The sequence below is a fragment of the Xenopus laevis genome, chromosome 2S (genome assembly GCF_017654675.1).
Source record: "Xenopus laevis strain J_2021 chromosome 2S, Xenopus_laevis_v10.1, whole genome shotgun sequence".
Classification (NCBI taxonomy): domain Eukaryota; kingdom Metazoa; phylum Chordata; class Amphibia; order Anura; family Pipidae; genus Xenopus; species Xenopus laevis.
In genome coordinates this window covers 105,799,982-105,944,160 of record NC_054374.1, presented here as the reverse complement: position 1 = coordinate 105,944,160, position 144,179 = coordinate 105,799,982, and the positions used below count along the sequence as shown (strand labels likewise).

At 37.8% G+C, this 144,179-nt stretch overlaps 3 protein-coding genes across 10 annotated transcripts; 2 read left to right on the top strand and 1 right to left on the bottom strand.

Annotated features, from left to right (window-relative positions):
* The first annotated feature begins 47,269 nt into the window (after positions 1 to 47,269).
* On the top strand, positions 47,270 to 72,500 carry ppp2r3b.S (protein phosphatase 2 regulatory subunit B', beta S homeolog). 3 transcript variants are annotated; one of them, XM_041584236.1, is made up of 14 exons: positions 47,270 to 47,833; positions 54,760 to 54,945; positions 58,401 to 58,504; positions 59,512 to 59,614; positions 60,096 to 60,170; positions 62,165 to 62,251; positions 63,030 to 63,183; positions 65,027 to 65,075; positions 66,134 to 66,223; positions 67,493 to 67,668; positions 69,015 to 69,133; positions 69,213 to 69,319; positions 70,332 to 70,441; positions 71,462 to 71,570. In XM_041584236.1, the coding sequence occupies exons 1-13, from the start codon at positions 47,687 to 47,689 to the stop codon at positions 70,390 to 70,392; spliced, it is 1,458 nt and encodes a 485-aa protein (XP_041440170.1). In that variant the 5' UTR covers positions 47,270 to 47,686; the 3' UTR covers positions 70,393 to 70,441; positions 71,462 to 71,570. The 3 variants fall into 3 exon arrangements, with proteins under 3 accessions (XP_041440170.1, XP_018105318.1, XP_041440169.1); XM_018249829.2 differs by lacking the exon at positions 70,332 to 70,441 and having other exon boundaries at positions 71,462 to 72,500; XM_041584235.1 differs by having other exon boundaries at positions 70,332 to 71,591.
* Positions 72,501 to 75,497: 2,997 nt separating this feature from the next.
* LOC108709733 (cohesin subunit SA-2) lies at positions 75,498 to 127,404 on the bottom strand. 6 transcript variants are annotated; one of them, XM_018249824.2, is made up of 32 exons: positions 127,165 to 127,404; positions 122,947 to 123,008; positions 120,018 to 120,184; positions 119,499 to 119,595; positions 119,011 to 119,087; positions 117,869 to 117,940; positions 117,262 to 117,466; positions 113,919 to 114,070; positions 113,600 to 113,673; positions 111,616 to 111,739; positions 110,955 to 111,053; positions 109,375 to 109,454; positions 104,918 to 105,025; positions 103,007 to 103,100; positions 100,966 to 101,083; positions 98,097 to 98,200; positions 97,761 to 97,853; positions 96,707 to 96,796; positions 95,135 to 95,338; positions 94,658 to 94,731; positions 93,809 to 93,896; positions 93,526 to 93,606; positions 92,795 to 92,887; positions 91,050 to 91,194; positions 89,390 to 89,535; positions 89,001 to 89,102; positions 87,482 to 87,627; positions 83,621 to 83,746; positions 80,850 to 81,037; positions 77,475 to 77,580; positions 76,466 to 76,556; positions 75,498 to 76,240 (listed from the first exon to the last, which is right to left on the bottom strand). In XM_018249824.2, the coding sequence occupies exons 3-32, from the start codon at positions 120,174 to 120,176 to the stop codon at positions 76,199 to 76,201; spliced, it is 3,378 nt and encodes a 1,125-aa protein (XP_018105313.1). In that variant the 5' UTR covers positions 120,177 to 120,184; positions 122,947 to 123,008; positions 127,165 to 127,404; the 3' UTR covers positions 75,498 to 76,198. The 6 variants fall into 6 exon arrangements, with proteins under 6 accessions (XP_018105313.1, XP_018105315.1, XP_018105314.1 ...); XM_018249826.2 differs by having other exon boundaries at positions 120,018 to 120,164; XM_018249825.1 differs by lacking the exon at positions 127,165 to 127,404 and adding an exon at positions 126,986 to 127,154.
* Positions 127,405 to 127,766: 362 nt separating this feature from the next.
* Positions 127,767 to 138,624, top strand: gtpbp6.S (GTP binding protein 6 (putative) S homeolog). The gene is given in 10 exon segments (NM_001093706.1): positions 127,767 to 128,212; positions 128,732 to 128,869; positions 131,345 to 131,415; positions 132,127 to 132,257; positions 132,988 to 133,058; positions 133,660 to 133,818; positions 135,256 to 135,464; positions 137,128 to 137,276; positions 137,565 to 137,717; positions 138,167 to 138,624. Coding segments are annotated over 10 exon segments (1,584 nt in total). The 5' UTR covers positions 127,767 to 127,833; the 3' UTR covers positions 138,291 to 138,624.
* The last annotated feature ends 5,555 nt before the right edge of the window (positions 138,625 to 144,179 follow it).

Below are 144,179 nucleotides of genomic sequence, written 5' to 3'. Positions count from 1 at the left end.
GGAGATTTATTTCGGAAAATATGATGCTGATCTCCAAGTACAATAATCCACAGTTTAACACTGAATCTCTAATGTAGACTTTAGGCTTTGGAACATCTTACTAATTAGAAAATGTAAATAACTAGACTGTGGAATATTACAGTGGGAATACTTTCGCATTCATGAATTATACACAGTTGATTGCAGTGAATTTAATTATAGGGATGACTTGATTCATTTCTTATGTATATACAATTACAGCTTCTGGATTCTTATTCTTTAATGTATAGTGATTTATGCTCCTGGGGTTAAATTATTTTTAATCGTTTAAATTGATGGATAAATCAATGTCATTTACCAATATATATATACACATCATAAAGTAATGTAAAATATCTGAGTAAACTATGTTTGTAACACATTTTGTTTAAAATGGCTACTGTCAGTTGAGTAGTTTTAATGAGAGAAAAATGTCTGTAGCGAAATAACCAATTCTGAATGTTGGGTACTTCTTACGAAGAGCTCTCAAAAAAATCTAGACCTAACTGCAGTGAAGTAGACACGAGCACATTACGTTGTTTCACTAGAAGTAAAGAAACATGTATTTGTGCTAAAGGACCAGTAATGTCGAAAAGTAAAAATGCTTTTTTTTTTTTACATTGGAAGGTCTAGTTAGCAAAATTCATGTAATGTTAGAGGTGATTTTCTTAAAACACTTCAATATTTTCTTTTTTATAAAAAAAACATTAAATTCTCAGTTGTGGGAAAAAACTTGAAATTTGAAAAAAAATTGAACATTTTGAAAAACACAGTTTTACTCTATAAACTATATAAGCTACAAACTTGTGCCTTTTTACCTTTGAATGGCTGTACTCAAGGCTACACAGCAGCTTATTGACATGAAACAAACATGTTATTTTTACCAGTACAATTAACAGTACATTATACTGTACATTATATTTAAATGTATGTAAATCTTTTATTTGTTAGTGTTACTGGTCCTTTAAGGGTACAAAACTGCAATTTCATTATCTGTTCATGAATTTGTTTAGGCTCAAAGACAAACGATATCATATTTAAAAGTAGGATTCATGTTATATAAGTAAGTACTATGCATTCAAATAAATGGGTATAGAGGATATAGATACCTTAATTAGATCTGGAGGATATACTTGCATGTCACTTTAGTTTGTTTGATATGAATTGCACCTATGTTAAATCATGTGGCACCAACTATGCTTTTATGTAATTCCTGCAGCTCTGAGCATTTCTGCTGAGAAGATCCAATACAGTAACACTACACTGTTGATAACTTCAGCAAAGCCTCACTCCCACAAGCCCAATTCCAGGATGAAACACATATTCACCAATTCCAGACCATTTTTAATAATAAATACATATTTGTGTATGTTAAACAAAATAAAAAAAATTACTGTGTATAGGTATTAAATGTTAGCTTACATTATTATATCAGCACGATGCTGCATAAGTCATATCATGGCAGATTATACTAAACCTGAAGTAGTATTACTTCACAGCCTATATGTAATACACAGTAATTATTATTCTGGCTTTGAAGACTATTTACATATCAGTTACATTATCAATGATTCTCTTACTAGTTGTTTTGGACTTTATGGAATTTGGATTTTTTTTCTATTATTAGACTGACAATATAATTTCCCTTTATGACAATCAAAACAATATTTAGAATGTTCTTTCAGATAACAGCAGACTCATTTTTTCAGATGGATAGAGTTTGCGCAGATCATACTGCCACCAGGTGGTTAAACCATGAAAATGCAGGTAGGAATTCAAACTTTCCTTTACTGAGTGTGTTTTCTTCTAGGTTGTGCAGGTGCAGAAGTGATATAGATTATTTGTTGGCAGATGTATCCACATACTTTATATATGATGTTTTCTTTCCAATGGGTATATATTTGTTTTATAAATAATATATGTACTTTTGAGTTAGTGGTCAACTTTCAGCTTAAACCAGAATAAATTCTATAATAAATAATATTAATAATAAACAAGCTAATAATTCATGTAATTACTGTGCCAAAAATGAACATACAAGGAGCCCCTCATACAGAAAATGTGGAGTAATGTGTAAGGCACATTTATGTCCGCAAATGCATTTGTGCTCTCTGTGCTTCCCCCACAGTCAGTTGCACATGACACCAATTTCATCAAAGGTACTTGCATCAAAAAGCACTACTCATACCTTTGTATTGTTGCGCTTGTCGCAGCTCAGTCCTTCCTGCCTTCCGTTTCATAAGTGACCACTGCTGGGCCTATCGACGCAGGCGTATGCGGGAGTTACCTCCACATCCAGACCATGGGGTAGATTCAGTGCTCCAGAAGAATAGTGTGCATTAATTCCATGCTAAACATCAGAAATGACACCAGCAAACTCCAGATATGATGCCAGACAGACCTTAAACATATTCAATGCAACTGCCTGATTTTCACAATGTGCATGCACAGTTATGTTCATTTTGGCAATAGGTGCTGCACAATTGTTCAAGAGCATTTGCGCTCAGGATTAGAGATGTCGCGAACTGTTCGCCGGCGAACTTGTTCGCGCGAACATCGGGTGTTCGCGCTCGCCGGAAGTTCGCGAACGTCGCGCGACGTTCGCCATTTTGGGTTCGCCATTGTTGGCGCTTTTTTTTTGCCCTCTCACCCCAGACCAGCAGGTACATGGCAGCCAATCAGGAAGCTCTCCCCTGGACCACTCCCCTTCCCTATAAAAACCGAAGCCCTGCAGCGTTTTTTCACTCTGCCTGTGTGTGCTGAAGAGATAGTGTAGGGAGAGAGCTGCTGCCTGTTAGTGATTTCAGGGACAGTTGAAAGTTTGCTGGCTAGTAATCGTTTTGATACTGCTCTGTTATTGGAGGGACAGAAGTCTGCAGGGGTTTGAGGGACATTTAAGCTTAGGTAGCTTTGCTGGCTAGTAATCTACCTTCTACTGCAGTGCTCTGTATGTAGCTGCAGTGGGCAGCTGTCCTGCTTCTGATCTCATCTGCTGACTGCTGCAATAACAGTAGTCCTTGTAAGGACTGCTTTTATTTATTTTTTTGTTGTTTTACTACTACTACTACTACTACTATAAGAGCCCAGTGCTATTAGTCTAGCAGTGTTGGGGAGTGGGACTGGTGTGCTAATCTGCTGCTCCTAGTAGTTCAGCAGCACCAACTTTAATTTTTTTTTTTTAATATTCATTTTTTTTTATTTTACTTTTTTTATTTTACTACCGCTGTAGTAGTGTATAAGTTGACCTTTTAGGCATTATTTGCCCTGTAGGCATTATTTGCACACTGTTTTCTTCAACCCGCCATCTAGCTGTGTGACCTTGTTCACATTCTGTCTAAATATCCATAATATTACCGTCTCCAGAAAAAACACCGAAGTGACTTTTTTCAAGCAGCCATAATATATTTTACGTAATCCGTATCCACCGCTGTAGTAGTGTATACGTTGACCTTGTAGGCATTATTTGCACACTGTTTTCTTCAACCCGCCATCTAGCTGTGTGACCTTGTTCACATTCTGTCTAAATATCCATAATATTACCGTCTCCAGAAAAAACACCGGAGTGACTTTTTTCAAGCAGCCATAATATATTTTACGTAATCCGTATCCACCGCTGTAGTAGTGTATACGTTGACCTTGTAGGCATTATTTGCACACTGTTTTCTTCAACCCGCCATCTAGCTGTGTGACCTTGTTCACATTCTGTCTAAATATCCATAATATTATCGTCTCTAGAAAAACCACTTGAGTTACTTTTTTTCAAGCAGCATTCATATATTTTACGTAATCCGTATCCACCGCTGTAGTAGTGTATACGTTGACCTTGTAGGCATTATTTGCACACTGTTTTCTTCAACCCGCCATCTAGCTGTGTGACATTGTTCACATTCTGTCTAAATATCCATAATATTACCGTCTCTAGAAAAACCACTTGAGTTACTTTTTTTCAAGCAGCATTCATATATTTTACGTAATCCGTATCCACCGCTGTAGTAGTGTATACGTTGACCTTGTAGGCATTATTTGCACACTGTTTTCTTCAACCCGCCATCTAGCTGTGTGACCTTGTTCACATTCTGTCTAAATATCCATAATATTATCGTCTCTAGAAAAACCACTTGAGTTACTTTTTTTCAAGCAGCATTCATATATTTTACGTAATCCGTATCCACCGCTGTAGTAGTGTATACGTTGACCTTGTAGGCATTATTTGCACACTGTTTTCTTCAACCCGCCATCTAGCTGTGTGACCTTGTTCACATTCTGTCTAAATATCCATAATATTATCGTCTCTAGAAAAACCACTTGAGTTACTTTTTTTCAAGCAGCTTTCATATATTTTACGTAATCCGTATCCACCGCTGTAGTAGTGTATACGTTGACCTTGTAGGCATTATTTGCACACTGTTTTCTTCAACCCGCCATCTAGCTGTGTGACCTTGTTCACATTCTGTCTAAATATCCATAATATTATCGTCTCTAGAAAAACCACTTGAGTTACTTTTTTTCAAGCAGCATTCATATATTTTACGTAATCCGTATCCACCGCTGTAGTAGTGTATACGTTGACCTTGTAGGCATTATTTGCACACTGTTTTCTTCAACCCGCCATCTAGCTGTGTGACCTTGTTCACATTCTGTCTAAATATCCATAATATTATCGTCTCTAGAAAAACCACTTGAGTTACTTTTTTTCAAGCAGCATTCATATATTTTACGTAATCCGTATCCACCACTGTAGTAGTGTATACGTTGACCTTGTAGGCATTATTTGCACACTGTTTTCTTCAACCCGCCATCTAGCTGTGTGACCTTGTTCACATTCTGTCTAAATATCCATAATATTATCGTCTCTAGAAAAACCACTTGAGTTACTTTTTTTCAAGCAGCATTCATATATTTTACGTAATCCGTATCCACCGCTGTAGTAGTGTATACGTTGACCTTGTAGGCATTATTTGCACACTGTTTTCTTCAACCCGCCATCTAGCTGTGTGACCTTGTTCACATTCTGTCTAAATATCCATAATATTATCGTCTCTAGAAAAACCACTTGAGTTACTTTTTTTCAAGCAGCATTCATATATTTTACGTAATCCGTATCCACCGCTGTAGTAGTGTATACGTTGACCTTGTAGGCATTATTTGCACACTGTTTTCTTCAACCCGCCATCTAGCTGTGTGACATTGTTCACATTCTGTCTAAATATCCATAATATTACCGTCTCTAGAAAAACCACTTGAGTTACTTTTTTTCAAGCAGCATTCATATATTTTACGTAATCCGTATCCACCGCTGTAGTAGTGTATACGTTGACCTTGTAGGCATTATTTGCACACTGTTTTCTTCAACCCGCCATCTAGCTGTGTGACCTTGTTCACATTCTGTCTAAATATCCATAATATTATCGTCTCTAGAAAAACCACTTGAGTTACTTTTTTTCAAGCAGCATTCATATATTTTACGTAATCCGTATCCACCGCTGTAGTAGTGTATACGTTGACCTTGTAGGCATTATTTGCACACTGTTTTCTTCAACCCGCCATCTAGCTGTGTGACCTTGTTCACATTCTGTCTAAATATCCATAATATTATCGTCTCTAGAAAAACCACTTGAGTTACTTTTTTTCAAGCAGCATTCATATATTTTACGTAATCCGTATCCACCGCTGTAGTAGTGTATACGTTGACCTTGTAGGCATTATTTGCACACTGTTTTCTTCAACCCGCCATCTAGCTGTGTGACCTTGTTCACATTCTGTCTAAATATCCATAATATTATCGTCTCTAGAAAAACCACTTGAGTTACTTTTTTTCAAGCAGCATTCATATATTTTACGTAATCCGTATCCACCGCTGTAGTAGTGTATACGTTGACCTTGTAGGCATTATTTGCACACTGTTTTCTTCAACCCGCCATCTAGCTGTGTGTATTATCGTTTCCAGAAAAACCAACTGAGTTTTTGTTGTTGTTGTTGTTTTTTTAAAAATAATGCCAGGCAAAGGCAGGCCGCCACGCAGAGGCCGTGCTAGGGGCCGTGCTGCTATGCAATCCTGTGGCCCTAGCAAATTGCCCAGTTTTAAAAAGCCAATGACCCTGAACTCCCAAAATGCTGAAGAGGTAGTTGACTGGCTTACACAGCACACCCCATCCTCTACCGTTTCTAACTTTACCACAACATCCTCCTCATCCTCCACTGCTATGGCCACCCCACGTAACACTTCCTCCACCACCGGTGCCCCTTCTTCACTGGGGTCAGAGGAGTTATTTTCCCATGAGTTTCTTGAACTGAGTAATGCGCAACCATTATTGCCAGAAGAAGATGAAGGAGATGAGGACCTTACACCAGATTTAATTCTGGCAGAGAACACGATAGAGATGGACATAATGAGTGATGAGGAGGAGGTCCCCGCTGCTGCTTCCTTCTGTGATGTGTCAGAAGAAATTGATGCATCTGAGGAGAATGATGATGAGGAGATTGATGTTTTGTGGGTGCCTAGTAGAAGAGAGCAAGAGGAGGGTAGTTCAGATGGAGAGACGGAGAGTCAGAGAGGCAGTAGGAGAATAAGACTTAGAAGAAGCAGGGAGGACAGCCCGCAGGGATCAGTAGGGCAACAACATGTATCGGCACCTGTGTTCAGCCGGCCAACGCACCCGCCATTGCCGCCAATACCGCCAACTCCGCCAACTTCTACTGTTACCGCCAGATCGCACACTTCCAAAAAGTCAGCAGTGTGGGATTTTTTTAATGTGTGTGCCTCTGACAAAAGCATTGTAATTTGCAATGAGTGCAGTCAGAAACTGAGCCTTGGTAAGCCCAACAGCCACATAGGTACAACTTCTATGCGAAGGCACATGAGCGGCAAGCACAAAGCACTTTGGGAGCAACACCTCAAAGGCAACAGGCAAACTAAAAGCCACACTCCTTCTGGTCCAGCATCTTACTGCTCTACCTCTGCTCTCCTTGACCCGTCTGAACCACCCTCCACTCCGCCTTCCACCTTGACCACCTGTTCCCATTCCCAGTCATCTGCCACCAGCCAAGTTTCTGTGAAGGCCATGTTTGAGCGTAAGAAGCCAATGTCTGACTGTCACCCCCTTGCCCGGCGTCTGACAGCTGGCTTGTCTGCACTCTTAGCCCACCAGCTTTTACCATACCAGCTGGTGGACTCTGAGGCCTTCCGCAAATTTGTAGCAATTGGGACACCGCAGTGGAAGGTACCCAGCCGCAATTTTTTTTCTAAAAAGGGAATACCACACCTGTACCAACATGTGCAGAGCCAAGTTACCGCATCTCTGTCACTTAGTGTTGGGCCAAAGGTCCATATGACTACTGACGCATGGTCCTCCAAGCATGGTCAGGGCAGGTATGTCACCTACACTGCCCACTGGGTGAACTTGGTAATGGCTGGGAAGCAGGGAATGGGTAGCTCAACAACAACAGTGGAGTTGGTGTCACCACCACGGATTGCACGCGGTTCTGCCACCACCTCTACTCCTCCATCGCTCTCTACCTCGTCTTCTTCTTCTTCTTACTCTGCTGCTGGGTCCTCCTTCTCCTCCTCCACACCTGTGCACCCCCAGCTCCCCCTAGGCTATTCGACGTGCCAGGTACGCCGTTGTCACGCTGTCTTGGGGATGACGTGCCTGGAAAGCAAAAACCATACCGGATCTGTACTCCTGTCATCTCTGCAGTCACAGGCCGATCGGTGGCTGACCCCACACCAACTGCAGATCGGAAAAGTGGTGTGTGACAATGGAAGCAATCTGTTGGCAGCGTTGAGACTAGGCAATTTAACACATGTGCCCTGCATGGCACATGTGTTAAATTTAATAGTCCAACGTTTTGTCTCCAAGTACCCAGGATTCCAGGACGTTCTCACCCAGTCCAGAAAGGTGTCGGCCCATTTCAGACGTTCCTACACAGCCATGGCACGCCTTGCTGACATTCAGCAGCGCTACAACATGCCAGTCAGGCGTTTGATTTCTGACAGCCAGACTCGCTGGAATTCAACGCTCCTTATGTTGGAACGTCTGCTGCAACAACAAAGGGCCGTCAACGAGTACCTTTTTGAACTGGGTGGTAGGACTGGATCTGCACAGCTGGGGATTTTTTTCCCCCGTTACTGGGTGCTTATGCGCGATGCCTGCAGGCTCATGCGACCTTTTGAAGAGGTGACAAATATGGTCAGTCGCACCGAAGGCACCATCAGCGACCTAATACCCTTCGCTTTCTTCCTGGAGCGTGCCGTGCGACGAGTGACAGATGAGGCTGTAGACCAGCGTGACGAGGAGCTGGAAGCGCACGATTTCTGGTCGGAATCACCAGAACGAACCCAGGCACCTGCTGCAACGCAGGGAGAGGTGCCAGAAGTGGAGTCAGAGGAGGAAGGTGGCTTTGTGGAGGAGGAGGAGGAGGACCAACAGGAGCAGGCTTCCCAGGGGGCTAGTGGTGACCTTTTGGGGACCCCTGGTCTTGTACGTGGCTGGGGGGGAGGAGACCGTGGATGATGCAGTCCTTGATAATGAGGAAGCGGAGATGGATAGCTCTGCATCCAACCTTGTGAGAATGGGGTCTTTCATGCTGTCATGCCTGTTGAAGGACCCCCGTATCAAGAGGCTTAAGGAGAAGGACCTGTACTGGGTCGCAACGCTACTAGACCCTCGGTACAAGCATAAAGTGTCAGAAATGTTACCAACATACCACAAGTCCGAAAAGATGCGGCATTTACAAACCAGCCTGCAAAACATGTTGTACAATGCTTTTAAGGGTGATGTCACTTCAGGAACTCATCAACATTCCAGGGGCAGAGGTGCCAGTAATCCTGCCACGAGCACACCTGCAAGGACAAAGCCCTTTGGCCAGTCTGTAACGTCAGACATGCAAATGTTTTTCTGTCCAAGGCAGCGCCACAACCCTTCTGGATCCACCCTCAAAGAACGCCTCGACCGGCAGGTAGCGGACTACCTGGCATTAACTGCAGATATCGACACTCTGAGGAGCGATGAACCCCTGGACTACTGGGTGCGCAGGCTTGATCTGTGGCCAGAGCTGTCACAATTTGCCATGAACCTCTTGTCTTGCCCAGCCTCAAGTGTGCTCTCAGAAAGGACCTTCAGTGCAGCAGGAGGGATTGTAACTGAGAAGAGAACTCGCCTAGGTCAAAAAAGTGTCGATTACCTGACCTTTATTAAAATGAATGAGGGGTGGATCTCGGAGGGTTACTGCACGCCGGAAGACTTGTTCTGACTTCTATGCAGCTGTCCTTCTCTTCAAGCCTCATGACTCCACACACAGCTGTCCTTTAGCGTCCTCCTCCTCCCTCCGCCACCGTTACAAACTAGGGTGCAAACCCTACTGGTTTAATTTTTTCTGGCCTCTGTGCTTCAGTGGCTGCAACCAAAAAAACTGGGCAAACAATGTCTGCAAGGTCAACGTATGGCAAAAAATGACTATTTTCAGCATTTATATGGCATATTTTTTCTGGCAACTGTGCTTCAGTGGCTGCGTCCAAAAAAATGCATATTTTCTGCATTTATATGGCATAATTTTTCTGGCAACTGTGCTTCAGTGGCTGCGACCAAAAAAATGCATATTTTCTGCATTTATATGGCATAATTTTTCTGGCCTCTGTGCTTCAGTGGCTGCAACCAAAAAAATTTATATTTTCAGCATTTATATGGCATAATTTTTCTGGCCTCTGTGCTTCAGTGGCTGCAACCAAAAAAATTTATATTTTCAGCATTTATATGGCATAATTTTTCTGGCAACTGTGCTTCAGTGGCTGCGACCAAAAAAATTACTATTTTCAGCATTTATATGGCATATTTTTTCTGGCCTCTGTGCTTCAGTGGCTGCGGCCAAAAAAACTGGGCAAACAATGCCTACAAGGTCAACGACGTTGACCTTGTAGGCATTGTTTGCCCAGTTTTTTTGGCCGCAGCCACTGAAGCACAGAGGCCAGAAAAAATATGCCATATAAATGCTGAAAATAGTCATTTTTTGCCATACGTTGACTCAACGTATATGGCAAAAAATGACTATTTTCAGCATTTATATGGCATATTTTTTCTGGCAACTGTGCTTCAGTGGCTGCGACCAAAAAAATGCATATTTTCTGCATTTATATGGCATAATTTTTCTGGCCTCTGTGCTTCAGTGGCTGCAACCAAAAAAATTTATATTTTCAGCATTTATATGGCATAATTTTTCTGGCAACTGTGCTTCAGTGGCTGCGACCAAAAAAATGCATATTTTCTGCATTTATATGGCATAATTTTTCTGGCCTCTGTGCTTCAGTGGCTGCAACCAAAAAAATTTATATTTTCAGCATTTATATGGCATAATTTTTCTGGCAACTGTGCTTCAGTGGCTGCGTCCAAAAAAACTGGGCAAACAATGTCTACAAGGTCAACGTATGGCGAAAAATTACTATTTTCAGCATTTATATGGCATATTTTTTCTGGCAACTGTGCTTCAGTGGCTGCGTCCAAAAAAACTGGGCAAACAATGCCTACAAGGTCAACGTATGGCAGTTGTTTAAAGAGAACAGTAGATTACTAGCCAGCAAAGCTACCTAAGCTAAAATGTCCCTCAAATCCCTGCAGACTTCTGTCCCTCCAATACAGAGCAGTATCAAGCAGATTACTAGCCAGCAAGCTTACTATCATCTGTCCCTGAAATCACTAACAGCTCTCCCCCTACACTATCTCTTCCAAGCACACACAGGCAGATTTTTCAGATACATTTTTGCCCTTGATCCCCCTCTGGCATGCCACTGTCCAGGTCGTTGCACCCTTTAAACAACTTTAAAATCATTTTTCTGGCCAGAAATGTCTTTTCTAGATGTTAAAGTTCGCCTTCCCATTGAAGTCTATGGGGTTCGCGAACCGTTCGCGAACCGCTCGCATTTTTGCGCAAGTTCGCGAATATGTTCGCGAACTTTTTTTCCGACGTTCGCTACATCCCTACTCAGGATTGCACTTTTCTCACTGCTCTTGCAGATGTACATGTACCCTAATGGTTTCAATAGCAATTACATGTATATTAAACTGTGGTTCAACTTTTAATTAATGTATACTGGGAAGTTGCTTTGATTTATATTTTCTTTCATTGTGCAAAAAAACTGATTTTGGGTGGAGGGCCCCTTTTAAATGTTAAAAGTTGCTTGTTTTTATTATTTAAAATAAAAATGTAGTATTGTGTTTTACACATTTATATTTTTGCAACACAAGATCATTAGGAAAGACCTAGAAAAGAAAAAGAAGCAATTGGAACAAAGAATAACAGTAAAAGTGAACCCTTCTAGTCAATACGTTTTTTTGGTTGCAGGGGTCAGTGACCCTGACAATAAGATAGCATTTTCATTTGCAGAAAGGTTAATAATTAGAAAACCATACAAAATCTATAGCAATGACAAACTGATACGTTTCTTAAACGGGTCCATCGATAGTATACAAAAAGTTAATATATAAATGAACATTATTATTATTAATAATAAAGAGTTTGTTCATCTTTAGGTTAACTTTTAGTAGGTTTGTACCTGAGGAAGGGGTTGACCCCGAAAGCTTGTGCCAACTCTGCTGGAATAAATGTTCTAAAAGGCAATGCCGAAGTGTCTGGTGTGCTTCCTCCCTATGGGAATTTATGAATGTGATAGACACCTTAGCTTTTTAATCTACTCGACAGGGACCATCGAGTAGATTAAAGAAATAATATTTTGGAGTGATATAAAAAAAGGATGATAATAATAATAATGGACTATGCTATATTATTATTTAAGCCACCAAAGGCTGTATTTCAAACACTTAAACACTTTGGTGAAAGAGTATTGCTTGTTTATAATGCATCAAAGAGGTCTATTGTTAATGGAAAGTATATTAGAACAGAGCAAAGAATTTGTACATTTTAAAACAGGTATAGGACCTGTTATCCAGAATGCTCGGGACCTGGGGCTTTCTGGACAATGGATCTATCAATCATTTGGATATCCATCCAAATTAAGTCTACTAGAAAAATTATGTAAATATTAAATAAACCAAATAGGCTGGTTCTGCCTCCAATAAGGATTAATTATATCTTAACTGGGATCAAGTACAAGGCACTGTTTTATTATTGTAGCAAAAAAGGAATTTGGATTACTTGGATAAAATGGAGTCTATGGGAGATAAACAGGAAATCACCGGCACAACTTGGGTAATACTAGCAGGGAGAACCCTTGCTCGTTTATTGCGGATGCAACGCTTCGGGGCATAACCCCTTTGTCAAGCATACCGGATATTAGTGTTCATAGAATTTAAAAGTATACCAATTAAACTTAATCAATGGGCGTGATAACACATGATTATAATTGAAAGACGTGAACAGTGTAAAAATGTATTATATAAAAAAGCAATAAAGACCAGTATAAAATGCATATTAATTTTTACACTGTTCACGTCTATCAATTTTGATCATGTGCAAACTTTGACAGTATAAGGGCATCTCTGCAACATATTAAGTGGGAAATGCTTTTCACAGGGTTAAACACAGAACAAAAATGGGAAGTCTTTAAAATGCTGCTTAATAAATATACTTGTCAGTATATTCCACTTGTAAGCAAGGAACGTCGTTGCAAAGCAAAACCTTTTTGGTTCAATAGAAGCGTTGGTGTTGAGGTGGGTAAGAAAAGACGTGCTTTTAAGGCTTTCAAGTTAGCTGGTACAGCCGAAACATTTATAAGGTACAAGGAGGCCAATAAATCATGCAAAGAAGCTATAAGGCAAGCTAAAATTGCTATAGAAAAGGATATTGCAGCAAGCAGTAAAAAAAATCCCAAATTATTTTTTAAATATGTCAATAGTAAAAAAATGAAGCAGGAAGGGGTGGGACCCTTACTATCAGAGGGGGATCAGCTGGTTGATGAAAACAAAATAAAAGCGCAGATTCTGAACTCGTATTTTTCATCTGTTTACACAAATGAAGAACCAGTAAGTGAAGGTTTCCTTCTTAACACTCCCAATTCTAGTAATACAACTAATGATGCATGGTTCACACAAGAAGAAATTCAAAAGAGACTTGAACAGGTTAAGATTAACAAAGGTCCAGGGCCAGATGGTATTCATCCCAGGGTAATTAGCGAGCTTAGCTCTGTGATTGCCAAACCTCTTTACTTAATTTTTCAGGATTCATTGAGATCTGGCATTGTGCCAAGAGACTGGCGAATTGCTAATGTGGTGCCTCTATTCAAAAAAGGATCCCGTTCTCAGCCTCAAAACTATAGGCCAGTTAGTCTGACGTCAGTATTAGGAAAGCTTTTCGAAGGGTTAATAAAGGATAAGATACTGGACTTCATAGCAAATCATAATACTATGAGTTTGTGCCAGCATGGTTTTATGCGTAATAGATCTTGCCAGACTAACTTAATTTCTTTTTACGAGAATGTAAGTAGAGACCTCGATTCTGGGATGGCAGTGGATGTGATTTACTTAGACTTTGCTAAAGCATTTGATACAGTGCCACACAAAAGGTTACTGGTTAAATTAAGGAATGTTGGCCTGGAACATAGTATTTGTACCTGGATAGCGAACTGGCTAAAAGATAGACTACAAAGAGTGGTGGTAAATGGAACATTTTCTAATTGGACCAGTGTTGTTAGTGGAGTACCACAGGGCTCTGTACTAGGTCCCTTGCTTTTCAACTTGTTTATTAATGACCTGGAGGTGGGCATTGAAAGTACTGTTTCTATTTTTGCAGATGATACTAAATTGTGCAGAACTATAGGTTCCATGCAGGATGCTGCCACTTTGCAAAGTGATCTGTCTAAACTGGAAAACTGGGCAGCAAACTGGAAAATGAGGTTCAATGTTGATAAATGCAAGGTTATGCACTTTGGCAAAAATAATATAAATGCAAGTTATACACTAAATGGCAATGTGTTGGGAGTTTCCTTAAATGAAAAGGATCTAGGGGTCTTTGTAGATAACACGTTGTCTAATTCTGGGCAGTGTCATTCTGTGGCTACTAAAGCAAATAAAGTTCTGTCTTGCATAAAAAAGGGCATTAACTCAAGGGATGAAAACATAATTATGCCTCTTTATAGGTCCCTGGTAAGGCCTCATCTGGAGTATGCAGTTCAGTTTTGGACTCCAGTCCTTAAGAGGGATATAAATGAGCTGGAGAGAGTGCAGAGACGTGCAACTAAATTGGTTAGAGGGACGGAAGACTTAAATTATGAGGGTAGACTGTCAAGGTTGGGGTTGTTTTCTCTGGAAAAAAGGCGCTTGCGAGGGGACATGATTACACTTTACAAGTACATTAGAGGACATTATAGACAAATGGCAGGGGACCTTTTTACCCATAAAGTGGATCACCGTACCAGAGGCCACCCCTTTAGACTAGAAGAAAAGAACTTTCATTTGAAGCAACGTAGAGGGTTCTTCACAGTCAGGACAGTGAGGTTGTGGAATGCACTGCCGGGTGATGTTGTGATGGCTGATTCAGTTAATGCCTTTAAGAATGGCTTGGATGATTTTTTGGACAGACATAATATTAAAGGCTATTGTGATACTAAACTCTATAGTTAATATAGGTATGGGTATATAGAATTTTAATTAAAAGTAGGGAGGGGTGTGTGTATGGATGCTGGGTTTTCATTTGGAGGGGTTGAACTTGATGGACTTTGTCTTTTTTCAACCCAATTTAACTATGTAACTATGTCACACGCCCATTAACTAAGTTTAATTGGTATACTTTTAAATTCTATGTGCACTAATATCCGGTATGCTTGACAAAGGGGTTACGCCCCGAAAAGTTGCAAGGGTTCTCCCTGCTAGTATTATCCAAGTTGTGCCATTGATTTCCTGTTCTTCTACACTGAAAAGGAGGTTGCCAATTCATCTTTTATCGAGCATACGTCATACTTATTGGACACCAGGGCGTGTGAGGGTAATTCCTTTTTTCCACTGGAGATACCTTTCCATAATTCAGAGCTTTCTGCATAATGGGCTTCAGGATAACATATTCCATACCTGTACATCATTTCTGAATGTTTTTGGCATATTCCACTTCTCACACTTACTTTAAATTTATACTAATTGTCTTTTAGAAATATATAAATTCCCAGTACCTAATAAACCCCATCTTTCTGTAATGCAATGTGACTAATAATATATAGAGATTAACTTTGTTTTTGGCTCACAGCAAACATCTGCATGAATTATTAATCTAGCCTTCTGCAACAATTGTTCTGCATTCCTATCAATATTAATAATAAACTGTATGCGAGGATCAAGTTGGTATGTTCTGGAGTGGTCTACTTATTAATAATTTGGGGGTTTTTTTGGAAAGAAAATTCCTATCTTAACCACGTTCATTCACCTTAGTACTAATAAAATGTAACTTATTTGTATAAAAAGCAGCTGGATAGAGAGGCAGTCTGCAAATGTATAAAAATAAAATAAAGCATAATAAATTAAAAAACTGTTTTATTGGAATAATTAGGTGTTGGGGGACACAGATGCAGTAATCATTACGTTAATGTCCATAATGCTTTGCAACTGATATCTTAGCTTTATTTTCCTAATGTTCCTTCCACCTCCACACATGGGCTAACACAAAATGGAAAGTTTGTAGGTTCATTCTTCTAATAATGTAACTACAGTGTGTTTTATCTGAGAGCTTATTGTTTATTAAAGGACAAAGTACATTCCACCTCAACAAAGTCAATTATATGAATTGATTTGAGAGAAGAAAATGTAATATGGAGTAATAAAAACAAAAACAATATGAAGAGAATGCCAGGAATATTAAATTACCTAATAGTGATTCCACCAATCAATAATAGGTTTATTTAGCCCACCTAAGTAAGACAGTTTCAGATGAAGTTATTGTCCTACAGCCTCCAATTTTTATATCCCTGTATTAAACCAAATAAACAAACAACAAAAAAACAAGTAAAAGAAACAAGTAAAACATATATACTGTATGAATATATCATGCCAGCTCCATTTTGTAGCTCCCATCATTCCCAGCTACAGTCAGGTGATCCCAATGGTAGACAATAAAAAGGGCAACTGCTTTGGAGCTTTAACCTTGAAAGCAAGTTGCAGAATTATAGTATAGTAGAATTACACTATAGAATAACAGATAACAAATAAAGATATTGAGGAAGCTGTAGAAAGTGCTTTAAAGACTAATTAAGAAGAGCCCTAAGTATAAGGGTTTTTGAGCCCCATGCATTTATACTAGTGAAAGCATGCTCCAACCCCAAACTGATTAAGGCCAGCGGCGTAACTACAGCTAACCGGGCCCCTCTGCAAAAAAATCTTCAGGGGCCCCGGCTTAGCTGCACGCACGCACGTACCTGCATGCGCATACACGCATCCGCTGACCTCCTTCAGCGCTCGCCCATCTCCTGTCCCTTCGGAAAGCCTCTGATCCGCCCCGCCGCTCTGCCGTTAAATTACTTGTGGTGGTCGCGGCACAGAGTGTGCAAGGAATTTCAGTTCAGCAGACCCCTTGGTCCGGGCCCCTCTGTCCCCCGGGCCCCCCCCCCAAACCGCAGGGTCTGCTGTATTATAGTTACGCCACTGATTAAGGCTCTCTCTTCTGACCTCATGCAAAGCACCTGTGGTCAAATAAAATAATTTCAAGGACTGGTTTGTCCTTCCTTCTTCTGATCCAGCGAGTGTGTAAGGGTGTTTATTTTGAAACCTACATTACAAGGATTGTTTTGAGCTTAGACATGCACACATACCATGCTTAATGGTCCAAAGTGTGTAAAGGAGATTATTCAGATACAGTTGGAGAGGGATTATACTTAGTACCAAACTTTCGATTGCCCCAGAGAACTGTGTCATGTCATGGGAATGCTGAAGTGAGATGAAGTGGGCATTTTCCTCCTATGCCTTTTGTAATATCATGGTCTGTAGTGAAAAACGAATTATATCACATTCTCCATTTTCTGATATGATTCAGAATCAGACCTGTTTACCTCACTTCTAATGCAAATATGCAAATGTATTTCTCTAGCTATATCCAAATCCATAATACTTTTTAATATATGTGAGGGAGCACCAACTGGAGGGAGTCAAGTTGATCAGAGCAAAGAATTTCTTGGAGTCTGTTTCTGGGCTCCCATCAGTTCCCTTCCCCTTGAACCTTTAATCCCTTATCTGTGCAGATGCTAGCATTGCATTATTCATGAAAAAACAGTTCTGCACAGATTTTGGCGTTGTCTACTTGCACAGGCTCTGGAACATGAACTCAAAGACTGGGAGCCCAGGAACATTCACACTCACCATTTGGTACTGTAAGGACTCTTTATGGGTACCCAGATGGAAGGGACAGTCCTGGAAGCCTGGAGCCTTTTGAACTGTGTTAAGGACATTTTGTGTTTCTCCATTATGAGGGGAGAGAGTATGACAATCCAAGACTGTTTCACAGCCTGCTTCTGGACAGCAACATCCATGACTCTTGAGGAAGAAGAGAATTAATACCCCTATCCTTCCCCCATCCCTCCTTTGTTGTGTGTTTATGTCGGAACAATGTCACGAGCTGGTGAACTGCAGTACCCTTACCCAACTCTTTTGCCTGTCCTCTCTCCCTCCCCTCCTTTGCTGTATTATTGTATATAGAAAGTGCTTGTGAGGACAGATTTATGTAAAACTTTGTTTTTTTGTATATATTTTATGTATAATAAAGTATATTTTTGAATAAAAAATACATTCCACTATATACTTTACTATGAAATGGTCATTGACTCATTGAATTATAAGCAATCCCCAATCAGGAATTATTTCTTACTTATTAAATACATATTTAAATCATTCTACCCATCAAAATTCGGTAATGTTTCATTTATGATATTTTCTGAACTGATTAAATAGAAAATGCACATACTTTGGATTTTCTTTAGTTTAAAAAGTCAATTAACCCTTCACTTAATTGCATTCTGTTTGTCAGTTAATCAATAATAATTTACTTTATCAAATGGATTTGCTAGGTGTCTTGAAAGCATGCTTCTTTGCTTGAAGTACTTGAAGAGATAAATAATTAATTAATTGCTTCTGGCCTCACATGGACATTTCCCCCACCAGGAGGTTATCAGGCAGTACTCCCAATGAATACAAATTTTCTAATTCACTTTAAAAAGAATTATAAATCTTAATATTTTTAAGATCTGTTTAACCCCTTCTCATAAGTGATTATTGAACATCTACAGAACTGGTTCTGTTGCTATTAATTTATTCAGTACAGCAGCAATGTAAGCTTCGTGGTGGGCATTCGTTACTAAACCTACACAGGGAGCAAAGGAGGAGGGCTGTTGCATAATGCACTCTCGCAAAACATGACTTCCAAAGTCACTATTATTATAAATTGACCTTTTTGAGTGTACACTTTTGAAGGTGAGTTTTAAAGGTCTTAGGGGTCTTATATCAAGGGGGCACTATCATCAAAGTGGCATATTTATATGAGTGTAAAGGTGTTAAACCACAACAAGTCTAAAATGGTTTAAATAAACAGTGTATTTCTGAAAAAGTGTTGTTCTTCACAAGATTCTTCCATTAATTTAACACCACACATTGTGATAACATAATGTATCAATCGAATATTCCCCACCTAAAACCTGCCGAGTTCATGTAGTCAATGGCAGCGTTTTGTTGAACCATTTGAAGATGTTAATTGTCTTCCTGACATTTGAGGGTTTTTTTTGGAGGAAAACTCGATTCAAGGTTGTTTGTATTTAGTCGAATAGCATACATTCAAATTTTTTCATAAATAACCTCCCATTCGAGTTGTGAGCACATTCTAATTTATTAGAGTTAAAAAAAAATCACACAACTTCGAAATTCGACCTTTGATAAATCTGCCCCCAATCTTTTTCTGTCATGCAATATGCTGATTTTCTCAAGTTGACACCTACTTTTATAACAGAATCATACACTCTGCAACATATTCACATAAAATTATTACATAGTAGGAAATTGTGGCAAAAACCTGATTTAGAATTTTAACCTATAAGCCACTAAGTACTGTATTTGACACATTTGTGAAAACTTGTACACAACACTGCAATAAATTAAGGTAAGTTTGAGGAATCACTTTACACTTAATCAAACCTGATAACAGTTGTGCTATTAACATGAAGACACAAACGTTATTAACATTTTTTCTTCAGGTGGGTTATTAGACTCCATAAAAGGGTGCAAAATAAGCAACAGTCTTATAGCCCCTGAACAAGAGGACTGGTTTCCATGGCATGCTTAGAGCCTGATATTTGTTTTGGAAATACTTTGGTGTTTTCATTTCATTTTTATTGGATCATTTGGAAATTAATAAAGTTATTACAAAATAAATGTACATTGCATGTTTGTAATGATCTGGTGTGACTTTCTTTATTAAGGACCTGATTGAACTACTGTGTGGAGATTAGGTAAGCCACATTAAACTGTTCTCATAGACAGGGCCGTTTTAAGGCCTTGGTCGGCCCTGGGCAAAGAGTCAGCTAGTGGGCCCCCCATTTTTTTGAAACCGGTCCCGCCTCCCCATGTTTCCTCCCTCCATCTTCCTCCCTGTGTGCGTCCCCTCCCTCCATCTTCCTCCCTCCCTGTGTCCCTTCCTTCCGTCTTCCTCCCTGCGTGCGTCACCCCCCCCGTGTGCGTCCTCTCCCTCCATCTGGCCCCGCCCCCTCTATTGTTTGGTGCAGTGGGCTCCCAAATGCAGTGGGCCCTGGGCAGGCGCCACCTTAACTTGCATTATTAAAGCGGCCCTGCTCATAGAGTGTTTAACTTTGAATCCTGGCTCACATGATTGAGTATTACCAGGCAACTGCAGTTGCATTTTTGGCCTATTCCTTTTCTCCATCAAACCTATTAATTTGTTTTCCAATGGTTGACAAATACCATAAGGGTGACCACTTCCTTGATCTGGTCTACACCAATCCTCTCTGCATTTAGCAGCGAATAGCGACGAACACATTTTTTAACCACGCATAGATTCGTAGCCACAAGAAAAATGCCCATTTAATTGAATGCATTTGGAGCAATAAAAAATTGTCGTGCATGTAGAAATTTGTCCCGTGTGGAAAAAATGTTGACCCCCATTGACTTCAATGGCATTTTGCGAAATTTTTTTCGGTTTCGTGATTAGCTCATCACTAGCAGTGAACCATTGCCTCTTTCAGATAACAACATTGTCAGATTTATCTGCCTCACCCATTCAACTATTACTCCCCCTGCTGTCTTTGTTTGGAGTGCTCACACTATTAATCAGCCCTTGATAAAGGTCTCAGTTCCAGTCAGCCATCTTGTCTAATGATCCTAATGCTGTTATTATTAACCTTTATTTATACAGCACCAACAACTTCTGCAGTTTATAGAACCTGTGCATAATATTAATTGCAGCACCACAAAAAACAGACACTTAGGGGCAGATTCATTAAGGGTCGAATTTCGAAGTTAAAAATACTTCGAAATTCGACCCTCGAATTGAAATCCTTCGACTTCGAATATCGAAGTCGAAGGATTTAGCGCTAATCCTGCGATCGATCGATCGAAGGATTTTTCGTTCGATCGTTGGATTAAATCCTTCGAATCGAACGATTCGAAGGATTTTAATCCAACGATCGAAGGAAAATCCTTCGATCAAAAAATCACAGGCAAGCCTATGGGGACCTTCCCCATAGGCTAACATTGACTTCGGTAGGTTTTACCTGCCGAAGTAAAGGGTCGAAGTTTTTTTTAAAGGGGAAGTACTTCGACTATCGAATGGTCGAATAGTCGAACGATTTTTCGTTCGATTCGTTCGATTTCGTTCGAATTCGAACGAATTTAACCAATTCGATGGTCGAAGTACCAAAAAAATACTTCGAAATTCGAATTTTTTTCATTCGAATCCTTCACTCGAGCTTCATGAATCGGCCCCTTAATTAGAGTTGCATACCCTTTAACCTCTTGCCTACCTCTTGACCAGATTTTCACCAGAGGTAGGTGTTGTCTAGGCTAATCCTTAGATTTAAATTGCCAATCACAAAACATCATGCCTTCTGGTCAAATAACCTTTTCAAACAAAATATATAAAAAATACACCACAAACAATAATCTAGTTATGTTGTGTGTTCACTCTCACATATATGTTTCTCAAAAATGATTATACATCGAGCAAGGGTGGCCAGAAAACTTTACAAAATGCTGCAAATGTTATCCCCTTTGGATACAAGTATGCTAAATTCATATCATCTTGATTCTGCCTGCGGCAGGGACTCACTCCCAGATCCCCCTTTAGTGTATCTAAGGAGATATGCTAAATACCCATTGCCGACAGTGATTTTGGATTCTACATGTTTCATCCTAAAATTCCTAGCTACACTACTTATTTTTATTTTGGCTCTGAATATCTCCAGAGGTAAGAGCATATATCACAATTGTCATTTCCTATGAGGAACATGGTTTATCAATAGATTGGTGCACTAATAAAAGCATTTCGAAAGTTGAACATTTTGTCTTAAGATCCTTTCTGCTGTCAGACCATGTTAGATGTTTATTTAATACATTGTTATCTGCATAGCCAAAATCTGGAAATTTACAGTGATTTTGTAACGTATGGTATCCCAAAACCCAGAGCAAACCCCAAGGTCTCAGTCTCGGCTCACTCTTCTGTCTATAGCAGGCGCCTTTGGCTTTAGGAGGAGCCCTCCTCTAATCAGATGCTGCCAGGACTTAACGTGAGAGGACCAATTGGGAAGATTTGGGCAAGCAAGGGAAATTAAATGTATACAGGAGAACGGGGAACAGAGAGAGCAGACCTGGAATAGGCAGGTATGGTACAGTCAGGCAGTGCAGTGCAGTATCAAGAACCAGGAGCATAGTCAGGATAAACAGGCCGGAGTCAAAGATCCAGTCCAGAAGAGTGGTCAATCAGGCATGGGTCAGTTCAGGCAGCAATACAGCATAAAGTGAAAACAGGCAAGGGTCAGGAACGGAAGATCAGACAGGAATCACACCCAGGAATTATCAGGAAATAGACCTACGTTGGGCAATGAGTCAGTGCAGTATAGGAGATTTTATAGCCAGATTAATGTCTTACACAGATCACCTGTAGCCAGATTGGCAACAGGTGAAACAAGCCATGCTTGCTAACAATTACAAAGCATAGCCATAGGAGTGAACCAAGGACTTCGCTGTCTGCTCACATAGAAAAGAGGTAATGCAGACAGCACAAGCACACCAGCTCCCAGATTCAACTCCAGGTAGGTTATCACAGATTCATAGTTGATTTCCAGCTATGATTCTCAGCAGATACAGTCATTTCTAGCTTTTGGAGGTCTGTTTGCAAATCCCCTTATATTCAAACAGCAATTATTTTTGCTTTATCACCATCAATCCAACCTCAATACTCTGGACCGGCGCCTTAAACAATCCCTACTGTATTCATTTTTCCTAATTTATTTTTTTGGATATTCCTGCTTGTCAATAATCAGCCAATTTGAGAGATTTACCTATTGCACACTAGTACTTTGACAAAACATTTTGTTTTTGGGGTTGTTCTCTAATAAATCACATGAATTCAAGTCTTGTGATTTCTACTATGGTGTTTGCTTGTATACGAGCTTGTAATACTGATTTGTAAATTAACATCAAAGCCAAGCTGGTGCTCATGTTTGAAGTAATTCAGTATCCAAAGTAATAAAAGTTGTGTGTTTCAACCACCTGTAAGAACTTAAGTGGGTGCAAAGCAAACCGGAAACCCTTGCCTGGATTTCCATAGACATCCAGGAAAAAAATACCGCTGCAGCACCTCGTAGTTGCAAAAGTGAAAAATGTAATTATTAGGTCAGACAACCAGGCAACGTTTCAGGCTCACTCTTGCCCTTTCTCAAGCCTTTTTTTCCTGAAGTAATTCACTATTTCTAGGTGCAGTACTGACATCAATGTAATTACACAAAAGAGCAGCAATCACAGATATTAAGAAATGTATTTTCAAAGTGCAAAAACAATCATAGTACAAGCTATCAAGTCCATTAGTGCATCAGCTATTGTCTAAACTTGTCACTGACTTTGGAAGCACCTCTTCCTACCACTAACTGTTCTTATAGCTTATTCTGTGATTATTTTTGCACTTTGAAAAAGAATCAGTCTCTCTTAATAAATTGCATCAACATTTCTTAAGTGCATATACCTCTTATTTAAAGGGATTCTGTCATGGGGAAAAAAATCTTTTATAAAAATGCATCAGTTAATAGGGCTCCTCCAGCAGAATCCTGCAGTGAAATACATTTTTCAAAAGAGCAAACAGATTTTTTAATTTTGAAATCTGATATTGGGCTAGATGCATGTTATTAGCTTCCCAAGTGTCTCCAGGCATGTAATTTGTGCACTGATAAACTTCAGTCACTCTTTACTGCTGTGCTGCAGGTAGGAGTGATATCACACCCTCCCATTCCCTCCCCTCAACAGAACAACATGAAGGTAATCAGATAGTAGCTTCCTAACACACGCATTACAAAATTAACTCTCATGCCCCACCTAGTGTTAGACAGGAGAACAGCACTCAGTAGCAAAAATCAAGCTAACCCAATAGTCATTCCACCAGTTACATTGAGTAGTCGAAACAATAGCTTATCTGAAAGCAGTTCCATTGTGAAGTGATGGCTCTTTTTGAAAGCACAGGATCAGGCACAATGACCTGAGATGGCTGCCCACACATCAATAGTACAACTATAACACATTAACCCAATACATTTATTAGTTCAAGAATACAAGTTACAATAGTAGAATTGATTAATTGCACTTGGATGAATGTGTCAGTTAGAAACAAAAAGGAACAAGGTATCTGTGATTTACATATTAATAGGCAAATTAAATGTATTCATGTATAAGAATGATATTTGTTCCTCTATGCCTGTGAATCATAAGATAATGAAGTGGTTGTTACAGAGATATCCAGATAATACTATTTAAATGGTAGAAGAAATGCCACCAGTCTTGAGTGACAACCATTCCCTCTGGCCTGGAGGCTTTTCAGTGATTCCTGAGCTTCAAATACTACTGCAAGCAGTTTGGAACTGATGTCTGTCAAGGGAAACTACAGCCACTGTGTTTACCAGGAAAGTGATGACAACTGTGTAGAATAGAAGACCAGAGCATCAACTATTAATGATGAATGCTTGTAAGTGGGTCTTGCTTTTCCCTGTTCTGGTTATACTGGTTAATGCTTGTTTTCATGCCTAAATGGGTAAGAAAAAATATATTTGTATTTAAAGAATATTTCTTAAATGGAAATGTCCTTAAAGAGTACAATCATAGTCTACTTATGAAAACATACCTTAAATATAATCAGAGATGAGCATTGGTAGCCTCAGACAAAGGCAGATTTAGACCAAATGGGGCCCTAAAAAGGGATTTGATTTGGGGCGCTCTCCTTTCATTGCCTTTCAGACACACATACACGGTAGAGAGTTATTATTTTGGTTTAAAAAAAACAATATATTGTTCTTTGACTTCAACTTATTCTCCAGCTTCTTATTCTTAGCGCCCCCAATTTTCTAAATGCTACTCCTCCTACAGTTTTAGGGGTACAATACCGAAACTCTCCACACTTCTTTGTCCTATAATGGAGCAGGTTGCTTTTCTAAGCGATCTACCCTCATCTTTTTGGGGCAGCACTCCAAACGCCCCAATTTATTCCATTGACTGGAAGATTTTCAAACTGCTGCCATTCTTTCAACTTTAAGCTACACTCACCAAACTTGAATCACATAGTCACGAGGTCAACACAAAAAAAAAAGCCAATATAGGTTGGCTACTAAAAAGTGTGAGGAGACAAAAACAGCATTAACTTTGAATTGGGAAATTTTAACTGCTGCCAATATCCACAAACTTTTCACAGTTGGCCACTAGGGGACTAAGGTTAAAGGTTGCAAAATGTGGACAGAGCCAACAACAGCCAATCAGATTTCATTCAGAGTTCACATGTTTTTTCAAACCAACATGTAGTTTGTTCTCAAACTTCCCTTTCTAGTTAAACTAATAAATAAATTTCCTATTGCACATACAGGATTAACTCTTTGCCTGCATTTCCAGAAAAAGAGGGCACTACATGGGCTCAAAATCATCCTTTTAAAACTTGACATTGATGTGTGATGTCATCGCCTCCCGAAGCGAAGGATGGTTTTTATAGGGAGAAGAGTAAGCTGCCACCGGGACCTTGGTGTTAGTTCTGGGTTTGGGACTCCATTCTTAACAGAATCTGTTTTCAGTGCTCACCATCACCTAAATAAGTCAAAGCATAAAATTGTGTTGCAAATTTGGATCTAATTTCCCCCAATTTTGACACATCCATACATGCACAGACTATCTGTAATTATAATATACAGTATATGTCATTAACCACTTGATGGTGGGGGATAGATTATAGGACAAATAATTTATAAAAAAATCTACATAATAAAGAAGGACCTAGGGGTCACAGTAGATAATTAACTTGGCTGTAGCAAGCAAGGCAAGGGCAAATAAGGTTTTTTGCTGTATTGAAAGGGGCATTGATTTGCTGGGGCCTCATCTGGAATATACCATGCAGTTTTGGCCTCAAGTGCTCAAACTGGATAATAAAGTGCCTGATGAAGGGCAACTAAGCTGGTCAATAATAAAAAGGCAACAGTAGGCAACTACAGTTCTAAATACAAACTGTTTTTCCTGCAGGTTTATTTTTTCTTATCACTGAACAAAACTAGCAGCTAAATATTTCCACCAAATTTATTATACTGACCCCCTCCAAGCTCCCTCACACAGCCTTTGAACTCCACTGCTCAACTCTGCAGATTCAGGTCAGAATACAGGGAGACTTCTGTGAAAAATAGATGCTGCAGGGAGGAAGCTTGGAGGGGGCTAGGATTTATTTCTCCTTTAAGGGGTGCTTCAAATTTAACATGCCTTTTTTTCCTAGATATTTCACCAGGTCTGTGATTTTTTTTAAACAAATCTGCTCCTAGATTTAAAAAAAACCCAAAGACAATGATTATTAAAAAAAAAAATGCCAGTCCACAAAGGATTACAATCTAAAAAATTGCATCTCAAATTATTCTGCCACAAAAGTAATTTGTTTTGCATTATTTGCAAAAAAACAATAGAATAGTTCATAACTGAAAACCATGTATATAATACCAAAACTAAATATTTTTATGTACAGCATGCTGTTTATGTTTTCCCTATTATCATGATTCTTAGCTCTCATCATACAGATACTCACAAGCTTTGTTGGATAATCATCTGTTCTGCATACATTAGGTTTTACATGGCAGCTGTAAATACAGTTGCTGACAATGATTTTTTTATGTAGGATTAATGTAAATGTGAGGTTTAAAGTTGTATACAAATGAAACACAGATATTTTGCCTTTGTGCATTTTAGTCTTTTTGTTGTTCCTTTCTTTGAAGTAGCTGTTACATGGCAAATTATTTATATGCATCCATTTCATATACTTAAATAATTCTTGCTTTTGGCTAGAACAGTGATCCCCAACCAGTAGCTCGTGAGCAACACGTTGCTCTCCAACCCTTTAGATGTTGCTCCCAGCAGCCTCAAAGCAGGAGCTTATTTTTTAATTCCAAGCTTGGAGGCAATTTTTGGTTCTATAAAAACCAGGTGCACTGTCAAACAGAGCCTCAATGTAAGTTGGTAATCCACATAGGGGATATTAATGGCCAATCACAGCACTTATTTGGCACTCAAAGAAAATTTTTCATGCTAGTGTTGCTCTCCAACTCCTTTTACTTTACAGATTCAAAAGGTTGGGGATCCCTGGGCTAGAATATAGCATTAGAGGTTATTTTCACCTACTTTTGGGGCCGGGAAAGGGAAGAGCATGTATGTGTGAAAAAGGCTGCACAAGCCGACAAGAGCGGCAAGCGGGGACCGGACTAGGGGGTAGGAGGCAGAGAAGATGCATGCCTGGTGCCTTTTTTATGGACTGGGATCATGTTTTCACCTGTGTTATTTTATAAAGTCATGACAAATAAATCTAAATATTCAGGTCTCTGCCAAAGGAAGAAAAGTGTGTTACCCAAAGACTCAAGCAAGTGACAATACTATTAAACAAACTGACACTGTTTCTTTTAAAACCAAGATATTTAAATGTCAGATTTATTAACAACACTATTTGAAAATGATAAAAAATAATAAATGTTCTTATATAGCGGGCATTAAACTTCTCTGTTACTTTTACTAGAATTGAGTTATCTGAGTTATCTGAAAACCTACATTCTACAGAAAACTAAAAATCAATACTATTATTTAAATCTGTGTCCCAGGGAATAATACAGGAAACAGAGGTAAAGGGAGGTGATGTTTTACCAACTTTCTCTTGGATAATGAAACATTTTCTTAGCCCTCTTAAGGGAGAATTTGCAAATGTTCCTCAATACTCATGGCTCGTGGTTGCCACTTGTTTGGGAGAATGAAAGTTGAGTTGAAATATGCACCTTTTCCATATTCATATGTAATTGAATTCTCCAGTGACCCTCTGATTCCCCATGGCTGTATTTCAGGTTTTGATGATGAGAAATAGAATTTTGTATTTGGATAATACAATTTCCTCACTTGCCTTAAGCGACCTTCAATTTTCTTTCCCTCCAGACGCCACATATTATAGAATTGAATCAAATTCTTTATTCATAGAAAGTTTCTATTTAATCTAAATATTCAACATTTTATGCTGGACAAGGTGATGGATGGGATACGGAAACACTTTGGTCCAGGTAATAAAATGTTAGAATTTAGGCTTACAAAGGAGAAATAATGAAGTGTTTTCAATCTTTTCAAAAGCCTCCACTGTACACATTTAACAGCAGAGCTCAAGATGCTACCTATTACAGTCCCAATAACATCTCCATTACAAATATTCTGTCGTCAAAATTAAGATTTCATGAAGGTTACAAGATGAAATATTACACAAGCTGTTGCTAAAAAAAAGCCTATTATTTCATTTTCAGTCTAGAAAAAGAGATTATGGTGTTTATAGCTAAAAAATCTTCTTATTCTTTGTATATTCATTGTTCATTTGCAGATATTTAAAATGTATAATACATAAATATGTTTAGCAAATAACATTGGCCAGATTACATGAATCCATGACTAAACATACATACATACATACAGACATACTCCAGAAAACGAAGGCAGTAAGTGGACAAATAATGCCTAATTACATGCAGCCTAAAATATTACTATACATAACTAATTACATCACAGAAAATGAATTATTTAAAAAAAATGACACCAAACCAAAGTCCATATTGTTATACATATAATAAGTTATGCAGTTACATAGCAGAAAACCCACTCAGTCTTTATAAGGCTGTAACACCTAATGATACAATAATGCTTTATGTAGTATAATAAACATGTCCCCTGATGGCTTTTATCAGATGGTGCTGTAGGTCATGCTTGATTCCATAAGGGTCAATTTACCCATCTGACTCCCCATGCTCGTCAATGAGTGGGCAGCCATATTTGTGCAGCAGGAGCCCGTTAGCATTAGAAACTTTAACTGACAGGCTGAGATGGGTTTAGGAACTTCAACTAAAAATTATTTACAAAAACAGACCACTCTGCAAAAAACGATCAAAATGACCTATAGGTAATTTTTAATGTACACTTAATATCCACTTATAATGACTGCCTGTGTCCAATCTAGATATCCTGAAAATACTCTTCTCCCCAGTTAGAGAAAGAAGCCTGATGATTTTTGGGTGAAGAAAGAGAGATGTCTTACCCAAATATATACCAGTATCTACAGATTTTAGATTTCTATATTATATTACATAACCCAACTCATCAATGGCTGGTTGTAGAAACAGTTGCAATACTTCTGAAGGGGTAAAAGAGACAAAGGAGCATCACAGCTGTATTGCCTGAAGCTCGAGTGTTCACCAAACCTGATCACGTGAAAAAGAAAGTTAGGTCTCAGTCTATAAATGCATAGAGCATCTGGGTGATCACATCAATATTAATAAATGCCTACTTTTACCTCTCGTTTGTGAGTGTATCATTTCATGTCTAGTGCTTAATTGTTGTCCTAAAAGAACTGATGAAATAAAGTTTGGGCAATGCCTGAACTACAGGGGACACTGCTTCTAGTAACTAGCTACAAATTCACCATAAGTGGTATTATGTTTGTATAGCTTTATTTATATAACGCTAATTGTGCACACAGAGTTGCACAGCAGAATACATTAATAAAACAAATGATGTCATTACAGTAATAAATACTTAATACAGTTACATTCAAGATAAATTACTAAGGGGCTGAGTTATAAACATTGAAATTCGAGTCCATACCTCTAAAAAATTGTGAATCTGAATTTGCATTTCCGAAACTCCAATTTTTGAGACTTTTTTAGCACAAACAACATGAAAACAAAAATGTGCTTTTTAAAAGCCAGCAAGTTCACGTACAAGTTAATGGAAATTGAATTGTCATCATTCAAACTATTTTTCAATTTGAGTTTTCAAGGGTAAATTTAAACTTGACTCAATAAAAATGATGAATAGACTGTGATTTGGGGCCCATTTACTAACAATTGAATTTCTATTTCATTCTAAAAATGCATGGTTTTTCTATATTTCTTAAAAGCTCCAAAAATTTGTGTAAAAACCACAGAAAACTTTAATGCACAAATTTGCCAAGTAAAAGTTGTTGAAGTCCTATAGAAGTCAATGGAAGCTGCACTGATCTTATTGGACCACTTTTAATCAATTTGGACTTTAAGGAGTTATTTACTTTAATTTTTCTCACATTTAAAATAAAAAAATCTGACCAAACTCCCAAACCCGAATATCCATTATTTATCAATGGAAAATCATTGCAAAAGAACATTGCAATGAAATTAAGAGTCAATTCGAATTGTGCGACTTTTTCAGATTGACGATCCAAAAATGTGACCGTTTTTTGTCGCTCAAAAAACTCTAATAATTCAGATTAGTGAACAAAAAATAAGCGCAAACTAGAGGTTAAAGAGGTATTTATATTTTTAACGCATCTTTCAGCACTTTTTTTTTTGTTCATACTTTTTATATTCTGATCTTTTCCTTAGTTCCATGACATTTGTGGTTTTAGAGAAAGTTAGTTTAGTGGTGGTTTCAAAAAACACTCAAATTTGTCCTTTAAATGGACCTTTACACACTTGGTTAGCGGGCCATTAATACTCAAAACATGTAAAATTAATCATATTTTTCGGTTAACCATAACTAGATACTGAAAACCCATTAGAGTAAAATGGTGGCACCAGAAAGCTCGATTTAGGGGCTAATTTATCGAATATCATAAAATTTTCCCTATTTATCAAAACGTTCATTTTTTTAAAATTATATATTTGTCAAAGCTGTTGCCTGGTGTTCATTGCAGCAAAATATGTTTGACCGCTTTTGAGCAGACAAATGCCGTTCTGTTTTTGTTAAATTATACATGGGGACTTTGGATACAGACCGTTATTTTCCTTAATGGAACTAATAATTCCATTACTAATAATAAAAAAATATGTTAAAGGAGAATGAAAGTCTCAATGATTGAGGGGGTGCCAAATGTTATGCACAATGGTGCAACTAAAGTGCAAATAACAAACTCTTCAGAGGGGCCCGGCACACTGTGGTCCCCAACCTCCATCTTGCCCACTCCCTGCCCATTAATCAATGATTAAGCATACAGTATTATGGAAAATATTGACCCTTTCTCACATGTGGGTAACAATTACAAGTGTAGTGTATCACTTGTTAACACATTTGCACACAGTGCTCCTACTCCTTCCCATAAGTCAAGTCACATGATGAGTAGTGATATTCAAATTTCAATTAACATTACCATGTGGTTTCCAATTATTGTAGATTACATTTCCCAGTGGTGCATAAAAGGGTAGAAGTTCCACAAAATGCTGACTAATATTCTTAAACCTCTTGTATTTGGTCAGCTTTATTGTGGAACCCCTTTTTAGTTACAGAAAAGGGGAAAGTATTAGGGACATGCTATGCCCCACTAAACTCACACAATCAGCAAAACAAATATTCTTGGAAATGCCAAAGAAAGGTACCTCTCCATGCCTAAACTGTGTGTGATGTGCTTCTATTATGAGAGGAACAAGCATATATGATAGCAGCATATTTCTGTGGTTTGTGTAGACCCCTTCAATTCTACATTTTGGTTACATATCTTAAAGGTGAACTAAAGCTTAACTAAAGAAGTAGGCTAGAAATGTTGTACAGTATGTTTTGGGTTTCTGTACCAGCCCAAGGCAACCGCAACCTTTTATCAGTAAATATCTGTGTCTCTGAAGATGTCCCAGTAGCTCCCCACAGCGCCGATTCTGATGAAGAAGCCGCCTACATCAGCTCCTCAAATGCCGCCCCCACCTCGTCGGCTTACCTATCGGAAGGGGAGGCATCCAAGGCAGGAACAATAGTGCGGAGAGTGCAGCTGCCAGAAATACGGCTCTTGAAAGTACAAGGAGCGGCTCTTTGCTACCCCTGGAAACGTATCTGGCACTGCCGCCTGAGGCGAGTGCCTCAGCTCGCCTCATTGGCGGAGCGCCCCTGGCTCCCCATCTTCTTTTCTGCAGATTCACTGCACATGCTCTGTGCTGCTGTCACTTACTGAGCTTAGGGACCAACTCAAAATATACAGTTCACATAAAATATAAATGTCACAATAAAAGGCTGATTAGTAATTAAAGGAAAACCATACCCCCGCTCATGTAAAACCCTGCTTCATGTAAATAAACCATTTTCATAATTCATAATTTGGATTCGGATAATTCAGATGAGATCAGATTAGACCGCGACTTTTTTGGAAACCCAGTGCAGATCAGGATACCTTCAGGACACCTCCCATTGACTTCTACATGAACTCAGCATGTCTGAGTTAAAGTACTTTTTTTATTGGGACTTTTAACACCATGGGGTTTAATAAATCCTGAAAAATTTGAGGGTTTTTTTCCATGAAGAAATTGTTTTTCACCTTTAAAAGGCCAATTAGAAAAAATCTGACTTTAATAAATAACCCCTTAATGTATAGTAGAGTTAAGGTATGGAGATCCAAATTATAGAAAGATTCTTTATCCAGAAAACCCCAGGTCCTGGGCATTCTGGATAAAAGGTCCCATATTTGTATATGTGTGGTTTTTAAATTTACTGCATGTGAATCATCAATAAAACTGTGACCATAACAAGATAATACATTAAATAAAATACTTAATAGGAAAAACTGGCAAGTGGTGACCACCAGGCAGAACCGACTCCTCTCAGCAGCCATTATACTGCTTAAAACTCTTCCACTTAAACTTACATATTTTTCTAATAAACCCTTATTTGCTAAACAAGAAAACAATACACTAAAACGCAAACCTAAATTAAAAAATGGTTCAGGTTTAGATGCCGTTGCTATTCAGTAGTTATTTTCTTTGAATGTCAAGATTTTTGTTTTAAAAAAGAAAATCTGCTGGATTGGAACATTAATAAAAATGGCCACTAGGTGGAAGGATAGGCCAATGAATCAAACATTGGTATTGGTATTTTTTTACTTTGCTTTTTAGGCCAAGTGGTCTTAAAGGTTTCCTATTAATATATATCACAATTCATTGAACTTTTCACTGAAAGTAATAAAAACTGCTAAACCTTTTGTCTAATACTAAGCTGAATAAAAAAGAGTACATGATTATAATAAAAAGGAAAAGTAAAATAGTGAATTTCTAAAAACTTTACAGTGCAATGTCCCTTTTCATTAGCTTTATATGAACCAGTGTAAACTTAAAATTCTTAAAACACAATAACAAAAATACCTGTATATTACATGAAATTAATAGGTCTAAGCATAGATCATTTTAAATTTTCAGTACACACAAATCTCAGAATTTACTCTGTCAAGATAATGTCCAAGGTGAATTTCAGAGTGCCACAGGGCAAGGCACACAATATCTGCCCCTTATCAAAGGGTGCAGCTCTCTCCCATATTTGTGGCCACCGTGGTTACGTTGTGACTTACTCAATTTTTGGTTATATCTAAATTTAGTGCGCATGAAACCACTAAGACAATATTTGTTTATCATGTCTAGTTAGACATGGTGCAGATGGATTATAATTTCCCACTTGAAGAATGAAACGAAACTATCCCCCAACTACAGGCTTTTCTATCAGCCCCCCTTCCTACACCACACATTACTGTCAAGTGTCACTATGCTTGTATTTACTAGAAAAATGCAGTTGCCCTGCAGGGTTGGTAGGTGCCATGTCATACTGCTTTGGATATTCTTTGGTCAGATCACTGACAATAAGCATGCACAGTTAAAGTTAATCTAGTCCTAGCTTCAATTGTGAATGCTCCCATTAACAAACTCTGAATGAAGAGGATCCAAACTTTGCATTTTATAGCAAATATGAATAATGAAAATCTCCCATATAAAATGGTATCTTTTTTTGCCAAAAGCAGCTTATTTGTAGGAACTGCACTTTTAAAGAGCAAGAACCCCACATTCACCATGTTGTACCCATATTATAGCAAGTCAATTCACTAGGGAATGCCTGTCTCTTCCCTAAGCCAGGAAGAAAGTGCAATGGCAAAGAAAAACAGTCTGGTTATGTCCCCATTTTAATTACCTGGTCCCTAGTGCTAGCCTGCCTGTGTGTAATAGAGTAAAAAAGTCTGAAGAGCAGTGATCCCCAACCAGTAGCTTGTGAGCAACATGTTGTTCTCCAACCCCTTGGATGTTGCTCCCAGTAGCCTCAAAGCAGGTGATTATTTTTGAATTCCAGGCTTGGAGGCAAGTTTTAATTGCATAAAGACTAAGTATAGTGCCAAGTAGAGCCTCTTGTAGGCTGCCAGTCCACATAGGGGCTACCAAATAGCCAATCACAGTCCTTATTTGGCACCCCAAGGGACTTTTCATGCTTGTGTTGCTCCCCAACTCTTTTTATATTTGAATGTGGCTCACGGGTAAAAAAGGTTGGGGGATTCCTGCTGAAGATGGATGTCTGGAAATGGTACATACGATGGCAATGCTGTGGGTTGTTTTTCTTTAATTTTCCCCTTTAAAGGGATTATTCGCCTTTTAATTAACTTTTAGTATGATATAGAGTGTGATATTCTGAGACAATTTGCAATTGGTTTTCATTTTTTATTATTTGTGGATTTTGAATTTGTTTCGTTTTTTATTCAGCAACTCTTCAGTTTGCTGTTTCGGCAGTCTGCTTGCTAGGGTCCAAACCATGAACTGCTTTGAATAAGAGACTGAAATATTAATAAGAGAGGACCTGAATGGAAAGTTGAGCAATAAAAAGTAGCAAGAACAATACATTTGTAGCCTTATACAGCTTTTGTTTTTAGATGGGGTCAGTAACCCCCTGCTGAAAGCTGGAAAGAATCAGAAGAAGAAGAAGGCAAATAATTCAAAAACTATCAAAAATAAATAATGACGACCAATTGAAAAGTTGATTAGAATTGATTAGATTTTTTTTAACTAAAACTTAACTTGAAGCTCAACCACCCCTTTAAGGCTAGTGCCAAAAAGGAACTTCTGTCCAGGGGGAAAAAAGATAGTTATATGATTCAATGTGGTGGTGCCTAACCCCCAAGTTAAATGGTGTTTCCTTGTTTAAATTTAAATTGTACTTTAATAACATTTCTGGTCCTATGAAAGTAAATGCTAAAATGTTAAGTAATTCTCTGCATGAATACTTCATGTAGAAAATTTGCTAGATTAGCAATTTACTCTGACAGGTCTGCATATCAAGCTTTTGTCTGATAAAAGATTGTGTTCTTCAGCCCAAAGAAATGTGATTTGTAAATTTTCAGCTTCTCTTCTCTTTCAAAATAGCTGACTGGCACAATGTAAGAAAGCATGCTAACATTATGCCGCCGTAGTGATTATACCTTTAGTTCTCCTTTAATTTGCATCAGCAGACTGGTCAGTATTGTTCTGTTTAGATTATGCTAAGATCTCTTATCTGATACAGGAACAGTTTTTATGGTTCTGAATTTTGTGGGCTGGAAGTTACTTCTCTGCAGCTGTCCCATATATATGCTTTGCAGGAATAACATCCTGTGTGTTTATGGCTTAATTTCCAATGAGCTGGGCTCTTGGTAGTTAAATGAGAACTAACTTCTAAAAATGAATATGGATAGAAATGCCTATTTGATATATTGAACTTATTGAACCAGCCTAAAGGTTTGACATCTCCATAGTCATAATGGTCCAGGCCTTCAAGATTTGTCACAACAGTTTCTTGTCTTAAGTTTTGTTAGGAGTGTCTGAGAAGCTAAACTTAGGGGTTGTAGCAAATTATCAAGCAGGAAATGAAGTTTGCCTGTCATATAAGCTGATGCTATAGGGCAGATTATTTAATACTGATGCTAATTAGTGATCAGCAAAAATTTTCTCCAAGTTTATAGAGGCCATGTTGGAGTGGCTTACTTATTTTTTTCTCTGTACAACTGTACCTGCTAATTCAAGGTCTTTCTGAAGCTCTCCAAAAGTGATCCTTGGCTCTTGGACAAGTCTTCTAATTATTATTTAGACTCCTCTGTAATTTCCAAATCTTAAGTCTACTAGAAAATCTTCTAAACATTAAACAACCCCAATAGGCTGGTTTTGCCTCCCATAAGGATGAATTATATCTTAGTTTGGATCAAGTACATTTTACTGTTTTATTATTACAGAGAAAAAGGAAATAATTTTTAAAAAATGTAATTATTTCATAAAAGTAGAAGTACACAAAGAATAGCTCAAAATTCTAATTTTTTGAATTCAAAGATTCACCTCGACCTTTGATAAATTTGCCCCTAAGGGATACAAATTGTTTTGCTGTTTATGTCGTTTTCTTTATTGTATGGACAAATTATCCAATATCTTTGGGCCTGAGGTTTTCCAGGTAAGGGGTCTTTACATAATTTTGATCTCCATTCTACTAAAATATTGTGTAAATAAACCCAATCGGATTGATTTTCCTTCAATAGGGATTAATTGTATATTAGTTGGGATCAAGTGTAAGGTATTGTTCTATTATTACAGAGTAGAAAGGAATTTTTTGTACATTTAGATTCGTTCTTTACAATAGATGCTATGGGTGATGGCCATCCCATAATTCTGAGCTTTCTGGATAACAGATACCATACCCATGTATAGTTTTCATAAATATGTAACTGATCTTTGTGATTTCTTCCCTAAGTAGGACAGACCACAAGGCCAAGTCAGAATATGAAGAACATACATTGATGCATAGAGGCTTTTTATTTTAAACTATTTAAGTGTTTGAAAAAGTAAGATCCTTCGCTATATTATCACACTGGTTGCAACCCAGTTTTATGTAGTTATTGTAGTGATTGTTCTGGGGATGCATAATATAATTCTTATTTGGCCAAACACTGAGCCACTACTACAAGCATTTCCTGTGAATTGTTTCCTTAGCTTTTTGTGAAATGCAAAGATTACATTCTGGATACAAGATATCTGATATCTCCCCTCTCCAGATTAACAAATGTATCCGTAGTTAGAAAGAGAAATATGCAATAAAGAGAAAATTACATATTTTGCAAGATATGTGACAAGCATTGGCTATTGTTAACTAAAGTATATGTCTGTCTGTCCTGAGAATTTTTTCTTTTTAAGTTCCTTCAGTTGATGGTTTAGCTGCCCCCTTGCATAGTAACTTTCTATTTTAGGAAAGCTAGTGAAAATTCCAGAATACAAATGCATTCCTTAAAGGATTAGTTACAAATTCATTTCACGTCATCCATCTGCCTCTGCTATTGACAGCTGGTGTAACGTTGGCACCAGGCACTAAATATAGCTGTCATTCATATTTGCTGGAGTAACCACCAGCTGACTGATCTACATTGGAAAGAAAATGTATTGTACTCTTCTGTATGCTGCTTTGTAGAAATTACTTTTAGTCACCCAGAAACAGTGTTGTTTACCATTGTTTTAAATACTATCTCCTAAAGTGCACTCATGAATCCAGAGTCTCTGAAATGATGCACCATTAGATAACATTTTCTAACATATCTGTAATACAACAGGATTGCAGGCTAATCTGTCAAAATTGACTCCTGGAACAGCAAAAAATTGTGAGTTTTCCCCAAAAGTAAAGACCAAAATTATAATAAAAATTCAAATCATTTATTAGGACATACAGGTGACCACCTGACGCGTTTCATGTCTACTGGGGCACTTAATCTCAAGCCTATGTAGGCACAAAATGTGCTAGGCGGTCACCTGTGTGTCCTAATAAATTATTTGAATTTTTATATTATAATTATAATTTTGGTCAATTTTTTGCTGTTCCAGATTTTTGCACCCATGGACTGGGGTGAACTGTGAGTATTTTACTACTCTCATTAAATTGTTTTGGACATTTTTTTCTTTTTTGATTTTTAATGGTACAGTTTCTGGCATAGTACACTAAGTTCTTTAATGTTTGATATAAAATCTGGAATCTGGCCTGGATTCATGTCCAGCTCTTATGGTCCGAATAAATCTGAGCATGTCCTTTTACAATGTGTGACATTTATGATCTGTTCCCTTACAACTAGGTAGTGAGCAGAGCAAGGGACCAGAAGCATGTGCAGCTTAATTCGGGTCCGGGACCCAGTTGGCTTCCACTGGAATCAGCCACTGCTGCCATCACAAGCATTAGGTAAAAACTGTTGAATGAAGAATCCTTGGTTACTCATTGCATTGATCAAATCTGCCTTCCAATTGTAAATCAGCACTATAAAAAAAGAGCTTCATATGATCTCTGAGTCCATATCCACACATGTTGGTATTTCTGACTTGGTGCAGGCCTTTCTTAGTCCACATCAAGAAAGGCCTGCACCAGGTCAGAAATACCAACATGTGTGGATATGGACTAAGAGATCATATGGAATTCCTTTGATTCTACACTCCAATAATTCAAACCTAAATTATAGTCAGCCTCTTTGACCCACATTATCTTGTACCTTATCTGCTTGTCTCTTGCAGATCCCCTCGTAAATGACTGTGACACCTGTAACACCTTACACACATTGATATTCCTTTTTGTTGGTCATTTGACCTATGAGCTGAATGTTGTATATATACCAGAGAACACTACTGCTTCACTGTAATCAATTTGAAAAAGGAACTAAACTGTTCTGAAAGCTTGCTATGATTATATTAGTTAGCCAATAAAGGTATTAACTTTATACCACGTTTGTTATTTTTTATTTCAAAAGGGTTGCCCTGTAACATTTTTAGTGGCTAACACGGTACAGCAACTTTACCTGCTATAAAAAAAGAAAAACACCCCTCTACTTTAACACTTTCTTCTCCAGTTTACTGTAGAATAATTTTTTGGGGTGTGACATTGCTTTCAAAGTTGGACCTACGCATTGGCCACAATTGGCTAGTGTTTCTGATTAAGAAACACCTAAAAGCACCTGGTGGAGGCCACAGTCCAGGGTCATCTCACTTAGACTCCATTTTGATCAATTAATTAAAAGTTTTAAAACTTATATCCATTTTCTCTATAATGAAACAATCCCCTGTACTTGATCTCAACTAAGATACACAGTAGAACCCCACTTTTATGGACCTGGCAATCTTCAGATGTTTCTTCATGGATATTTTTTGTGGTCCCTGGGGAAATGTAAATATCTACTGTAATTGATCCTTATTGGTGGGAAAACAATCTTTAATAGGTTTATTTAATGTTTGAAGGATTTTTAACACAAGATATGGAGATTCAAACTATGGTAAGTCCCTTTATCTGGAAAATCCTAGGTCCCAGGCATTCTGGATAACCGGTCCCATAGCAGTATAGCGAAAGTTCACTATTTTCATAAGATGAATTATATATTATTCTTTAATAAGACCCATTGGAATCATGAAGGGAAGTCATAAGAACATCTGGACAGGTAAATATGACAATTTTATGTTTACAGGTTTAATTTGGTTTAATTTTGGTATTTGGACAAATCTTTTGTGGAGCATTGTTTATTCAGCCTCATTATTGTTTTCACAATTCCTTATCTTTAAATCAATTTGCCCTTTAAATGTATGGGGGAATGTAAAAAAATAATGAAGAACGTTATGCCTTTGCGTGAACAAATTTGCCTTTGCACTTATTTAATATACTGTAGCTTTTGCAATCCCGGGAACGGTTAAGCGACCTCTTCTGACAGTGGAAGAAGGTTTGCAAATATTGTAATTTGTGCCAGTGCGCAGTGAATGTAATAAAACTTCTTACTGAAAAAGTTCTGTTTGCTTCAGAAAAGTGACACCTTCAAGCACTACTTAAAAGTGGGCAATGCGCAAGTGAAATTGTGAAAAGCAAATTTTTATTCTTAATTGTGCATATAGTTTTGCTTTTTGCAACTAAATACCTTCACTCATTAATGGGCAAATTCCCAAAAATGTACCTGAGCATAGTTCAGTCATTTTATATGACTGGTCAATACACATTTTTATGAGTTGATACCGAGGGGCACATTTACCTAGGGTCGAATATTGAGGGTTAATTAACCATCGATATTCGACCGTCAAAGTAAAATCCTTCGACTTCAAATATCGAAGTCGAATGATTTACTGCTATTCCTACAAACAAAGGAATAATCGTTCGATTGAACGTTTAAATCCTTCGAATCGAACAATTCGAAGGATTTTAATCCATTGATCGAAAGATATTCCTTCGATCAGAAAATTGTTAGGAAGCCTATGGGGACCTTCACCATAGGCTAACATTGGCCTCGGTAGGTTTTAGGTGGTGAACTAGGGGGTCAAAGAATTTTCTAAAGAGACAGTACTTCGACTATCGAATAGTCACATAGTCGAATAGTCGAATGATTTTTAGTTCGAATCGTTCGATTCAAGTCGAAGGTCGAAGTAGCCCATTCCATGGTCGAAGTAGCCAAAAAACCATTCAATTCGAACTATTTTTCCTCTATTCCTTCACTCGAGCTAAGTAAATGGGCCCCCTACTGTTGATTTAAGTACCGGACACACATGCGCCTTTTTTTTTTTGCGGTCCGCATGTGTGTCCAGGGCCTAAGCATGTATTTGCTTGAAATCTTTTTCTTTGTGGTATTGATTCTCATGGCAAATGTCATGAAAACCGTTACCTTAGTACATCAAAGCCAACAATCATTTCTCACTACTAATACTGCTCAATCTCTCAGCCGCATTTGACACTGTAGATCACCCTCTCCTCCTCCAGTCCCTCCAGTCGCTTGGCCTTCGTGACACAGCCCTGTCCTGGTTCTCTTCTTACATCACCAATCGTTCCTTCAGTGTCTCCTACAACGGAGTATCATCTTCTCCCCTACCTCTTTCTGTTGGAGTTCCTCAAGGCTCTGTCCTGGGACCATTACTATTCTCCCTCTATACTTCCTCCCTTGGCAAATTAATAAATTCATATGGTTTACACTACCACCTCTATGCTGACGATACTCAGATATATCTCTCATCTCCTGATCTCAACCCAGAACTCCTAACTCGCGTCTCCTCCTGCCTGTCCGCTATCTCTACCTGGATGTCGCAAGTATCCATCATAGTTAACAATTCCACTATCACCCCCTCTCCCCAGGCCCGGTGCCTTGGGGTTATCCTAGACTCTGCCCTGTCATTCACTCCTCATATCCAGTCACTTATTAAATCATGTCACTTCCACCTAAGGAACATATCTAAAATACGATCATTTATCACCAAAGACGCTGCCAAAATTCTTATTCACTCTCTCATCATATCGCGTCTGGATTACTGTAACTCTCTTTTAATTGGCCTCCCCCTCCAGAGACTGTCACCTCTCCAGTCCACAATGAACACTGCTGCGAGGCTCATACACCTCAGCAACCGCTCCTCCTCTGCCTCGCCATTCTGTCAATCCCTGCACTGGCTTCCGTTACCTTTCAGAATCAAATTCAAATTAATGACACTGACTTTCAAAGCACTTCATAACTCTGCCCCACCCTACATCTCTGAACTCATCTCTATATACTCACCCAATCGCTTACTACGCTCCTCTTCTGACCTGCTACTCAACTCTTCTCTCATTACCTCCTCACATGCTCGCATTCAAGACTTTGCAAGGGCTGCACCCCTCCTCTGGAACTCTCTCCCACGGTCTGTCCGACTTTCTCCCAACCTTTCTGCTTTCAAGAAATCTCTGAAAATGCACTTCTTTCGAGAAGCCTACCCTCACTCTGCTTAACTACCAAACGCAACACCACATACAATACCACATTTCTCACCCACTTAATTCGATCTTGCCCACTCCCACACCTTGTGTATTACTCCCTTCCCTTTAGACTGTATGCCTATGCATAGGGCCTTCCTCACCTTTTTTGTACCTGTATTGATTGTAATGTTTGTTACTCCATATATGTAATTCATGTGATGTAGTTGTATAATCACATTTACTTTACAGTGCTACGCAATATGTTGGCGCTATATAAATACATGTTAATAATAATAATAATAATAATAATAATCTTGTTCAGTTACCACAAGAATATCTCTAGCCTTGTATTAAATTGGAAGGTTTTTCTGTTTATGAAAGTGAAAACCGTCCTGCTGACAGTGAAGTCTTCTTTCTTCAGGTCGTTAAGTAACCTTTTGTTGCTTCCAGTATCCAGTATTCCAGTATCTTAGTGATGAGTTTGTTAGACAGATCTCATAGCAGGCTACTCCTAGAATAGTATTGCTGCAATTATATTGTTTAGTGCGTTTCACATAAACAGGTGTCCAGTATCTGGCTTTGTAACTTATAGGTAGAGACCAGGAAAACGTTGTTTCTAATTTTGGTTGGCAATTTGTAATTGACAGCACTTACAAATAATTAATTACAAGTAAAACAAGGGCAAAGGATTGCACATAAAGGAGTGCCTTTTTTGTGTGTGTCATTTTGGGTTGACCAGTTACTTATACTTTAATTGGCCTTGGAATTCTCCCCCTATTACCTTTATAACTAACCCAAGTAATTTAAGTTTTTTTAAGTTATTGCTTTTGTGCCATGCTTCCCATCTCTCTTGAGGGTAAAGTTACAGTTGTGTTCAGAATAATTGCATTGTGTTTAAAAAAGTAATAACGCAAAACTGGAAAACTGAGATTGCTTTCCTGCCAGGAAGGAATTTTTATAGTCAGAGCTGTGAAGATGTGTAATTCTCTCCCTGAATCAGTCGTACAGGCTGATACATTAGATAGCTTTAAAGGATAACTAAACTCTAAAAATTAATATGGCTAAAAATGCCATGTTTTATATTCTGAACTTTATTGCACCAGCTTAAATATTCAACTTCTCAATAGCAGCAACGATCCAGGACTTCAAACTTATCACAGTAGGTCACCATCTTGGAAAGTGTTTGCGACACTTACATGCTCAGTGGGTTCTGAGCAGTTGTTGAGAAGCTAAGCTTAGGGTTCGTCACAAATTATCAAGCAGAAAATGAGGTTTGTCTGTAATATAAGCTGATGCTACAGGGCTGATTATTAAATTCTGTTGCTAGTGGCACTGGTTTCTGTGCTGCCATGTAGTAATTATCTGTATTAATTACTAATCAGTCCTATATTGTGACATTTATATTCTATGTGTACTGTATATTGTGAGTTGGTCCCTAAGCTAAGTAACTGACAGTAGAAAAGAAGATGGGGAGCTTCTGGGGCATCTTTGGAGGCCAGATCTTTACTGCTAGGGCTGGGTTGGCACAGAAACCCAAAACATAATGTACAGCATTTCTAGCCTACTTCTTTAATTAATTTTCTTGTCCTTTAAAGGAGAAGGAAAGCTTCGGAGGCATTTTATTGCCAATAGATTAGCTGCAATAGTGCAAGCTAGAATGCTATATTTATTCTGTAGAATGTTTTACCATACCTGAGTAAAAAGCTCTAGAAACTCTCTGTTTGTTTAGGATAGGAGCTGCAGGATTAACATGGTGTGACATCACTTCCTGCCTGAGTCTCTCCCTGCTCTGGGCTCAGATTACAGTAGAGAAGGGAGGGGGGGGAGCAAACTGAGCATGCTCTTGCCCAGGGCAATGAGGTTTAAGATGAAGGCAGGAAGTCTGATACAGAAGCCCATGAGTACACAATAGAAGGAAAGAAATGCAGTGTTTCTTTTGACAGGGGACTCAGAGCAGCACTACTTTGGGGGTTTACTGGTATATTTAGATGGACATTTTTGATAAGGCTTACTTAGTTTTAATCTTTCCTTCTCCTTTAAGAAGGGGTTGGATGGCTTTTTAGCAAATGAGGGAATACAGGGTTATGGAAGATAGCTTATACTACAAGTTGATCCAGGGACTGGTCCGATTGCCATCTTGGAGTCAGTAAGGATTTTCCCCCCTCTGAGGTCTATTGAAGAGGTTTTAAATGTTTTTTTCTGGATCAACTAGCAATTCGGCAGGTTATATATAGACTTAAAAGGGTTAAACTGGATTGATGTGTGTCTTTTTTTTAACCTAACTTACTATGATACCAGTAAAGCAACGGTTCAGGTCAACACTAACCTATTGTCAAAGTTTGACTAATCAGCACTCAAACCTGCCTGATGTTTGTAAAGGTCATGGCTGCCATCTTAGTTGCCCATAATATCACTCCCAGGACATGGATCAATCAGAACATTTGCATGGTTTTCTGCTGTAACTGAGATTGCGTCAGACGCTCTGCCCCAGTTAAAAGCTCATTGTAGTGAACAAAATGGGAAGAACCTTAGGGCTGTGACATTGCCTAGGAAGCACGGCACTATGATTGTTATTGGTGGGATGGAGAAAAAAATGTGGGTCGGTGATGGCATGTGGTCATGACATTTGAGCCATTGTTCTCAGCTGAAGGACGAAAAAAAAGCAGAGCGTAGGTATGCGTAGAACATGGTCTTTAATCTGCTATGCACACCTTCCCAAGGGCAGTGAGGCGGTGGATTTGAATGAATTAACAAATGTGTAGTGACCTCATCAATGCAGAACGGATTGAGTATATCAGTTACTTAATTTGTGTGGTGTGTGCAACTCCTGTTTCCAGCAAATAGTTTGGTTTGATGCCATGCCAGCACATGAAAACTTGTTGCAGAGTGGATGCAAGAACTATACAGTGTTTACTGTAAATTGATTGCTGAATTTGGGGACAGAGTTGCAATAATTTTTACAGCACTCTTACCAACAAATTAGTGCATTATACCTTGTCCTTTAAAGGACAACTGTAATGTTGTATTGTTTATATTACCCATGGATTTGTTGTTTGTTCGGTGGAGGTATTATTGGCTCACTTCACAGTTTGAAGGGATTCTGTCATCATTTTTATGATGTAGTTTTTATTTCTAAATTACACTGTTAACACTGCAAATAATTCACTCTGCAATATAAAATTTTATTCCTAATCCAGTTAGTGTATTTTTTTAGTTGTAGGCAGCCATCTCAGGTCATTTTGCCTGGTCATGTGCCTTCAGAAAGAGCCAACACTTCATCAGAGCATGTCACATGACTGGGGGCAGCTGGGAAACTGACAATATGTCAGATTTCAAAATTAAATATAAAAAAAATCTGTTTGCTCTTTTGAGAAACAGATTTCAGTGCTGGAGCAGCACTGCATTTTGGAAAAAAAATTCCATGACAATATCCCTTTAAGGCTAATGGCAGGTTAGGTAACCTATTCCTGCAGTCACCCATTTTATGTGTAGTGACCGTACTAAGTAAGAGCTGTCTGTTGCTTTGCGCACAGATTTCTGCTCATGTTATGATTTTCTTCTAGAAAGCCACTCTGTGTGTCCTGTGGATAGCTTTCTTTTATGCCTTTATCTATATACATGTGCTATCTGCAGACAGTATTGCCTTGTTTAAGCATCCATAGTATTTTAAGCAGCTTGACCACAAGCCTCCCTTTAACCTCCTATAGTCCTCCATATATATTTTAATCCTTTACAGAAGGGGTCCACAAACTTTTTTTTTATCAGTGTTGCAGGTAGGGTTGCCACCCGGCCGGTATTTTACCGGCCTAGCTGGTAAAATACCTGCCAAGGCCGGGGCCGGTATTACAAATTTACCGGCAATGTAGCTGCCGGTAAATTTGTAATACCATTAAAAGGAGCCCTCGGCCTGCCCCCAATCGCCCCCAATCCCCTGGAACTTACCTTATCTTTTACTTCTTCTAGCGACTTTAGCGCGGCCCCGCCCCTTTTGACGTCACGACCCGCCTCTTTGTGACCCCGCCCCCCAGCAGCCGGTAATACATTTTAAAAAAGGTGGCAACCCTAGTTGCAGGACACAAAATTTATTTTGCACAGAACACTTCAGTATGTAGACAATAATATTTGTTGACCATTTGAAGTTGATCTTCATGTTTCATTTGTTGTAGATTGAAATTAATTAGTAAGCAATTCATTTTCCAGCCTAAAATGCTAAATATAGCCATGTTGCTGGGGTCTCAGATGCCAGTACACTAACCATGAGGCTGCATTTTTTTTGTATACAAAATTATCTGTTGACTCATCCCTCCACCGCCTACATTTTCCAGTTCAGTTGTTTTCAGATAGTGTTTAAACTAAATGTTCATTTAATGTTTGTCTGGCAACATTATCCAGGTGCAGACTTTGAACTGTTACAAAATAGGCTACAATAGTTAAGACTTGTATCTTTCTCATTTGTGGAATACTGGCAACTATTGTATCAATTATAACAGCTGTCATTAATGAAACTCAGGGATCGTGCTCATCAGGGGGGCACAGGGGGTACGAGTGTACTGGGCCCAGGCCTGAAGGGGGGCCCGGCAGTGCTGAACTTTTGACAGCGCCGAAGCCGTGCAGCCTCCTTCCAAAGTCCTGAAGCGGAAGTGATGAAAAGCTGAAGTCTCAAATGCGGAAGTGCCGAACAGTCCAGAATCGGCAAAGGCCCGAAGCCACGAAAATAGCCAAAGCCAAAATCCAGACGCAGCGAAAAGACCCGAAGTCACAAAAACAGCGGAAGCCGAAGTCCAGATTCGGCTAAAAGACCCGAAATCACGAAACCAGCCGAAATTGAATTCCTGAAGCGGCGAAAAGACCCAAAGTCACGAAGGCGAAAACCTGCCTGTCACGGTCGGCACCCTAAACCAGAACTAATGCTAAGCTCCCTGGTCTCGGCTCGGCTTTACCAGTAGTGTGACTGCCTTTGGCTTCGGGAGGACAATAACGTAAAACAGATTCATGGTCAGACAGGCCGGGTTGAGGCAGGCAGATAGCTAGAGTCGTCAGGCAGGTAAGGGTCAAACCGGGTAATCAATAGATGGGCTGAGGCAGAATCTGAGTCAAATAACAGGCAGAGGTCAAACCAGAACATCAAACAGGAGGGTTAAGCAGAGTCAAGGTCGGTTTCAGGCAAGGGTCAGGTTCCAGAGATCAGAGTAGTCAAACAGGCAGGCAAGGGTCAAAACAGATAATCAGGATCAGATTCAAACAGAATAGCAACAGCTAATAGCACCAGGAACAAATCCTATCACGTGCAATTACATAACAGAGAATGTCTCTTTAAATTCATTTGAATTTCGCGCCATTGCGCGCTGACGTCATCACGCCAGCGCGCATGCGCCTATAAAAACCGGAAGTGCGCGCGTGGCGCGCATTAGGAAGCTGGCAGTGAAGGAGGACAGTGTGGCGGGCGTCCCCGCCGCACCACCACTAGACCACCAGGGTAAGGATTCCTTACACTGCCGAGTTCATGTATAAGTTAATGGGAGAGATCCAGCGACCAATTTGAAGATATTACTAGCCTTACTGACATTGAAAATTTTTTCGGAGAAAAAACTTGATTCACGTTTTTTAGTAGGTAATATTCGTTTGAGTTTTAGATATTCTATTTTTTTATTAAATAAACCCCCAATTGAATTTCAAGTATAATCTAATGTATTACTTAAAAAAAAATTCACATGAATTTGAAATTCGACTTTAGATAAATGTGCCTCCCATTGAACTCCTGATGAACTATTAGAAAACAACCCCTGTGAAACATAAAATATTTAGGACAATCCGTTTACTTTTATTTAGTTGTTATAAAATCTCTGTTAAGCCTTGCTTCTCTATTTCTGTTTTTGCATTGTAAAAAGCGTGTGGAATTCTACCCATATTCCATTTGAGTGTGTCTGGTAACCTACTTATACTGACTTACTACCTCTCCTGTTCCTCCTTGGCTTTATCAGTGGCTGCTGCATATTTGTTAATGTGATAGAGGCCACATACAAGGGGAGTGGAATGTAAATGCAGTAGTGTGACTGCAGCAAGCACTGACCACTTGACTCGCAGCACATTCATTGCCTCCTGTTGGTGTCTGACATACAGAAAAGACAGCTGGAAACTACAGCTCTGCCATCAAGCTTGTCTGAGTTTCTCTACTTTTTCCCCTCCCATAACTTTAGAAGCTTTGTTTTATATATAGTCTCTGTGCAGCATTAAAGAGGCTCAACCTGTTGGTTAATGAGTACTGTCCAGACCTTCTGGGACATCTCTCTTAAAGGGCAGCATCCTTTTTGACTTTGTCAGTTCTGTCACTGCAAGTCAGTGTTCATGTATGGAACATGTGATTCAAGCTGTTCTGGCTCTGGAAATGCAGCAGTAAAAAAGAGCCTCTTGTACCACAAGTGGTAGATTTTATTACTTTTTGGGAAACGGAAACCTATTTTCTCTGAGTGTATTTCTAGACACTGGGAGTTTTCAACAATCAAGATATTGTTTTAATGAAATCTGGAAACATGAGGTTGAAAGAGATCTCCTTAAGGCAAGACCCTGATCTGAGAAAGGAATTGGCATTATTGGCCCGTGGATGTGATTTTGTGTTGCCATCAAGATTTAAAAAAAGGCTTAAGGCTTTTCAACAAATCCAGGTTAGCTACCTCGTTACTTCTAAAGGGAGTTCTTTAATAATATGTTGTTTTTATCATTCCATTTTTGTGACAAGCTTAATAACCTTGCAGTGTTATGTTAATATTTAAAATAGAATATGTACCAAACCAGTATATTCCGAATCCTTGTGTAGAAATAGTTTTAATATTTTAGAATGAATGTATTGAAATATATGGTGTGTGTTTGCTCTTTATTCTGTTGTGCATTGGTTGCAGTTACTTTTTCTGGCAGTCTCTTGCTGAATCCTGCCACACAGTGCCTGTGAGAGATAATGGAGTCTGTTCACTTCAGCAAAATCTCATTTGACAAAACAAACTTTTCATAGTGGTGTGTAAATTCTTTCTCTGGATACGGAGCACGCTTGTACAATGTATTTAAACTTTGCAAATACACATACAGTGTCTGCGTGATGCTAATCAGGGGTGTCTGCTTAAGCTCTTGTATGACACATTTCTAGCCCGCAGAATCAAGATACCCAAGCTGTTTGTTGCTCTTAAACAAATATTTTTTCTTGTACAAAAATGTTGACCGTAATTTCAGCACGGGTATTATTGAAAGGTTTTTTTGGCATCCTGTTAAAGTGATTTTTTTTTATGTTCTTAATGATACAATACCCTGACAACTGAACAGCTTGTAGACAGCTGCACATATTTTATTTTTGTTATCTTGACGGCCTTTCCTTCAAGGGATGGATTACCTACCACATAGTCACCAAAGTGTCAGACTGACAACATGTTGTTGTTAACAACATTTTATACACAAAAGCATGTTTGCTGTCAAGAGAATAGTGTTATTCATGTCAGTATTTCTTTCGAAATCAGTGATGCCATTTATATAGTTGAGAAAGCCTATGAAACGATTTTACCATTTATTATTATTATTAATAATAATAATAATAATAATGATCACTTGGGTGTTGTTGCAATGAATTCTCTTAAATTCTCCTAAAAGATTGTTACGTTAGTGCATCAAGGTCCCAGGTATTGATAAATACAAATATGCAGATCCAGTTACAGAAAATACTGTCCTAAATGCATAGACAGAATTACTGAGAAAATGTTGATATACAGTATGTATATTTATTTATTCATTCCTTGGAATGCTACATTCAACTACCATGCACAGAGTTGCAATATCTCTTCTCTTTTTCAGGAGACAAAACTTCCTTGCCCCTGGCTCTCTTACATATTGCCCTCTTTGTTGGTAACCTATGGCCTTTGAAGGGGATGTACACCCAAAAATTGTTTTTACAAATTTCCAGTGATTTTGTAGGAGTGGTTCACCTTTAACTTTTAGCATGTTCTACAATGCCCAGTTCTTAGCAGCATTTTCATTAGTTTTCATTTTTTATTTTTTTAGCTTTAAATGATTTGCTTTCCTCTTCTATTTCCAGCTTTCAAAAGGGGATCACTGAAGCCAAAAACACAATTGCTCTTTGAGGTTGCAATTTTTTGCTATTACATGTTCTTACTTCTCTTTCTAATCCGACCCAATTCTTATTCATATTCCATTTTTTCTTTTGAACCACTGCCTGGTTGCTAGGGTAATCTGGACCCTAGCAACTATATAGCTGCTAAAATTCCAAAAAGTAGTGTTGCGGAAAAAGCTGAATAATTCAAAAATGATTTTTCAAACACAACCCAAATACACAATGAAGACCAATGGCAAAATCTTTCAGCACAGCACTCTCTTCAACATACTAAAAGTTAATTCAAAGGTGAACAACTCCTTTAAAGTTAATTGTAAATATATTTACGAAGCGTGATATCTGACCCTTTCTATTATCTTTCCTGGTGGTTCTGACTTCTGAAACAATGTAGTTGAAGGCAGCTGATTAACAGACCTGTGATAAAGCATGTAAAGCTGGCCATAGACACAAAGATTTGATCGTACAAATCTCTGTTTCGTACAATTTTCGGATTGTGTGTGGAGTGTACCACCATTTTTCGTGCGATGGCGAATGGTTGTTCAGTGGATCAGTCGGCTACCGATAATATCTGCCGATCTGAAGATATCAGCTTTTGTCACTATCTTTTGTCGGACATAATTTTTGTACAATTGCAGGGGCAGAACATTGCCTGATCTGTTCTTTTACTATTTTATTCGATCTGACTAGTTAGTGGCAGGTCGGGAGATTGTACCGCACAATTGTTCGTCCATCATCGAAGATATATCTGCAGATCTTTGGCCAGCTTTAGGCTATCTTCTGCGACATTGTTTGAAGAGTCAGTGCAAATTTTCACTGCTTTTTTGTTCACTGGCTTTGCAATAACATTTACTAATAACTTTAAAACAACTGATTTATTTTTTGGTTTGCATTCCCATTTAATACATTTATAATTTTTTATGTATGCTTGTGTATTGACTATTATACAGTCATTGTGTAACAACACCCATCCACCTAGATTAAAGACCCCTCACTGACATTTCAACAGCATCACCTTTTGTGTGTGGTGTTTGTTCTGTGGCATGTGCCACAAACTGGATCTATTCCAATTATAAATTCACAGGATTGAAGGATTAAGTTTGAAAGTACCAATATATTTATTGCATGTGTTATCGGTGCTGAAAGCATATCAGCTTTTCCCCAGAGCATTTCTGGGGGACACTGAAAGACTGGAAAGTAAGTGAAGCACTTTTGAAGTCCTTTAGCATATGCAATAAAATTGTCACGTTGGAATTTAATAAACCAGCTCTTATATTCCATGTGATTCTTTGCATCCTTGAAGACTTTGCTAGCAGCCATCGGCTCTCTCATCCCTGTAAGTGCAATCCTCTGAGATTTAAACCGTGGTATTCAGATACAGTTTATTATTCCTTGCAGCATTGGTGGTATTTAATCATTTGATTAGCAGTTCTTTGCTTTGGAATGTAAACTTGCATCTTGTTGCTAGGCACCCACATACCATAGCAAACTGATTGAATAGCAACTGGTTATGAATGCCAGACTGGCACATGAATAGGGGAGAGTGTGATTAGCTAGTATTAATATACTAGTGATTAATAGTATTAATATATATCTGCCTTTATGTTTAAACAAGTTTCTGGTTTTGCTGACCTAAGCAGCTAGTTAGCAATTTAGACTGTAAGCTGTATGGGGCAGGAACCTCTTTTCTACTGTCTCTTACCACATAGCACTTAAGATCTGTGTCCTTATATGAACTCTGTGTATATTTATTGTATTTATTGGTTGACTTGTCCTCCCTGTGTGTACTTTTATGTATTGTACTTTTATTTGTATTGTACTTTTATGTATTGTATGACACTGTGGCTTCTTAACAGAACTTTACATATAAAGTACTACATACAATTAAAGGGGGATGTTTTCGTAGGCCCCCTCCCCAATCAAATCCTGTTACTCATTTAACCACTGTGATCAGCATTTAGGAGAATGTGCAGTGGTGTGTGACCATGGATAAGATTCCTGATTGCATGTGTATTTATTTCCATCACATATAACAAGGTTGGAAACAGGTGATGTGGTCAAACATGGTGGCGCCTTATACCTCTGCACTTCTATTGCCATTACAGGGAAGCCATGAGTAATATGTTACAGGAGGGGGGCAGTGGGCCTGTTTCCTAGAACTAAGGGGAATCTGTATGGGGGCACATTTCAGGTTGGTGAAAGGCAGAAAAAAAAGGCAAATGCTTCAGTAGCGTTTAAAAAACCAAACAAAATTCCCATTACCCCTCCTATGGCTTTTTTGATTATATGCAAACAAATGCCAATGTATAGGGATGTATATAAGAATGCCTATCCATGCCTCTTTCCACCGCTAGCAGATTAACTTAATGTGTACAAAATGAACAATCCTAAAATTGGATATTTACTGTCACCCCGTGAGCCCCTTAACACAGGGTCCAATAACTTATAATGCTAAACAATAACTAATATGCAAGGTAGCTCACTTCAAGCATTTATTAGTGCAAAATAATCACTGCAAACAACCTCAATAGCATTGTATCAAATTTTATTTGTCCTTCCACTGTCTGCACATGTCCTCTCCTTCAGAGAAGGTGTGGCTGTATTGGGACACATCCCTTTTATACCTGCATGGTTATTTCAATCTGTATTACAGGGTTCCCTACTTGATTTCATTAAATCCACCCATATCCCTGCATTACATCATAATTTTTTTTCATATTATAGCACGGCTAAAACCATGTCAATATGTCAAAACCTGGATATAAGATTTACTAGGATATTAAAATAATAGCTCAATTTTATATATTTTATACCATGCAAAGAATAGTAAAGAGGATATACACCTAAAAAAAACCTTAGAACCTATAGTGTATATACTCATAAAAATGTGTGTGTGTATACATTTATATATCATTTTTTTTCTCCATGTCCAAGCCAAGCCTTAAAAATTTTCCCCTGATTTGCAAAAACACATTAGCCATCTTGGCTCTGCCAACAACCCACACTCTCCAAGGAGCGTGCAATGTTAAAAACATGTATCCAAATGTTATGTGATTTCATCTTTAAAGTATTCGAAAATCTGAATTTATTGGGGTGCCAATATATTAAGCACCCTGTGGGGAAAGTCGGCCAGATCTCGATCAGATGGGCCTATAAATCCTGTTGGATCACGGCCGCATCTGTTCGTTGATCCGATCGTTGAGCCTTAGGGCCCATGATCGGATCAGCCCGATATTGCCCACCTCAGGGTGGGCATATCGGGGAGAGATCCACTCGTTTGGCGACATCGCCAAACTAGCGGATCTCTCCATGTATGGCCACCTTTACAGGAACTTCACTGTCCTTCTCTGCCATTACATTTTAAAAGGGAAAATACCCCTAAAGCACATTATTAACCCAAAAATGTGTCCCTGTGAACAAAGTAATTTGTTAAAATTTGACTAAATCCTTTTTAGAACAATAATTAGGCATGGAAAAACCACAACAAAGCTATTATTATTCTGATTAATTCATTTAATGCTGCTGTTTATGTACTGTTGTAAACATGTCTAAATAAAGAGAAGACTGGGAAACCAAGATAAGATGATGAGACCTCATCTTCTCCCTGTATGAGAGACAATACTGTGGTGTCATTAGCAAATATGTCGATTTCCCAGTTGTTGTAAGTATAGACAATTGTGTGTACTGGGCTAGCCCCTGAAATCACAGATATTGTGGTAGACTTATTGCTTCTGATTCTGACCAACTGGGGTCTGTCAGAAACCCTAAAAGTGTCCATACACCGAAAGATGTTGCTAAACGAGTAGATATTACCTGATATGCCCACTTTGAGGTCTTTGCCCTGTCAGTAGTGGCATAACTATAGAGGAATCAGACACAGCAGCTGCAGGGGGCCCCAGGAATAGCATGGGTCCCTGTGAGGCCTTACTTCATTTAATATTCCATAAACATTGGCAAAACAGGCCAATCTCTAGACATTTTGGGGACCTTAAAATAATTTGCTGTGGGGCCCAGTAATTTCTAATTATGCCACTGTCTGTCAGGTAGGCCTGTGGAGTGCCCCACAGACCGTTAAGCTGCTGGCTGGGCCCATCTGTTGCTTTTATTGGTCTGGTTACCTTAAGACCCAATTGTAAGTATGCGAGACCCAGGTTCTTCACTTTTTGGATAAGTGGTCCAGGTTTGGTAGTGTTAAATGTAAAGATTAAGGAGAGGGCACCCGAAGCATTGGCTCCGCTGATTTGAGGCTGTGTTTTTCCTGCAGACAGAGAGAAACGGATCCGCTCTCTTCCACACCTCTGGGCTGCCTGGGTCAAAACTGCCTGCCGGGTTTTCCAAATTAGGAAAACCGGCCAATCATAGTCGCCACGTCATAGCCCTGTCCCTCATGTCACTGCCCCACCCTGCCGCGTCATGGCCCCGCTACGTCACGGCACCTGCCTGGATTGCACCAGGCAAAAGGGTGACAACCCTAGTGTATCTGCAAAAAGTGTATAGCTTACACCTGAGTGTAGTTACACAGAGCAGAAATCAGCATGAAAATGCCTGCTTCCCCATTTTTCTGATCTTTTCTGAAGAGTAACACCAAAAACTTGAAGCTTTTAACATATAATATACTGTCAGCATGCACTGGTAAAATGCACTTGGAATTGCTTCAGAAAAAAGGTACAGGTTACATAGCAGATAACATATAACACCATTGTACTGGACAGGACTTCTCTGTTATCTGCTATGTAACCTGTGCCTTTTCTCCTTTTTTTCCAGCTTGAATGACTGCCCCTATGGCACCACAGCGGCTTGTTTATATAAACTATATTAGTCTTTCTGAAGCAAACACACAGCTTTTACCAATGCATGCTTACAGTATATTATATGTTAATTACTTTAAAATGCTTTTATTTTTTGGTGTTACTGTTCCTAATGTATTTCCCATGTTGATTGAAAGAAGATAAGTACACAACATGCAAGGCATTTGATCACTACCAAAGCTCAAAAAAAAAAACCACATCCTTTGGTAATTCTAAACCAAAATTAAAGTTAAACTGCGTAAACCAAAAACAATTGGAAAACCTAAAATGACTTCTATTAATTTAATCCAGCATATAGCTGTAGAAAAGGTGTTAAATTCAATCCAAAATTAACTAAAGTATTGTCCTTAGAAACAGAATTGCTTCTGCCATGTCCTCCTTCATAGAAGCTAATGAATCTAATTTGATTATTTCCAGTGCTTGTATTTAAAGTTATTAGGAGTCAGTACAATTTTGGCGACTCAGACTCCGACTCCAGACACCCAAAATTGCTTCCGACTCCACAGCTCTGGCAGTATAGTGGTTTTTGTTGTTATGAATGCCATAGTGAGAACTGTATGGCTTTAGTTAAACTAGAAAAGTGCATTGTAGAGTCATCTAAAAGCAACAGAGACTGATACAACTATAATCACTGGTATAGTATATTTTCTTTAAATATGTATTTGTTTTTTAGGTCCATCCAAAGAAGGAAGAGCCATTGACACCTGCTTCAAGCCAAAACATTCCAAAATTTTACTTTCCTAAGGGATGCCCAAAAGCAAATTTTAATATTGATGGCATCATTGCAAGGATAGAGAAGACTTTTTCTGGCTTTCCTCTTGAAAGAGCAACTTTGGAAGATATGGGGAAAGTAGCTAAGGTAATCACTGTGTTATTTGTTATCCAGAATGCTTAGGACCTGGGATGTTCCAAAAAAATGTATCTTTATGTAATTTGGGTCTTCATACCTTAAGCCTACTTAAATAAGATTTAAACATGAATTTAACCCAGTAGGATTGTTTTGTCTTCAATAAAGAGTAATTATATGTCCACCCATAATCCCCCCACGCTTCCAGTGCTCCAGGCCCCCTCTGCTTTAAACAATACATTACTACTGGTTATTTATACACTTATTCTTTCAAAGATGTTCTTGAAATATTAATGAATTTTGAATCACTTTTTCAGTTTTTTTGTGCAGGTATCCAGAATAAACCGGACCAGGTGCTTTCCAGATAACGGGTCTTTCTGTAATTTGGGTCTTCATACCTTAAGTCAATTAGAACATCATGTTAACATTAAATAACGGGTTGGATAACGGGTTTCCGGATAACAGATCCAATACCTGTACTGCAGAGTAAAGCAAAGAACATGCTTTGATTGTCTCCATGTACAGTGTTTAAATGTGAGTTACTTTTGGCAGGATTCCTTACTAGGACATATTCCCAGAATACTGTACAAGACATGGAGATTCTGGTTAATGGATAATTAGCTAGTTACTTGGTCAGCCCTGTTGAATGTGTACAAAAGCCCTTATATAAGCAACAGGTGATATTTAGGCTTTTGAGTGCAAAGAAGCTGAATCTTGGTTCCTTAGTGTTTTTTGCAGTTGTGAAGTTGACTTTGTTGTATCTTGCTGGAACCAGCATGTGGATTGTTTGCTACAGAGGCTGTGTTGTCAACTTGTTCCTGTGTTTTGCCAATTTTATTAGTCTTTCCCATTTCCTTTGTGGAAGTGATTTATTTAGAAGGCTATCAAATAAACTTAAAAGCAATATGCGCACCCTTATTATACATCAGTAGATCCCCCTGATCAAAAAACATAGATATCCTGTAAATTTTAATTATTTTCTCTAACTTATAAAGATAAATGCCCCGCAGCCTCCCCCTCCCTGTAGTAGAATGGAAATCAGAAAGAGGTGAAAGTCAGAGGTGGACACTGGTACAAAAATGGATATTGTCGGGGGCAGGGATTTTGGACAGTGGACAGATTGGTGGGACAGCTTGAGCTGGAGTTTTGAGAGTTGGGGGAAGCAGAACAGCTGAAGCTCATTGCAGCCTAAATTTTTCCCTTCTGCTGTCAATTAAGCTGGGCTCCAGAGTAGAGTACTGTTTAGCAGTATTCTAAGCAAAATTAACTTAGAATGTGTAAAACATTTTTTTATTATGCCATACAAAAGTAATTTCGAGATTTGAAAGTGCAGTATGGTACTGCTAATCGCTGCACTAAGAATACTTCTATAGAGGGGAGGGAGACAAATGTCCAATTACTCCCTAAAGCAAATCCTACAGGGTTCAGGATCTGCAAGAGCCATATTAAAGCTATCTGGGGCAATTCAATAAAGGTCACAACTCTGCATGAGGTATTTTAACCAATAGCAACCCATCAGAAGGCAATATTCACTTCTCTTTTAAGACATATAAATTAAGTTAAACCAATAGGATATATGTTTCTATAACTTGGAATTCTCAATCTATTGATGTAAAGTTGCTCTATGTCCCCCTAAGTGAAACTCTTTCAGGCACAGAGAGTTAAAGCACAATTCAAAGCTCTGTGCGGTGTCACTAGAGCATGGATCCCCAACCTTTCTTACCCATGAGCTACATTCAATAGTAAATGAGTTGAGGAGCAACACAAGCATGAAAAAGGTTCCTGGAGGTGTCAAATAAGGGCAGTGATTGGCTATTTGGTAGCCCCTATGTGGACTTGTAGTCCAAATAAGGTTCTGTTTGCCAGTACATCTGATTTTAATGCCACCAAAACTTGCCTCCAAGTCAAAAATTCAAAAATAAGCACCAGCGTTGAGGCCACTGTGAGCAACATCCAAAGAGTTTGTGAACAACTTGTTGCTCCTGAGCCACTGGTTGGGGATCACTGCACTAGATAGTTCAAAACCCCTACATATCAAATTTAGGAGAGACTCTTTCCTTTCAGCATTCAGAGCTCCCTGTGTCATTTGCATCCAAGTTGTTCCCCTGATAGTTGCATAATGGTAGTTAGTACAACCAGAGCCTACTATTGAATTCTAGGACCCCTGTGCAAGTTATTTGTCTGGGTGCCCTCCTCCACAAGCACACTCGCAGAGTACCCACATTTTTGGTAGTTTCCCTTGTTTGCTCTACACAAAAGCTCAACTGTCAGTTTTGCTGTCACAAAATTAAAACCGATGGCTGTATACAAACTCAATTGATTTAATGAAAGACAAGAGCGTAACTACAAAGGAAACCAACTCCTGGGGGGCTAGGAACTATGGGGGAGGCAATGGGACTTTTACTGATGTAAAAGCTGTAATATGTTATTGGAAAACATTTTTTTCTCAAAGTTTTGGGGCAAATGATCTTGCTGTGGGCCCAATAACTATTTGTTCCCACTGCTAAAAAGTTCATGTAGAAGACACTCATGAAATTAAGTAGATCCCAATATAAACAGTTGATGTTACGACATAAAAGTAATTTAAAAATGGTATCGAAATTGCTCATATAAATGATTAAAATAATTGATGTGCTAATAAGTTGGTCAATGCAGCAGTGGTCAGTGGAATTTACCTTAAAATGAATTGGTGTAAATGTATCCAGAGTGGTCCTCTGAGCACTTCTGCACTTCAGTTTCTAGTTAAAATAATGTCTGAGTTATTATGAAAGTTTTACACAGTTTTAGCTTAACAGAGAGGGTGTCAGTCACCTTAACAGTCTATGCACTATGGGTTGCTGATACAAGTCAGCTTGCAAGACCATCTCTTATTTATGGCAGAGACTCCATTTAGGCAAGGTAATTCAGTCTCCACATCGTGTATCACTCATTAGGATACAGCTAAGCCATAAAACATGTTGTGTACAGAATGCAGTTCATTAACTATACCTACCCATTTACATCTACCACTCCTGTTTGTGATCATCAATAGTTTGGAATGCTGACTCCTGTAAGAGAGAATGTGGTGAGTCTGATGCTCACTCATCTCTTGTGCCATAAACCAGCATATTATATTAAATATATTATAAATTATATTAAATACTGAAGACATGTTCTTGAAGCTTAAAGTTCTTTAGCCATGTGTAATGTGTCCATGTTTCTGTATGGCAGCTACCACAGTTATAAAGGAATGTTATTTAGAAAAATTTTATTTTTGAAGGTTTTCTTCCCCAAGTGCAGAGATCATGTATGCATTCTGCAGCACTTTACAATACATCGACCAGTACACCAGCCATACATGTTACATACAATAGGGACATGTCCATTAGAATTTATAATCCATGAGGGGGGGATTAGACAAAAGTAGGAGTTGTTTTTATAGCACTTGTTACATGTTTGTAACTCCAAATTGCCTGTTTATTTTTAAGGCTTGTGAATGCCCACTGTATTGGAAAGCACCATTGTTTTATGCAGCTGGTGGAGATCGTACCGGATACATTTCTGTTCATAAGTTCATAGCCATGTGGAGAAAGTAAGTTCTCAACTGGATTACACCCACTTCACAAAGATAAAGAGTGCAGAACAATATTTATATGTCCACTGTAAATGTCACATGAGAGTTCCTGTCATTTCTGCTTGATCTAAATAGCACTGCAGCCATCAGGACTGAAATACACACTTTTATAAAATATCCAAGGTTTCAGTCGCATCCTCTGTACTTGAAAAAGCTAATGGGATCTCACGGTTGTATTTTTTTATGCAATAAAAGTATATTTATTAGTGCAGATAAATGCAGTGGGGTGTGTGTATATGAATGGATAGTACAGATATCTCTTGAGATACCATTTCACTCACAGTTCCCTTAAAGGAGAACTAAAGCTTAACTAAGGAAGTAGGCTAGAAATGTTGTACATTAGGTTTTAGGCTTCTGTATAGGGCCCAAGGCAACCACTGCCCTTTAGCAGTAAAGATCCGGATTTCCAGAGATGCCACAGTAGCTCCCCATCTTTTTTTCTGCTGATTTACTGCACATGCTCTGTGCTGCTGTCACTTACTGAGCTTAGGGACCCACTCACAATATACTGTACACATAGAATATAAATGTCACAATGTAAGGCTGATTAGTAATTAATACAGATTATTTCTAAATGGCAGCTCAGAAACCAGTACAACTAGTATGAAAATCTAATAATCAGCTTTGTAGCCTCAATTTATATTACAGGCCTCATTTTCTGCTTGATAATTTGGCACAACCCCTATGCTTAGCTTCTCAACAGTTGCTCAGAGCCCACTGAGCATTAGAGTGTCATAAGAAACTTTTCAAGATGGTGACCCCCTGTGACAAGTTTGAAGTCCTGGATAATTGCTGCTATTGACAAGCTGAAACTTTAGGCTGGTGCAATAAGTTCAGTATATAAAATATAGCATGTTTAGCCATATTCATTTTTAGGGTTTAGTTCTCCTTTAATTACCCCTGTGGTAAATTTAAAGGCTACAGAACATGTCATTTATGAATCCTTGTTTTTATCTGCATCATAGGATCTTGCAGACTTGCCATGATGATTCAGCAAAATTCATGCAGCTTCTTGCAAAACCCGGATGTAATTATTTGGAACAGGAAGACTTCATTCCATTTTTACAAGTGAGCTATAGATTTCCTTTGTTCTGTTGGCAGCCTTTGAGAGCCTGGGCACGTTCAAAGACCGTTTCATATTTACACAAGAAAAAAAACGCATGTATTCTGTGGATTAATACAGCACATTCATTTTAGCCAAGATTTGCCACATTAAAGGGAAGTGACAACCAATAGCCTTGCACCTGTATATACTAATATATCTAACATGGTAGACGCACAGGTGTAGGGTAGTTGTCTTTTAGAGCACTGGAAAATTTACATGCAAGCATAGCATTATGCAGGTAGTTTTATATGGAGCTAAAGTGATTTGTGTAAGTGCAGATAGACTTTTGGAAATTTCAAACATGTCCGCTTTTTTTCCCCAGTAACTTTTATTTTATCAGTTTGTACCCTGATAAGTGGAGTATACAGATTCCTCTGCAAATTTCTAGCATGTTAAGAGTCTGACACCCTGTAGTCTGTTTTTAATTTTGTTCTTTTCCCACAGGATGTAGTGAACACTCATCCACATTTGACATTTTTGAGAGAAGCTTCAGAATTTCATTCCCGCTACATTACCACAGTAGGTACCATTTTTATAACTTTTCCATTATGTACTTTTTTGTGATAATTTTCTTGTTGCCCTTTGGTGAATTACAGCTGTCAGTAATTAAAAGCTATGAGACACAGATCATTTCAGTGTTACATCGGGCCAGGGAATATACATTGATCAATCCCCTCTATTTTTTATGTTTTTGTATTTGACCAGGTCAGTCTGACTTTAAATTTGCTTTAATTCGCCCCTTTTGTTTTGCACACCCACTCCTGGCCCTTTAATGGGGATCCTAGAATGCCTTTAAAGATGATGAAGACCCCTCTCCTATAAAAAATCTACAGTGTAGGGCAGGATCAACCTGTGAGCCAGGGGACACTTTTTCCCCAAAGCATGGAGATTTGATGAAAGATATGCACAGAGGTAAATAATTAGGACCACCGTATGGGGACACCCTTGTCACTAGATACCCCTGTTACTGAAAAAGTATGCACTTGTTAAGAATACATTACTAATAAAACATATATCAGGGACTGTACATTGATATCCCTTTTTATTTACATTATACCGTACTGAAGTTATGGAGTGCTCCCCAGTGCAAACTTTCTTTAAGTATTTTGAAAACCACTTAAAAGGGAAATCATTCAATTGTGCTTTTATAGAAAAGGTGAATAAACATTAGTTGAACTGCCAAAGAATAATATTTTGACACAGACCTACCTGATTTAAGAGATTGAACAGAATCCAGGACACTCTGTTCTGCGTGAAGTGATGGATTCTGGAACTTGAAGACGCTTTACATTCCATAGTGGGTGGTGCACAGACTCTGAGAACTTCAAGTCCCAGAATCTATCACTTCCCAACGGAATAAGGTCAGGTAATTTTTGCATGTTACATTTGATAAGACAAACACTATACAAATATGTTTAGGTCTATTACATGCTGCTGGTGTGCAAAAATAAATCTAGCTTAAAGCTGTAATATTGCTTGGCATTGTGATCCTCAGATGGTAGGTCTCCTTGGCGGAGTGTTTGGGCGACTCATGCGGCATTGCACAACTGTATGGTAATTCACAGTCACAATGACAGATGCAAACTGACATTTGTACAGCACTAACTGTTTGTGTTTTCATCTGACTGGACTTAGAGAGACAAAAGGGCCTCTGGGAAATGGCGCACAGTATTGTTTTCAAGCATTAAAGGAAAATTATACCCCCGAACAATGTAGGTCAATTATATTGCATAAAACAGCTCATATGTAAAACCATGTGTCATGTATATAAACCATTTTCATTATAATTTACTTTCTTGGTAGAATGTGCCATTGGGTAATAAATAGAGAAGTGCCATTTTAAAAAATAAGGGCCGCCTGCTGGGATGATGATGATTTGCGGTGCACACAAACACACCAAATAAACTATACATGTTAGGTCAAATAAGCCAATTAACAGGCAGAGCTCTGTCTTTTGCTTCCACCCTTCTTCCTGTTACAGTTACAGTTGTAGTATTTCTGGTCAGGTCAACTCTGAGCCATCACAAAATGGTGGTTCAAGGCAAGAGATGTAAAAGGGCAATATTTACTTAAATATATATACCAGTTTTGTAAGATTCTTTAATAGGTCACTTAATTGTTCATTTTTCAGATATAGTTTTCCTTTAATAGCCTGCATTAAACTGCACTGTGTTATTACAGTTGATTTTAACTCAAAGTTAGAGGAGAGGTGATTTGGAGTGCGTTGTCCTCTGGTCCCTTGAAAATGACCAAATCATCCTATGTGCTGCTACCTTTAGCATCACTTTATTTTATTTCCCCTGCTTTAGCATATGCTTAGCTTACCTGTTTCCTTATTAATCCTACATGTACCAGATTGTGGCAATCCATGACAGGGGGAATTAAGCAACTAGGTAATCAACTACTAATCTAAAATGCTCTTGAGTGCAACCAGCTTGCTTGTAAACATATTGTTAAAGTTGCTGAGCATTGTGAATTTCATTTTATTTCATTTCATGTTGTCTTCTTCGCAGGTAGTCCAAAGGATTTTCTATCAAGTGAATAGGTCATGGTCTGGACGTATCACATGTTCAGAGCTCAGGAAAAGTAATTTTTTACAGGTACATATCAAAGAATAGGAATAGGAATATTTAGGTTACCAACCCAAAAAATGCAAAAGAAAATGCTATAACAATATTTAAAAGTAAGAAATGAATAGACACATGCACAGAATTAAATTAAGACTAAATTAAGTAACCTAAACTGGTGAGAAATTTTCCCTTGCTCCTGAATGTAAAACTATGGGCAATAGAATAATCATACAGCTCTAAAATGTTATTGGCCCAATAGAGCACCTGAATTTCACAAGAACGAAAAAAAAAAATCCAAAAATTGTGAATCGGAAGAAAATTGGCTTGTTTTTATTATGATGTTATCCTGGGAAAGTATAAAGATACAATTAAAAAAAGGGTTGAGATGCATTCAATAAGCTTTAAGAAGGGTTTCAGTGGCTTTTTAACAAAGGAGCGAGAGTACAGGGTTGTGAAAGATAGCTCATAGTACAAGTTTGATCCAGGGACTAGTTCCCATCTTGGAGTCGGGAAGGAATTTTTTCCCCCTCTGAAACAAATTGAAGAGGCTTCAAATGTTTTTTTTGCCTTCCTCTGCATCAACTAACAGTTAGGCAGGTTATATATAGACTTAAAAGGTTGAACTTGATGGACGTGTGTCTTTGTTTCAACCTAACTTACTATGTTACTATGTAACGGGTTGAGAGTCCATTCAGATGTATTTCAAGGGACATCCTCCTACAGTTCAATGTTTCATTGCATTTCTTGTTTAGAATTGTTTCGCATTTGTTCATTTTGTGTGTTTATTCTATTTTTATTTTTTTAATAGCATGTTGCATTACTGGAGGAGGAAGATATAAATCAATCTTCAGATTACTTTTCTTATGAACACTTTTATGTTATCTACTGTAAATTCTGGGAGCTTGACACTGATCATGACTTGTACATCGATGAAAACGATCTTGCCAAGCACAATGATAATGGTATGGGAGTGACTACCACTTTAAAAAGTATCTGCCAAACACACACCAAGGGTATTGTTTAATGCATGTTCCCTGCCCCTAAGTTTTGCTAGTAATTCAATGCATATATAAGGAAAGTGGATCATTAAGAGTTTTTACCATAGAAAAAAAAATGAAATAACGCTAAATGGAACAAGTATGTAAAGCACAAGACTTTGCCCAGAAAACCCATGGGGTCCAGGTCCCCAGCCTCAGACCTCAGATCACCATATACGGCTGCTTGGGTAGTCCTTTTTCAGGGGCATGCCCAAAATGTTTCATGTCTTTAGGCACTTAGGGGGTTATTTATCAAAGGTTGAATTTCAAATTTATTTGAATTTTTTTTTTACTCTAATTGGAGGTTATTTATGAAATAATGTGAATATTCAAAAATTCGAACTTGAAAATTCGAATCGGGTTTTCCTCCAAAGACAAAAAAACTGAATGTCAGGAAGGCAATTAACCTGCCATTGAATTGTAAATGAACTCGTCAGGTTTTTCGGTGGCAAATATTCAAATTAGAACTGTTTCCATGGACGAGATGTGATAAATCTCACATTCAGATTTACATTCGAGTTTAAATTCAAATTTCTGGGGTTTGACACAAAATTGTTTTTAAAAACTCGAATTTACCATTCGAACCTTAAAGGGATACTGTCATGGGAAAAAAAAATTTCTTCAGTTAATCATCATCTGTTAATAGTGCTGCTCCAGCAAAATTCTGCACTGAAATCTGTTTCTCAAAAGAGCAAACTGATTTTTATATATTACATTTTGAAATCTGACATGAGTCTAGACATATTGTTGGTTTACCAGCTGCCCCCAGTCATATGACTTGTGCTCTGATAAACGACAGTCACTCTTTACTGATGTACTGCAAGTTGGAGTCGTCGTCCCCCAGCAGCCTAACAACAGAACAATGGGAAGGTAACTAGATAGCAGCTCCCTGACACAATATAACAGTTGCCTGCTAGATCTAAGAACAGCACTCAATAGTAAAATCCAGGTCCCACTGTGACATATTCAGTTACATTGAGTAGGAGAAACAGCCTGCCAGAAAGCAGTTCCATCATAAAGGGCTGGCTGAAAGCACATGACCAGGCAAAATAACCTGAGAAGGCTGCCTACACAGCAATATTACAACTAAAACAAAATACACTTGCTGGTTCAGGAATAAAATTTTATATGGTAGAGTGAATTATTTGCAGTGTAAACAATGTAATTTAGAAATAAAAACGACATCATAAAAATATCCCTTAAATAAATCTGCTCCTAAATTTTAGACTGTACGCACATTTCCAATCATATAATTGAGGAGTTCTGTGTTTGTTTGCAGTATTCCCTTCAGCATTTATCAATAAAATGTAATGTTGTTGCCCCAGTGATTTATTGTTTCAAGGGAATTACACTGCTATGCATTATACTGCTTAGTGCCAGTTGTGTATTTGCACAGGTTTATACTTCCCTTAGGAAAGTGCCTTCCAAGCAGTCCACAGCCCAGTGATACTTGCATTAATTATGGGATTAGAGAGCTGTCAAACCCTCGCTTCCTTTGGGTGAGGCTGGTCTGGGGGCAGGATGATCATCCCATATGCTGTTAGTACAAAGGGAAACCGTACTCCAGCCTATAGAAGGATCAACTCTCATAAGTACCACTGGGCTTGTACTGCTTGAAACAAAAATATTATGACCATTCTGTTTAGTAACGCTGCCATGTTTCTTTGGATTGTCATTGGAATGTGTCGGCGTGACTTTAACTTCTGGCAGATAATGACAGGAACCATTCTGCATCACTTGTGCTTAATGTCCATATTTCTATTCACAGCAATATCAAGTCATGTTATTCAAAGAATATTCTCAGGCGCAGTAACACGGTAAGGTATTTTGACAAAGAATATTTAAGATGAAATGTTTCAGTGGCACTTGACGCGCAAATCTCAAAGTCACATAATTAAAACTATCAACACTGGCAGCTATTTTTATAGATTTATATGAGTGTGATGTGTTGTATTTATATTAAGAGAGGTTGTATAACTTCTATTTTTCCATCCTACGACTTACAGACCTTTTTTAATGTAGCCTCATTATTATGTTTTGCTCTTTCAGCTATTTAGCTTGATAGATGATATTTTATCTATTTCAGCCTTCTTGCAAGTCAATCACTGCTGTTCAGCAGTGCAGGGGTTAAATGACTTAATTCAGCCACTGGCAATTACAGAGGATGTTCACTTTTGTCCGTACAGCACAAGGGACATTATCATTTTTGTAGCCTTTATTCCCCAACAAAATAAGGGAGCAGATCTCTGACGAATTTACTATTGGTAACATCACTAGTGTAAAGACTTCAGTGCAGAAACCATTTTGTTAGAAGGTGGTAGAGCATTCCAGAGCTTTGCTGTGATCAGATAGAAACATTTTAAGTGTGACTTTGCTCTTGTGGTGAGCTGGGCCTGGGAGGAAGTGTATAGTAGATAAGGGCAGATGTATATTGAGAGAAGTAGAGGGATGCAAGGCTCTGAAGGACAGTATAAGCATATGTTATTTGGCACTTGACCTGGAGCCTGGAGACTTTAATAGTGATGTGATAGAAAGAGGTTCCGCTGCGGGTAATGCAGGCAGTAGCAAGATAATGCAGGCAGTAGCATGTTGCAGTGTATACTGGACATAAGGGCCTGGGTCAATGTTGGCAGCAGAGAGTGAAAGGGTTGTGTTTTTCAGATGTTCCTGAAAAATAAAGAAGCGGCACATCCTGCTTAGGGATCTGTTGTTGGCTTAGATATGACTTTATTTTTATGCTTATGCAATATGTTCTGTTTTGCTATGTTGTAAAATGCATTTGATGCACAAGCATTCCTGCATTAAGAGCTTTTAATACCTAGTGCCTGTTTGATGCAAAGATAGTTATTTTTGTTCCACTTTTTTTTTTTTCTAGAAGCCGAAAAATTCATAAAGAAGGAAAAATTAGTTATGCCGATTTTGTTTGGTTTCTGTTATCTGAAGAGGATAAGAAGACACATGCAAGGTAAATCTCTAATAAAGTTGTTTATATTAAGGCAAAAATATAGTGCTATTTTTGTATTGGTTCATCTCTGAGCTGGAAGAAAGCGCTAAGGAAGGAGTCATGTTACCAGGGAAGTGTGGAATGCCATGTCATGGGCCGGGAATGGAAGACATAGAGGGCTACCGTGACATAGAACACAATAGGGGGGAGGAGAAATGAGCTGCTGTGCCACTGAAAAGGAAGAAATATGTGTTGGTTGCTATGCTATGGTGGGAGGTTATAAGTAGGCCTGAAATGTCAATGAGTGGTGGGCAAATGGAGGGGGCAGGATTTTCAAGCACAACATGATGAGCAGGGTGGGTGGATGTAGTGAAGGAATGGCTCTAAGCAGGGTAAAAGGATCAGGTGGGAGTTTCACCCAAGGCAAGAGTTCATGGCATGCTACTAAACTGTAAGTACAGTTAGGGATGGTTACATCACTGTGAAAAAAGGAAACGAGTGCAGCAGAGGTAGGCAAGGCACTTAGATGATTATGTATTGGGGGTGAGGTATGGGGATGGTTTATGAATTAAAGTGTGAGGTTCAATATCTCATCAGATATATTGGTGAGGTAGTGAGAAGATGCTGATGGATTGAGGTGTTGACAGAAGGGTGAATTGGCCAACTGAGGGAAGCAAGGGGAGAGTTGTTCGTGTATGGGAACAAAAAGCAGTGTGTGAGAGGTACAATATAGCAAGGGTTTTTATCATGGTGGTTCAAAACGCCTATTTTTTATAGCAAAACATTTAGAAATCAAGCAAAACACAAAGGGGTTGTTCTCCTAGATATGTTTAACTGATTTTGTTTGTAGTAGATAAAATATTCACTTTTTATTGTGTATAATCCCTTTATCCTCTAATGGTATCCATTAATATCACTAATTGCACAGTGTGGCATAACTTACTTTAATAGCAATTTTACCAAATAGGACAGTCCTTTTGTCTGATGTTGTATGTGACATTCAACAGGCTGCATGCCTCACGTCTGATGCCAATACTTGTAAATAGGTAAAAGATTCACCTGGAGAGGACCAAATCTGTTATCTTTTCAGCTGAAAAACAGTGCCAGCACAAAAAGCTACAAGATGGATCTCTGTGGTGCTCTTATGAGATCCATGTGAATCTAACATCCAAAGTAATTATAGTGGAAGAAATTTTCTTTGTTTAGTCTCTTCCTGCCAAGTTCTTCTTTTTTGTTTTGTCTTTACTTTAACTCTTAACCTTTTCATCATTGCTTCTCATCTGCACACAGCATAGAATACTGGTTTCGCTGCATGGATTTGGATGGAGATGGTGTATTGTCTATGTATGAGCTGGAATACTTCTATGAAGAACAGTGTCAGAAAATGGAAAGCTTGGCCATTGAGCCCTTGCCTTTTGAGGATTGTCTTTGTCAGATGTTGGATTTGGTAAAGCCACAAACTGAAGGTACCGGTTGTGATTGAATTGAACCCTCAGCGTGTCTAGGGCACTTTTAACAACTCTCTTCCCAATCAGCAGCAGCTTCCTATTTATTTGAACAGGAAAAATGTAGTTGTGGTCAGAATAATAACAGTGTGTTTAAAAAAGTGAATAAAGCTCAAAATCCTTATAATAGTTTTTTATTTATATACATGCAAATGCATTGGGAACACTGCACTTTCTATTCCAATTCAAAACATGAAGAAAAATTCATCACATTTGTGTTATTCCTTTACACATGTGAAGAAAAGGGAATATTAGGCTGTTCCAAATATAATTTCTACCAAAAACAGTGATTGATCAGGTTAGTTATGTAGGACTGCTATTATTCTGAACACAACTGTATATGATACTCTAAATGCATTACCTGTATTTGTGCCTTAATTAAATGAGCACTGTAGATTGGTGCCAAACGATGCAATAAGCTAGCTGCCACTATCTGAGATACAAATCTTCATTGTACAGGATGAGGTAAAATAATGAACTTTCTATTGTGGGTTGTAAAGGTTAACATACAAGTAGTCTGGGATTTTGTCAGGAGTCTAAAGGTGGACAGATTTAAGCTGCCTGTTAGGGTTCTTTAGACCAATTTGGCACATTATCTGCCTGTGCATGGGGCCCATCAACAGGGCCCCCGTTAGATATCTGGTCAAAAATCAGGCAGCTCTCGATCGGGTAACTTTAACTTTTCTGTTGGATTGAGGACCACATTGACTCTCTCTCTCTCTCCAGCTTTTCATATCCCCTTCATTGTAATGTGATCGCATTACCACAATATCACCCACCCAGGGTAAGCCTGTTGGGGGAAAAATTTGCTCGTTTGATGACTTCACCAAATGAGCAAATCTTGCAGTGTATGGCCATCTTAAGACATGTTTACTTGAGACATTAGGCTTGCTCCAGCTGCTCCCTATGCAAAGATCACATTATCTGAAATAGAGGAAACACTCTCTGATGTTTTGTGCTTCAGTTTCTGGCAGTCTGATGGGGAAGTGTCTGTCTGTGAAATGCCAGGAGAATTCTAGCTGCCTCTGAATGCACAATGCTGGCTGTACAGATGAGTGCAGGAGTAATGGACTGGGGCTGGTATTCATGGTTTGTACTTGGACTACTGCTTCCAGTTGCAGCAGGTCTGAGCTTCCTACATTGAGGGCAGGTGCAATGCAAAAGGGACAAAGCAACTAAATGAGATCAGGGGGAACAAAAGATGCAAAATAAAGAAATCCCACAAGTTAACATTTAATACCACATCTTTGGCTCACATATTCATACATATTTATAATAGTATCCACCTTTTGCTCTTTATTCCACAGGCAAAATTACTCTCCATGACTTAAAGAAATGCAAGCAAGCAAATATTTTCTTTGACACCTTCCTTAATTTGGAAAAATACCTTGACCAAGAGCAGAAAGATCCCTTCTCTGTATTGAGGGTAGGTGCTTGTTTATTCATGTCTTGCTTGCTTGGACCTCGGGACTGTCCCCTTCCTCACTGACTTCATTTGTTTGTAGGTTGGAGAAAATGAAGGGCAAGAGCTGTCTGACTGGGAGAAGTATGCTGCTGAAGAATATGCCGTCTTGGTAGCAGAGGAAGCAGCAAATGAACAGTGGAATGATGGGTATGCTGTGCTGGCAAGTGTTTACACCCTTGGGGGTTAGCATAATGGTTTCTCAAAAGCTGTAACTCGTAGCAACCAATCAAAGGTTCCAAACAGCAGACCAGTAATTGCTGCCTGTACTATGGTTGTTGCAGAAGAAAGTAGTCAAATAGCAATATGTGAAGGGTATAATGAAAATAACATGTCTCTGTATCTAGCTGGGAGTGTTTTTTTTTTTTTTTAAGAAAAGCTAAACACCTTATTCAGGTGGTGGCAGAAAACAATGCCTGGTTTTAGGCACCACCTTCTGAACTTGCATGAGGGGAATTTCCTGGTTTCTAGTTCTTTCTGACCAGAAGTTCTTTTGTATTAACAATGCATTAGAGCTGTGTAACAACGCATGGCATTTACATATACTGCACTGCTACCTGGAAAGGCCATTTTATGACTTTGATAGGAGAGTTAAAAAGATCAGCTTTGCTGTGGGAGAACAAACTCACATATTTATATATTTTAAATATTTCAGTGAGATCTAAACTTCTCATGAGATGGACAAATAAATAGTTCTACTAAAGCTTTAAAACAAATTGTAATATCCCTTTACTTATAATACCACATTTTTATATTAACCTGGTAGTTCCCAAAATATGATTCGGTAGGCAAGATGTCCATCTTGAAGGTCTGGTATGATGAGACTGGTTAGAAAGATGCAGATGTGCTCTCCTTGAACCCCCAGCTTGGTTATCTGTTACTTTGAGGTTTGGGGCAAACATTTTCTCTCATGTCTATCTTGGGGTGGGTGGCACATGAGCATATGGGTCCAGGTCCCTAATGGGTAGCAGGCAGTCGATCATCTCTCTCCTGGCAGCGATACCTTTTAACTTCAATGCTCTGCGTTTCCTTCTGGAAGGCTGGATGCAGGTCTCCAGTTGTTCTTTGTAGAGATATTCTTCAGTCATTTCTTAGCACTGACACAAGGACAGTTCACGAGAGTGCTCATGACCATGTCTCTGTTGTGTCCTCACCTCTGCAGGCTTTTTTACTGGTGTCCTGTGTGGCCTGTCTGTTCCGACTTCCAGCCTACCTTGCCCTGATACTATGTTCCCCAGCTCCAGTGGCGACAACTAAGGATGACCAGCATGGGTACAGCCCCATCCTCCTTCCCATCCCCTCCAGAGGCAGGCTTGGCACCCATGCAGGCCGCTTCTGCTCCTTTCCCACCACTTCCTGTAGACCATCATATGCCTCTTAATGTCCCGTGTGTCTCCAAACTCACCTTTGCTTTACCTCCCGTGCTTATCAAGGATGCAGATCCTGCTCCCTACATGACCTTTGGCATACCCCTGGAAGTCCCACCATTGGCATCCTATTGGTGATCTCCTTTATTTTGTGACCACACATAACATTATTTCATTATTTTTGACAATACTTAAACTAACCAAAATTCCAGAATCTGGACATAAATAAATAAAAGCACCAGACATTTCTGAACATTTATTTCAAGTTTCTAGAAATTAGGTTTGATTCACATTGAATAGCCTTTTTATCCCCATTTCCCTCAGCTTAAAACCAAAAGCAAAAATCAGCACCGGACATTTCTGAACATTTATTTCCAGTTCCTAGAATTTAGGTTTGTTTCACATTGATAGTCTATTCAGCCCTATGCCCTTCAGCTTAAAACCAAAAATCAGCAGCAGACACCTCCCAAATTCTAAATACCACCATGACAATTTGGCTATATGAAAGAATGATGTGTACCATACAAAAAGAAAGCAAGAATGAGCAAATTAGCTAGGTGCCAACGTGCAATGGCATTGCGGAAAATATTGTTTAGTTGAAGGTTACATTCCATGCTTTTGGTCCAGTTCCCAGTACTGCCTTGTGAAACCTGCATAGAATGAACTGCTACTCAGTAAGTCATTCTACATGTATCACTTATGTACCTATTACTTTCCCATTCCTCTCGCTTCTACCTTCCTCTAATCATGACTGTCACTAACTCTAACTCTTCTTTTATCTACCGTCCCTGTGCTAATTATAAATATGCTAAATAAGTGCTCTATATGTGAGGAAAAGCAACACAATTCTAAAGCTGCTTTCGGATTTAGGTAGAAGAACAGAATCAAGTGCCATCTTTTAAAAACATTTTCATTACTGTTGTAGGTATGACGGAGAGCTGAATATTTTGGATATTCCAGTGGCAAATAAGGATAAATGTTCAGCTGATAAAAGGTCTTTCTTTGAGTTGCCATCTCATTCATCAGAAGTCGACCTGGAAGAATATGAGTATGAAGATGACTTTGAATAACTGTAATGTTTCCCTGCAGCAGGACTGCCATGTTCTCTTTTGGGAATAAGAACAAATTACAAGACAACTGCAACAGCAAGGCTACCTGTTTTTTTATATATTTAATTTATTACCAAAATAATTATTTATTCATTTTGCGGTGTGATTTCCAGTAATGTTACCATAATATGGCTGAAGTTGTGTTCCTATTGTTTAATGTCATGTTTCCAAGGCACCACTTGTTTCCATTAGTGCAGTGTTGTTCTTTCATGATATGATTAATTCATCATAATTACCTGTCTGGGAAGTAGTGCACTGCCTTATGTTACAGAAGTGACTGCTCTACATTTCCCTTGGTAATTAAAGGGCCATGACACAATACGTTTTCTCAAAAAATACTGTAGCATTTGGTGTCGGTCAACAGTGCCTATACATTCGAGTCATAGAGGTGCCAGAGGATTTCTGTTGCTTCACATGTGTCAACACTGGCGATTTTGACACCAATTCGAAGGCACTTTTTGATGTTTTGACATCTAAGATGGAGGATATGTAGCGCGGGCGGAAACACACCATGTCCATTGCTTGTCCATCTACTAAGGTCCATGTAACAGTTTTAATACTAGAATTTTAATCATCCGGTTTAGATGTCACATTCCATTATTTACAAGTAATGCCAACAGGAAGCCGTATACATAGCCTTATACATAACCTGCTCCACCAGTATATGACATGTTTGTCTGAACTCCTTCCTATTTTTTCTAAATGTACATAATGTAAATTGTGACTTTCAGCATTTTATAACAAACTTTCATTTGGAGGGGGGAATATTGTAAATGTTTGCTGTGTACAAAAAAAAGAAATTTAAAGAATTTAAATTCTATAATGTATTTGGAAATAAAATATTTTTTGCACAAATGTCTAACGTGTAATTTACAGGGAGAAAACGGACAAACCGTAACTGGTTAAAAACCCAATAATATTGGGGATTTTGAGTTTTTATAAGGATAGCTCAATTGTTTATCAGAAGCCTAACACTGTAAGAGCATATATGGATCTGCATCAGAGGGAATAACCATTCACTGGTATTTAAAGGGATACTGTCATGGGAAAACATTTTTTTTTTTCAAAATGAATCAGTTAATAGTGCTGCTCCAGCAGAATTCTGCACTGAAATCCATTTCTCAAAAGAGCAAACAGATTATATCATATTCAATTTTGAAATCTGACATGGGGCTAGACATTTTGTAAATTTCCCAGCTGCCCCCAGTCATGTGACTTGTGCCTGCACTTTAGGAGAGAAATGCTTTCTGGCAGGCTGCTGTTTTTCCTTCTCAATGTAACTGAATGTGTCTCAGTAGGACATGGGTTTTTACTATTGAGTGTTGTTCTTAGATCAACACTCAGCTGTTATCTTGTGTTAGGGAGCTGTTATCTGGTTACCTTCCCATTGTTCTTTTGTTTGGCTGCTGGGGGGGGGGGAGAGGGAGGGGGTGATATCACTCTGACTTGCAGTACAGCAGTAAAGAGTGATTGAAGTTTATCAGAGCACAAGTTACATGACTTGGGGCAGCTGGGAAATTGACAATATGTCTAGCCCCATGTCAGATTTCAAAATTGAATATTAAAAAATCTGTTTGCTCTTTTGAGAAATGGATTTCAGTGCAGAATTCTGCTGGAGCAGCATTATTAACTGATTCATTTTGAAAAAAAAAAAATGTTTTCCCATGACAGTATCCCTTTAAGGAAAGCTTGGCAATTGTCATGTGTCTAAAGGAAAAAGTAGGGATTCATCCAAAGTATTAGCGTTAGTAACTTTAAAAAAATATTTACCATTTCTAATATGACAAGCATGTCCTTTGTGATCAGCCAATACTGTCAGAAGCTACAATAAAAAAGTTGGCTTTTCAAAATCTGAACTACTGGCCTGTGGAGAATTGCAAATTAGAATGTCCAAGCGCTCTATTCCAAGCAAAAAATAATGGAGGCAAATGGGACATCCTTGTCTACTTTCCAGTCAGAAAAGGAAAGATTATAAGCGGCCCATAGATCATTAGCTTCTGTGTAGTCAAACAAGGGATCTTACCTCTTTATAAAAGATCAGGACGTAGGTGAAGAGTCTGTCGAGTTTAATGTTTGTTGATTGCCCCGGGATAAATTCTAATTAATTGAGTCAGATCCCTCACTACTTTTAACCTTGTATCTTCATGAAGATCTTTGTAGTAAAATAGGGGGTCTGTCTCAGCTATAATGAAATCCTCGTACAGTATATATTTTCTAGAATGATGTCAAAGTTAACTTCTTGATTATTTCTAGTTTGCAGGTGGAGCTCAACTGCAATCATAGAGCTACAGTAAAACTGAAATTTATAACAAAATTAGGTTTATTTTCCTGTTTTTTGTTTTGTGTAAGAAACAATGGTGCACTAAAAATATAAAAAATGTACATTTGAAGTATTCAAAAATTTTTAAATTGTGGGAATAAGAACAAATTACAAGACAACTGCAGCAGCAGCAAGGATACCTGTTTTTGTATATGTTTAATAATTTATCGCTAAAATAATTATTTATTCATTTTGCGGTGTGATTTCCAGTAATGTTACCATACTATGGCTGTAGTTGTGTTCCTATTGTTTAATGTCATGTTTTCAAGGCACCACTGCTTGAAGATGTTTCCATTAGAGCAGTGTTGGTATTTCATGATATGATTAATCATAAGATCCCTGACTACTTATCCTTGTATCTTCATGAAGATCTTTGGGGTATATTTATCAAAGAGTGAAGTTAGAGATCGCCACAGTCGTCTACAGTGAAATACCGCCTCTCTCCATTCATTTCTATTTTTAAAGGCGTTTTTATGAAAGGGTGATAGTGAAAGTTCACCATTTGACAAATATGCCTTTAAAAATCCCATAGAAACAAATGGAGAGTGGCAGAATTTCACTCTGCAGACTGTGGAGATCTCTAACTTCACTCTTTGATTCTCATTTGTATCCTTACTGAGTAGTGAAACAGGATGATCTTAATAGACCAGGGATCTGTCTTCGCTATAATGAAATCCTCAAGCAACAGAAGACCCAGGGTAACACGTGGTAGGATGTAGTATTAACATTTTCGATTTTGATGCCCTTCCACAATTCCTGTCAATGTTGGAAATTCCTCAGGATAAAGCTTTACATGTTTCTGGCAATGTCAGTATGGTCATAAAAATGTAATCATTACCACTGAAATTTACTTCAATAGAAGTTAAATTCCTCAATAAAAATTACTGATTTTCTTCCCACAAAATAAATTAAGGGGCAAATTTACTTATGGTCGAATATCGAGGGTTAATTAACCCTCAATATTCGACTGCCGAATGTAAATCCTTCGACTTCGAATATCAAAGTCAAAGGATTTACCGCAAATAGTTTGATTGTACGATCGTTCGATTCAAAGGATTTTCATCCATCGATCAAACGATTTTTCTTCGACCTAAAAATTGTTAGCAAGCCTATGGGGACCTTCCCCATAGGCTAACATTGAGGTTCGGTAGGTTTCACTTGCCGAAGTAGGGGGTCGAAGTTTTTTTAAAGAGACAGTACTTCGACTATCGAATGGTCGAATAGTCGAACGATTTTTACTTTGAATCGTTCGATTCGAAGTTGTAGTCGAAGTAGCCAATTCGATGGTCGAAGTAGCCAAAAAAAACATTCGAAATTCTAAGTTTTTTTTATTCTATTCCTTCACTCGAACTAAGTAAATGGGCCCCTAAATTTACATAAGTAAACTTCAGCCTTTAACAGCATTGGGGATAATGAAGTCATTGTATTATGACTCCTACAGTATATATATAATTTTTATGTCAAAGTAAACTTCTTGATTATTTATAGTTTGCAGATGGAGCTCAACTGCAATCATAGAGCAACAACTGAAATGCATAACAAAATTAGGTTTATTTTCCTGTGTTTTGTAAGGAACAATGGTGCATTAAAAAATATAAAAATGTACATTTGATGTAGCACAAACTATTCATAAGCTGTTGAATCACACAGTTAACTCAAAAATAGAACATAAAGTCAACATTAGCTTATAAAATGGTGGGATGCATTTTAGATATATACAGGTATAATACAGTTGGAAAGCAGTTGTCAGATGATGCAACTTGTATGACTTACAGTCAGATGCTGTGCAAATGGGACAGTGCTACCCAGAGACAAAGTACATCAACTAATACTGCTTTCATGACTGCAAACTTTGCCAACACAACAGGGCAGTGCAGCCCAGATACAGGAGTTACAGCCGTACAATTGAATTTCCATTGCAATTAGTTGGATACTAGGAAACAGCAATGCAGCACAAGAACAGACTGCTCCATAACAATTGGCGTAGGTCTGGTAATGTCTACAGCTTCCGTAACTTAGTCTTATACTTTTTAAATACAGAATTGCCCCAGCTGAAAGGTTTTTCTTTTCTTTTTTTTATTCCAATGGAATAAAATGGAATGAACTAAAGGTCACTTTGTTGCTCATACGGACAAGGAATGCAATTGGACTACATTCTGTATTTAGATCAGGGCTATTTTTGTTAAGGGTGAGGTTATCAGAAGGACTGAGTGCCGGAGATCAACAAGAATTTCTATCCAGTGGAATCTTGACTCTCCGTATGCAGAATAATCTCCTAGGATTGAAAAAAATATTAAGCAAATGCAAATGATGATGAAATGATGAAAGAGATTAAAAAATCTACCCCCCCAAAAAAACTATTTGGTAAATGACACACTGGGAGATTTGTCATCAATTATGTAGGGTTATTTTTATCTGTCCTTGACACACTATAGGTAAATGCATTTCCCATAGAATTGTTCCAGTTTAGTCTTGCTTGGGTAAGTCAAGTCATCTTTACCTTGGTCACTAAAACCTCATCTACTTCAACATCTTCATTTCCTTCATCAGCATCTCCATGACTAGATAATCGTTTCACAGAAGGCTGAAGGCTATGAAAGAAACAACTGGTATGAAAGAGAGAACTGTGAACAACTGATTCTACACACATGACCTCTCGTGAAAATGAAAATTTAATATAAGCTTCAACATACTGAAATTATACGTTTTCTTAATAGAATCAATTAAAAATTCTGTACTGTTTCTGAAATAATAATAAGTTTATCTTCACTATTGGGTTTCATTGACAGTTAGATCCAATATACTGTATCCTATAGGGGGGCTCCTTTTGCCTAGAAGATGAATTAGAGTTCACTCTATTAAAATCACCAGACATCATGTCTCTCTACATGCAGGGTCGGAATAGGGGGCCCGGGGCCAACTGGTGCTGCTGTTCCAGGGCCCCCCACCAGATCCCTGCCCTCAGCCGTGAGTTTGACACATGCATTTTTGCCATGTGCGCGCGTTTTTTACGTGTATACACAGTTTTTTTACGCTAGTCTTTTTTTTTTTGCCGATGATCCAGGGAGCGCCTCAGATGTCTGTCTACATGTAGGATTTGTGCAAAAGGCAGTTATTTTAATAGTTTGTGTTTATACTGGAATCAGTTATTTGAATGAGCTCGAATTCATCTGCTAGGAAAGGAAGCCGCCCCCCTATAAGATATATTGGATCTAACTGTCAATGAATATCTGACACCCAACTGCTGCAAGAAGACAGAATGTTTAATTTATTGTATTTAGAAAGTTTCTTATTTCAGTGTGATAAAGCTTATATTAAATTTGCATTTTCATGATAGTTCCCCTTTAAATAGTAGATCAGTATGAAACCATGACATTCCTACATGGCTATGCATTTGGCCTTTTGCTTTCCTCTTTCCTCCTCCTCATTTTCTCATAAAGAAAAGCATGTGACTTTTAGTGATTATATAATATGGTTGTAAAATCTATGTGGACTATTGTTCCATGTACCTGTACAATGATATACCATCATCTAACTTGTCTCCATGCATCAAGTGTCTTTTCCTCCTCTGCACAGGATAATACATCTTCAGTGCTTCTGGCATGCCTCTCCGTCCTGGAATAAGTTAGCAGCAGTAAATATTCCAGCACTACCAATAAACCCAACCCCTGCCAAAGTCATTCCTAAACAGGGTCTCGGAACATAGTTATGTTTATTTCTATGTAATGTTTGCCTCAAAAAGGCATCTTGGCACCTTGCTTTGCTACCATACTCATCTCCATTCCTTTTTGCTTTAAAATTGCTATCCCCTGCACCCTGCTTATTAAGTATACAGTTGTGTTCAGAATAATAGCAGTGTGTTTAAAATAGTGAATAAAGCTCAAAATCCTTATAATAGCACGCAAATGCATTGGGAGCACTGCACATTCTATTCCAGAAAAATCAAATTTGCGAAGAAAAGGGAATATTAAGGCTGTTCCAAAAAATAGCAGTTTCTGCAGTCTTCTTTACAAACTCAAACATTCACTGTATAAACTGAACAATGGTTCAAGATGTTGCTTTCATTTTAATCACAGAACTAATATTTAGTTGTATAACGAGTGTTTCTGAGAACTGCTGCACATCTGTGTTACATGGAGTCGACCAACTTCTGGCACCTGTTACATTCCACAATGCTGCATTTCTTGCTTTTGCCTCAGAAACAGCATTTTTGATGTCACCCCACAAGTTTTCTATTGGCTTAAGGCCTGGAGATTAGGCTGGCCAATACATAACGTCAATCTTGTTGGTCGGGAACCAAGATGTTGCTCATTTACTGGTGTGTTTGAGGTTGTCGTCTCATTGAAACACCCATTTTAATGGCATTTCCTCTTCAGCATAAGGCAACATGACTTCTTCAAGTATTTTGATGTATTGAACTGGTATGTGATAAATAGACTCAACACCATAGTATGAGAAACATCTCCATATTATGATGCTTGTGTCACCATGTTTCATTGTCTTCACAGTGTCTTGTGGCTTGAATTCAGTGTTTGGGGGTCTGACAAACTGTCTGTGGCCCCTAGACCCAAAAAGAACAATCTTGCTTTCATCAGTCCACAAAATGTTGTGCCATTTCTCTTTAGGCCAGTCAGTGTGTTCTTTGGCAAATTGGAACCTCTTCAACACAATGGGATTTGCCGATAGCTTGGCTTCACATAGGAGTCTTCTAATTGTAACAGTACTCACAGGTAACCTTACACCTTCTTTGATCTTCCTGGAGCTGATCATTGGCTGAATCTTTGCCATTTTGGCTATCTTTCTAAGCACTCGAATGGTAGTTTTCCCATTTTCTTCCACATCTTTCAGGTTTTGGTTGCCATTTTAAATTATATGAGATAATTTTAGCAGCCTATCATTTTCTACACTTCTTTATATATTTTCCCTTCCCCAATCAACATTTTAATCAAAGTACGCTGTTCTTCTGAGCAATGTCTGGAACAGCCCATTTTACTCAGATTTTCAGAGAGAAATGAATTATAACCAGCATGCACAACATTATGTGCTTTCCTTTTCTATATAAGGGCTGTAATCGACACCTGTTTTTTCACAGAATGAATGACCTCACTAATTGAACTCCACACTGCTATTATTTTGAACAAGCCTCCATTAATGATTCAATTACACAGAATCAGCAGCATGTCATGACTGTTGGGTCTGTTGGCTCTACTAAACCTACTAGTAAATTATTTGCCATGCAGAAATGTAATTTCTACCAAAAGCAGTGATTGATCAGGTAAGTAATGTTGGACTGCTATTATTCTGAACACAACTGTATGTGCCATTGATCCAGTTAGGCCACACATAGGAGGTAAGTAAGATATCCATGTGTGCAGCCCTTTCTTGTCTGGCATGATAGCAAGCTGGAAGCCAGAAATATTGTGGCCCAATCCACCCACAAGTCCTGACAGTACATGCAAAAGGTTACAAACAATTCCTGGGAAAACATGGAATACCAAGGTAGCAACATTGTGCTCTTCACACTAGGATCAGTTTTTATGACCTGGGGTGCAGTTTAAGTTTAGAGAAACCTCCACATTGATTGCAGTAATGAAAGTGAAATGATAGCAAGAGGGGTTGCAGAATGAAACAATCAGGCAGTTGATATTAGCAAGAAGAGAAACCTTTCTAGCCGTGTTCTCAATGAGCTGAACAGTTTCTTCTTGGCAGTATGAGCGAGTGTGAGGCCGTGTTTACTAACCCGCTCTCCTTCTGCCCCTCTCAATAAGGACATTGTATTCTGCTCCTTCAGTGAGATTCCCAAGAATGCCAGATCCCATCTAAATGCTCTGTCACTTTGTATATATTTGCTTTGTTTTGCCTCTTCTCTTTATCTCCTTTAAAGGGCGTATTATCTGTGCCAGGGTCTGGCTTCTGCTTTGCAAAATATAACAGTTGCCAGAACATAAGCTATGTGCCGAGCAGAAACTGGAAAGGAAGAACTAAGCAGCACAGCATTTGTGACTAAAAAACACCTATAAAGCTGAGATTTCTCACTGGGCACAACAAGAGTACAGCACATATGTTCCTCGATGCAAGTGCACATCCCGGCTCATAAATGATGGAGCTGTAGTAAGCAAGTTATTTAAATTTGCAGCTACGTGTCTGTATTATAGTGTCTGTTTCAGGGGCATTTCATATTACTTCCCCTTAAGTCTGTTGGGCGTAAATACAGAACTAATTTGTGAAGAATTCTTTTAAAGGAACAATAACACCAAAAAATTAAAGTGTCCTAAAGTAATGAAAATATAAGGTACTCTTGCAATGCACTGGTAAAACTGATGTGTTTGCTTCAGAAACTCAAATATTGTTTATATAAACAAGTTGCTGTGTAGCCATGGGGGCAGCTATTCAAAGCTGAAAAAGGAGAAAAGGCACAGGATACACAGCAAATAACAGTTAAGCTCTGTAGTATACAATGGGATTCTTCAAAACGTATCTGTTATCTACTCTGTGTCCTGTGCTTGAATGGCTGCCTCTATGGCTACACAACAGCTTGTTTATATAAACTAAAGTTTCTTTCTAAAGCAAACACACCAATGCAGGACACCAGTGCCTTATATTGTCTTTCCTTTAAAACGCTTTCATACTTTGGTTTTACTGTTCCTTTAAACACTTATATACAGGTATAAGACTGGGGTCTTCCCATAGTATTACAGTATATCTTTAGCTGGGATATGTGCCTCCCTCTAGCTGCAATGCTTTCCTTAATGCACTCTCAACCGACCCTCACTGAATTTGGCATGTTTGCTCTAGCACTACTACTTTACTACATTATCCTCCTCAGTGTATCTGAAAGAGCAGAGGCTTCTGTTGACAGTATTATTACTTAAAGTGAAATGTACCAGAAAATGGTTTCCTCTTGGTAGGGCTGGATGTTGTTTTAAAGTCTCTAGAATAGTAGCTGCTTGTGAAAGAGCTCTCCTCATCTAGATTATCTAACAGAGAATGGGTATAGAAAACCAGTGGGTTCCATTCTACTCCTTCACGTAGTAGCATTTGCTCATTAGCAATCCTCTGTAGATAGCCATACCTATAAATAAAAACAGTCTACCATAAGCCTCAATATAAGTAGTACTGGTCAGTTTCATTCCTCTTGTTATAACCCCCACAAGACGACACACGTAAAACAGCTAAAACAAAAAAAAGCTATAAATTCCACATGAAAACAATCACTAAAAAAAAAGAAATTAAGCAGTGAGGCTTGCAGCTTATGTGCTCACTAATAGCCATTGTTAAACTACAATTCCCAGCACTCCTCAGCTCTCAGGGAATGGTATGAGTTGTGGTTTCCCAGCAGCATGGCTGCAGGTTAGACCTGGCAGCTCTATATGTAGGAACACAAGTATGCAAGCACTGAGCCTCATCCCTTTATGACATGCTGAATCTACAAAAGCCAAGCATTTTCTTTCTAGCACATCAACATCAGTGTCACCATCAGCAGCGGACTCACTGTGTGGGCTGAATGATGACTTTGAACCTATAGTATGAAGAAGAATTCAGGACCTGGGCTGGCCCAATCTGCATCCCTGTATTGAACATGAAGGTTTGTCATCACTCAGCTGCAGTGAAATTTAAGTATATTAAACAAAGAATAACATTTGCCTTTCACAAGAAGCACTATTTATAAGATGTACTCATTTGTCAATGCATTATTTCACTTACCATTTCTGTTTATACTAGATACTGGGATAAAGAAGCGTCATGCAATAGGGAGTAGATGAAAGTGTCTATGAATAGTGTTGGGCCATCACATTGGTGGGGAATCCTAATCTAAAATAGCTATTAAATGGTTTAAATATCTAGACTGAAGCATAACATGATTCATATTTAGTTGTTCAGTTGATCAAAATGATATGATTTATATTACTATAATACACAAAAGCCATGAATATCTTGTAAATTATATCCTTATAAACGGTGAGTAGTGATGTCATCAGTTATAAACGGTGAGTAGTGATGTAATTTCTGTCACATGACTCACTAAAATTTGTGTATTATAATTAATAAAGTACCCCCAGTTGTAAAATATGAGGATATTATAAGTTACCTCGGAGTTCCATGACCTGTATAAAAACACTCGGCCTTCGGCCTCGTGTTTTTATATGGTCATGAAACTCCTCGGTAACTTATAATATCCTTATATTTTACAAGAGGGGGTACTTTATTCACTATATAATACACAAAAGCCATGAATATCCTGTAAATTATATCCTTATCAACGGCTCTTATTGATGTCATCACCAGTTATAAACGGAGCTTAGTGATGTAATTTTTGTCATGTGACTCACTAAAACTTGTGTATTATAAGAAATAAAGTACCCCTTGCTGAAAAATATGAGGATATTAGAAGTAACCTCGTCCTATGACCTTCGGCCTTGTGCTTTTATATAGTCATGGAACTCCTCGGTGACTTATAATATCCTTATATTTTATAATAAGGGGTACTTTATTCACTATATTATTATTATTATTATATGATTGACTTTAAACATGTCTCATGGCAGGCCCTTGTTTATCTCAGATTTATTAAAAAGAATTCTGAGACGTATCCCTCATATTGTCTATCTATTAGTGTCAGAAATTCTTATGCCTATTATGAATATAAGGTTTAGATTTTCTCCTGTATGATGTCTGAGATATCTAAGCATGATGTTAATAAAAAGAGCTAGATTAGATACCCATACAAATACAAGCATTGCTGGGTGTATACTATATGGCCAAGGTTCTCTGGTATGGCATTTTTTTCTATAAAGTTTGCGATGGACGCACTGTACAAGTATTCGTTAATAAAGGCTGGTGTCAAAGCTAGTAATTAAAAGTCACACAGTCAGTTTTCAATGAGTTGGTGTACCAGCAGAGGAGCACACAAACTCTAAATATTAGCTCCATCACGTAGGAGAGATTGTGAAATTAAGCCTTTTGACCTATTTGCATTCTTCAGAATGAGGTAAATCAATGAGACAGTAGTTTTAATTGACCGGATTGCAAGAAATAACATTGACATTAAGTATGTGCCCCCCCCCCAATCCTCAACCACACCTGATATGCAAATTAAATACCCACAACATGCTAATTTTTTGGTTTTGTGCATATAACCCAGTAAAAGACAATGAAATATTCAGCTTGGTATGTCTGGAATACAGGAGGGTTCAATGGAGTTCTGTTTGCTGCAGCACCTAATTAGCCAACTCCTACTACCCAACCTTTAATAGGTGGTTCACCTTTAAGTTAACTTTTAGTATGATACAGAATGTCCTATTACTACCAACTTTGCAATGTGTCTTCATTGTTTATTCCCTATAGTTCTTCCTCTTCTACCTCTTACCAGCTTTCAAAGCCCTCCTCCTATACTTATTGCAATCTCTTATTCAAACCAATGCCTGGTTGCTAGGGAAAATAAATCACTAGCAACCAGACAGCTGCTGAAATAACAAAACTGTAGAGCTGCTAAACTGAAATATAACTGAAAAAACATAAAAAATAAAAAAACTAAGACTGATTGCAACCTTGTGCGTAGATTCATGTAGATTCATTCATAGCTTTTTAATATTGTATTATTACACGAAATCACTGAGTCGTGGGTTCCCTCATCAGTAAAAAAAAGGCACCTTACACAAGTCTCTTGTCAGGTTTCAGAAGTTTTCCAGAAAATTCACTAATAGGGATCAAGAATGCAAGATTTGGTGGTGGGAAATTATCTTCTAATGCTGGCTCACGGAAAGCAAACTCAATTCCTTGTCTGGTGAAGAAGGAGAACAACAAAACAAAGTTAAAGGGGACCTGTCACCTTTAGAAATAAGTCCAAATCATATTTATGATGGTATGTCAAGCAAAATAAACTTCACTTACACATTTAAATGATTTACATTTTTAGAATTGGAATTCATAATCACAACAAACAGGAAGGTGCCATTTTGTGGACATTGTTGTTAAGGCAATCCTTGCATCATGCCAAAATCTTGTTAAAGTGCCAGATTGGGGAACCCGATGCCTATACCCATGCACTGGTTACACTATTAGATGGTGAGGAGGCAGTGGGGAGTGTGCGGAGTACTGTGACACCTAGGAAGTGCACATGGAAAGTGAAAGTAAATGCCTGCCCTGCCTTTATGCCTAAAGAGATTGTCTTCTAAGCAGGCCTATAGGCATAGAGGAGGGGGGATATATGATTGACAGCTGAGACTTTTAATTGACTTGAAAACAGGTATGGCCTATTTAATATAAAAATAATTTGGGTTTTGTGTTTTGTTATACAGCTTTTTATGTCAAGGTGATGAGTCCCCTTTTATTATAAGGAAAAAAAACCTATTCAAGTGACGTCTTCTGCAGATAAAATGGACTTTAGTATATTTGTTCTTGTTAATAGAAGCTTAACGTATCATCACATTAACATCAAATTAAGACCATGTTTAATTCAGTGTGTCTACTCCTGTAAGTTCAAGGAAAGTTCAAAACAAATGCCTGTGTGTAAGAGCCCTTAAGCACCCATGACATGGTAATTAAATACACCTGGCAGTTTATTTGCCCAACTCCCATCTCTCCCATGCTGATAGAATCTTGCTCCTGTCAGCACAGACAGGCCCCTCTAGTATATAACTTATAAACTGCTTCTCGTGACTGTCAAAGCCCTTCATTCCTCTGCTTCTTATTGCATCTCTTTCTTGTGTCGCCATATGTTTGTGCTAACATATAGGGGGGAATTCACAAAAGTGTCGGTAAAAAAAGTAACCCAGAAGTGGCGGTCGACAAATTTGTAAAATGTCGTATGAACGGCAAATTCACAAAGGCAGATGTTACCATCTCTGAATGTCTCGTAAGTCTGACAATTTTCTAAAATGTCGTATATCTTTTCATCGTACAAACGACATTTACCAAGACTTTTTAAACGACAATTTGTCTGACATTTTCATTTTGGAGAGCCTAAAGTGTCTGAAAAATTGTCGGTAAAAAAAACGAGTTTACGAGTAATTCATAAAAATGGCGGGAAAAGTGGCGCCGAAAAAACCACGCCCACTTTTAACGACACTAATTCAAAAGTGTCACACATGTCGGAAAATTGGCGGAGAAATGCTCTGTGAATTTGTCGGCTGTTGCTACGAAACTTTCTACGACATTTTAAAGACATTTTTTCGTTCCCGACACTTTTGTGAATTCCCCCCATAGTGTGGTTGCTACTATATAATGCTATTAGGTAATAAAACACTGGGGAAACAAAAAAGCAAGGTCACTGTTTTCTATTGCTCTTATATTTATTGCTTGGTTTCATTTAAAGCAACAGTAACGCCAAAAATTTAAAGTGCTTTAAAGGAATCACAATAAAATGTACTTTTGCCTTCCACTGTTAAAACTGGTGTGTTTGCTTCATAAAACTACTATAATTTATATAAACAAACTGGTGTGTAGCCATAGGGCAGCCATTCAAGCACAGAGCACACAGTAGATAACTGATAAGTATTGAAGAATCCCATTGTATACTACAGAGCTTATCTGTTATCTTCTGTGTATCCTGTGCCTTTTCTCCTTTTTCTTTTTTTAACAATTCTTTTTATTTGGCATCTCGTTATTCAAATTGCATTACATACAGGTAATAAGAAAATTTCTTGTTTGCGAGATTATTACATTTCCATTAAACTTTACATAATAGCCATAACAAAGTGGTGTTTTACTAACGACCATTGTTCCCAGAGGGCAATGTTGAATGAAAACATAAAGTAATACAATCAAAAATAAAAGAAGGAATTCTCTGTATACCTCTTGTACTATTAACAAAGCGTTGGATATAATGCATGTCTGAAATGACAAAGTTTTCCCTGATGCGTTTTCCCCACTACTTTTTAGGGGTGAGCTTTTCTCCTTTTTCGCCTTGAAACTATAGTAGAGTTCTGAAGCAAACACACCAGATTTACCAGTGCAGCACACCATTACATATTTTCATTTCTTTAAAGCACTTTCATTTTTTGGTGTTCCTCTAATTACAGTGGGCAAATATGCACCTGAACAGTAACGCCTGGCAACCTTTTAAATGTTTTCCCTCAGCAAAATGAAAAAAAGCTAATCATTAACTGAGTATTTAGTACTGAATGTTACTGAAATGTTATAAAATTGGGCATTTTACTTTAAAAGTATGTGTAGGTGTGGCAAAAATTGATGGGTATGGCTAAAGAAAACTTGAATATCATCATCAAGCACCACTGGGGAGACCTGCTCACTCTTCTTGTCACATTGTGCACCATAGTCTATTATGACTGCAGTAAGTGTTACACCTTTAAAAAACCTTTTCCTTTTACCCAGTTCGTTCATATCCGTTCAAACCTGCTTCTCCCTCTAAACAGACAATTATCTTGTATTATATAAATTACATATTTATTTATATCATAATGATGTTTCAGAATATATAATTGCTAATAATATTTGTCTATATAATTACTTAGCATCATGTTTTAACTAATTAAAGATGGAGAGGATAATGACAGCATTTAATCTTTGAATATAGACTCAAGGAGTGTCTTGCGGAATATGGAAATGGATCAAGCTGGTCATACATGTGCCAGTAAAATTGAATGAAACTACATTTTGCACCATGTATGGTGCACTGCAGGGCCAGACTGATATCCATGTACTTTGTACTCCATTCAGAAATTGGGCAGGTAAGTACATTTGCTCTGCTGATGCACTATGTTAGCCAGTGCATGATGCCTTGGCAGATAAGGAAGTTAAAGGGACAGAAACCCCAAAAACTAAAAGTGTATAAAAGTAAAATGTGATGTAGTGTAGACCTTCATTGATATAAGTTGTGTATTTGCTTTTTTCCAGCTTGAATGGCTACCCTCATGGCTACACAGCAGCTTGTTTATGTAGACTATAGTTGAATTTCTGAAGCAAACAGGTCAGTTTTACCAGTGCAGGGTAACAGTTATATATTATATATTAATTATTTTAAAACACTTTTGCTTTTCCTTTAAGAGGTGCTGCAACGTTGTACAAAATATTAGAAAATTAGGAGGCTGGCCATACCATGACCTGCCTGAAATGGTACATGCTCAGCTTTTATATGGCTGCCTTAAAATATTCCCACTAGGGTTGTCACCTCACCCCTTTAAAATCAAACACTTATGAAATCCACAGTCTGCATGGCTAATTAGCAATTCATTTAGATGCATGCAGCAGAGTGAACTGATTTATGTGTAGCTATGCAGCATGCATCTAAATGAATTGCTTATTAGACATGAAGGCTGTGGATTCCATAAGTGTTCAGTTTTAAAGGGATATGGTGATATGGATGCCCACACTAATTCTCTGTGTAAGATGTGACAAGGACTACAGCAGGACAAACATATGTGTGTAAATCAAGGATATCTTACTATAAGAGAGATATTATAAGTGGTTTAACCACAGCTATTGGGCCAGGGGTTGCACTGTTTGTGCTGGTCTCGTGGCACATCTACGCTAGGAAGAAAAAAGCCAGGCCACATACTTGTGTATCATAACAACAGATTCTCTGCATTTCACATGGTCCATGCCGAAGGTTAGAGAAAAGCGCCGGGCCATCTCCTTTATGTTAAAGAATGAAGGGGAGGACAGAGTGGCACTGCCATGTACTTCTCTGTGCTTCTGGAACAGCTGCAAATACATCAGAAAATCAAAAGAAAGAAAGCAAAAGCTGTAATTGGCCGTGACTTTCTAATGAACAAGGACACTCAGTTTCCTTTCCTCTCCAGCTGTCTGTGTAAATGATCCTCCCTCCTTGTTTTTACAGGGGTGCTATTAGCATAAGTGATGTACTAGAAACTCTATTCCTTCCTCCACACCAAAGAACGTGGCTTGTCCGGACTCATGTTTTTAATTATATGGGTGGCTCAGTGAGGAAAAAGGCAATTCCAGACAGTTCAGGATCTATAAGTAAAATAGTTTTTGATTATCTTTTACAGATTACACTTGACCCCTTAGGTGCCGGACAGGTTTGAGTGTTCTTGAGACACTAAGTGGGTCAAAGAAAATTCTGATTAGTCTATGAAGTGCATCCCTTACTTATCCATCAGAGGAAGATAAATGTGAAAATTCTGTTTTTATAAAAGTGAATGTGAAAGTCTTTGGGCTACAGTTCCAACTCTACAACTGCACCTAAAATAAAGATGCTATGAAGCTCTGGAATTTTTATACTTCTAAGGGTATTAGTATGTAAATGTCCCTCTGATATAGTAAGAATATATTACAAAGAAAAATCTAATCTTAAATTATAGTCAGGTGTACAGAAAGGGGAGCCGTATTTCTTCAAGCTATAGTACTAGGACCAAGGATAAATGTGAGTTCTAGGACTTTTAGCTCTGCAATATGCAAAAGGCTGCTGGATGCCTTTCTTTTGTCCACTTAATTCTAGGGTGATGGCACATGAGGAGATTTGATATCCATGGTTAAAGGAGAATGAAAGCTCCAATCCAAAGAAGGTGCCAAATGTTAGGGCATTCACCAAGGATTGTAATGACTCGATACCCTATGCCAGTGCCTTAGGTACTTGCGAGAGAGTGTTCCTCTTCCTCACTAGTTCTTCATATGCATATGCACAGTAGAGTTAAAAGCTTTACTTTAACAAAAAAATCCACCTTTTTCACTATTTGGTAAATTCGTTGGCCTCTGAAACTTGTAGAAAGCAGAAGGGAGGAAAAGGATTGCTTGCTCACAAGTAACCTGGGCCAGTGCAGTTTTCTGCTAACAGGAACATTTGCACAGGGTATCAGGTAAGTCATTAAAATCCTTGGGAGGTGCCCTAACATTTGGCACCCCCCCTGGATTGGAGCTATCGTTCTCCTTTAAATCTTCCCTACCTCAGGCAAAAAATAACCAGAAAAAGACCATCCATACTGTAACATTAAGATTGCCACCCATTAAACCTATCACTTGTGGTGTCCTGGCAGGAAATACCTCCCTTATATGGAACATCTACATAGTTCACAAAACATTTTTTTTTTTTTTTATTGCGGAGAGTAGCTTCTTACCTGTTCCAAACAAAGGATCAGAGTTTTTGTGCTCTCTATTTTGTCATTCTGCCTTGTTCGACTTAAGGTTTCCTTAATTATGTCTCCAAAGTCATTATAGGCCTACAATTGTCAATAAACAAAGACATGTAATGCATTATACCTGGCAACTGTCTATAATCACAGGGGTTAGCGGAGTTCTGTTTCATCGGCATATAGAGTGCCATAGATTATGTGCCTGCACTGCTACACTGTTAGATCATCATTTGAGACTAAGTAAGAATATACTCAATATAAATATTCTCAGATGTAAGAGGCTGCAGATACACTGAACTAGAAGTTCTCCAAAGAGATACTGAAAATATCTGCTTACCCCATACACTTTATGTGGGACCTGCTGTGACCTGTACCTTTATATACTGCTTGTAAATCTCTGAAGCTGCAGCCATTTCCACAATATTGTTAGCTATAAGTTTGCAGTACGCAGCCAGTAGATTCTGCCTCTTGTGCAAACCTTCCGAGATCACTGCTTTGTCTTTTTCTGATCCACCTACACCTAAAGAACACATATATAAAGAAATGTGTCAAACCCAGACTGTTTCTATGTGCAACTTTGTTGTATTGCACAAGCTTACTCAGGTTAATGACAGATTCCTACCTGTATTTAAATAGATATGTTTGCAAGGATTTGAATTGAGAAGCTTACATTCACACTCACAGTAAATATCAACCCATTAATAGGAAAGTCCTTTATGTGTTCATCAGTGTAAACGTGCTTCTCAACGCGCTGCAAACCCCGTGCCGGAGTGCAAAAATTCCCATATAAGAAAGATAATAGCCGGAGAGCATGTAATTCTTCAGTTAAAAAGTCATCTCTTTATTCGCAGACATTTGCTGCATAAGTGCAGTAAATGTCTGCGAATAAAGAGATGACTTTTTAACTGAAGAATTACATGCTCTCCGGCTACTATCTTTCTTATTCACACTCACAGTCTTTTGCATTTAAACTTGTAATTCAGTAGCATTTGTGTGCACATAAAAAATTCCAAAAAGCTCAGTTGGCGCATGTCTGCATTCAGACACAAATAAAGGCTAGCAGGTAGCCTCACAAGTAAGCATTCAGGCATGCCTGTGTGAATGTATATAAACCTGCAATCACATAGGCATTTTACAGGCGTTATATAAGTGCTCTCAAAAATGCACATCTTCACACATGCCACAGTCACACATAGCAACTTTGTAACTCATAGATGCCTTCATCCAGGCTCATACTGTATGTCCTCAACTTACCTTACATGGCAATATGGATGATCATTATTGTATTGAGGATATAGGATATACATATGAAACAACATTTTTTAATTTTTTAATTCCCTTTCTTTTTTGTGTATGTAGAGTTTTTGTATCTGTGTTTTGAAAATCTATCAGGTATCCACATAATAGGATGACAGAGGCCCCAAGTTAACTGTTCATTTTTTCTTTTCTGTAAAAACGCTTTTAAGCATCACAGCAAAAGGTTTTCAATGTAGCAGAAGTGCAGTGCTACACCTTTGTTAAAAACAATACTACCACAGTATCACTGAGATAACCCCAGACTTCTGAAGAAGTGGCGTGAGGCCACGAAACGCGTTAAGCGTGGGGCTATGTTCACTTGTTTGCTCAACATGATTTTATGATTATTCTCAATAAATTTGGACTTTTTATATGACCCCAAATGCTGCCTGGTGCTCCATGATTTGGCTGCTTAGTGGATAAGCCCAGACTTACAACTATAGCAAGACTAGCTCCCCACCTTTAAACAAGAGCACTGACTTGGAAAGAAGATTTTCCACTATTATTGTCATTATCATTATAATGTTTATAAAGGCATAACATTAAAATGATAAGAATGTAATATTCAGTAGTATGTAGCAACTAATATGATTAACCAATACATTTGTTTTTTCTCTCTTTTAAATTAATGTGCCCCTGTAAATTACAGCATACAGTATCGAATAAATGAGTATATAGAACAATGAAGTATTGCTGGACACCCATGTATGTGGCACAATATCATAGATAAATCAATACCTTTGTGTTTTTCTTCATCGCTTTGAAAGACATGATGGTGGACAAATGAAAACAGCTCTGACTGCAGTGCAGAATCCATACAGCAGTATATTCCATTTCTGTAGTGACTTAGCAAGAGAAGTACGTCACACAATGACATGAATGCCTGCAAAGAAACACAGAGCAGGTACCACATCTCTTTCTGATACAACATGAAAAAACACTAAACACAGGCATCAGACATGACAAAATATCCCTTTCCCTCTACAGTCTGACCATTAAAGAAACAATTCAAGAGAGCAACCTTGCAGTGGACATTTGTTTTTAAAATGATGTCACTTGCCTTGAAATATTTTTATTTTTTCTCCCAATTTCATGTAAATTTGTATAAAATTAACCTTAGATTACAACCAGTATAGAGAGTCCTCCTCCAAACAAAAGCACAAGTGGGTCAAGAAACTGATATCTCTCGGATTCACCAGTGCTCCCTTGAGGATACCCTGTAACTAGACACTGTCACTGGAAACAAATGAAACAAGCCATAGTTGTACAAATACAATATACTTCTGCTTATGAAATGTATGAGTGTAACAGGAAGCGCAAAAATAATCAAACAGTTGCGGCCTGTACATGAAGAGGGACACCAACAGTGACAAGAGCATCAGAAGTGACATGGAAATCAACACTGTGTCAAGGGAAAAAAACTTACTATGTGGATTGAGTGGCTACTCACAAGACATCATATGGACTAACAGGCGCATCGTCCATTTTCTTTCTGGCACTGGTCAGTAGATCATCTCAGTCCTCTTAGGTATTGCATCAGTCAGGTAATGAAAAAACAATATATAGTGTAAAACTGTTTATTTTGGTTAATAACCGTAAAAGAAATATACTCACAAATTTCTCATTTTGACATGGAATATCATGGCATGTAGTTAGAATTTTTGTAATATGGACTTTTTGATATGCCATGTCCAAATAAGGAATTTGTGAGTTTATAAGCCAAAATAAGCAGTAGTAGTCTGTATATAATTTTCTTATTATCTGGTTTACATATTGCCTGAGAAGACTGAGAGAGCAGGGGGCAGATTTACTAAAGGACGAAGTGGCTAATGCCATCAACTTTTCGCCAGAAATCACATCCGCTGGGACATTGCCAATTCATTAACAGGCGTCAATTCACTAGCAAAAGAGACTATCACTAGCATTCATTTGCACTCTATCGCCAGGTTCTGGCGAATTGTTGTTACTCCGCAAATTCAGTAAAGTGAGGATTTTACTGAAACTTATTGTTCCTCTTTTGCCAGATTTGACTTCGCCACCTCAAACCAGGTGAAGTGCTGTCACTTAAAACATATCCTGTCTGCCGAAAAAGGAATTAAAGTTCAAAAAATGCTGGCGAATTTTTTTTTAGTAAATCTGCCCCCAGGTCTGGAACCAGGGGTAGGCCAGCGAAGCACATGCCTTGTGAACTTTTCCTGGGGAAGGACAAAAGTGTAGGGAATTGTGCAACCAGACAGAAACAAATGAGAGCAAGCAGTGAACTGCGGGGGGGGGGGCATGTGAATCAAAAGATGGCATTGGCTGCAGTTGGTGGTGAAAGAGGCAATTCAATTTTTTTGTACTATGTACTGCCAAAGACATTCTTTTGTGAGAGCTGCAGCAATCAGGTTTTATTTGTACCAGTGCCAGTACACTTCTGCTTATATTTAATATATTCAAAATAACAAGGCAATGCATTCATACATGTGATACTAAACACTCACCTGCTCCTGCACAGATCTATCTTGGTGATTTAGATAATGTTTGCAGAGCTGCCAAAAAGTTGCCACATGTTCCCTAAAAAGAACAGGCTCCTCCTATAGAGAAAGAAATCATATGAAGGCAATTGATATAACTAGCACCATCCAGAAAAAATACCACAATTTGCCCCCATTTTAAAAAAGGAACATAAATGATTTTTTGGAATCCATTAGTAAGTTATTATTGGTAATGTTATAAAATGCCAAACTTTGCCCAGATCTAGTAACACAAAACAACCAATCACATGCTTGTTTTCAAACCCCTGGACAGTAAATGCCTCCTGGTGATTTGTTGCTGTCGGTTACTAGGCCAGTGGCAAGCTTTGCAGATTTTATTACATTACCCAATTGTGTATGGCATGCTGTATGTGTGTGCTGTCTCTGGTTTCAGGCAGCTGCAAGTGTTCTTCAGATTAAAATCAGGATCATCGTCCTCTTGTTCTTAGTAAGTTAGAGAAGTTTCTATCTTATATTTAAGCTAGTTATGTTTTATCCAGGATACCACAGCTCAGCAGACGTGAATCAAGTAAAGCAGCCTTCACCATTCCAGCACTTGCATAACCATCATTCTCAGCAGTCTCCAAAGAGAAACACCAACACTACCACATGGACTTGTTGATTAGAAACCTGTGAAAAATACAATTTCTGCCAGCCCACGTGGCTACAACAAACACGACACATTGCAGGTAACATACCTTGGAAATTGTCTCTTCCATTACAGCCACCACATTCCAGAGAAGGGCATAATACATGCACTGGAAAGCCGGCACTAGCAGCTGTTCATGAATTCGGAGTGAAGACAGTGAGTTAGCAATGGGAACTTTATCAAGTCATTTCAATGTACAGCTAAGAATCACAGATATGAGCTTCAGTGAGAAGAGTACAGCAAGAAAAAAATAGTGTAGTATAGTGTATAATTGAAGAAGTCCACTACGATCCATTGCAAAGAAACATATATATGGAACTAAGTAATCTTACCTGAACAGAAAAACAGCAGTTTTCTACATCATACAGCAATAGCTGTGATGTTTTCTCATACAGATTCCATTCCGTGGGGTCATGGGCACTATGGTTTAAATACAAGTAGCAGAATATGAATAGCATAAATAACAGCACATTATTGCTAAGAACTTAGTTATTGCATTGCAACATAATAGCCAATCTTAAAAATTACTTCTATCAAGATCAGCCGTGTGTTCAAATGTCTTCCTGGCTTCTCGGTGATCTAGAGATTAGTGCACAAACCATATCTGATGCTATGTAGTTTGCCAAAATAGCAATAGGACCAGTGAATCAACATTGGACTATATGTATAATAAAGAAAAATGCAATCTTAAGCAACTTTCCAATACATATTAATAAATATGATGTAGATGGCTTGTAATTGGAATTGATTTTGGTTTGTGGCTACATCCCAGTCCTCAAGTGACATTAGGAAAGCAGTTAAAAGTACAAATGTATCTGCAATGCAGCTGCACCTATTTGATGATAGCTTTGCATAGGGCTGCCATCACTAGGTGTCTCTAATTTAACCGCATTTTAGTTCTGCATGGTACCATTATGTAGAAACATAGGAATTCTCAATTTTTTCCCACAACTCAGTAACAAACATGCAATGCTTTTAGTCTGGAAAAGCTATCGTAATTGTATACTATAAGATAGCCATTCATTGTCAGCGGTTTACAAGGTAAGACCTTCAGATACAAGAGTATCTGCTTATTCCTTCCATCTATTACTACAAAGCAAAATCTTCAGTACATTTTATCTGCCCTGTCACAACATGAAGGCTGTGTATCAGAACTAAAAGCACAAGCTGTGATAGCTCACTTCTGAAAAGCTGCCAGCTTTCGTAAAACGCAGGACATCTGGTGTGCACCTTGTGAACTCAGAGGCTCTTCTCCCTGAATATGAAAAAAGGATTAATGATAGACTACAAAGACATCACAGCTGTGAACTACCACAAAAACAATGCAACACTGTGGCACTAATAGTAAAATCAGCCACCCGGCACTCCTCTCCCAAATCAGGAATTCTGGATGGCAGCTTGGTGGTGAATGATAGAAATAAAACATGGGGAAGCTATGCATGCTGCACATTCCTTCCATTATGAAGCTGTATCCTGTGGCTAAATTTGGAAATCTAAAGACATATCTAACATAATGAATAAATCTTCCCAAAAGACACTAGCATTACAGTGTGCTCTCTGTGTAGTGACACATTCTCATAGTGGACAGTGCAGTGACTGTTGAAGTGTATGACATCAAGAATAGCATGTGAACATTGACTTCTGAGGAAAGCACTCACCTCCTGTAACAGATCATGCAGCATCTGGCTGAACGTGTCCACAAGTTGCTTTATCAGCTGTCTCCTAGCAAGGCTGACACTGACGTGGCTTTCTAGGTCCTCTTCACCCAGACCGATGTAGGCTTTAGAACAGGCTTCTAGCACCTCAGGGTCTGAGTGGGTCAATGCTACATGTTTCAGCTCATTTAGCAAAGCCTCCAAGTCCTGCAAAACCCTCTCATGTTAGATACTATATACTGAAGAAGAGGGAAAGACAACCTCTTTCTCTCACACATAGGGCTTAGTACTAATCTCTAGAAAGCCTCGAGGGGATTCATAAATGTATAAAAGTAAACTAAATTTGGAGTAAGACATATTGGGCAAGATTCAATACCACTGCCTAGGAACACAGTTTAAAATGTCTGTGTGTAACAGCCCTAAAATAAAATCATTGCTGCCACACAAAGTCTGTGAAGTCAGTGAAGAAGCTGAAGGCCATATATACGTTTTGGTTGTGAGCCTCCAACTGGACAGCCGCATATCAGCAGAACCATTAAGGCTGTTATGGTCATTTTAGACAAACAGATAGCTTTTTGTTCACACAGGATGGGCATGTATGGTGCGTTGGTGGGTTGTGGCCAATGCTGCGATCCTGGTGGATTAAGAATTCTTGGCCAAGACAAAGAAAATCCATTTGTTAGGCAAAAGCAAAGGAAAGTTGAAATTCTGTTGCTACTTTTTCACTTTCTGCTATTATTTGGCCAGTCACCCCAAAAAAATTGTCAGCTGGGCCAGACCCATTTCAGAACTCTACAGTGCAAACAAGGTCTCCCAGTCATATAGATCTCATGATAGCTGCAAATGTCAATGACAATGTACTAAAGAAACACTTGAACCATTTCTACCCTTGTAGGATAGGAGTGAAAATGCAATTAGCACAAAGGGTGTTCTTAAATATCCAGAACATACTCATTTTCACCAGAGGCAACTGCAGTCTTTGAGAGGGAGAGTAGCCCTAATGCTGAGTAAACATGAGATCTTCAGAACACAAGCTTTTCAGATGTCAAGTATGCAGTTGTCTAGGTTTATCTTACTTTTGTATTTATTTGTTATTAAAGAGTACATAATACACTGCTACTGGCATATTCTCCATTCTGCTCAAAGAAGAACATAGTGACAAATCAGTGTTTTGCTGATTAATAGGTAACCTTGTCCCTAAGCCATGTTGCTGCCTTTAGTTCATACAAGCCTGAAATGAGCGATATGATCTGTAGTAGATAATTTATTGACACTGATACTCTGAATTTAGGGTGTCTGAGAAGAATCTTTGCCCTTTCTTTGCAGATCTTGTATTCAGCTGTCTAAATGCTAAACAAAACTTGACCCTATGAACATTAGCCATTTTCCTTTCAAAGTGCATCTTCTCAGCTATCTTAGTATTGTTCGGTACAATCTGACATCTTTTGCTCAATGCCTTTTTATCAGTGGGGATTGTGTACCTAGTTTATAAAAAGTTTTGACATAGTACAAAACTAAAGTGTAGGATTGTTTTGCATACAAAAGAACAGCTCACAGAACTTTTCATTTTTTTACCTTATCCAAACACTTAGTGGAATAAACCTCAAATTTAAAATACTGCAGTATCTGTAAAAGGTTTGCCACCTTTCTTTGGTCTTTTAAATACTGTGGAGACAAAAAAAACAAAGGTCAGTTACTTATGAGTATGAGAAAGTATCATTATTGATTGTGTATGGCTCATTCAAAATTCAAGCCCCCACCCCTCCCATTTTAAAAACCATTACATTAAAAAATAAACTCAATAGGTAAATGTCATAGAGCATTTAAAAGCTTAGAGCTGGTAATTTACATGAACCATACTGCCTACTGGCTCAGCTGCTCTCTACTGAGCCGGCAGCTTTGTGGCCTGGTTAAGGGGCCAAAGCAATAACCTCTCCAACATATATGTAAAGCTCCATATATCAGTTGAAATGACAGGAAAATCCCATTGGGTTATGCAAAAGTTCCCTATGCTGTCTAAACGTTGGCTCGGGGAACAAGTGACCTGATCAGCCCAGTTTAGCCCACCACAGCTGTAGACCTGTACACCTCATTTTTTTGCTGAACTTCAATACATTCTAGTAAGATATTTTTAGTTCTGTGCTACCGACTCGGATGCAGATATGTCAGAAATATATTGCTAAGGACTCGTGCATAGGGCAACACCACGTCGTATTGTATGTGACCAGAAGTGCTCATCCCTTGTCATATCATATAATAGTTGCAGTTCAGGCAGACAGAGCCTGACCATCCAAACTTTGCAATTTCTATGGCTACCTACAGTACTTTGCCACTTTACACAAACCAAACTTGTGTTGTGGCCAAATTTTCATATGTTTACACTTTTTCTTTAAACCAAACAAAAGGTGTTGACCACTACGACGGCCAGTGACTTGACAAAATAATCCTATTGCTTTCTAGGTAAAGTCATGTGCATTTCCAAAAGCAATACAACGGTTTGTCTGTTCTGCCCATTTATTATGGGTGTTTAGTTTTTACTGTATTTAGTACAGTTCTCCAAGAAACTTTGTTTGGTCAAAGTGATTATGTTTTTGCTGTTTTAAAACCGAAGTAGAGAACCTTGACTTACCTTAGCTAGAAGCAAGGGGAGGGTTTGTGCAAAGTGCTCAGTAATCTTTATATGATCTTCCAGTTGCACTTTCTTCTCCTTGGCAGAGAGCATCTAGTGTAAAGCAACACCTTTTATAACTTCCATAAACAACATTTACATTTATTGTGATTATGAAGAACAACATGAAGAACAGTGTATTTGTCAATTTTAGATTTTGCAGTGGTGTTGGGAAGACTGTGGACAGGGATCTATGTCAACTGTATTTATGCATCTATGATTCGTACCAGAATAGTAGCAAGGATGCTTCCAATGTTAAAATCTAGACAATCAGGTTAATCTGCAGTTTTTACAAACCTTCCGTACTGTTCCTCTTCCCACAGGAGGATGCACTTCAACTGCTTGTCGCACACTTGCCAAGAGAAGTTCAATCAGTAGGCTTTGTTGAATGGCATTCAAAGCTAAAATCAATTGCAAAACTCAACAATGTTATTGACAAGTAACTTAGCTCTCAAAAAGGGGGGTTGGGGGAGCACTCCAAGGCTTACTAACATGAAAGTGCAATGGAATGCAACAGATCAGGTCAAATTAACTAAAACATACAAAAGAGAGGGGATTGATTATTGCACATTCCCTTGTCTGCTGTTTTATTAGTAACTTCATTTCTGTGCAAGTGTATTTATTTTCGATAACGGGGATTTTTCGTTTCACAGTTATAATTAAAAAAACTGTCAAGTCACCATACAACATCAACATAAACTCCATATGCTGGTTCGAGCTATTTACCTACTTCTATGCTTTTTATGCACGAATTTCTATTTTAGTAGAGAGATTACTCAGGCCAACACCTATTCTTAAAGCAGACCTATCAGCTAGACATAAAAAGCTGTATAATAAATGTCCTTTTCAAATTAAACATGAAATCCTAATTCTTTTTTTTATTAAAGCATTAATAACTGTTGTAAACTCATTTAAAAAATCTCAGCTGTCAATCAAATATTGCCTGCCCCTCCTCTATGCCTTAGGCATAGAGGCGGGGCAGGTAATTACTTTCACTTTCCATTCAGCACTTACTAGATGTCGCTGCACTACCCACATTCCCCCTTTCTCTTTACCATTTAATTGTGTAAGCAGTGCATGGGGATGGACATCGGGTCCCCCATTCTGGTGCACAAACAAGATATTGATATGATGCAAGGCTTGTCTTAATAACAGTGTCCACAAAATGGAACCTGCCTGCTTGCTATAATTATGAATTCCCCGACCGAAGGAAACCAGATTCAAAAAATATATATAGTATAATTAAAGCTTATTTTGCTTGACTAGCGTGATAAAATAGGATTTGGAATGATTTTTTTCGAATGGCAAGTCCCTTTTCAAGGCATAAGACCACCATTAAGTGGACTCTGGGGGTGCTACAGTCACATGGAATTTTGGCCATGTTTCCTGCAAATTAACTCTGCTAAAGTACATATATACACAAAAAGGGGGTAGTGGGAGCACTCTAAGGCTAAGTAAAATCTAAGTAATGAAAAATTATCAGTAGATTTTTTAAGGTTGGCAACTAGGTCTGTTTTCAGGCATATTGGATTCTATTGCGCCTTTGCTTTGACCATCAATGTACTGTACTGCTTAGACATGTTTAAAAGGGGCAGTATACCCCTTGTTCAACATAAGTTGAATAAATAGAGCTTGAACATACTTTTTGCTAATTATTTTAATCAAGAAAATCTATGGTTTCGTTTTTTTTCTTTAGCTAAACAGGGCAAATAGGGGGACATAATATAATTATAATATCCCTGCATAATGGACTCTTGCTAAAGAAAACAGTTGCAACAAAGGGGGAAGGGAGGAGATTATATACTGGTAATCTAATTATCCATGTGACAAGGACCAGAAATCAAATAGCGTCAAGTTCCTTGTTTGCCCTGATACCATCGACTGTGTTTGTGGTTAAAACAAGGGTTAAAAAGTATGTTCAGCACAAGACTTATTCATTCAAACCCATGTCGAACATGGGGTATACTGCCTCTTTAAATAAAGTAAAAAATGACTAGTGTACTAATTTAAAATGGCACCAATTAGAGAGTGCAAAATGACAATGGAGAATCCTAATATGTATTACTGTTATTTCCATATCTGTATCAATATTGATGCAAATAAAAAACACATGCTCTAACTAATTGTTACACTTAGTAGGCCCCTATACATGGCTGAGCCACAGTATATACCACATTTGCTGCAGAAAAAATGCAGTGTTTGCAAGCATGAAAATACTTTTCTTGGTAAGTTTTTTAAGGACACAAAGCAAAATAGCAATTAATTTATTGGCTCTAGTTTTATAACCGTCTCTACCTAGTTTTATAACCTGCCTGCTTACTTGCCACTGTATCTGCATTAATGGTTCTCAAAAGACCTATCTGCTAGAATATTTGATTCTACATCTCTGGGTTAATCTTTGATCTATGCCACCATGTGGAAATATCAGAGGCAATTTACATGGAATAGGTTGAAGCATAGCATAGATCACATCTGTACTTGGTCAGATTTGTGCAGATGAACACATCCAGTATTTCAGATGTCAATAGTGACTGTGCTGTGTATACCGTATATACTCGAGTATAAGCCGTCCAGAGTATAAACCGAGGTACCTAATTTTACCTCCAAAAACTGGGAAAGCTTATTGACTCGAGTATAAGCCTAGGGTGAGAAATGCAGCAGCTTCAGGTTAATTTCAATCAAAAAAAATTGAGGGTTTCTGCTCCCATTGGAGGTGCCAGCGTCTCGTTTTTGGATGCCAGCGACCATTCTTGGACACCGGCTAATAATCTTGGCAACTATTCTTAGACGACTGGTTTTGCGCTTGACCCGAGTATAAGCCGAGGTAGAGTTTTTCAGCATATTTTGGGGGCTGAAAAACTTGTCTTATACTCAAGTATATACGGTAATTGCGAATTCAAAATTTTGAAGGAGTCAAGTCCATTTCTGGCAGAGTCACATTATGCACCAGTTTATGCCCTCTAGGAATATTTTAATTGCAAAAAATAAAAATAACAGGCTATGCTGATTCTTACATATGAAATATCAACATACTAAACCAATTATAATAACATGCCTCCCAACATTCTAATAAAGTTTATTCCTGTAGTTTCCTTATTTAATATAGTAAATGAGTATATTTGTTCTGTAAGTGTTTCAAGTGGGCAGGTTTTCTTATCTGACTTACCATCTTCCCCATCTTGAGTGTCTTGAAGCAAAAGTGATGACATGCATTGCCAGTCTTTCAGAAGCCTAGGATTGCAGTCCCAGAGGCTGTCTACAAGGTATGTCAGATGCTCGTGCAGCTGAAGTGAAGAACAAGAAGTACCTTGTAAGAAACATTTGACATACAGGCTTACAGTGGACTGTTCACTCTCACCTTAGTGTGACCATAACATATTGTCCATAATATCACAATAGAACTGAGATATGTTTAAATACATTTGAAGTGAAACTTTCCAAAAGAAACCACAGAGCTATATGCCCCTGTTGTTTTCACTCTTCACCGTAAATTCAAGCAAAACACCGGTTAGAGGATACATTTACACAGAATGAAGCAGTTGCAGTTTGACCTTGCTGGGAATTCTTTTGGTTTCATCTATGCCTTTGCGATATATACACACAACTAAATTGATGAAATGGAACCCTGGTACACAACTTGCCCCAATAAAAATTGCTTCAATATCAGTATTAAAATAAAAATGATAGATTGTTAGTGGGCTTTAGTATAATTTGAGTAGCAATAAGATGAACAATAAAACTGTATATTTAATTAAATTGTGATAATCTCTGCTGTCTGACACTTTCTAAATCAGAAAGAATTCACATTCTACCTGCTGACTCACATGAGCACAAACAAAACAAATCAGCAGTTTATGGAGAAGCCTTCTGCACAATGAGCTGCTCCTTATCACCCAGCTTTAGGCTGCAGCTGGGGGAACGAAGATCTTTCTTTGTACAGAGGCTTCTCAGTAACCCACTGATATTTTTGATTGCGCTCATACAGTTAGTAGAATGTAGCTACAGTTTAATTTCAGCGTTTGCCCTGTGCAAGAAATAACAAAAATCACACATAAAGTAACTTCAAATCAACACAATAAGCAAAATGTAAGTTCAGCACATGCCATATTCATTGCACAAAAGTAGTGATGGGCGAATTTGCACCGTTTCGCCGCAAAATTAGCGAATTTCGCGAAACGGCGAAAAATTCTCGAAACGGCGCCGGCGTCTCGTTTTTGACGCCGGCGCCCGTTTTTTTTTACGCCAGCGTCCGTTTTTTCAAAAAAAAAATTTTTTGACCCCGGCGAATTTTTTACGCAACTTTTCGCGGGCGTTTCGCGAATTTACGCGAAAATTCGCCGCGAATTCGCGCCTGGCGAATTAATTCGCCCATCACTACACAAAAGTTGAAATGGGGATATATTGGCCCTTTAAACTTTGCATGTATGGCACACAGAAACATTCAAGCTCAGGACATATTCCCTAATATCAGAAATCAACACACATTGATCACTAGAACCCTTTGACATTTCTACAACTGCATCCACCATATATGCAATGAGAAGTTGTGTCTTAAAGGAGAATCTGTCTTTAAAAATAAAATGTACATGCAGCTTCAGTCTGTACTATCTACATTTAATTCTCAAGATCTATCAGAAGTCATAGTTTTCACAATCACTCATTTACTGTCATCAAACCTTTTATATAAATATTGAAAACATGTTTATGAAAAAACAGAAATTGTATTTTAAAATTACATCTGTATATTTAGCATAATTACGTTCTAAGTAAACTGTGATCAGTAGTCTGGCCAGTAAGATCAGTTTTATGGTCCTCTGAGCTGGTCATGCTCATCATACAATCACACTAGTAATATGGATACTGCATTTTAGATCCAATCCATCTGGTTCCATGCAAGCTACATCCTATTCCACCTTTAAGTAGATTCACATTTGGTCAAATCAGAAGTAATATTTTTGTTGTCTACCAACTGCAGGCAGTCTAGTCATACCACAATCACAACTTGCATTTGTATATAAGAATCCACATACTGTATGGTTTTTTAAGCTCTTAGGTCCCCATTATGTAATACTTATTGTGCTTTATTGTATTCCAGCTTTTCCATAAAGTATAAACGTTCACAAAGGTATAATTTTCATCACTAATTGTTGCTATTTCTTTTAAGGAATAGACTTAAATTGTTGATGCTGTGTCTGTTTTTATCTCACCTTATTTTCACAGAAGAAAGTTAGAAGAAACTTTAACTGTTGGGCATTGCATCTAGTTCCTCTGCTTTCCTCTCCTTCTGCTTGATTTAGATGCCTTCAAAATGGATGGAATGGGCATTTTCATATTAGTTCATATTAGTTATACAAGTGCAGAACAGGAATCTAAAAACAATATACTGAAGATAGTGAAAATAATGCAGAGCAGCACTAAATCAGTCAAAAATTAGAGGGATTCGGTCATGATTTTTATGGTGTAGTTTTTATTTCTAAATTACATTGTTTACACTGCAAATAATTCACTCTACCATGCAAAATTTCATTCCTAACCCAACAAGTGTATTTTTTTAGTTGTAATATTGGTGTATAGGCCATCTCAGGACATTTTGCCTGGTCATGTGCTTTCAAAAAGAGCCAGTGTTGCACTATGGAACTGCTTTCTGACAGGCTATTGTTTATCCTACTCAGTATAACTGAAGGAGTCACAGTTATACTGTGAAGCAGGTGGCTACCTCCACACCAATGTTACAACAAAAAAATACATTTGTTTGCTCAAGAATAACAATATAATGTAAACAGTGTAATTTAGCAATAAAAAGTAGACCATAAAAATCATGACAGCAAAAAAGCAAAGCAAAAAAAGTCCCAATGCTGCAAAGAAGCTACGGTATATAACATTTGTTCTACCCCCTTTAAGTAATAAAAGCACATATGGGTAGTTAATTATCACATGCAACAATATAAGTGCAGGCGCACACGGGCAGATTCTTCTTCGGGGCAACAATCTCCCCGTACTGCCTTCCCCCAGCCTTCCTACTGCTAAAATGAATAAGTGCCTGCGGCAATGCACTTGCGGCGCTTCAATTTCCGTAGTCGCCCGAAGTTTCCTCATTATAGCAGGCGGAAGGCAGGGGGAAGGCAGTTCAGGGAGATTGTTGCCCCAAAGAAGAGGCGATTAGTCGGCAGTCGACTAAACCCCTCCCCCCAAATCTTCCGGTGTGCCCCTGCCCTAAGAGAATGACTGTGTAACTGTGATAACATATCATAATTGACAAACACATAGGGGCACATTTACTAAGCTTGAGTGAAGGATTCGAAGTAAAAAAACTTAGAATTTCAAAGGTTTTTTTTGAGTAATTGGACCATCGAATACGCTACTTCGACCTCGAAGAATCTAAAAATCGTTCGACTGTTCGACCATTCGATAGTCGAAGTACTGTCCCTTAAAAAAAAAAAAAAAAATTAGACTACATAATTCGCCACTTTAAACCTACCGAGCTACAACGTTAGCCTATGGGGACCTTCCCCATAAGTTTTCTAAGATTTTTCTGATCGAAGAAAAATTGTTCGATCAATCGATTAAAATCCTTCGATTCGAAGGATTTAATTGTTCGATCGACAGATTTTTACTTCGATCGATCAAAGTATTTGCGCAAAATCCTTCGATTTAACTTCGAGGGTCGAATTTGAGGGTAAATTAACCCTCGATATTCGACTCTAAGTAAATGTGCTGCATAATGACCCAAAGAAAAGGACACATGTTGTCAGGGTAAATTTGAAGCAGTTAAAACTTGTACAAATGGCAACACAAAAGAAGTTGCTGTCATAGTATCACCTCAGTTCTTACATGTATGCGTCCTAAGCAATAATCTAACCTTTACTATATAAGAGCAGACACTAGGGACTATGCTAATTAACTTTAAACAATTTCCAAGTCTCTAGTTGAAGAGTTTGGCGACTGCAATCTGATGGCATTGCCCCCAAAAAACAAATGTCGTGGTTCTCAAAACTTTTATCTGCACTGTATATCTCCCTCATAAGATGTCCCAAATAAAAAAATATCTAGATTTTGTTTTTATCGTTCTGTATTACAGTAAACAAGAAACCAACAATCATTATTTATCCTGTAGTTACCTTTTATATAGGAATTCCCCAGCTGCTGTAGCCAGGGGTCTGTAAGCTGTGTATACACACTGGTACAGAAGATCACAGTCCTCTTTTGTTAACAGATCTTCACAATTCCTGCATGAAAACACATCACTTATTATGAGGTCAAATTAATTCAAGCCAAGGGAGAAGTATAGTCACTGCACATTCATACAATCAAAGGAGTTCTTCAGAATAAGAAACGGCCTTATGGTCTGGGACACAGGCAGTGCCAGCCAAGCAGAGAGCTACGGATGGTGCAGAGGACCTCTCCATGACTTCTGTGTCACATTCATTATAAGAAACATATGCAAGAGTTAATGCTATAAAATAAGAGGCAATCTTAATCTGTAATAAATCTCTATGGCAGTAACATATATATATATATATACATATATATATATATATATATATATATATATATATATATATATATATATATATATATATATATATAAATTTTCAGAAGAACCAGCACTCCCATATATAAAAATATTTGTTTTTATTTCTGTTGCATTCCAACGTTTCGGCCCCTGTTGGGACCTTTCTCAAAAGGGACCGAAACGTTGGAATGCAACAGAAATAAAAACAAGTATTTTTATATATGGGAGTGCTGGTTCTTCTGAAAATTTAAATACATATATTTTAACCGTGCACCCCACCTGGATAAGCTACAATAGTGTGCCTTGGAGTGCGGATACTCATTGGGCCGTGATATATATATATATCTATATATATCTATATATAATCCAAAAATACAAACCGCACTCCAAGGTCTTGAAATGGTGAAAAAAGTGAAAAGTTTATTTCAACGTTTCGGCCCACCTACTCGGGCCGTCTTCAGGAAGTCACTTCCTGAAGACGGCCCGAGTAGGTGGGACGAAACGTTGAAATAAACTTTTCACTTTTTTCACCATTTCAAGACCTTGGAGTGCGGTTTGTATTTTTGGATTGTTATGCTATGTTATAACCAGCACCCAGGCGGCTGCCTATATTGAGAGTGCACCACTATAGACTGTTTATATCTATATATATATATTTATATATATATTATGATAGAAAATATGTTACTATTGTATTGGTTATATAGCATTGTTATGAATGCAGAATGATTGTGTGACTAAAAGTATTACTTCTACATAAACAAAATTTTTTTGGAGGTATGTAATAGGTTTGCCCATAGGGTTGCCACCTTTGCCCTTTGTGAACTGGGAGAGGAGCAGTGACGCTACAGGGGAGAGGCAGTCACGTTACGGGGGTAGAGCAGTGATGCTACAGGGGCAGGGCAATATGGTTGGTGGGTGGTGCTATGACATGGCGATGAGCGATTGGCCAATCACCATGTCAGTCTTAGGGAATCTTGCCAGGTTTCCCTAATTTAGAAAACCAGGCAGGAAGTTTTGACCCAGGCAGCCCTCACGAAAACACAGCTGTCCGGGTCAAAACCGGTGGCAAACCTATTTGCCCAGGTGCAGTTGCCCATAGCAACCAATCAGCAGGTAACATTAACTGGTCACCAGTACACATCTTATTGGTTGCTAAGGGTTACTGCTCTTGGGTAAACAATGGCTTTTATTACAAATGAGGTGTTATGTACTATACTTCATACCCAGAGAAAAGCCTAAATGGCATTTGTTGCTTGTGGATTTTGGGATATTTGTGGAACTAGGGGATAATGCCCACACTTTTGCATACTCTATGATACACAATTGTTAAGGCATTGACTTTGGATTCATATATATTTTAGCATGCATTTCACTGCTAAATACTGCTGACCAAGAGTAAGGCAGAGATTTATATACATCTTATTTGCAACATAACAATGTAAACTTAGCTAAGAAAAAAAAGGAATAATTGATATGATCTTTGAAGCTTCAGTTTTTGTGCAACTAGGAAATCATGTTTTTCTTCATTTGCAAGTCCACAAAAAAAATATGGATGAAGGAAATGGGGGGGGGGGGGCTTGTCACCAATTAATTGTCTTAGAAACAGTTATTGTTTGTTTAATGTTTATCCCAAACATGCATTGTTATCCCTTATCCATGTACTGATATATCTAGAATTGTCTTCTTTCCTCCAAACTATATATATTATGTTCTTTGTTTAGAAGGTTGTCTGCCACCAAAGTAGCAGTTCTTTGAGGTGTCTAGTTTGACGATGCCTTTTGGATGAATTTAGTTTGACTAAAGATCTGTACATTGGAACAGTCTCTGAATAGTTCTAATGTGCCAATGTCAATGACCACTTAAAGAAAAAAATGAAACCTGTTGCACCAGCTAAGTTGGCAGTGTGAATCACAACAAACTATGAATAATAACTTGTCTGTAAGGTACATGTCAACTGCACTGACATGTTGCATTAATACTTGAGGAGTTTCATATAAAGCAACGGAGTGTTGAAAAGAAAGAAAATGGTCTTAGTGACAGGTCTTGAGTAAAAATATTACACACACATTTATTTCCTGTATAACACAATGAGGCCAAATTATTAAAGATCAAATTTTTGTGGTTTTTAAGCTTTTTTGAAACCATGATTAAACTCTATTTCTAAATCGCGAATGCCATGAAAGTTATTAAGAGATCCAATTATAAAAAGTATGAACAGAAAAAAAATTGCTGAACATTGTGCTAAAAAATACATTTATCTCTAAAACCTCTAAAATTGTTCAGACAATTACTAGAGAAGAAATAATAGGATCAGTGCAGCTCCCATTGACTTCTACAGGACCTCGATTATTTTTATATGAAAAGTTTTGTATTAGCGTTTTGCATTTTTTACACTTTAATATTTGTAATAAATCTCAAATTTTTAGTTTTAGAGAATTTTTAAAGAACTTGTGAAAAAAAATAGAAATCCAAATTTTCATAAATTGGCCCCCTTGTATCTTTAATAAATACAACTATGATCAGGTACATGTACTGCCTTTTTGGGGGTCAACTTTCATCCAAAGGTCTGAATAAAATTCTCCACACTGTTTAATGGAGAAAAGTAAAAGAACATGGAAAATGCTGCTCTCCTGTGGTAATATATGGTACTACACTTACCAATGAATAAAAAAAAAATCACTAAAGGGCGAACGCTCCACCGCACTTCGCACCACTTCTCCAGCCGTAATTCGTTATTCGTTAATTCACCGAAATGCAAAGTTGCTTCTCAGCAACTGAATGCTAGTAAAGTTTTGCTAGCATTAATTTGTTAGCGCGAGCATTTCTTAGCGATCTGTCGATAGTGTTCAATTCTGCGAAGCAAAACTTCGTAAGTACTCTTACGCTTAGGTCAATTTGAATAGTGTGGGTACATATAGTTCGTATAGACATATTTAGTAGAGATGTTGGTTAAAATGCTTGAAGTGGCCACTTATTATTACAAATTTCCAAGGAAGCAAAATAAAGACTAAAGAGATCCTGTAATTCCCTAGACATGGGCCCCCCCTAAAACAAATGTGGCATACCACTCAAATTGGTTAAGAAACTGTTAACACAAAAATCTTTACTAGTTAGGACTTTTGAAGGCAATCCCACTTTAAAAAATGAAAAAACGCCAGCATTTTTTTTAGCACTTTTATGATTTTCTGGCATATAGGATATGATGTCACTGACATAAGATTGAGGAGGACGTAGCTTCATCTTATCAGTTCGCCTGATCTAAGGTGGCGAAGGAAACTCTGGAGAAAGAATTTGGGTGTACTGATCATATGATAGAAAATTTGCCTGGCGATAGGGCGCAAACTGCACTATCGACGGCCACTTTCACTATCGAATCGTCGTCTACCCAAGTTAGCAAATCGGCGATGCCCCTGTGGATGAGATTTCTGCCGAATTTTTGCTAGCCATGGCCACTATGCCCTTTAGTAAATCTGCCCCTCTGTGGCTTATTTGATAGAATTCAATACAATACCCTTGGCCTAAATAGAATTGGCAAAAAAAAAAAAAAGTCTGCATATTTTTTATGTTAAGGAGAAATTTACTTTGGGACTTTTTCTCATATTTTTTGTAATTTTTTTTTTCATGGTCACAGTGCAGTAAAATGAAAGATAAAAACTGGAAAAGGATAAAACCTTGAAATAGAAGAATAAAACGGATAAGGAACACATTAGTCTACACAAACAGCTTAGTAACTGTAGCACTAGAGAAAAAGAGTGTACAGGAAATAGGAACATCTCGTCTTTTTCCTAGGAACTTTATACACATACATCTCTTCCTGTTCCTGTCTACTGCCAAAACATTGACTTTAGTCCTTATATTAGTCAGAATAGATTGCAACCCATTACTAACAGGCCTCCAATATTTCAATCCATCCTTACTGCTGGTGCTGCCTCTACCTACAACCTTGCAAACACATACAAAAGGTGCACATTCCATTATAATAGTTTTTTCTATTTTAGTTCAACTATTAGTTTTCTATGATCTCACAGTAGTAAAGTTAAAAAGCACAATAATACTTACTGTGACATAAACACAAGAAGTTTCATTGCTTGTACAGACACATCATGGTCTCTGTCTAGAGTCATTGATATAATACGATCCTGGGGACATGAGAGCACGGGGTAAATTGTCAGTCATGGGCAAAAGTAATCAGTTTGTTGGGCAATTGATATTATTGCCACCTGCCAACAAACTTTGTTCCATATATCAGAGCACCACCTGTAGCCTTTCTTTTTTGCCTAAATATACAGATCCTCAATAATAGCTGCACTTGCCAATGGTTGCATTACTTAGAAGCACCTGAAGTCCTCCAAAAAGACTAAAGGTACTTACTATTGATAAGGTGCCCCATGTGGCAGTGCTTTATGTCCTGTCCTGAGCAAATTTCAAGTAAATCATATAAAAAGTTATAATTTTATAAATATATATATTTCTGCTATAAAGTTTTTATAACATAAGTCTGTTAAAAAGTAACATTTTCATATGCAGGCCTACAGTGACCTCATCTGGTGACCCAATACAATTTAATTTTTTTGCAATTCTCCCTTATCTAACACATTGTCAGAAACTGTTGCTAAAGCCAAATGAACATGGCAGCACCAAAAGATAATGGGAAATAAAAATAGATCCTAACTAATGCATATGTCTTCCGAATATGTACATGAAAATAAGAGCAGACACAAAATATTTACTGTATACACAGGAAAAGCAATTGTGAAATACACAAGGTGAAAGCAACTTTCATTGTTTTTCATTTTTTTAGGTTACATTTTGTACATCATGGTAATCGTTTCATAATAGTAGCCATGTGGTTGGTTGGCCATACTTTTAATGATTCAGTTTTATGTCATTCCCTAGGTATTTCAAGTGTTTCCTCTTTTTATCCTAAGGGCCCTTGGGTTTGGGTTTTTTCGGTTATTTAACTTTTTCTAACACAGTTTCAGGTAAGGTGGTTTCTAGGACCACATCCCTTCTCTCACTTGGAGGTACCCCTAGGGTCCAGTCAGAGGAATTAAATTAGTTAGTAGCTTGCTTCAGGATATGTCCACTCTGCTATCAATTTTTAACCAGTTGTTTTTTTATCTGTATTTAAAAAAATGCATATGCATCTTGATTAAAACTACACTTTACACTTTGTTTGGCACCAGTCACTTTACTGATAATGTATATGCCATGTTAAAACCCTTGATTTATTAACTGAATATACAGAAGACATCTTGTCTAATTATATTTGGATAACTATAGGAGTCTTTTCACTACTGTATTTATAGTTTAACTACATCTTCCCTGATCTTGGAAAATTAATTGATCTTACTAAAGTTAGCCATACACTGGAAGATTTTGTCACCACCCTGTGAACGATCTCATCAGCCAACCGATCATTTTAATAAACAATTCATTAATCAATAGTTAACGATAGTCAAGAAGACTTTGGTCTTAACTTTGTTTTATTGGCTGTCGAACATATCTAACATATATTAAGGTAAGTTGTAAATATGAACAAGTAGAAAACCCCAGGTCCCAAGCATTCCAGATTTATATATTCTCACAAAATAAAGAAAACATGCTCTTTGAAAGTAATGTCACAAGCACTGCATTACCTTAAACCTGGTACTGAATAGATCCATTTTGACAACAAAATCCTTGTTCTCATAAAGCCCTTGAAGAGAAAGTAGACTTTTCAAGCGAACATCAGGTACCTACAAGAGATAGTGGAAAGTCATTGTTCATAATGTGTTATCGGTTCCTCATAAAAATTAATCTTCGGTTTGTTTATTAAAAAGATTAAAGTGCTCAAGTGCTATAAATCAGGTGATTTCACATCACCTGATTTATAGCACTTGAGCACTTTAATCTTTTTAATTATTTATATATAACACAATCGATTGAAATACCATTAATTGTATGTTGGTGCTAAATTGAACTAAGCATACTGTATGATTATAATAGCACTAAGCACTTATATAATTAGATCTCAATTAATTTTAGTAAGGTAGTGTGGGGTTTTACTGCTTTTTCTTGTTTTTAGTATAATAATATTTTCCTATAAGGGATATTTAAGGGTTTAATATAATTTGTCCTTAGTGGGCAATCAGTAGCTGTTGTAAAAATAAATGCCCTTAAAAGCTTATTGTACAAACATAATTGATACGAGTGGACATGTAATAAACAGAATATGCTTAAAGTATAGTTAAGCAATAGCAAGCTAAGGAGATCTTCTCATTCTAAATCTTAGCAATTCACTTCCTCAGAAACGTGTACCTTATCATACAGCATCCATCCAATGTATTTCAAGCAGCTATCATTCAAATAGACTTGAGGGTACATTTTCATCCATATCCCCAATTCTTCAATACACAGTGCTCTTATATCAGAGACCACATCTCTAAAAGGATAGAGAAGATGTTTTGTAAATATACAGTATTGCTTCTCACCAACTGATTTCATAGTCAAGGGGAACTATAGTCTGAACTAAATGCTTAATCTGTTCTGAGCAGCTGTAGAAAAGCTAAGATTAGCTTTTTTGGTTTTAAAAAATAAAACAGATCAGATGTTGTTGCCAGTACTTCAGGCTATGTCAGACCAAGCATATGGACTACATTAAATGTGTTTCTAGGTCAAGTATGCATTAGAAAACTCTTAAAGGTAAAAACAATGTGGGGTTAATTTACTAACATAGGAAAAATTTGTCCTGTACAGGTAATTATCATATTTTGGTTTTATTTGTTCATGTTGCAGCTATTTGAAAAATGCTTATCACTGATTGATTGTTATGGCTTACTAACACTGTGGGCCCAGTTAGCAGTAAACCACCTGCCATCCCTGTTTTTAACATACTAAGCACTAATATATAGCCTCCTTAGTATAATCATGATTGTTAGTTTATTTAAAACGATTGTTCTACTATTTATCTTTGCTTAACCAAATAAAAAAAAGCTAAATCTATTAAAGGAAAACGATACCCCCCCGAACAATGTAGGTCTCTATAAAAATACATTGCATAAAACAGCTCATATTATAACCCTGTTTTATGGAAACCATTTTCATAATAATACTTTTTTAGTAGTATGTGCAATCTGGTAATCATAAATAGAGAATTTCCATTTTAAAAATAAGGGCTGTCCCCCTGGGATCCTAGGATTCACGGTGCACACAAACAAACCATACGTTAGGTCACATGAGGCAATAAACAGACAGAGTTCTGTCTTTTGCTTCCACAATTCTTCCTGTTACAGTTACAGTTGTAGTATTTCTGGTCAGGTGATCTCTGAGGCAGCACAGAGACCATCACAAAATGGTGGTCCAAGGCAAGAGATGTAAAAGGGCAATATTTACTTAAATATATATACCAGTTCGGTAAGATTCTTTAATATGCCACTTAATTTGATATAAACTTTTTGTTGCTTAAGTATTCATTCTGGGGGTATAGTTTTCCTTTAAGAAAACCACAGTCTGGATACATTGCAGCCATTTACTAGACATAGGGGCCGATTCACTAAGCTCGAGTGAAGGATTCGAATGAAAAAAATTCGAATTTCGAAGTATTTTTTGGGTACTTCGACCATCGAATTGGTTAAATTCGTTCGAATTCGAACGAAATCGAACGAAAAATCGTTCGACTATTCGACCATTCGATAGTCAAAGTACTTTCCCTTTAAAAAAAACTTCGACCCCCTACTTCGGCAGATAAAACCTACCGAAGTCAATGTTAGCCTATGGGGAAGGTCCCCATAGGTTTGCTAACCTTTTTTTGATCGAAGGATTTTCCTTCGATCGTTGGATTAAAATCGTTCGAATCGTTCGATCCGAAGGATTTAATCGGATTTAAACGAAAAATCCTTCGATCGATCGATCGCAGGATTAGCGCTAAATCCTTCGACTTCGATATTCGAAGTCGAAGGATTTCAATTCGAGGGTCGAATTTCGAAGTATTTTTAACTTCGAAATTCGACCCTTAATGAATCTGCCCCATAGTGTTTGCTAACTTTTGCCAAGTATAGTACAGGCAAAGAATACTGAAGGCCTGAGAGGTCATTACACAACCCATTGCTAATAAATGCATTCCTTCTCAGATTCCTTCTCTTGTTTTATGGGGATCATAATTAACCTGCAGTCACAGCTGGGATATTATTCTATTGAAATATGTAGTTTAAACACTAACTTTTCTGCCCTCTATTATAAAACTCAACATCAAGGTCTAATCTTATGTATGGTGCCTTAGATTTATATTCAGCACAAGCCTTACCTGTAACGTTGCACAATGGTCCCTTTAAATAAAGCATCTAACATATTTTTAATTTCACTGTGTTTCTGCTGTAGCTGTAAATAAGAAAAAAATAGTATTTGAGACCTAGCTGTTTTTAGTGGGGAATTACATTTTTACTTAGTTTATATAAAAACAAAAAAAAGAATGTTTATCTTTATCAACCTCAGATATATGTAACATACAGGGATTAACAATTCTCTTTTTCAAGGGGTTTGCATTATTATTGCACATAAAATGTTAAAGATACCCCTTTGTGCTATTTGTCGAGCCAAGCTCATATTTTATTGCTTGAACAAACCTCATTCCTTTTTTTCTCAATTTGCTCCATTCTGTGGCTGGCCTTTTTCAATGTGAGCCGCGTTTGTTTCACATTGTACAGTCTTTGTAAATTGTGTATACTGGTTTCAAGGTTGAGAATAATCCTCACCAGGGCAGTGTGCAGCTTCACGGCTTTGATGCAGAAAGAGAAACAAGCAGTTACAGAACAGAGCACAATAGCAAAGAAGAGCTGAGCATTTTATTCATGTGAAAGATCTACTAAAGGTCAGTACCTGATTCACAATACCTTAATCCTTAATTGTAATTTCAGTTTTGTGTTATCAGGAGTCTGTTGTTTTTCTAACCCAGGCCATAACTTGGGGAAAAAGAGGGGTTTCTCATGTGTTTCTGGTATATGGACAGTTTATAGTATGAGCAGAGTGGTGCAATAATTTGGGATTAAAGGTGAACTAAAACTCAACAAATAGGACAGGCATGCTACAGCTTATGTTTGTGTTTCTGTACCAAGGCCACAACCCCCCATTAGCAGGAAAGATCTCTGCCTCTAAACATGTTTGCTGGGCTTGCCCTACAACATACAGAATATACACAGTATACAATTCTTAATACAATGCTGATAAGCAATAAAGATTCAAATAAAATAGCATTATAGGAACCAATGCTTTCCGAATCAGAACTGATTCATGATCAGCCCTGTAGCATCAACCTTCTTAGAGCACACAGAGAATCTACAGTGCCACGTGTGCTCAAAAGAAGGTCTACCAAAAGTAAGAAAATGGAGATACTGTATACAGTAGATAAATTTGAAGGCATATAGAGCTCATTTTAGTCCACAAGTGCAGTGAGCACAGTGCAATTTTGAGCACAATCGTCATAATTTTTAATAGGGATGCACCGAATCTAGGATTCAAATTTAATCCGAGTTTGCAAATGCAAATTAGGGGTGGGGAGGGAAACCACGTGACTTTTTGTCACAAAACAAGGAACTAAAAAATGTTTTCCCCTTCTTACCCCAAATTTGCATATTGTATTCAGCATCCCATAACCATAATGCAGCATTTTTTTTCAGAATTTCCAGCACTGTTGCATTTGCAAGGGGACACTGTGCAGGGTTCCTCTGAGTTATAGGGGTTGTTCATCCTTCCAAAAATTTTTGCAGTGAAGTTCTTTTCAGATTGTTTACCAGAAATAAAGACTTTTTTTCAATCGCTTTCCACCTTTTACTGTATTTATGGCCATTTTTGACGTTTAAAGTTAAATTTTCTTGGTCTTTCAGTCTGGCAGCTCAGTAATCCAGGTGCAGATTCTGAACTGTTACAATTTACTACATTAGTTGATACATTTCTTAACAGTATCTTTGGAATTAGCAACTATTTTATCAAAGTCAGGGATTCTGCTCAGCAGAAACAAAGATAAGAAATGTAAAATGAATATATCAATTTAGAACAGTTTACAGAATGGGCGACTCTCCCCCTCCCAGAGCTGCTTTAGAAAAACAAAGGTGAAAATTTTAACTTTAAACTTCAATATTAGAAAAATGGTCACAAATAGAAAATATTTAGAATATAATGAAATATTTAAATTAAATAATTAGAAATTAGAATAGAAAATAATTGAAAAAAGTCTTTATTTCTGGTCATCTATCTGAAAATAACTTAACTTAAAAATTGTTGGACGGTGAGTAAAGGTGGCCATACATGGATAGATCCGCTCGTTTGGCGATGTCGCCAAACGAGCAGATCTCCCTCTGATATGCCCACCTTGAGGTGGGCAATATCGGGCAGATTCGATCGTGGGCCCTAGGGCCCAACGATCGGATCCTAGCATTCGCAAACGGGCGGTCGGATCGCGAGACCGCATCAACAATCAGATTCGCCCGCGATCTGACGGGATTTTTAATCCCATCCGATCGAGATCTGGCCGACTTTCGGCTAGATCTCGATCGGGGAAGCCCGTCGGGTGCCCCCATACACGGCCCAATAAGCTGCCGACTTGGTCTGTGTCTCGGCCCGTGTATGGCCACCTTTACCCCTTAAATGGATGCAACTACACTGAACTTGGAATTGAAGGCCACGGTTACTCAAAAGATAGCCTAACAAGATTTTAAAAATGGAGATATGCAGTATGGAGTAGATAAATTTGAAGTTATATCAGGTTATAGTCTACAAGTGCAGTGAGAAAAGTGCAGATTTGAGCACAGTCACCATAAATTTTTCCCATAATGCAGCATTTTTCAGAACTCCAGAATTGTTGCAGTCACAAGGGGGCATTGCTCATAGTTCCCCTAGTGCAACTGCATTAATTCAGAACAGGAGGCAGAAATAAAATGAGTGGTGCTGAATGCAACTATATGTAGCACCCTTCGACACAAGTATCTTTAGTGAATGGATTTTTATATGCAACTGATTGCAGGAAAATGTGAGTAAATGCAACTACAGTATCAAATGTAAATGAGCCCAGTGACGTAACGAGATATTACTGGTCCCTACAGCAAATTATTTTACAGGCCCCCAAAATGTTTAGAGGTTGACTTGTTTTAACAATATTTATTGAAATTGTATATGAATTAGGGCTTTGTGGGGGCCCGTGCGGCTTTCCTCTTGGGCCCTCCTCTTGGGGCCCCGTGGGGCTTTCCTCTTGGGCCCCCCTGCAGCCGCAGGGTAGGCTTCCTCTGTAGTTACACCCCTGAATGAGCCCTTTATATATTTACTGTTATAGGGCTGATTACTGGTACAGTAAGTACAGTATATAACATAAAGCATTACTAACTGTCTTATATTTTTATATCTTAGTTCAGTATTCAACTGAAGGGCTGAACAACTGTTGTCATCTAACTGCACAGTATTATACAGTTCATAGTAATACTCTCAGAAGCTGCTTGTATTTAAATATGCATAGTAAGGTTCCAATTCGAATCTCTAAAAACTTGTTGGGGTCTTGAGGCAATATATAAGCTGGGTAACAACGAAAGCCACAACGTTGACCCAGTTCTAGTAACTCTTAACATACCAATTAGACATTTGCTTTCGAACAGATGACCAGTAAACATTACCTTCTGATTGGTTGCTAGAAGTTACTAGGCCCATAGTAGCACCAGAGGGCATTTTCACTTACTCTGAACTATGTAGATAGTTTGAGTTTCTCTGGATGGTAATAGCTATAAAGAGGAACTATCGCGAAAAAGATAATTTATACTAAAGTTTATATTAAATTAAAATTTTCGCAATAGTTCCCCTTTAATGAGCCTCAATTGAACCAAGCATGGAAATGGTTTTCTGTCTTTACAACTTTCTGAATTTCAAACTTGAAATGTATCAAATTTCTAATGTGAAAAGGAAAGGTAGAGGTCTAGATAAACCTACCCGATAAAGTGCTTGTATGTCTGAATGCCCTGATGCACGAGTCTGATAAACCAAGCAACAGTGAGATAACTGTGTCCAGAAGATATCCATCATAAATAGCATTGTATTGACACTTCTGCACAAGCACAGCTGTGAGTTCGCAGATATTTGCCCTGAATTTTTTCCAGTAGATTCCTGATTTGGACAGTGGATAGTCTCCATTTTCCTGTGTTCAGCAGAATACAAATTTCACACCAAAAACAAAAGATACAACCTGGCTTTGTCAATATAAACTGCCAATAAGCATTAAATATGCCAACATATTTTCAACACATTTACACCAGTACTTTCAAACGTTAGTGTTTAATCAACAGACTTTTTTTCAGAAATAATTGTAATTCTTCAATGAAAGACTTTCATTTCAACATGTAATTGCTTAGACTGGTTACTGTTCACTGTCCCATAACCATTTGAGCTCCAGATGTTGGGATCAATGATATGGCAAACTTCATAACGCTCTTACATTTATATATGTATATTTTAATTTATATAGTGATACTTATGCAAGCAGCACTATAAAGCAGAACATGCATTACCATAAATACTTGAACAAACTGGTTCGATTTACCATGTTATTTGGCCATGTAATAGTGAGAATCCAAGGAAAAGCCATAAATTTCTTGAACTGTAAACCTGTTTCCTAGAAGGATGAGAATCAATATCAGCATTATAAATATATCTTTCCTTCATGTTACACTTCTCATACTTTAATTTATATGTGTCAGTGTACATATAAAGACACAATGGAGTGAAGATTATTTTACACACAAAGTAGAACCTTCCCTATTGACATTAGTTCTGCAGAAAGTGACAAGGATTGCTTGCATGGAACTGAACTGCTGAGCAGCCCCATTGCAATCAGCAAGGTTGTTGTGAGTTCAAATCAGTGCTAAGTCTCTGTATTCACTCTGATAAGAACTTCATGAGTGGAATCATATAGGTAATGTTGTTAAAACTACTACACTGAAAATGTGCACTACCCTTCATAGCTACAGTGTACATATTCACCGATGCCACACAGAAAACCGTGTAATGTTTGGAAGTCGACCACTGATCCTGTAATAAGTACACAAATGTTTAAAGGAAAACTATACCCCCAGAACAATGTAGGTCTTAATAAAAATATATTGCTTCCTCACTTCTTCCTGTTACAGTTAGAGTTGTATTATTTCTGGTCAGGTGATCTCTGAGATGTAAAAGGGCAATACTGACTTAAATATATATATATATATATATATATATATAGATATATATATATATATATATATATATATATATATATATATATATATATATATATATATATATATATACCAGTATGGTAAGATTCTTTAATATGCCACTTAATATGATATCATCTGTTGCTTAAGTATTCATTTTGAGGGTAAAGTTATACATATAAAGGAATAATAGCTCTTCTTCATTTGCCGATGCATCATGCATTGACCAATTTGGTGCATTCAAAGATGCAATTTTCATACCGCTTTTGTGGAGTAATTAGTAGTTGGCTGAATCTAAATAATGCATTTGGTGCATCCCTACAATTTGTATTAATGATTATGTTTTTATTCAGCCACTGTGTAATTAATCCATGATTTTTATATCAATGAGTTAAGCAAATCAATTTTAATACCAAACTGGAGGGCTACAGAACATGGAACTTCAGCAATAGTTACTGTTTTAAATAAGAAGAAACATTTACATAATTACTTTATCAAACTCCTCTGTAAGCCTCTGCACTATGTCCTGGTTCCCTTGATTCTGAAACATTTCTGCAGTAACCACCCCTAGAAACAAAGATTTATAAAAAGTTGGACAATGAAAATCTTTCAATTCACATTATGCAAATAATATTAGAATTATTTAACTTTCTATTTTGCATTTCTCCATATTGACACTTGCATTATTTTCTAATTAGGAATGCACTGAATCCAGCAATTGTTGAAGGTTTGGCCAAATCCCAGCACTTTATGCAGAATAATAATCGTTCAGCAGAACGATTATGTTGTGCATTTGGTGCCTCACTACAATATTATTAGTGCCTATTTATCCTTTCACATAACAGAACAACTAAACAGGACACAACTCTGAATATTCCAATTACGTATGATGACAATACCATTTAAATTTATTGCACATTGCTTTGGCAGCACTCTCTAGTTCTTACACTACTCTCCTTACCAATAGAAGATACATACCTTGACATCCTGAGCACTGAATATAAAAGTTTAGAAGGTCGAGCAATGCTGCATCCCTGTCTTCTTGATAGACTTCAACCCAGTCACTCACCACAGACTGCAAACATATGTGAAACATCACATTATACGCTGAAAGCAACATAGTGTTTGTGATATTGTTAAAAGACACATCAAACCCCAGCAAAGTAATTATTTCACCTCTTTCACTTGTATAGGCTTGCTGTACAAGTTCTAATATTTATAAAACCATTCCCCATTGAGTGGACTTCTAAAAATGAACTGATTGTAGGAGCATGCAGCAAGCAAAGGCACATTACTGCTTTATGTACCCTGATATAATTTAATGATAAAATACACCTCTCTAGCTTATGTTCATATTCACATAGCAACAGCCAATCATAATGGATACAAGCTTAGTGCTTGTTTGGGTATGTGTGTCTACGGCAAGCACATACACTCACATTAACATAGTGCATCTAGTGACTGTACAACATAATTCTTTATGCCTCTTAATGTTACCTGAATTGCCCCCTTTCCAATGCAAACAACTTCAAAAAGTGTTACAGCCTCGGCTTTTTCTCCATTGGTGATTCTGCTGTCCCTGCTTCTTCTTCCAGAACTTTTCACAGAGTGGTTTTCTGACTGTCTTCGGATCTTCCTAGCCTTCTGTGAGAACATAGTATGATCTAATGAAATTAATGATACTATTAAAGGATAGAAGTGCACTGTTAGTGGCTGTCTTTCGAATTAAGTCTGAGCTGAGTAGTCATTTATAAACACGCACTGAAGTGTGGGTGCTAAATTGGAAGCAATGGAGTGCATATAGAGTCACAAATCATTAAGATACTTGCATCTATTACTCCGATAAGGTTATAAGATGTTGTACCGTGTTAGCCATTGAAAAAATGCAGGAAACTATAAAAGTTACATATTCAGTTAGCCAATAAAAGGTATCACCATACTTTACATTTCTGATATGGTTGAAAGTAATGGGCAGGAACCTTAATGTGCTGTGCCCCAAATGTCAATCTCCAGATGCTGGATTTTTCCATATATTGTGAGAGTGCCCAACTGTGTATAATTATTCGTCGGAAGTAGTGAGGTATCTCAACGAGAAAGTCCTATTACCTGGAATACAAGCCCCAGAAGTGTGCTTACTGGGACTAGTAGATGACATAGTCCCCTTGAACAAGACCAGAACCCTATTAAAAACGCTAAATGAAATGGATGAGCCCCCATCCACCGCAGGTATAGAAATGGGTGCAATTAATAAACAGTAAACTGCCTGTTATCAAATTAAACTATGTGGCCAGGCGACGCCCTCAAGATTCGAGAAGGTCCGGGACCCCTGGCTGGAGATCAACCCAGCAGTAGATCTTTAACATCACTAAGGACCAAACCAAAACTAATTCCCTGATGATCCTCCCATTGGCTCTCTGGTACATGTCAGATTCCTGCTCCTCACGATTTCCTGCAATAGTGTGTCTATGTAACCCCTGACTTTGTATGGTCAATGCAATGCATGTTAATGTGTATGTATTGTTGTTTTGGGGAAAAATGTTAAATAAAAACCTTTTTAAAAAAATCCATTGATTGATCATACCTCTTTCAAAAGCATGGCATGCAACTGTACCTATTGACACTGGGGAACCCTGGAGCTGCCACAAGCATGGGCATGATGGTAGCTCCATGTTTCCTGCAATGGGCTGCATTAACTTACAACAAATTTGCATCAATATATAATATGTGTCAGCAAAACTATACAAAGGTTACTACCTGAGTAGTTGGGTGCTAACAGTAGCAGCAGCATTCTGTAACATTACTCAGTTCAGTTTTGCTTGACAGGCCTATTAATATTATGTTAAAATGCGCCTCCACTATACTGGAGATCTATTCAATCCTGTAAATCTATTTTGGGCAGGACCCGTTCAACATCGTGCATAGGTTATACATTTTTAGGTTATTTTTGATGCAATCTGTATTGTACCCATTTATTGTATGTGCTGCAAAAAATGTTGGTACTTTATAAAGACATGTTAATACAGTAATAATAATTTCCAGATCCATTGATTGTTTTAAGCCATGTTGTTTTCAAAGATTTTATATACAGAATTTATATGTGGAGGTGGACATCAAGAAAGGGAATATGGGGTTGAATAAGTAGATATGGGGCAGAATAAGTGCTAAATCGTCCAGTGCGGTTTTAACATGTAATAAGAGACTATTGAAAGCAAACTGCTTTTATACTGTCTTTTGGTTTCCTATTGGACCTATTCTAAGTTGGATCTGTATTTGTATGTTTCTTGTCTCTGGCAAATATAAAAAAAACAGACGGACCATGAAGCTTCATTATATCTTATTTGGTCAACTTTAATTTTAAAACTGGTTTCTAACCAGTTGACACATAGCAAACAGAAAACTGATTAAATACCAAGCCTGAGCACTGAATAACAAAAATGTATAAATGTTAAAAAAAAAAAAAAATGAACACCTGCTTTCATTTCATTTAGAATTCAGCTGTCTCCTCAATGACGCCTTAAAAGAGAACCATATGTGTGTACTTAAGTTACGACCCATGAAATAGCCTTTTACCCCATCCTGAGCTGCACCATTGCACTCTCCTCAAAACAGCTCAGTATGCCCTACCTGGTTCCTCAAAACACCATTTAATATAATCATTATATAATATCATGTATAAACTTGGCTTCAAGTGTCCATGCTCTAATTTGGTGCTCCTTTCCAAGAGATGATTAAGCAGCCACCAACCTAGCAGTGCTTTTTTGCTTTGTGGTGTAAATTTGAATCAAGGATTACTGATCTGGAGAGGTTTTGTTATGTTAGAGCTTGGAGCTGCCACTACTTTGGGGCCGATTCACTAACTTCGAGTGGAGGATTCGAAGGTAAAAAACTTCGAATTTCGAAGTTTTTTTTGGGCTACTTCGACCATCGAATGGGCTTCTTCGACCTTCAACTACGACTTTGAATCAAAGGATTCGAAGTAAAAATCGTTCGACTAATCGACCATTCGATAGTCGAAGTACTGTCTCTTTAAAAAAAACTTCGACCCCCTAGTTCGCCATCTAAAAGCTAACAAAGTCAATGTTAGCCTATGGGGAAGGTCTCCATAGGCTTGGCTAACTTTTTTTGATCGAAGGATATTCCTTCGATCGTTGGATTTAAATCCTTCGAATCGTTCGATTTGAAGGATTTAATCGTTCGCTCGAAGGAATAATCCTTCGATCGTTCGATCGTACTATTTGCGCAAAATATCGAGGGTTAATTTGACCCCCCTTTAACTGACAAATTGACACATTTGTGTGTTTTGATTAATGGCCTGTTTCACTTTTTTTCCACTATTATTATTTTTACAAATAATAATTAAAATAAACAGACCAATTCTAAATGTAATTAAGTGCAAGCCAAAAAAACAAAAAAAGAAACAATTTACCATTATCGCAAGGGTTTCCCAGTCCACATTCTTTTGTGTGTTTTCTTCCTTAGGTATTCTCTCTGCATTATGATACATTTCAAACATTATTTTAGTCTCAGGGTTGCACCAGAAGAATTATAATGAATATATACAGGGGCGTAAATACAGAGGAAGCAGATCCTGCGGCTGTAGGGGGGCCCAGGAGGTATAGGGGCCCCATGAAGCCCTAATTCATATACAATTGAATATTTGCAAAACAGGTCAACTTGTTGACATTTTGGGTGCCTGAAAAATAATTTGCTGTGGGGCCCAGTAATATCTAGTTACGCCACTGAATATATTAAAAAACACACACACACATATATATATTTATATATATATATATATATTTATAGATATAGATTTATAGATATAGATTTATAGATATAGATTTATATATATATATATATATATATATACACAATGAATATATCCCAAAAAATAACATTCCAAGATTAAAATGTTATTGCTACAAGTTTGTTCACAACATTATCCCTTATACATTACACCCTGTACTAAACCCTCTTAATGAATGCCACAGACAACAGTTGGTTGTACTATTCCGTGCCAAACCAAATCTATATGTCAAGGCAATATATAAAAGGGCAGTCATAGAAAGCATTTAAGATGAATATTTATAAGCCTTGAGGCACTTATTGCACAACATGCTAATCCCCTCTTCATCCAAGTGCATTATCTGCACTGGCCACTGTCCTCCAGTAGTCACTTTCCTTCAGATTGACATGAAACTACTTGGGGACTGATTTCTCATCTAATAATTTCCATGGGTTGCATACCCTGTAATTAGATTATCAATGCACACATAATTTCCCTGCAAAATGGACACCTGCTTACAAAACAGTCAAAATAAAGGAAGAAAGAGGGAGTTGTATACTGAGAATTGAATTATCTACCTCTCCAGGACCAAACATGGAGTAGCTTCAATTTCCCTGTTTGCGCTGTTTTAATCAAAAATTAACAAAAAACTTAGATTTTTTTTATTAAAACAATAGGAAAAAAGTATATTTCCCCTTTAATATTCTCTTCTACTTATTCTCTCTAAGACTGGAATGTGGGGTATCCATTTTGCTAAAAATTCCCCATTTGTAAAAAAGTACAAAACGCTACTTCAACCTAGCGAGTAAGACAATGCATCATGAAGTTTCTATTACAATGCTCTGTAATTCAGAGCATTCTGTATAATGGGTTTCCAGATAACAGATCCCATAACTTTGCTTGATGAACTCTTTAAGTATACGAATAAGGATATTATCTAGAGTAAGAGTTAAAATCATTTGTCCTGGTTCCGCTATAGAACCAAGTTCAACTTCTACATATAATAGTTATATTATAGCTCTACTATATTCAATTTCTGCATTCTGTTAATAATTTGTTTATTGCATTCGAAGATATAACTTCAAATATATTGTGATAATAATAATGTATACTACTGTAATATTTTCATATAGCTACAACTTTTTATGTGGCAAGAGTGCCTTACCAAGTGTTAAACCAAAAGGGAGATTGAATTTTAAAAAGTGTGACAACAAGCTGGTGGCTAGGGGCTAAACTACCCTAGCAATAGAAAGATGCACAATAAAAAGAAGCAACAGCTATAAATTTGTCCTTACAGAGCCTTTGTTTCTTAGATGGGGTCAACTATAAAAAAAGAAATAATGACGGCCCGTTGAAAAGCTGCTTAGAATTAGCCATTCTATAACATACTAAAAGTTAACGTAAAGGTGAACTAACCATTTAAGTGAGAGGCTAGAGAGGCAGTAACGTAACTAGGTGGGGGCAGGCCCTGGGGCAGGCCGTGCAGCAGGGCCCAACCCCCTCTGTGCAGATTTTCTATGCGCTTTCTATTCGCCTGCAGCCAACTGCAGCCAGGTACACAGTGAGCGATCTGCTGGGGTGCGGGGGTCAACTCACACCCCCTGCTACCCCGGTAGTTACGCCACTGTACAAAGGCTATTGCCATGTCTTACTTTTGGCTGAGTGGTTAGAGGTTAGAATCTATCTTATCTTTCACATCATGTCCTTAAAGGAACAGTAACATCAAAAAAGTAATACACATATAATGCAGTGTTACCCTGCCCTGGTAAAACTGCTGTGTTTGCTTCAAAAATATTACTTTTGCTTATATAAATAAGCTACTGTGTAGCAATGGGGGCAGCCATTCAAAGGAGAAAAGGTAAAACATGCACAACATGTTTTCGGCACATTCGCCTTCATCAGGTGCGTACATGTTGTTCATGTTTTACCTACAATAAAAAAGAAAAGATGATTTGAATATATAACATACTCTCCAGGTGATATGTTTTTACTACTTTGAATGCTGGCATCCTGACACGGAGGCTGCTACTTGTTGAGGAGTGCTGTGACACGGTTTTGAAAACTCTGGGACAATCCAATTTATAATATTGATAAAGGAGAAATGGCTCAAGTTACACAGCCGCTAGCAGATAAGCCCTGTCGAACATAATGGTGTTATCTGTTATCCACTATTTAACCTGTGCTATAAAGCCTTTTTTTAATTTCTGCCATTGCTACACAGCAGCTTGTTTATATGAACTATAGTAGTGTTTCTGAAGCAAATACATCAGTTTTATTTGTGCAGGGCAACAGTAAATTATATTTTCATTACTTTAAAACACTTTCATTTTTTGGTGTTACTGTTACTTTAATGAACAACCAAAAGAACCCTGGATGCAACCTATTCCAATGCGTAACCTGGTAGGCACAATTAGAAATTCCTGCCTAAAAAAACAAATGCATTGTGGACATAAAGCATGGGCTGTACTTGTCTTTTGCACTTTGCTAAATATTCCATTATAGTAAATGAGCCCCATGCTAGTGTGCATTTACAGGGGTTGTTCACCTTTGAGATAACGTTTAGTATGATATAGAGAGTGATATTCTAAGACAACTTGCAATTGCTTTTTATTTTTTATTAGTTGTGGTTTTTGAGTTATTTAGCTTTTTATTCAGCAGCTCTTCTTCAATTTGCATCTTAACCAATCTTGTAACTAGGGTCCAAATTACCATAGCAACCATGCACTGATTTGAATAAGAGACTGGAATATGAATAGGAGAGGGCCTGAATAGAAGGATCAGCAATAAAAAGTAACAACAACAATACATTTTTAGCCTTACAGAGCATTTGTTTTTTAAAAGGGCGTTAGCGGTGGCCATTTAAAAGCTGCAAGAATAAGAAAAAAAGGAAAATAACTATAAAAAAATAAACAATGAAAACTAATTGAAAAGTTGCTTAGAATTGTCCATTCTATAACATAATAAAAGTTACCTTAAAGGTGAACCACCTCTTTAAATACATCACAAAACTGTACTGAAAAGTTTCATCATCCCAAAAGAATGTTACTACTTCAGCCTGTCACCACCCACAGGCAGTATAGTACAGTACAGACATGGGAGAGGCACTCAGTAAATACAACTGCTGTATAAACATCATTTGTTCAAAGGAAAGAGAAGAAACACTGTGACATTTAATATGCAGAAGGCAGAATGCACTGGCAGGCGTTAACTACAGGGCTGCTTGTGCCTTCCACCTTATGCTGGAGCACTAAAGGGCAATTTTGCACGGGCTTTCACTCTACTGTGTGATTTAATTAAACCCATGGAATAAATGTACTAGTTCTTGTAAAGATTAAGGTGAACATCTAATAAATGCATGTTTTAGGGACAGACTCAAATGAATTCTCAGAAGCGCACAGGGCTAAGATGTCCAAGATCAGATGTCCAAGTAGTTCTTCAATTAATGTTTAGCTGCCACTCACAAAGGGCCCTGGAATGTCAAAGAAATTGTAGGAGCTGAAGAAAGAGCGTATATCTAAAATTTGCACCGTTTAAAGGCATTAATAAAAAGTGTCAAGTATATATGCTCAGACCACTTGAAAGCAGAAAGAGTTAACACACACACACACACACCTCTCTAGTTACAAACACTGGGTGCATTTGGCACCCCTTGCTGATGAGAAACTACAATTATAAGCATTACCTGGCTACATGCTGAGAGCTGCACTGCTTATTGGTCCATCATGGCAGCCAATCTATGTAATGGAACCCATGCCATGCAGCAGAACACCCAGAGCCAGGGCCTGCAGATCCGAATGCCCACAGATGACAGATACCCGGTTCCCCGAAGCAATAACACTGCTTTCCCACACAGCCACTTACCTATAATAGTGGTAAATATGACAAGTCAGGGCTTCACCTACCCACACCCACTCCAGTACAGGTTTGTTATTATTTGTATAGTGCTGGCAGCCCGCCCTTCTTCTCTGCGCTTCCTATCACCGCTGAACAGCAGCAGCTGGGCAGCCAATCAGAGCAGCGTTCTCATACAGGAATTACTGTACCTCAGAGCGACTGTGGAAATGAACTTGAAAGTGACGGTGTCGTATTACTCAGACGACAAAGTCGGCCCATTGTGCTTAGAGCAGTGTAACTGCAGGGGGGGGGGGGCTGCTTTCCAACTGTTATTTAAGAACAGAAATATGACCAGCCTAGCAAAGTGCACACAGTTAATACAACAGCGGTTTGTAAAGAGGGAAACAGGAGCAGCGGAAAACAATGATAAAATGGAGGGTTGGGGCGAGTTGTCCTAAGTATTGACTAAAGTGATTTTTCGCCAGAGCAGAATTGATTCAGATTCAGGGGTGTGGACAACGTAGTAGCAAAGTGACTGGTATAGTTAGATAAGGTAGTGCATGATGCTCAACTCCAGGAACAGACTAATACACCAGGACTGGAGTCCTTGCCCCGCCCTGCAAAAAGACTGAGCATGCGCAAATGCTAGAGCTCGCGTTCAGTGTCACGTGATCTCCCGACCAGGAAAAGTTGGTCATGTTGCTCGTGAGGGCGTCTAGAGCAGTGCGTTGCTGCTGCAGTTATTCGCTTCACAAAACCGTGACATTCCAAGCGCGCCATTCTCTTTATTCTGCCCACAAAGTTCACAGTAATGGCCACTTCCATCTCCCATTGTCCGGTATACGCTGCTTCTTTAGTGGCTCACCGTATTGGAAGGCAAAGAAGCACGGGGGAGAGCACAGTAAAGCAGGAAACCTGACAGCCATTGATGATTATTGGCTGGAAGAGGTGGAGGAGGAACTGGAAGATCTGGACTTGTCTCCTCACACAGCTTCTCTTCTACAGGGGGCACACAGGGTGTTTATTGTACACCCAGACGTAAAGTGGGGGGCTAAAAAGGACCAACTGAGCACTGGTAACTCACATTCTCTACTAGGTGCATGTAGCAATGCCAACAAGGACTGCTTTATTCTAGTACTGTCTACTCCACAAGCAATTCCAGTAATCTCTAGAAAACAGCAAATCAATGGTAGATGTTGACCAAACAAACAACACAAAAAAAGCCAGCCATTCATTTTGATACCAAGTGAAACCCTTTTAAAACTACCGTTCTCAAAATGTTTATGGGTATTATTATTGCTTGCCTATAAAGTGCCAATATATTATTTAACACTAATGCAAATGCTGACCTTCAGAGGGCTGCCATAAATTGTGCGTGCATAGAATATATAAAGTATTTAACGTATGTTTTGTGCCATGAGCAAATGGCACCCATCTGCACAGCTTTCTCCATAACAGATCTTATTTACAAGTGCTAAGTGTAAAATGCGGATTCAAACTGCCATGTTTTTTTTTTATATTACTTACAATGCACCATTATCCCCCAGTATTCCAGCATCATTTGTAAATATTTTTTTTTTTTTTCTTCTCTCAGCTGACTTGCAGGTTGCTGAAGCCGCTGCACTCGTTCACAGTCTTCCTAACTGGTCTGTGGTAAACACATTAATTATGTCTACAAAATCTCCTGATAGCAAGCTCATATTCGGAAAAGGAAATTTTCAGACACTAACAGGTGACATGCTTTTCAGGGGGATAAATGTCTGCTTTTGAATTTATTATTAAATACTATGGTCGCACCAGGCTGTTTCTCATCCTGCAGATAAATTAATCGTTCTGCAGGCAAGATATCGGCCTTGTTTCTCGATCATGCTTTTATCTGCAGTCTGAGTAATATCCTGGTCTGATCATAGCTTTCAAGGCAAAATGCCTAACAAGAGTCAATAAAGAGATGCATATAATTAGCAATAGTCCATCCAAAAAAAAAAGTTTTTTTTACAATAAAAGAAAATGAGATTCTAAGTTACTTTCCAGTTGCATCAGTAAACATCTTTAATAGTTATTTGTAAATGTAATTGCAGATGGAAAGAAGTATCTGTTTATACTTTCTGTAGTTCTGACTTCTGGAACAATATTGCAGATTTCAGCTTACCTGGAGGATAACTGACTCTGCTAAATTATTTTAAGAGTCTGAACCAAAGAACAGAAAGGCATAAAACAAATACTGCTTTGAATTGCAATAGTATTTACAAATAATTTTTAAATCACTAAATATTATATAGTCATTTTTTTCATGATGGCCCCAAAAATCAACTACATAGTTTGGGGAGTCAGAGGTAAACAGCTGCTGCTTTCAATGCATTTATATATAACCTTAAAGGGATACTGTCATGGGAAAAAATTATTTTTTCAAAATGAATCAGTTAATAGTGCTGCTCCAGCAGAATTCTTCACTGAAATCCATTTCTCAAAAGAGCAAACAGATTTTTTTATATTCAATTTTGAAATCTGACATGGGGCTAGACATTTTGTCAATTTCCCAGCTGCCCCAAGTCATGTGACTTGTGCTCTGATAAACTTCAATCACTCTTTACTGCTGTACTGCAAGTTGGAGTGATATCACCCCCCTCCCTTCCCCCCCCCAGCAGCCAAACAAAAAAACAATGGGAAGGTAACCAGATAACAGCTCCCTAACACAAGATAACAGCTGCCTGGTAGATAAGAACAACACTCAATAGTAAAAACCCATGTCCCACTGAGACACATTCAGTTACATTGAGAAGGAAAAACAGCAGCCTGCCAGAAAGCATTTCTCTCCTGAAGTGCAGGCACAAGTCACATGACATGGGGCAGCTGGGTAATTGACAAAATGTCTAGCCCCATGTCAGATTTCAAAATTGAATATAAAAAAATCTGGTTGCTCTTTTGAGAAATGGATTTCAGTGCAGAATTCTGCTGGAGCAGCACTATTAACTGATTCTTTTTGAAAAAAAAATGTTTTCCCATGACAGTATCCCTTTAAAGGAACAGTTCAGTGTGAAAATAAAAACTGGGTAAATAGACAGGCTGTGCAAAATAAAAAATGTTTCTAATATAGTTAGTTAGGCAAAAATGTAATATATAAAGGCTGGAGTGACTGGATGTCTAATAAAACAGCCAGAATCCAACTTCCTGCTTTTCAGCTCTATAACTCTGAGTTAGTCAGCGACTTGAAGGGGGGCCACATGGTACATTTCTGTTCAGTGAGTTTGTAATTGATCCTCAGCATTCAGCTCAGATTCAAAAGCAACAGATATGACCCATGTGGCACCCCCTCAAGTCTCTGATTGGTTACTGCCTGGTAACCAGGGTAACCAGTCAGTGTAAACCAAGAGAGCTGAAAAGCAGGAAGTAGAGTTGTGACTGACATGTTATACATCAAATCACTCCAGCCTTTATACATTACATTTTTGGCTAACTAACTATATTAGAAACATTTTTTATTTTGCACAGCCTATCTATTTACCCAGTTTTTATTTTTACACTGAACAATTCCTTTAAAACCAATATAGATGCTAATTATTGTTTATAGGAAAGTTGCTTAGAATCTGATTTCATCATTCAAAAAAATGTTTTTGGGTGGAGGCCAAAAGAGGAGGACATTTTAATGTTTGAAATATCTTACAAACCCCAAATTTCCACACCCACAAGAAATTACAAATTATGAGATCAAAATTATGTCTGTGTGGTATGTTAGCATTTTAGAGGCTCTTACTTGATTCTCTCATCATAATGACGATGGAAATATATTAAGCTAACTGAATGCTAATGTTTATATGGCCAGACACACAAGAAATTGAAAACATGTCATGTTATCTATGTAACAAATCTGTCACATCTGCACATTAAATCTTCTGTGAAGCAAAACTTTGTATGGGAATGTTTTACTTTGTATGGGAATGTTTTACTTTGTATGGGAATGTTTTACTTTGTATGGGAATGTTTTACTTTGTATGGGAATGTTTTACTTTGTATGGGAATGCATATGAATGAATGAATTTGAAACTGTTTATGAATACAAAAATCATTTGTATTCCAAATTAGTTATTTGTTATCTGCTTTGCACACTTCAGAACTATAGGTAACCATACACCTGTCTGTTTCAGAAAAACAATGACCCAAAGACCACATATAGAGCACCAAATTTATGTTTTTTTTATGTTTCTTACAGATGTAATTAAAGGGCACCCTCAGATCACTGCAGTGTTTTTGAATGTTGAAAGGCTTTCCTCATTGACAGAGGTAAAGATAGCTCTCTGTGTGCAACTTCCAAGTGCCCAAGATTTTGAAATCTTTTCTGCCTGCTTCACAACAGCACATTTTTCAGCCAACCTTTCTGTTGATGCCAGTTTCTTGTTATTATAGTGTGTGAGGCCAGACGTGTGAGTAGTTTTATTAACATTTTAGAATAACGATATAACAAACTTTTTTTTTTTATAAAGAAGACATATAGGATTAATGAAAAAACCCTAATTTTGTAGGCAAATGAGTAATATGGTGTTGCTTTTACATGGTGCTAAAAATTAATATTATCTTTAAAAATAGCCCCTTTATTGGAGCTCCCTATAGATGTTCTCTGGTCCCTGTCTGTGTTTCAAATGAGGGGTGGGTGTGTCCTAACGGTTCCTGCCAGAAGCACAGTAGGAAGGGCTTCAGTTCCCTATCGGGTCCTGCTAGCTGCTGATTGGTTCCTATCCTACAGTGCAGTGAGCTGAGAGCCGCCAGCTCCCCTGCACAGAATGGGAATTCAGTGAGCAGGAAGTGGAAGGAAAGGGAGGGATTATTAGGGTTTTTGCAGAAATATTCAATAAATCAGCCTGAAACTTTTTTAAGAAAAATACTTCTATATCTAAATAAGTATAACACACTGGTACATTCTTATTTTTTTTTTACACAAAATTTCTCCTTTAAATTTGAGATTAACCATTCAAACACATTTTCTTTTCTTTGTAGAAAGAAATGGAAGAAGCTTGGGGAGTGAAGGTCTTTGATAGATATACAGTTGTACTCAATATTTTCCGCTTTAATGCCCATACAAAAGAAGCAAAGCTACAGATTGCATTGGCCGAACTTCCACTTTTAAGGTATTAAATGACACTGCATTATTATGAACATGTATTTATATAGCTCCTTGCACCCCAATGTTAAAAGGTAATGTCTGTAAGTAGGGTGCATAGACACAATGGGTGTTTGTTTTTTCACAAATTCTTCTTTTAGATTTTTACGTGTTGTACATTTGGCCATGAAGACTTTACATAAATTTTTTTAAAACAGACACTATGTAAAGGAAGGCTGCTGGAAAAGTACATTATAAACGTATTTAGCATTTCTAGATTAAAAGGGAGAGCTGACAAAAACTCTTGTTTAAAACAAAGTAACATAAAAGAAGGGATGTACTTTCATCCTGTATAATTGTATCAGCACCTTTATTCAAATAAACTATATTATACTTTTAATGTGGTAGAGAATAATCACTCGGAACAGTCTATTTAGTGTGTTCCCAATGCGTTTCGTCAGTGTCCCGACTTTCTCAAGGGTAGTGGAGTGCTGTACAACTCTGTTGTATCAAAGGAAGCATGTTCAGAAGAAATAATTTTTTAGGAGAGGACGTGTACTTGAAGTAGTCGAAAGGTTCTATTAGAAAGTGGAAACTAAAAGCAAAAGTGACAAAGTGCAGTAATTCTTTGTACAATGGTCAATGGAACAGCCTTCAAACAGATGGGATGAACATTACTACAATATTGCAGTTAAATAATCCAAACGTGGGCATATATATTTATATATTGAACAGAGCAATGGGTTCTCTTTATACAGGTCTAGTCTGAAAAATGAAACTGCTCACATGGATCAGCAAGGTGGAGGCTCAAGATACATTATGGGCTCAGGTAACATGTCGCTAGATTTTGAATTATGTTGTTGGACTAGCTGTAATATTTCGTTTCAATGCCATCTGATGATTTTTAAGTGCATTTAGAGTGCCAAGTATATTCAATAATAATATTATTATATTGTGTGCTATGCATTTTTGGTACTAGAAAAATGTAGGTAATTTGCTGGCATTTGATAAAATAAATTATAATGGCTACATAACATGAGTGTAGATAGCTATTTGAGTAATTTAAAATGCCATGTGAGGGGCAAGTGAAAAAATTGGGGAAATCATTAAATCAAAGAAAAACATAGGCTCATTAAATTAAGTGTCTTGTAGAACATCACCAGTAAGCAGAAGAAAGACAGCATGTGTGCTAATGCAAGGTGATGGTGTTGAAAATCTGGGGATGTAAACTCTACTGCTCTGTTACAAAGTTTATCAATTACTTACCTACTAAGTAATGAATGATAACAGGTGGAAATTCCAAGGGTTTGTATAACATTAGTTGCTTTCACAATTGTTTTCACAATTATTTCACTTGCTCCTTTAAGTCATATAATACATACAGGTAAGTGTATTACACCTTTAATAACAAACTTGTATTTTACTGCTAGGTGAAACATTTTTAGAGGTCCAACAAAGATTGTTAAAGGAAAGAGAAATTAAGATAAAAAATGCATTAGAAAAAGTGAAGAAAAAAAGAAATTTGCTCAGAACCCAGCGTCGGAGAAGGGAATTTCCCATCATTTCTATTCTAGGCTATACGAATAGTGGTATGTATGAGAACTTCCATTCCTTTTTAATAATCTTGCATTCTAAGTTCCAATACAAAGCAGTTTGATGTAAATGATTTAATGTGGAGGGGGACCACACCCTTTACTGTCTCACCTGCCTATCCCTTTGCTATATGTCCTCATTTTAGGTAAATGTCTGTTTCCAGAATTGTTTGAATGCTTTATTCCATAACAACCTCAGGGTCTAGGGCTCTAGGCATACAAGATCTCAGTGGCACAACACTGTTTTTCCACATTCATGGGCAGTAGTAAAACAGCTGTCCTGCTACCATAGTCCACTAAAGCAGCAGCCTTCTTTATTGATCCAGGTAGTTATCCAACTATCCCAAGCCACAAATATTCAGATATCTTAGGAGGTTGAAATAAAAACTGGTCTTAGAGGAATTTTGTTTGCTTTCCTGGTGATCACATTTTAGAAGGTTTTTTTTTTTTTTTTTTTTTTTTAAATTGTCTTTGACTTTAATTTCAAGCCCGCTATTTTCTACCATGTAAATACAGTATATCATATGTCATATATTACATGATTGTTTGCTCAGCACTGCATACTATTACTTCAGCTGTACTGCATAAAAGGCTTTTGTCTTGCAGCTTTCAACTATTGTTTTAACCTTTGTAATAGTTGTATCATATCAATGCTTCTTAGTAAAAACAGAAAGGAACATCGGGGGGGGGGGATTCAATCACAGATGTTGTTGCGCTAAAATGCCTGTATTCAAATTATGCTCTGAAAAACTTGTACAATATTTATTAAGAGCAAAAAAATGAGCGAATCTCAAATGTTTAACTTTACCTTCAAAAAGTTCATGTATTCAATGGGAGTAGTCTATAGCAATTTTAAGGTGTTTTTTCAATGCAAATTTTTCCAATTTTTATACCCATTGAAAAAAGATTTGAGCCATTGAAATTTGATTTCCCTCAATATATTCAGATTTTGCAATAAATGAGTAAGCATTTTAGTCACATCCAGGCCTGCCTGAAACAAAATTGAATATTTCTAAATAAGCCCACTACAGATATGGGACCTGTTATCCAGAATGCTCGGGACCTGGGGTTCTCTGGATAACGGATCTTTCCATAATTTGGATCTTCAAACCTAAAGTCTACTAGAAAATCATGTAAACATTAAATAAACCTAAAAAGCTGGTTTTGCTTCCAATAAGGATTAATTATATCTTAGTTTGGATCAAGTACAAGGAACTGTTTTATTATTACGGAGAAATAGGAAATCATTTTTATATAATTGGATTTATATATTTGATAACATGGAGTCTATGGGAGACAGCCTTTCCGTAATTTAGAGCTTTCTGGATAACGGGTTTCCAGATAACGGATCACATACCTGTAATGTGACTCTGTGACTGCATGACTCTGTTGAGTGGTTGGTGTTATCCTCTAATGCCGATGTCTTATCTGTAGGGAAAACAACCTTGATTAAGGCTTTAACCGGTGATGAAGGTCTCCAGCCACGTGATCAACTCTTTGCCACTCTCGATGTTACGTCGCATGCAGGTTTACTCCCCTGTCACATGCCAGTCATTTATGTTGACACAATTGGATTTTTGTCACAGCTTCCCCACAATCTCATTGAGTCCTTCTCTGCAACCCTAGAAGATGTGGTCCATTCGGTAATGGACTTTAATACAAAAAATTATAAAAACAGTTGTGTAATAGTTTAATTTATAAAGTGTGCACAGTAATTTAGTGTTCAAGTCAGAAACATACTGTCAAATAGGAAAGAGCTTTTTAAATATCTTTATATTTAGGGGCCGATTCATCAAGGGTCGAATATCGAGGGTTAATTAACCCTCGATATTCGACTAGGAACTAAAATCCTTCGACTTCGAATATCAAAGTCGAAGGATTTAGCGCAGAAAATTCGATCGAACGATCAAAGGATTATTCCTTCAATCGAACGATTAAATCCTTCGAATCGAACGATTCGAAGATTTTAATCCAACGATCGAAGGAATATCCTTCGATCAAAAAAACTTAGGTAAGCTTATGGGGACCTTCCCCATAGGCTAACATTGACTTCGGTAGCTTTTAGCTGCGAAGTAGGGGGTCGAAGTTTTTTTTAAAGAGGCAGTACTTCGACTATCGAATGGTCGAATAGTCGAACGATTTTTAGTTCGAATCCTTCGATTCGTAGTCGAAGTAGCCCATTCGATGGTCGAAGTAGCCCAAAAAACACTTCGAAATTCGACGTTTTTTTACTTCGAATCCTTCACTCGAGCTTGATGAATCGGCCCCTTAATCACTACGTGAAATCCTGATTATATATGATGTTTTTGACAAGGTATACATTTTTCCTATCCATTTCAGGCTGTTCTGTGGTAAGGTACAACAGGAAGTGGCAAGTGAAAATTAAGTCTCACAGACTACAACAAAAAGCAAATTTTTTATATTCTAGGTTTATCCTGCACAAGATGTAGGTTGTTCTGAATAAGGTTGCAGTTGTATATTGGCATTAGTCTGTCATTAAAAAATAAAAGGTATGAGGGTATAAAAGCAGTATGATATAGAAGGAATAGATATTGGATACCCTTTTTCTAAAGCTGCCTCAGAAGCTGACCTGAGAACCACTGTATTATGTTAACATTTAAGCTACCTGCCATGTAACCTTTTACTAGATTTAAGATCTTTACTTTTAGGGTATGAAATCAAGCCCCAGACACGTCGTGTTTTGTGCAGTTTTGCTGCAAGTATCGATGGCCATATTCCATGTACCTGACTGATAAAGCTTTTCTAAGTGTGGCCAACATAAAGCTGCAAAATGTAATATAACTAATTGTTATAAAGTTTAGATGGAGATTGCAAACTCATCCGCAGTGCTTAACTACAAGTTGGTAACTAATAAGAATAAGCTAATTTCTGGCTCCAAACATGTAAATCCAAATGTTCCTCATTAATATACCATCTAACATACCTTCGTATCTTTCTGTGAAACCAGTTCTGAACCTGCCTCCAAACCTAAATTATAAAAAGAGAATAAAAGTAAAAAGGAAATGATTCTTACTAAAAAAGCAGATCATCAGAGTGCAAGATTCTCGTACATGTTTTTTTCACTCAAAATTTCTTTATTTTGAAGAAATAAAAAGAGGCTTTACATTTGCATAAGACTGTTTTACTCACGTCATTTAGATAAATTGAGCTAACAAGTGTGCTGCTTCAATGTTCAAGTAGGTAAAGCATAATAACTGTGTAGAGTAAGTAAAGGACAGTTAGATAGAAAGGATAGTAAGAGTTCCTCATTTCTCGTACACATTTTAATGCTGTTTTGTGTACCAGGATTTATTAATCCATGTGAGGGACATCAGCCATCCAGAAACAACCAAGCAAAAAGCAAGTGTTTTGTCTGTTCTGAAGAATCTCGGCTTGCCACAGCAACTCCTCGACACAATGATTGAAGTTCAAAACAAAATTGATTTGATTGACATGCAAGTATACCCCTTTACCTTAAGTATGACAATAATACATGTTTGATGTACTCCCCATTTACATTTCATAACACATTATAAATAATTTTTTCCTTGCTATGCATTATCGATTCTTAGTTTAAAAATATATATACGTGTATAGACTGAGATTTAAAATGATTTACATGAGTACGAGAATGAGCGATTTCTACTTTTACATTTCATTGGAAACCATAAGTGGTGGCTCAACTTTATTCTTTTTTAAATTCAGACAAATAAATGGTTATTGAAAACTATGTTCTATGTTAGGCCTGAGAATACCGAAGATAGTGTGCTGTCTGTGTCGGCTCTGCATGGACATGGCTTAGAAGACTTGAAACAGCAAGTAGAAACTGCAGTGATGAAAAGCACAGGAAGAAATGTAGTAACAATCAAAGTGAACCTGGAGAGTCCACAGTTAAGGTAACACATAAAGGGTTAAAAACCTGGAATAGAGGCTTTTAAATGAAAAACTGTGGGATTATTTTAATAATTTGACATTTTTGATAACGTTCAAGACATTGAACGACTTCACATTGATTTACTCCATTCTGGAGGGGAAATATAAAGCAATATATTGTACCTTTAACTATAAAATACGAGGGCATTAGATGCCATTTTGGACTGCTGTGACCTTGGTAAAAGAACTGAGCCAACAGCCTTGTGCCTGCATATGATAACTTCAAGGTGACTTATATTGTCTGTTTTAAAATAAAGTTACATCCTGCCTTTTATAGTATAGAGTAATTCTGCCTTATATAATTTATTCGAGTTGTGAGTGCTTTCAAATTTTTTAGAGTTTAAATAAAAAAATTCACATAACTTCAAAATTTCACCATTGATAAATAAACCCCTTAATGCTTTTTTTCCAGCTGGTTGTATAAAGAGGCATCAGTACAAGAAGTAAAGGTTCTTCCAGAAGATGGTACAGCTAGAGTGCGTGTAATTATAACTAATTCTGCCTATGGAAAATATAGGAAGCTGTTTTGTAAATAAATACCATTGATGTGGATTGACACATAGGACTGCATTACACAGACTGTTTGGCTTTCAGCAAGGTTTCTCTTCAACCAGCCAATATACAGATGAAGAAATATATGGCTGTGGTAGGAAACATTTTATCATGGCATTGCACTTAATTTCAGGCTGACATTATTACATACTAAGTGCACTTAGAATACAAACCAAATTAAATATTATTATTAATGTGTGGAGGCTTTTGTACTGAATCAGTGTTACTGCCCATTCTCTGTAGAAAACTACTATAATAGTTATAACTATGCCTTTAATTTATTGCCATTATTTGAAGAATAAAGCGTTTTTTTGTTAACCAGTTTCAGAAGTGAATCATTAACACTAATGGCAAACATAATGCCTAGAGAACAATCTTCCTCTTTCCCCCAGCCTCTCCAGATTTGGAACTGGTTGTGCTGGTTGGAGGGGTCAGCATCTCTCCCAAAGTACTGCAATAAAATTACCAAGCACACAAAGGCAAGGGTTATAACTCCTGCATGTTTATTGTGTCACTAGATGGAACGTTTCAGGGGCGGGCCCCTTCGTCAGACATGCAGAATCACACGTAACAAGGTGATATAAACCCTAGGTAATTTGCATATTAATTACCATTTAAAGGAGAAGGAAATTCCCTGGGCGCAAAAACCCTCCCTCCTCCCCCCTGGCCTACCTGTCCCGCCGGGCAGATGCCCCTAACTTGTTACTCACCCCTCTGCGCAGGTCCTGTCCACGGAGCTCACAGGCGCCATCTTCTCCCAAGTGGTCTTCTTCCTGCTTTGACCGGCGTTTTTGGCGCATGCGCAGTAGGAGCATTTACCGGTACGGATCTACTGCGCATGCGCCAAAAGTCACAAAGTTTTCCAATTTCACTTTGTGACATTCGGCGCATGCGCAGTAGATCTCTACCGGTAAATGCTCCTACTGCGCATGCGCCAGAAGATGCAGATTAATCCAGGAAGAAGACCGCTTGGGAGAAGATGGCGTCTGTGAGCTCCGTGGACAGGACCTGCGCAGAGAGGTGAGTAACAAGTTAGGGGCATTTGCCAGGGTGGAGGAGTGCGGGCAACACAGGGGAGGGTGGAGGGCTTTTTGCGCCCAGGGGGTTTCCTCCTCCTTTAACAATTGAGAAAAAGAACACTGTTTTTCATATTAACTGTGTTAACATATTTTACATAAGGCAGCATTATTAAATGTATTGTCTAGAAAAAAACATTTGATGAGCCTTAAAATGCATAGTCATTTCGTGAAAAGTTGATGAATGTGATTACAGGCCATTGTAGTGGATTCACTCTACAACCAGCCGAACAGTGGCACTTACAGGAAGTCCTTGTGAATAACATTATTAGCATACAAAAAAAGCAAAAATCACATAGGGTTCCTGGATAGTAAGATGTTAATTGAAAAAATCTATAAAGGGAAACAATAAAGATTAGTATATAATAAGTGGATACAATGTAAAGGAAACAGTTATGATTAGTATTTAACAAATAGATACACTCATGTCATTATAAGTAGCAATTCATGTTGAACTCCTCATTTAATCCCCGAGGTTGTTTAGTTGGTAGCTGACATATCTAAAAACAGCAACTTACTTTTTATTTCAATCTCACTTCTCCCACAAACTTTTTCCACAATTTCCCATTTTACCTGGGATCTCTCATGTCCCTGATCATAGTAATGTCATGCCAATGTGATTTCCTTTTTCTTCTTACCATGGTGTTTACCTCCTTTGGAGGTTTGTAATTGCAAATAACTCATTTGTGTTCATTTAGTCACACTTTCATGCTTCTACTTGTTTGGCCTATGTAGGCCATTTAATGCAATACACTATATTATTACTGTCACATGTATGAAAGCTTTTTATGGCGGTTCCATCTAGTGACACAATAAACGTGCAGGGGTTCTCCCCCCAACATTTGTCTTTGTGTGTTTGGTAATTGTGTTGCAGACATAGGGGTCTGTTTACTAAAGTGCGGTAAATTTGACAATATGTTTCCGCATGTTATCGCTGTGAATATTTTTCCGCCACAATATTTGCAGCGACTAAGTTTACTTAACAGCGATGCACTCAGAAGTCATGACGATCACTTTCAGTAACTACGTTGATGAACCATCTTACTTTAGTGGTAATTTTAGCGAATTTTCTGGTGACAAATTACGTTTGCAAATATTTATGCTATAAAATAGTTTTGTTTTATAGCGTTTATTATGGCATGATTCATGGCCAGATATGTATCTTCAAAACTGCTAAACTTTATAGATATTATCAACAACACAGCAAACAGATTTCACCCAATCAAACGTAAGCGTCATATAAATCCACATTTCAATACATCCAGTCACAAGACTTACCCCCTGCCAATAGAATCCTATAAATAAAATTCATTAACAAGTTTTACCAATCAATCTGTGTGCATCATATAAATGTAGTTTAATCTAGGCTGACGAAGCCTTTGGTCCCTCCTAGCCATAATAAATCGTCTTTCAGCTGAAAAAGCTGCTGTAGCAACAGACAAAAGAATAATCCAAAACATCTTTGATTATCCTGTCACTTCTCTCTTCTCCTGTAGGAATGGCAACAGGAACAGAATGATGAGTAAAACAAGGTGTTATGGGATATTTCCTGTCCCCTCAAGAATTTTCTGGCAAAAAAATAAATTACTGCCACTATATAGATGGCGGTAAAATTTTGTGAATATTCTGGCGTTAATTTTGTCTTTCATACATTTCGCTGTTTAGTAAGCCAGGCCATTAATTTTATATGTAGCTTTATTTTCAGCAATTGCGATAACTGGCGAAAACATATTCTTGCACAAACCGCAGGTTAGTAAACTGGCGAAAACATATTTGTCGACAAATTTGTCTATATTTTGTGCGCATATTCTTACTGCGCTTTAGTAAGCGGACCCCAAAATGCCTGAACAGCATAAAGAGAAGTCACAGGAGAAATTTGATGGTTTAAAAGAAAAATCAAACTTGAAAAGACAGTTGTAAAGCCATAACATGAAGTTGAGTAGAAATAGTCAAATATAGCCTTTAAAAGATCACTCTTCAATCACTAGTGATGAATGATTCCCGCTAAAGCTGCTTCAGACACACCCACTGCTCATTTCTACTTGGACTCCATGGAGAGAAGTTCACAACTAAACCCAAAGATGATTTTTATAAGGTAACACGGTTTTCCTTTTTTCCCTGTTTTTAGCATTAGCGATGTGGATTGTAAAAGTGCCATTTCTGGAGATTGTAATGTTGTATAGAATAAAATGACTGTGAGTGTAACAACAACACATGGAGATGGCCTTTCCTCAGCTTGGTGATCAGATTAATGACTGCAGAAACAAAGCAATCTGACCCAATTAAATCTTCTGCAATAATGTTGGTTGCATCGCCTGATTTTCCTGGGTGTTGCTTCTGCACCCATAAGTACATGTGCTTGTCTCAGGGTTAATGTTGTGGTTATCTCCGTTTATTATAAAGGGCCTATGGCTCTTGAGTGCTGATACACCTTGGCACAAATGGACTCAAAACCACTTGTCAGTACTTGCCCTTGTGATTGCACAACAAGTCTATCAAGTATAAAATTACCTGTGTCTCGGCCCATCTTAAAACAATGGCACATGCAAAGCATGGCACTGACTTATCCAAGACTGAATGCAATATGGGTAACTCGGGTTCTAGTGGAGAAGTTTTGTCTAAGGAGTCATGACTTCCTGACAAGAAAAAAAGGTAACAAACAAGGGAAAGTTGTGCTCACCACTAGTTTTTAAAACCATTAGGCGGGGGTGCAATGAGGCTGTGACCACAAAATACATATAGTCAACTACAAGAGTCCTCTGCACTCAACCCATTATCAATATATTTAAGACAGAGACATTTTGTGCATACTGCTACTGAAAAATGCCTTACCCTTTAAACAAAACAGGGATTGTTTGTCCATATATTGCTTGCAATATATTTAAGCTGTGCTAACCAGTCCTATGCTCAATTTTATCTGATTCATTAAGAATTCTATTGCTTCATTATACATTTTATAATGTAGAAACTATAGAAACTATAGAATTCTTAATGAATCAGATGAAAATTAAGCGTAGGACTGGCCAGATATGGGATGACTTTGACGTAGTTGGCCAGCTTAAATATATTGCAATATATGGACAAACAATCCCTGTTTTGTTTAAAGGGTAAGGCATTTTTCAGTAGCAGTATGCACAAAATGTTTCTGTCTTAAATATATTGATAATGGGTTGAGTGCAGAGGACTCTTGTAATTGTCTATAAGAAAAAAGGTAACAACCTTCTCATAGGCTTTTTAAATGGCAAAAACACAGTTTTTTCATGGAAAAATAAAACTAGCATTTTTCATGGAAAAATAAAACTAGCATTTTTCATGATTTATTAAATCCGGAGGGTGTTAAAAGTCAGAATAAAAAAGTAGTCCAGCTCAGACCTGCCGAGTTCATGTAGAAGTCAATAGCAGATGTCCAAAGAGTTGCCATCTTTTTAAAAAAAAAAATTACCGGCCAGTGGTGGGGGTGGTAACTAAATGGGCGTGCCGTGAGATAAAAAAGGGGGGGTGCCATGGGTACATGGGCGGGCCGTGATGTAAAAAGGGTGGAGCCACTGGGCTGTGATGCAAAAAGTGGCGGGTCCCCATCGCGAGAGGGGCAGAAGACGAAGGAAAGGTACGTTTCTGCCGGAGGGCCAAGGGCTTTTGTTAAGGGTATTACAAATTACCGGCAGCTACATTGCCAGTAAATTTGTAGCCCTGGCAGGTGTTACTAGGCCGGTAAAATACTGGCCGGGTGGCAACCCTATTTGCACTATGATTCACTGCTGTACGGCGCTCACCGAAGGATTCACATGAGACGTATGTAGCTTAATAGAAATGCGGCTTTATTGTGCACATCAAGTGAACATGGCCAGTGGGTTGAAATTTCTAAACATTTTCTCTATGGGTGGCAACCCTATGTCCAGAAGATATTCTGATTTGTGATGGGCTTCTGAAAAAGTAGTTTCCAGAAAATTCTGAGAAATTTTTGGATTTTGATGTGTATAATGTGTAAACAAACATACATCATCATTCTCAGAAGTTAAAATGGGCTCATTAGATCTTACAAAGCAACAACATGTTTATCTATGAATAACTTTCAACTTTTCATTCAAACCTTCATCAAACCTTTAGATTTAGTGAGAAACTGGTTAGTATGTATCTGAGTAAAAGGAAACAACTTTATCTTATGAATGAAAAGTCGTTTTCACTTTGTATTTTCTATGGTTTGTGACGGTGCGGTAAGTAGAACAATGAGAAAACAATATAGTCATGGACCTACTTAGTGATATCCTTATAACTCCTCACTCCTTCTGTACTAAAAATGTATGTATAGTACAGGTATGCGATCCATTATCCGGAAACCCATTATCCAGAAAGCTCCAAATTACAGAAAGGCCATCTCCCATAGACTCCATTTTAATCAAATAATTCAAATGTTTAAAAATGATTTCCATTTTCTCTGTTATAAAACAGTACCTTGTACTTGATCCAAACGAAGATAAATGCGTGTGTTCAGAATAATAGCAGTCCAACAACCTGATCAATCACTGTTTTTGGTAGAAATTATATTTGTACATGGCAAATAATTTACTAGTAGGTGTAGTAGAGTAATAGAAAACCCACAGACCCAACAGTCATGACATGCTGCTGATTCTGTGTAATTGAATCATTAATGGAGGCTTGTTCCAAATAATAATAGCTGGTTCCAAATAGCAGTGTGGAGTTCAATTAGTGAGTTCATTCATTCTGTGAATGAATTAAAGCCACAGTACAGTGTGAAGACAGTGAAAAATGGTGGCACAAGCATCATGATATGGGGAT

Excerpts from the sequence above, each read along its gene's own strand:
- ppp2r3b.S (XM_018249829.2), top strand. The coding sequence starts at position 47,687 with ATGAAATCTGGAAACATGAGGTTGAAAGAGATCTCCTTAAGGCAAGAC. Across the intron at positions 54,946-58,400 it reads ATATGGGGAAAGTAGCTAAG|GCTTGTGAATGCCCACTGTA; the intron begins GTAATCACTGTG and ends TTTATTTTTAAG. Across the intron at positions 67,669-69,014 it reads GGTAAAGCCACAAACTGAAG|GCAAAATTACTCTCCATGAC; the intron begins GTACCGGTTGTG and ends TTTATTCCACAG.
- LOC108709733 (XM_018249824.2), bottom strand. The coding sequence starts at position 120,176 with ATGTTCTCACAGAAGGCTAGGAAGATCCGAAGACAGTCAGAAAACCAC. Across the intron at positions 113,674-113,918 it reads TTGAGAAAAAAAGGAATGAG|CTACAGCAGAAACACAGTGA; the intron begins GTTTGTTCAAGC and ends TCTTATTTACAG. Across the intron at positions 101,084-103,006 it reads CTTTCTTCTGTGAAAATAAG|CTGCACGAGCATCTGACATA; the intron begins GTGAGATAAAAA and ends TCTTCACTTCAG.